Source organism: Mya arenaria, chromosome 9 (genome assembly GCF_026914265.1).
Source record: "Mya arenaria isolate MELC-2E11 chromosome 9, ASM2691426v1".
Lineage (NCBI taxonomy): Eukaryota > Metazoa > Mollusca > Bivalvia > Myida > Myidae > Mya > Mya arenaria.
Genome location: NC_069130.1, coordinates 12,287,609 through 12,431,787, shown reverse-complemented (window position 1 = coordinate 12,431,787; position 144,179 = coordinate 12,287,609). Strand labels below are relative to the sequence as shown.

The following is a 144,179-nucleotide window of genomic DNA, read 5'->3' as shown; positions in this document are numbered from 1 at the left end:
GAAGTAGTGTGTCTGAATATCCTTTTCTCACTGAAAACCGTCGCCATTTTGTCTACGCGTCTCTTCTGAATACTAGTGTCTCAATAGAGGAGAAAAAAGGTAAAACACAGGTGACTAGCAAAAGATATTATGGTCGGTATGTCGGGACATCGAAAACAAGATTTTTTTTGTAACGCCATAAATGCAATTTCAGGGAAAACCGTGATGACGTGTTGCTGTCATTAGCTGCTTCGAGGTAAAATGTTGACATCTGTTTCTAAAAATAGTAGACAGTGTTCACATATTGTCAGGAGTTCGAAGTTGACGCATAGAAATGCGCGGGGAACTGTAGCGGGCAGACGACCATGTGTTGATCAAGCGCCTGGCGGAATTCGTCCCTTTCCTTTCGAACCTGCGCCAGTTCGTACCTCAACATCGTCTGAATGCTTTCTTGCCGATGACACTCCTGCAAACAAATTAAGATATAAGGCGAATACAAATTAATGTGTATTATTATGCAATGGGTATTTTATGTGTACATTGTTATAATTAGTATCAATTACTTCATGGACATACAAACTACTGTATGTTCGTGATTACATGTTAACATGTATTTTGATAAAACAAATACATACATATCTATTTTTAATCTTTTTTTAATCGTTCCATTTTTCGGACGCTATAACGTAAACTATAAACTGATTTTGGACACAATTAACAAGCAACAGAATGAATAATCATAAAGTTACTCCCATTAGCATGCCTTGTCGTGATAAGCAGACAATAGAAACTTTATCGACACGACCAGTGTGTGTATACCACGTGATAAATTGCGTCATAAATGCTACGTCGGAAGGCAATAATTAGATTTGGAAAACTACTTTAAACAATGAAAACTATACAATTTCTTCACCATTTTAAATGAAACATAGCGCAGTCTACGCCGCTTACGTGGCCTCGCCTTCGGTCTTTTACCAGAGTTTGATTGCGAGTTTAGTTTCTTAAAACACTTCGACAAACCTTTTCACAATACGGCTGTCTGACAAAGCACTGTCAAAACATTATTTTGGAAACAGGTTTGTCGAAGTGTTTGATGAAACTAATGACCTCATCAAATTTCGGAAATAAAACAAATGCGGGCGTCTTTAAGCGGCATAGACTGCCCTTTGTTTCATTTAAAATGGTGTCGTAAATGAAAAGTTATCTTAGATTCAAGTCTTCATTTTAAGCAAATTTTTGCCTTCCGACGTAGCATCTATGACGTTTATCGCGTGGTATACACACACTGACGACAAACCTTTGATATTTGAGCACTATTTAAATTAAGGATTGATAAGGGTTTTCCCTGAATGAACGCTTCAACGTGATTTTCAACAAATACAAACACCAGTCCTATTTTCCTGGAAGCATTCCGATAATATCGAAAACTAGGCATGAAAAGGTTCTTGTTCCAAACCAGCTCATTGACATGTTGATTTATGTTGCTATTTAAAATATGTTTAATGTTAAGGCTTTTCTACCGCTTAAAAAGCAAACACTTTTAGCCCTACGGTTTTGAAGTAGCAGTACTCCCAGGTCAATACGCTACAGTCAAAGCAGATGTAATGCGAAAATAAATGAACATTCTTTTATAAAGTCAATATTTTATTGTAAGTACCGGTAATACCAAAATGTATGTTTATAAATAATTAGAAAAAAAAAAAATAATTTATTGTTTATCAAATTTACCTTCTGCAAAGTGTGGGCTCTGTCTTTCTGTTTTAGTGAGGGTCTTTTTGGAAATAATTGCACTATTAATTCTAAAATTTAGCTGCTTTGCATGGTGATGGTATGAGGTATTGCGAATATTTTTCAAGCCAGACCCCAAGCGACAGATCAAGGGGTCCCCCAAAATCCAAGATGGCCGCCAAGATGGCCGCCATTTATAGTTATTTAGATAGATAAGCTTATTTCTAGGTAAGTATCAGCTATACACAAATCCAATAAACAGTAATCTGTTGTTAGTAGAAGTAGGCTTTAGAATAAAACACTTAAGGACAATTCAAGGTCAGGGTCAAGGTCATATTAAGGTCAACCAATAAAAAATACGAAAAATATACGATATAACATAATAAATCGAAGTATGTTAATGTCATAATGTTGTACTATAAGTTTGTTTTGCATAATATATTACAAACTATGTTTCTGCTGTAAACAATGTATATAATTAATATATATATATATATATATATATATATATATATATATATATATATATATATATATATATATATATATATATATATATATATATATATATATATATATATATACTTCTATAACTTTATTATTCAGGGAAATATCATAAGCAATACCATAAGTAGATCGTGTAAAGCAGCCACACTGGTTGCATTTACTACAGAGGACAAGTTTTTATAAATTATGGGTATGGTAAACCAAGCTTACTCAATAAAGACATAATATGATACACAAAGTTATGCAATAGCTACACTTTAGTTTACTGTAAAACTCTACTTGTGAAATTACACATTTAAAATAAATTTACAGTCTATCACAAAGCCCAGTGCATTTACACAAGGCTGTACATGGAAGATTAGCCTTCACACATTTGCATCGCCCACGACAGCCCTTGTCCCTGTCACATCCACACTTCAGAAGCTCCATACATGACTTTGCTGCTGGTGAGAGTGTTAACCACACTGGTTGCCATGTTGAATTGGGGTCTTCTTTCTTTGTCCAACCATGCGAAGCTGGGGAAGGTAGTGTTGGCGATGGACTTAGGGATTGTCCCCAACAGAAGCCGGCCTGGTATACCGCCCGTTGTGTATGTTGGTACAGGGCATCAGATGTGGGTGGTATCAAATCGATGGAGCGAGCTTTCTGTGTGAAGAGTTCTTGACGGGCACTATTAGTTGTTTCACATATACTTGATCTGTCATACATGAGAACTACAAATCGTTCAATTATCGGCATACACACATTGATTTGCTCATCATCGGGGGTGTTGCTTAACACTTTAAATGCCTGAATTGCATCAGGAATTAACAATAATGTGTTCCATGCTGTCCGCTTCCCTTTGCCACCAAATGCAGACACCTGGTCACAACCAGTAAAAGCATGGAATGCTGGAAGAGCTTGGGCCATTTCTTCTTCAATATTTAATACCATAGTATGAATTGGTATATATCTCAGGGATTTTACAACACCAAATTCAACCCATAACTCATCCAATTCACATTTGCTGAACATTCATGCAGCTGTGACGACAACATCAGTGTCAACTGTTTTAATCATTGCCTTGCTCATTTCAGACTTGCCAACATGAGCAGCATGAAGTAGCAGCCTGGTGTCTGCCTCTTCATGTGTGCATGGTGCTATGAGATGTTTATTTGGTATTGTTGTTCCGACAACGTCATCTCTATGTGTGGAAAGGACACATTTTTCACACAAAACAGGCATGTGGCTGCATTCAGTTGCAAGAAATCGAATAACTCATTCTTGTTATCGTCATTTCTTAGGAATGCTTCCCAACTTGTTGGAATCATTGTTTCGGCCAATACCCTTCTACGAGCACCAAGTCCTCGTTTTTGTTTTGCCCTTCTTTCAAACTGTTTGAAATGTATCTGTCCCAGATAATATCAACTCTACATGTATTTGTTAATTGCCTTTGGATGTAAGGCAAGAACACATTAGCAGCATATTCCTGAAATGTGTTGCATTTCTGTGGTTTTAACATACTGATAATGGCAGCTCCATCAATCAACACAGCATCAACTGTTGGCTTATCAGAAGTTGTTTCAGGACAGTAGTTTTCTAGACATGGCATCAGATCAGACTTTTTTCCAGTGGGTAATTCACCAAACTGTGACAGCGAAGGAGGGTGGCTACTGTTTTCATGTGCAAAAAACTCACTAAGATCACCTTTCCGAACCTGACATGACACATACAGCCGCGAAAAGAGGGCACAGTTCTCTTTCAGCGATGAAACCTCAAGCTTCTGTTTTGTTGCTTTTCGTACTGAACGTCTACTGTTTTGTTTAATTGTATCAGCCACTGATTTTACTTGTGATTCAAGTCTTTCACGTACGTATGTATTGTATTGAGCTTTGCCTAATTCTGTTACAGTTTTGATGCTTTCAGCCACAGATTGATCAGCGATATCTCTTGTGTCAAGAACTAACAAATCATTTGATTTTTCAGCAAATGGGTTCCCGAGGTCATGTATTACAGATACCAACTCACTCACTTGTTGCTGAAACGTGACTTGAATACTTCTTGTTTGTTCATGATGTTTATTGCTCATCTGAGCTGCAGAAATACTGTTGGAATCTTCATATTTATGAATAAGCCTGGCTAATTCAGGACCACATAACATCCAACGTAATAACTGTGCCGGGTTTTCTGTTAAACCAACTGCCCCACCATCATCTTTTATCAATTTATTGTTTTGTTCATGTGCCTGATCCAGTGGAAGTGCAGAAAATCTCCTTGCTGTCTTCTTCAAACAAAAATGTCCCTTTTCAAATTCAGTTGCAACCACAGGAACATTCTTCTTGAGAAGTAACATGTCCTTGATATGTACTGGAATCCAGCGGGCATAATTATTGTGATCAAGTGCAAAGAACCATACACTATTTCTATCAGAGAGTTCACATATAATTGATAGTTTCCTTCTCTAAGCGAGCGAATGAAGGTGAAACTTGTAAGTTCTAGAGTTAAGATCAATGCCCAGAACAAAAACATGGGACTTTCATTCTGTCGTACATCAACCCACATTTCAAGACTCATTTCGGGGCCTATTTCATCTTTTGTAGCTTCAACATATTCATCATACTGTTGCTTCATGAGTACATACAGGGCAGCTGATGTCACTTGGTGTGCATGTCTGGTCCTAGAAATGTTTGTTGCCTTTAAAAATGAATCTGCAGTGCCAGGTGTAGCAATATTTGCTTGTGTGAGTACAGAACTCCATCCACTGTCTTGAAGTAAATCCCCGATTGTTTTCAAGGCTGCTAATTCAATATGGAGACCACCAAACATCACAACAAACATTTCCTCATCAAAATCATTTGGCCATGTCCACTGAATTTGTTTAGCAAGGGCAAATAATGGTTGATCTGCCGCCATTACTGGTATCTGGCCGGGATTTAAGTAAGACACTGTCTTCTTTACTATTGTATACTATAAAATAGTTTGATATTTAAATGCATCTATTAAGAAAAACATGCTTTATGTTCCACATTTCTAAAACAAATCATATCTTTGTGTTTTATTGATTGATTTTAGATATTTTCGCATACTTACATACTTACAGTCGGCCATTCTTACCCATTATCTTAGCTTAAATAGACAATTAAACAAATATTAATCTGTCATGTAAATTGATCTTAATACTTTATCTTTATTTATTACTTGAGTTTTCAGATTAATGTTAATATCAAGGACCAGTAAAGAGGACAAAACTAGAATAAACCGAAATTTTGTCTCCACAGGGAAAATGATAGTCACCTTAGAAACCATATTTGGTTGTCATGGTTACCAACTAGAATATCATAAGCATCATACAATGAAACAACATAAATTGGGCTTTCAATATATAAACATTGTTCACCTTTTTTCATCACATTGCTTCAATACCAGTGCTTATTCGTGGTGAAATCATTTTTTTTTTACTTTTTTTTAATTTGACCTTGATTTTGACCTTGACCTCGACTTATGATTATTTAGAAAACTATCACATTTTAATAACTAACTTATAACAAATAGGATTTAATAAAATTTTGTTTGAATAAAGTATAATGACGGCACTAATTTCATAAATAATCAAAGTCACCCAAATGGCAAATAATCGGCGGCCATCTTGGCGGCCATCTTGGATTATGGGAGAACCCTCGATCTGACGCTTGGGGTCTGGCTTGCAAAATATCCGCAAGACCTCATACTATCACCATACAAAGTGGCTCATTTCTAGAATTAATAGTGCAATTCTATGAAATATCCCCCAAAAAGACCCTCACTATTTGTCCCTGAAGCGGCGTGCGGCCAATCTATTCTGCACGCGCCGTTTTACCACACACTCTTCCTCTTCCGGTGTAAGCTGTAACAACATTCGGGTTAGTTTAAGAGAATGCATTTGTATTGGGTATAAATTAAACGTTTTTAATCCTATTACAAGTTTACATCGAAATTTCCGCTTACTCTATGAAAGATAGTAGTTCAAATTGTTTACATTTTGCTTATAAATCTGAAGAACTTCTTTACATTTTAATGTTTGTTTAAAGAAGTCGAAGCATTTCAACTTGATTTCAAATACTTTATGATTTTCCACGTTTCTACGCGGAACCCTTGTTAAAATGTTGAAAAAAATACCAATCCGGAAACGACTGACATACGGAATTCACATATTAAGACTAGAAAATGGGAAAAATCGAATTTTTCGTTTTGTATTTGTTGTCATAATTATGTATAGATGAATTGTACAATATAGGTCAAAACTGTTCGTAAGTCGACAGTTGATGTGGTGCGTTTTGGGGGTTTTAAATAAAGATTGTTGATATTGCAAAATTCTCAAAGAAAAATAGATTAGAGACTATGTACAATATCTGAATCGCAAAAAAATGAACTCATGGTGGTCAATTAATTTTGCTCAATTTGACAGAAATACCACTCGGAACTCCTCTGCTATTTCCCATTGAAAACAACCTCGGATGTATACCGGTATATGTAGCATTATAAGTAGTATATTTTTAAATAATAGTTTAAATTAAGAATAACCTGTTTTACGTGCATTTTGTTTTACTAAGTTTAAATTGATTGTCAGTGAAGTGTATAATTGCCTACAAAATTAAAATTCCCCATAGTAAAGTCCTTCGGATTAACTTCAACCGTGAAATCAATACGCGAACAACTCCAGCGTATATAGTTAAATGTAAAGAATTCTGACATTATAAAGCGGCCATATACATCCGAGGTTGTTTTCGATGGAAAATTGCTGAGGTGTTCCGAAAGACACAAATGCATACCACATCTTCCGGTGGAGGACTAAATTCCACTTTCAATTCCTGCTTTCCCTCCTTTAGCCGTTTTGTCTGAATGGAATATTTCAGTTCCTCTTTTATAAACGGCGTCAATCCGTTTTCTTGAAGCTGGCGTCGCGAGACGTCATCAACGTCCTCACTGTTCGAATCTGACAAAATGACGTCAGAAGTATAACTTGTATTTGTATATCCACACGCACCATTATAATTGAAGTATTTTCCGTCACTTTTCACAGAACTTTCGTCAGATCTGATGTCAATTGCTTTTTTGTGCTGCAATGTCCAACATTATCTGACGTCAAATAGTCAGTGTTTTCATCTGACTCCGAATTATCAAATAATCCACTAACAACGGTGGGTACCACTGACGGGACAACTTGCGTATGCTGTTCTTCCATTGTAACGTAAACGTTTATTTTGGAATTCTGCCGTTTGTACTGCATCGTTGAGCTGAAAGAAAACAGCTGTAAAATTAGACATGAGCAATTGTTTTTCTAAATATCAAAATATAACTGTAAGAAATGAGTGGCAACCGGAACGTTTTATTATAATAATTATAATAAAAATTATTATTATTATTGTTATTATTATTATAGAATATTTCAGAACCTATATGAGAAATCCTACTTAACAGTAGCATCTAGTTGTTTAGAAAAGCACACTCATATATATAAATGACTGATGTAAAACTATTTTACTGGGTTCCCAATTTATATTTCATCATATGCTTGGTAAAATGATCCCCATTCATTTTATTAATGAGAACGTGACTATGAGATTAACTTAATTATGTGATTAATTTGAACGTGCTTCTAAGACTGTTTATTACCTTTGTATTAACGTTGATGAAATAACGAGGACCTATTTCACAATTACTTGAAACGTCCTACTTTTTACAGGTGCTATTTATATCAGATCACGATGTTCAATGGCCTAGGGGACAAAATCAAAATTGTATCATACCTGATACATACCGGAGTTACTAACCTTGAATATGAAATAGTAGTGTCTGAATCAAACATGGGCGATAAGGGCCAATAGTTTTCGTTATGAGCTTGCGCAGGCACGATTTGTGTCATGTACTGTACTCCTCTTGATGCCTTTTTATGTTTTAGCTTCACATTCAAGTTCCTGTAGCTACATACGTATAAGTTCACGTGTATGTGGTGTACCTACAGGTATAAGTTCACGTCATGACTCGGCGTGTTACTACTGGTATAAGTACACGTATATGTCGTGTACCTACAGGTATAAATTCACGTATACGTAGTGAAACTATTAGTATAAGTTCACGTACATGGCGTGCACCTAAAGGCATACGTTAACGTACAAGACGTGTAGCTACAGGTATAAGTTCACGTACACGTCATGTACCTTCACGGGTATTATTTCAAGTACACGTCGTGTAGCTACAGGTATTATTTCACGTACACGGCGTGAAGCTACAGGTATAAGTTCATGTACACGGCGTGTAGCTACAGGTATAAGTTCACGTCAGTGACAAGGCGTGTAGCTACAGGTATAATTTCACGTCAGTGACAAGGCGTGTAGCTACAGGTATAATTTCATGTCAGTGACAAGGCGTGTAGCTTCAGGCATAGTTAAACGTCAGTGACACGGCGTGTAGCTACAGGTATAATTTCACGTCAGTGACAAGGCGTGTAGCTACAGGCATAATTTCACGTCAGTGACACGGCGTGTAGCTACAGGCATAATTTTACGTCAGTGACACGGCGTGTAGCTACAGGCATAATTTCACGTCAGTGACACGGCGTGTAGCTACAGGCATAATTTCACGTCAGTGACACGGCGTGTAGCTACAGGCATAATTTCACGTCGGTGACACGGCGTGTAGCTACAGGCATAATTTCACGTCAGTTACACGGCGTGTAGCTACAGGTATAATTTCACGTCAGTGACAAGGCGTGTAACTACAGGTATAAGTTCACGTTCACGGCGTGTGGCAGGTATAATTTCACGTCAGTGACACGGCGTGTAGCAACAGGTATAAGTTCACGTACACGTCGTGTAGCTACAGGTATAATTTCACGTTCACGGCATTGGTCTGCTAGCCGGTGAATGTAAGATTCACATTGATCCCACTGTCCAGCCTGTGGTGCATCCCCCAAGAAAGGTCCCTATAGCATTACAAGAAAAAGTCAAGGATGAGTTACTCCGCATGGAGTCATTAGGTGTCATCGAAAAGGTCAATGAACCCACTGACTGGGTTAGTTCAATGGTCGTTGCCGAAAAAGCCAATGGCAAAATTCGTATATGTCTGGATCCGCGTGACTTAAATAAGGCCATTCAACGTCCACACTACCCTTTAAGAACTCTGGATGATATATTGTCTCAGCTTTCAGGCGCAAAGTACTTCACAAAGCTTGATGCTAGGAGTGGTTATTGGGCATTGAAACTTGAGAGAGAGTCATCGTTCCTTACATGTTTTAACACCTTATATGGAAGGTACCGATATGTCCGAGTTCCCTTTGGTCTGAAGTCAGGCGGTGATCTTTTTGTGCAAAAGATTGATGCTTGTCTTGAAGGTCTAAGTGGCGTAGCTGTCATCGTGGATGACATACTAGTGTATGGGTCATCTAGAGAGGAACATGACTCCAATCTTAGAGCAGTCCTAAAGAGGTCTCATGATGAAGGAATTCGTTTTAACGAAACCAAACTCGAGGTCGGGGTATCAGAAGTAGACTACTTTGGTCACATTCTCACATCAGATGGTTTGAAAAAATCAACCTCAAAGACAGAGGCTATACAGAAAATGAAGCCACCCAAAAATAAATCAGAACTTGAAACCATATTAGGTATGATAAACTATCTGTCTAGATTTGCCCCAAACTTGGCAGATGTAACAGCCCCTCTGAGACAATTACTGTCTAAAGAAGTTGAATTCTGTTGGGAAACTGCACAAAGTGATGCATTTGACAAAATGAAACAAATCATCACAGACCCGAATCAGGTTTTATCCTATTATGACAAAAGCAAGCCATTAACATTTCAAGTTGATGCCTCCAAGTTTGGTCTCGGAGCAACAATAATGCAAGACGGGAAGCCACTTGCATATGCATCAAAATCACTCACACAAACTGAGGTCAATTACGCACAAATTGAGAAGGAAATGTTTGCTATTTTGTTCGGCTGCAAGCGGTTCCACCATTTTGTTTATGGTCACAAAGTCAACGTGCAAACTGATCATTTGCCGTTAGTTTCTATTTTCAAAAAATCAATAAACACAGCTCCTGCACGATTGCAGCGTATGCTACTACAGCTACAGAAATATGATCTTGACATCAAACATTATCCATCCAAACAAGTACCAGTTGCAGACACACTGAGCAGGAACTTTCTAAATGAAACGTTCCCTGAATTGTCACAAGGCATGGACATGCAGGTACATATGGTTATCTCTCATTTACCTGTATCTGACAGAAAATTGAATGAATTGAAGGACAAAACAAGTCAAGATGAGACTTCAGTATTGTTGAAACAGACTATACTTCAAGGTTGGCCAACCTCTAGAAAAATGTGTCCGTCCCAGATATTGCCCTGCCCTTCTGGAATTTCCGTGATGAGTTAACTTCTATTGATGGGTTAGTCATGAAAGGAAATAAAATAATCATCCCCAAATCAATGCAGTCTCAGATGCTTGAACTCATTCACACAGGTCACATGGGAGTTGAGAAATGTCTCAGAAGGGCCCGGGATGTTATGTTTTGGCCAGGAATATCGGCTGATATTACCAATCTCGTGTTAAAATGCAACACATGTATAAAACACAGAAACTCAAACCCAAAAGAACCATTAATTCCCCTTGAGATTCCTGATTATCCATGGCAAATTATAGGCACTGATCTATTCACCTGGGAAAACAGGAACTATCTTCTGATAGTGGATTACTATAGCAGGTATTTTGAGGTCAAGGAATTGCCCAATATGAAAAGCACCACGGTCATAAACAGAATGAAAGGCATAATGGCCAGATGGGGAATTAGTGAGAAGGTTATATCTGATGGTGGTCCCTGTTATATCTCTCAGGAGTTCGCTGATTTTGCAAAAGAATGGGATTTCAATCACCAGACAATTAGTCCCTATCACAGTCAATCAAACGGTCTAGCTGAGAAATATGTGTCAGTTTGTAAGAAACTCCTTACAAAGGCTAAGGACGCTGGGCGTGATCCTTTTATTGGCATATTAGAATACCGGACCACCCCTCTTGAGTCAGGGTATTCCCCTGCGCAGTTAAACATGGGCAGACAATTGCGCTCTATCCTCCCAACATCTAAGGAAAATCTGATGCCCAAGGTGATATCTCCTAATTTAGTCAGGCAGGGTATTCAAGGTAGCAAACAGAAGGGGAAGAAATATTATGACAGACAAGCAAGGTCACTAGAGCCCTTAACATATGGAGAAAATACAATGATCCAACAATTAAATAAAACTTGGAGACCAGCCACTGTAGTTGACAAGTTAAATGAAAGATCATACACTGTTCAGTGCCCAGATGGGTCTATGTACACATGAAATAGGCGGGATCTATTAAAGACCAATGAGCCCTGCCATGGTCAATTTGCAGAGCCAGAAATACAGGAAATGCCTTTAGGTCAAACACCTACCCAGTCTGACATCAAAGATTCGGAAAGCCCTCTAATTGGCAGTACTTCCTCTCCATGTATCAATCACAATCTGTACGTGACCAGGTCAGGAAGGGCCGTAAAACCAAAAGTAATTGAATCCATGTGATGTTCATTTCGCTTGTAAACTGATTGAATCACTTATCTAAATTAGTTGTTTAATGTTTAAATTAGTCTGACAACCTTTAATAAATTTCCGATGAAATTCAAATCCTGCTATTATAACCCTAACATTGAATAACTCCTTCTCTTTTTCCTCTATAAATAAATATAAATAATTTGATATCAAATCACATTTATATTTATTGATAATATCTTTTGTTTGTAAAGAAGGGAGATGTAACATTATACGGCAATGAATTAATTCCTCCCGCTATTTATAGTTCACCTTGTATGATAAGGCCAGCCAGCCAACACAGGCGGTCAGTTTATCTCTAGCAGTCAGAGCTGTACCATGCTCACCAATATCATATGTATCAATAATAAATAGTTAGAACACATGCAGTCGTTCTTCATAACATAACAGAAATGAGTGGCAACCGGAACGTTTTATTATAATAAAAATTATTAATATTATTATTATTATTATTATTATTATTATTATTATTATAGAATATTTCAGAACCTATATGAGAAATCCTACTTAACAGTAGCATCTAGTTGTTTAGAAAAGCACACTCATATATATAAAATAGTTTTACATCAGTCATATATATATATATATGACTGATGTAAAACTATTTTACTGGGTTCCCAATTTATATTTCATCATATGCTTGGTAAAATGATCCCCATTCATTTGATTAATGAGAACGTGACTATGAGATTAACTTAATTATGTGATTAATTTGAACATGCTTCTAAGCCTGTTTAATAATTTTGTATTAACGTTGATGAAATAACGAGGACCTATTTCACAATTACTTGAAACGTCCTACTTTTTACAGGTGCCATTTATATCAGATCACGATGTTCAATGGCCTAGGGGACAAAATCAAAATTGTATCATACCTGATACATACCGGAGTTACTAACCTTGAATATGAAATAGTAGTGTCTGAAACAAACATGGGCGATAAGGGCCAATAGTTTTCGTTATGAGCTTGCGCAGGAACGATTTATGTCATGTACTGTACTCCTCTTGATGCCTTTTTATGTTTTAGCTTCACATTCAAGTTCCTGTAGCTACATACGTATAAGTTCACGTGTATGTGGTGTACCTACAGGTATAAGTTCACGTCATGACTCGGCGTGTTACTACTGGTATAAGTACACGTATATGTCGTGTACCTACAGGTATAAATTCACGTATACGTAGTGAAACTATTAGTATAAGTTCACGTACATGGCGTGCACCTTAAGGCATAAGTTAACGTACAAGACGTGTAGCTACAGGTATAAGTTCACGTACACGTCATGTACCTTCACGGGTATTATTTCAAGTACACGTCGTGTAGCTACAGGTATTATTTCACGTACACGGCGTGTAGCTACAGGTATAAGTTCATGTACACGGCGTGTAGCTACAGGTATAAGTTCACGTCAGTGACACGGCGTGTAGCTACAGGTATAATTTCACGTCAGTGACAAGGCGTGTAGCTACAGGTATAATTTCATGTCAGTGACAAGGCGTGTAGCTACAGGCATAGTTAAACGTCAGTGACACGGGGTGTAGCTACAGGTATAATTTCACGTCAGTGACAAGGCGTGTAGCTACAGGCATAATTTCACGTCAGTGACACGGCATGTAGCTACAGGCATAATTTCACGTCAGTGACACGGCGTGTAGCTACAGGCATAATTTCACGTTAGTGACACGGCGTGTAGCTACAGGCATAATTTCACGTCAGTGACACGGCGTGTAGCTACAGGTATAATTTCACGTCAGTTACACGGCGTGTAGCTACAGGTATAATTTCACGTCAGTGACAAGGCGTGTAACTACAGGTATAAGTTCACGTTCACGGCGTGTGGCAGGTATAATTTCACGTCAGTGACACGGCGTGTAGCTACAGGTATAAGTTCACGTACACGGCGTGTAGCTACAGGTATAATTTCACGTTCACGGCGTGTGGCTACAGGTATAATTTCACGTCAGTGACACGGCGTGTAGCTACAGGTATAAGTTCACGTACACGGCGTGTAGCTACAGGTAACATGTAATAATGGAGGTCTAGGTTAGCTAGGTTGTCCGGTTAGTGATGTAGTTAGCACACTCGCTTCTCACGTAAGCAATCCTGGTTCGATTGCCAGCATGGGCGCATGTGAGTTTGGTTTGTGGTCACCCTTGTTAGACAAATTTCCTCCGGATCTCCGGTTTCCCACACATATCAAGACCACACTCTCGCACGAGAGTGATTAATATAACGTTGTAATAACTTGTTTCAAATTCGTTGTAAAATAAATTAATTTAAACAACTCACTCCCACAAGAACACAACATGTATTAAATCCTCCGCTCGTGCAGAATTTAATACAGCTGTTCTCATAAATGAGCAAAATATTCCACCCAAACAAAGTGAAAATAGGACTTAAAGCTGCACTCTCACAGATTTACAGTTTTCACAACTTTTTTATTTTTTGTCTTGGAATGAGCAATTTTTTGCGTAAATATCAGCAAACCAGTGATATAAGACTGCTGACAAAAGACCAGATAGCAGATTTTCATATTTCCGTTCGAAAACTAATGTTTAATGGTGGTTTAAAAAAAAATGCACAAAACATCAATTTTTGACCTTAAATATAAAAATCTGCGATCTATTTTTTCGCCAGCAGTCATTTATAACTGGTTTCCATGCATTGTCACAAGAATTGCCTCGTTCCAAGAAAAAAAATCAAAAAGTTGTCAAAACGTTCAATCTGTGAGAGTGCAGCTTTAAAATATCAGTAAGCAAATGTTGGTCGTTTATATAAAAAATAACACTCTATGGTGTGTATTTTTTATTTTATTTTGAAAAAGTGTAACAACAAATACATAAATAAGCGCGTTTGTATAAATTTGCGTTAACAAAGTAGAAATAATGCCAGTTTTAAATACTTTCAAATGATATGGCGAACATATCTGTGCGTTAACAAAGTAGAAATGATGCCGATTTTAAATACATGTGTACTAACAAATGATATGGCGAATATATATTTCAACATTCTCAACATGCCGTTTCTGTTCTTAACAATACATAGTAATTTGATTTTATATGTTAATTTGGAAATAAATTTGACTAAGTTAATGACTAATTCATTCATCATGTAATCACTAAAAGGCTGGGCAGGTCAACATTATAAAACATTCTGTATATTTCAGTTTCGAAACGTTTATAAATGTTTGTTTACTTATTTCACAACCATAACCATAATATACAGGTAAGATAGGTCGTCGGGATATAAATATATATATGTTCAGTATTCATTTGAAGTAGAGTGTGTTTGAATATCCTTTTTTCACTGACTGAAACCGTCGCCATTTTGTCTACACGAATTTCCTGAATACCGACGTGTCTCAAAAGATGAGAAAAATAGGTAAAAAGCAGATGACTGGCAAAAGAAATTATGGTAGGTATGTCGGGACATCGAAAATAAGATTTTTTTATAACGCCATAAATGCAATTTCAGGGAAAACCGTGATGACGTGTTGCTGTCATCAGCTGCTTCGAGGTAAAATGTTGACATCTGTTTCTAAAAATAGTTGACAGTGTTCACATGTTGTCAAGAGTTCGAAGTTGACGCATAGAAATGCGCGGGAAACTGTAGCGGGCAGACGGCCATGTGTTGATCAAGCGCCTGGCGGAATTCGTCCCTTTCCTTTCGTACCTGCGACAGTTCGTACCTCAAATCTGTCTGAATGCTTTCTAGTCTATGACACTCCTGAAAACATGGAAATGATTTCATAAGATATAATGCGAATACAAATACAAATTCATGTATATTATTATGCAATGGGTATTTTATGTGTCGCATAAAAATCCAACACATTAATTTAGCCCTACGGTTTTTAAGAAGCAGTACTTCGAGGTCAATAACGCTACAGTCAAAGCAGATGAAATGCGAAAATAAATGAACATTCTTTTATAAAGTCAATGTTTTATTGTAAGTACCGGTAATACCAAAATGTATATTAATAATTAATTAGAAAAAAAACAAAATTTATTGATTGTTTATCAAATTTACCTTTTGTAAAGTGTGGGCTCTGTCTTTCTGTTTGTCCCGGAAGCGGCGCGCGGCCATTCTATTCTGCACGCGCCGTTTTACCACACGCTCTTCCTCTTCTGGTGTAAGCTGTAACAACATCCGGGTTAGTTAAAGAGGATGCATTTGTATTGGATAGACATTAAATGTTATTTGTCGTATAAGAAGTTAACATCGAATTTTCCGCTTCCTCTATGAAAGATAGGAGTTCAAATGGTTTACATTTTGCTTATAATTCTGACGAACTTATTTTACATTTTAATATATGTTTTAACATGTCGAACCATTTTAACTTGATTTCAAATACTTTATGATTTTTCACGTTTCTACGAGAAACACTCGTAAAAATATTGAAAAAATACCAATCCGGAAACGACTGACATACGGAATTCACATATTAAGACTAGAAAATGGGAAATATCGAATTTTTCGTTTTGTATTTGTTGTCATAATTATGTATAGATGAATTGTATAATATAGGTCAAATCTGTTTGTAAGTCGACAGTTGATGTGTGTGTTTTGGGTTTATTTATAAAGATTGTTGATATTGCAAAATTCTCAAAGAAAAAATGATTCCAAAACATAACGTCTAATTATAGACTATGTACAATATCTGAATCGCAAATAATGAATTAATGGTGGTTAATTAATTTTGCTCCATTTGACAGAAATACTATTCGGAAATCCTCGGTTATTTCCCATTGAAAACAACCTCTGATGTATGCCGGTACAGCATTAGAAGTAGTTCGTAAAAGTTCAAGTTATAATTTGAGTTAATTGTAACGTGCGACGTCAAAGACGCAACAGATCCATTCAGGGAAAAGCCTACTTGACCATAAAGGGGTCCACTGGTCTTTATATACAGTAAATTCTCAATCCACACGGAGCCCGGGCTTTGATTATTTGCATATTACCGAACAAATACATCAACGTTCTATGAACGTACTTCCGTCTATAACGGAATGTTATACTATGAATACACATCCGCCTACAGCCTTCAGAATTTAGCGTTTTAACTTGTATTTTATGTTCACTAAGTTCAAATCGATTGTCAGTGAAGTGTACTATTGCATAAATAATTAAAATTCCCCATAGTAAAATCATCCGGTTTAACTGCTGTAGTGAACTCACTACGCGATCTACATCAGCGTAGTTTAATACAGAGAATTCTGACATAATAAGGCGGTCATATACATCCGAGGTTGTTTTCGATGGAAAATTGCTGAGGTGTTCCGAATGACACAAATGCATACCACATCTTCCGGTGGGGGACTAAATGTCACTTTCAATTCCTGCTTTCCCTCTTTTAACCGTTTTGTCTGAATGGAATATTTCAGTTCCTCTTTAATAAACGGCGTCAATCCGTTTTCTTGAAGCTGGCGTCGCGAGACGTCATCAGCGTCCTCACTGTTCGAATCTGACAAAATGACGTCAGAGTTATAACTTGTATTTGTATATCCACATGCACCATTAGAATTTAAGTATTTTCCGTCACTGTTCACAGAACTTGCATCAGATCTAATGTCAGTTGCGTTAATTGTGCTGCAATGTCCAACATTATCTGACGTTGAATAGTCACTGTTTTCATCTGACTCTGAAATATCAAATAATCCGCTAACAACGGTGGGTACCACTGACGGAACAACCTGCGTATGCTGTTCATCCATTGTAACGTAAACGTTTATTTTGGAATTCTGCCGTTTGTACTGCATCGTTGAGCTGAAAGAAAACAGCTGTAAAATTAGACATGAGCAATTGTTTTTCTAAATATCAAAATATAACTACATAAGAAATGAGGCGAAACCGGTACGTTTTATTATAACTACTTCTTCTTCTTCTTATTATTATTATTATTCTTATTATTATTTGTATTATTTGTATTATTATTATTAAATAATAATAATAATAATAATAATAATAATAATAATTATTATTATTATTATTATTATTATTATTATTATTATTATTATTATTATATTATTATTATTATTATTATTATTATTATTATTATTATTATTATATAAGTATTATTATTATTATTATTATTATTATTATTATTATTATTATTCCAGAAAATATATGATTAAAATCCTACTTTACAGTAGCATCTAGTTGATTTGAAATAATACAGACGCTTAATGTATATATCATACTGATGTAGAAATATTTTACTGGATTCCCAATATATATTTTCCATTGCTTGTTAAAATAATCCCCATTTATCTGATTAATTAGAACGTGACTGTGCGAAATGATTAATAAAAACGTGCTTGTTGTGTTTATTACCTTCGAAACGTTGATTAAATAACTAGGAAGTATTTCACAATTAGCATCAGGGGCGTAGCCACGCTATAGTGAATGTTACGCACGAACGGGGGCGGGTGTTGGAGAGGGAATATCCCTGTAGCCAGGGGGAAAAGGAAAATGGAACTACCGTGTTAAGCTCTGACGTGTATTTGGAGAGATCTATAGGTTCGAGGCCGCCGACTTTGTAGTTATCAAGTGATTGATTTAGGTTCAGTAAGCTATCTAGCACAGAGAAGCAACGCTTACTTTTGCCGATCTTCCTTTCATTCTGATATCAGTTTTTAGCTTAGCCTTCGACTTTGATGCCATTTTTGGCCATATTTATTTGTTTATATTTCAAATCGATGTTACGCACATGCGTAAATGCGTAACGCAGGCTACGCCCCTGAGCATGTACTTAAGACGTCCTACTTTGTACAGGTCAATTGGCTATTTATATCGGATCACGATATCGAAGACATTGAGTAAGGGGACAAAACTCAAAATTGTATCATACCTGATATATACCGGAGTTACTTACCTTATAAAACTCGATTAGAGCGCGTAATGTTTATTGTCATTTAAAGGTAAACCTGTCGACCACGCATAGCTAAATTTGCACCGCATCCAAATATAATTGACTTTTCAGCTAATAGCCTCATAGCAAGCATGTAATTTTAGAAGTATTAAAATAAATAAATAAATAATGATATAGTCATAGATGTTACAGAGCGAATACTCTCCAATATGACCTTGCGGAAGCACGTATTATGCCATATATATGATCCCTTGTTATGATTTAGCTACGTATTCAAGTTCAAACTTCGTGTAGCTACAGGTATAAGTTCACGTCAACGTCCTGTAGCTTATTCATACAGGTATAAGTTCACGTACACGTCGTGTAGCTGCAGTTATAAGTTCACGTCCACGTCCTGTAGCTACAGCTAGGTATAAGTTCACGTACAGGGCGTGTAGCTACAGGTATAAGTTCACGTACACGGCTAGTAGCTACAGGTATAAGTTCACGTACACGGCTAGTAGCTACATGTATAAGTTCACGTACACTAGTGTACTGCGTGTAGCTACATGTATAAGTACACGTACACTGCATGTAGCTACATGTATAAGTACACGTACACTGCTTGTAGCTACGTGTATAAGTTTACGTACACGGCGTGTGACTACAGGTATAAGTACACGTACACGGCGTGTAGCTACAGGTATAAGTACACGTACACGGCGTGTAGCTACAGGTATAAGGTTACGTACACGGCGTGTAGCTACAGGTATAAGTTCACGTACACGGCGTGTAGCTAAAGGTATAAGGTTACGTACACGGCGTGTAGCTACAGGTATAAGTTCACGTGCACGGCGTGTAGCTACAGGTATAAGTACACATACACGGCGTGTAGCTACAGGTATAAGTTCACGTACACGGCGTGTAGCTACAGGTATAAGTACACATACACGGCGTGTAGCTACAGGTATAAGTTCACGTACACGGCGTGTAGCTACAGGTATAAGTTCACGTACACCGTCGTGTAGCTACATGTAAAAGTTCACGTAATCGTCATGTTGATAAAAACACATGTGTTAAAAACCCTTCATTTACCCGTTGGGAGATTATTTAACTTTCTAGAAACAGGAAAGGTAAACGGTAATATTTAACGACCGAAAGACCAGCTCTATTTCGTTCTCCCAACCTTTCCCCCTCTTACCCCACCCCACACACAACTTCACCACCATCAGCATCAAAACGTAAACGGAGGACACCCCCGCCAGTCGCCGGCCCGTGAGTAGATGAATTTTCCCCCCCTCCCCCATGGGTATGAGATATTGGTTGCGCGCCGTGACTTTGATCGAACTGGAGAACTGGGCTAGTACCACTCCATAAAATTTGCGATATAGGTGGTAATGTTGTTCAGTGGCATAATCACTAGCGGATTGGGGGGGGGGGGGTCTTCCTCACCCCCTGCCAACACTTTAAACCAAATAAATTTCGTTTCTGAGGGAGGGCGAAAGGCAAAAGGGAACGCCCCTAAGTTACGCCCCCTCTGACGTCGAATCCTTGGGCCGCCCCTGATGATGGTGTTTAAACCTCTACAATCACGTTTAGAGACCATTTTTTCGGAAGCGGGAGGGACAGCTAATGTACAGCTGCAGATCTAAAGTTTAAAATATGGATATGTGTAGACTTTTCTGCAGAGTCAAAACAAATTGAAATTCATATTATACTAGATATAGAATGCCATGTACATATTTTATAAATATGTTTTATGATTGTTAGTAAGCATAATAAATAATAATGCAATTATTAAATATAAGTAAAGTTTATTCCCTTTCTATATTTAGAAATATTCGGGTAGGTATATATAAATTGTCATCTTAAAAAAAAAGAATTCATTTTAACTATGACTCTGCAGAGAAGTGCTTCTAAAAATAGAAATCTAAAAATAATATTTCTGTGTTAAAAATCGGACGCATGCGCTTTGATACATCCGGAAGTACTGATGAGAAATCCTGTTACTCGGATAGTAAAGTTGTGAATTATATGATTTTGAGGTGAATTTTAAACGTATATTTGATTTAAAACGGCATCCATTAGTCTCAAACAAAAGGTACCCACCTGGCCTTGATTAATGGTTACGTACCAACCGGTAAAATTAAGTTTTTCATCTTGCCAACTTACTAAAATGGCGGATAAGTTTTCTCTTCCGGTTTAAAATTTTGCATGATTTTCCAGCTGTTTCTTGCAGTTAAGTGATGAAAATGTATACTAATTTGTTGGGAGATTTATACACTCGGAGCGTATGAAATTTAATTACTTGTTCTTGTTACTCTTCAAATTTATAAACATATTCTGCTAACAGTTGAACTTGTTTGTATTGTCTATTGTTGTCAGTAGACACACCTTTAATTAAAGTGTGTGTTGTTAAGAACCAGGTGCCTGGTTAGCTAAGTTGGTAAGAGTGCCATGCTAGTGTTTTGACAGTCATGGGTTCGAGCACGACACAGGTTAACTTAAGTATTGGCAGCGGAAAATTGGAAGGAATGCCGCTGTCTGCCTTTAAAGGGTTAATGGTGGAGGAGTGTAGTGTGTGTGGGTTAGCTACAATAATGAGCGATCAGGGATACTTTTTTTATTATTTTGACATTTCTTATGTATCCCTGTTACGCTACAACTCTCTACCATTTAACAACGGGCGAAATGATATACTGAAATAATATGCATTGATGTTGAAAAATAATGACAAAGTTGTTCAATTTTTATCCGACTGTGATCTGAACTGGATTAAATTTATCATTAGAGTTGTTATTTTCACATTAATATATTATGGGTCACAAATACCGTTATACATGTACACAACCAGTCAGATTTGTCCCAGATTTACCGATATCGGGATACTTGATAAACAGTCGACACTTGTAAGTGTTTTATGATAACTTAACATGTTTTTTGGCATACTGACATAACTTAATATGTGTTTAATAGTAGGCAATAATATTTTTGTATAAATTTGAATTTATAACGGAGATAATTTCAAAATTGTGGCCGCGAGGATTCTCTGCGCAAGGACCGCTTGCTACTTTTTGCTGGGATGGTGGACGTCACGAGTCTGCCATATTAAAAAAAATCGTCAAAAGACTCGTTGACGGCCATTTAGGTGGACTAGTGTGTGGGTAAGAACCAGCAACCCGGTCAGCTCAAGTGATTAAAGTGCAGTGTTTCAGCGGTCGTGGGTTTGAGCCCAACACCTACACACTTTTCCTACCAGGATTACTTTATAATCAAGGCTTGATGTGATTTGGAACTCAAAATATTATTGTTTACTACTAATGCAGTCATCGAACTTAGACTTTTGGATGAACAAGTCTGAACTCTTATTTTATTGCATGGAATCATATTTATGAACAAGCCCTGCTATATAAAATTCAGAATTTGAGCAAACCCGGAAGACATTTTACCAGAGCAGGGCTTGCGGGCTTGTGCTAATTTCGACCACTGCTAATAGTAATAGTAATCATAACTGTCTTTGTCAAATCTGGTAAACATTTAAAGTGATTGTGTCAAGTGAACAGAAGATAAAGAAGGATACAGCCCATTCCCAATATGAACCAGTTTAAAAGACTAAACAGCCCAGATTGGTAGATGATACAATACAGAAAGTTTGATATAAGCAGACCATACTTAAATTTTTGTCTATCTGGGAACATGTCCTGGTCCGCAGATTAAGGCGGCATCAAATAGTCAGATGTCATCCTTAATGTCAAACAATCTGGGCTGGACAGTCCTCCAATTTTGGCAATTGCAGGCATGGGCTGTATCTTCTGTATACTTTCACAATACAAGGTGTCTTGGTTTCCATTACAATTGGCAAACTTCAATCATACAACATTGGCCTATGTCTAATTAAGCCTCAGCTTAAGCATTTGTCAGATAAGTTATTAAACATCCGTATACTGCCATTAGAAACATTATTGAAGTATGGTTTGCCAGTATCGAGGCCTGCGTCCCCCATTGTAGCAATGCTATTGAAATTTCAATATTTTTTTAACAATTACAGAAGCTGCCAATAATACAGAATGCAGACAATCAAGTGTGTGGTGGTCGGTGATGGAGCTGTGGGTAAAACCTGCCTGCTCATCTCTTATACAACAAACAAATTCCCCTCAGAATATGTGCCTACAGTAAGTAAATTGTGTAACTCAATTCAATTGAAATAAAAAGCTGAGCTGTGCATGCATGCTGTCAGATGAAAGATGGATCTAAAGTGAATTTAAGCAATTTGTGATAATAACAAATCACAGACTAGACTATAGTAAAAGTTCAGCTAACTCCTCCATTCGCAGAAAAAAAATCTTATTAATTCTCCTAACCAGAGATATAACTTAACTTTTCTGGACCACTAGCCAGCTGGGTCGTAGCTTTTTCAATTAACGAGCCCAACATCAAACCCACGAGCCCAACATTTTGTTTACACATTTTTTACGTCCAATTAAAATCACAGACTCACCCTTTGTTTATTCAAGGGAATGACAGGTTCAAAACATTACAAATAAGTTGTCATATGCAGCTTTGTTAAGGTTCTCAAATGTTTGCTGCCTCACAATTTTTAAAAAGCTTTTCTTTACCTTTTGGAATAGCAAGGGACCTTTTGTGTGTATCACTAGTTTCAGGTTTTAGTACCGTATTTTCTCGACTATAAGGCGATTCGCTTATAAGACGGCCCCCTAACTTTGCCCATGAAATCTGGTGCTTTTTGTTTCGACTCGCTTATAAGACGGGGTCAATTTTTAAGCAAATCTAAAATGCTAAAATTCTTCCTAATGTGTAAAAATGTTCAAGCTCAACGGACAATTATCGACTTTCGCGGTAACTGTTTTTATTTTACTCAAAGAAAATGGTGGTCAACTGTGAGCTCTCTATTTGGAGGTAGGTTAAAAATGAGTACATAAGTTTGCAGGACAGGTCGTTACTTATCGAAATTGTAATAATTAATCAATAACAACATATGTTTGTTTTAGTTTATTTTTTTATTGAAGACACCAATGAAGTTCTTCGGCAAAATAAATGGCTTCAATAACATAACTGCGAAAAGCCGAGGCATGAATAGGTGTTTGTTTAGCAATATTGCTTTAGGCAATATTGTCCCTTGATTGGCGACGAACATAAAGGATTCATATTCGCATTGTCATTTGTTTGCTTAATCAAATTGACAGTTAGGTACCTACATCATATCAAGATTCCAATTTATTGATATGATATATCTGTCAAACTAATTATACTGACACGCGCCATGAGAAAAAATGCAGATATAACGGTACACTGTGTGACGTCAGAGCGCGGTGAAGAGATTTCGTGTTGTTGTTTACTTAATTGCCCCATACTTATATCAGCAGACGATAGACTGGATAGAGGAATACCCTATGTAAAATTTAACTGATTTTGACTTGAATCTTTTTTTAATATTTTATCGACTCGCTTATATAAATAAAACTTTGGGGGTAAAAATCGGGACCCAATTTCCCCGTCTTATAGTCGAGAAAATACAGTACTGTTAAGTTTATACAATTCAAAGAAATGACAAAAATATTTTGCAAAACCGGCAGACGTACTCAAAACTAACCAAACCATGATCGTATTGGACGGCCATGGGCGTTAGTTCCCCCATTTAAGCGAGTATTTAACATTGGCCGTTTATTTTTTTCATATTCTTCAAAATGCTTTTGTTATTTGGCCTTGCAAGCTTCGTAACACTGTCAAGAAATTTCCACATAAGTTTACATGGGCGTAGCCATATTGGATTTTTCTGATGCATGATTGGCTATCGCAATTATTATTTATTATTATGAAAATTGAACTCATTCCTGTAAACAATATATTTCTTGACTCAGGTCATTGATGTTCTAGAACATCTTTTTTGTTTGCTTGATTTATATTTTGGTAAATAATGTTTGTTTTTTATTTCGAATGCTAAATTTGGCATGAAGTATAATATCATCCTTGGCACCCGAGCGTATCATAACCTATACAATACCCTGGGTAAATCAGCTGTAAAAATCTCGTACTCATGAATAATTAATAAGGTGCAATCCAGACGCTTGATTGGTCACATGAGACACGCGTCATGCGGTGCGGAAATGGCCCAGAAGTTACGGATGTTATCTTGGTTCGAAACAATCCAGTGAGATCATGGCTTACAAATCGTTTCTATAATAGGCAGGATTTTGTGAAATATGCCGATAGCTCTTCACAAAGGAGATTCTTTCCTTTTTATTATTGGCTATTTTTTTATTATTGGCTATTTCATTGGTCTGAAAATGCTTATGAATATTCAAGATTTACACAATTTCGCTAGCCAATTTGCCCAGCGTATCATACAGGTTATGATACGCTGGGGTGCCGGGGATGGAATAACATGTGGTATAAACTATTTTGTAATTGTATGTATATTAAAATGAATTTATTGTATTTACTTTGTTTTCCCGCCATAGGTGTTTGACAACTATGCTGTGACAGTGATGATTGGCGGAGAGCCGTACACACTCGGACTGTTCGACACAGCCGGACAGGAAGATTACGACAGACTTCGGCCGCTCAGCTATCCACAAACAGATGTTTTCCTAGTCTGTTTCTCAGTCGTCTCCCCTTCATCATTTGAAAATGTTAAAGAAAAGGTAATCAAAATCTCTCATGCGCCCTGATAGAAATGATCAGTGGTCAAAATTAAACCAAGCCCTGCACTATTAAAATGTTTTCTGGGCTTGCTCAAGTTTTATATAGCAGGGCTCGTTAAAAAAAATGATGCCAAGAATATGGGCTTGTTCATTCATAGTCTAATTTTGAATACTGAAAAAGAAGAATTTTTTGGCAGAATACAATTGATATAAAACTGCAGTAACAATAATTATTAATTATTATTATGCAGTCAGGGTTTCCATTTAAGAAAGTTTTCAAGTATATTTCTCCCTAAAAATAGGCTGAAACTTCCAGAATAAAATTTGCAAAAGTACAGATATCTTGATAATTTTTGGTTTTACTTTTAAAGATTAAAGAGTACAAAATACCAAAGCCTGGTGTCAATGTTACTTTTTTGGCCACATTTTCAATAAGTCTTGAATTAAAATGAATTGTTAGAATATGTTTTGTGGAATTTTACCGAACTAGATGCATTTTTTAGCTCAACTGTTAGAGGAATAAGGAGAGCCATACAATTCACCATAGCGTCATATATAATCTATAAGGTTTTGCATATATGGACACATATGTTAATATCTCAGCAACTACTTGATGTATTGCTTTGAAACTTTATACAATGGTACTCAACCATCCAGCGTATTTAAACTACTAAGTAACATACATAAAATTCAAAATATGGCCCTTTATTCAGCTTAGACGTTCTGATGTAAGTTTTGCATAAAAGTTAAAAATGATATTTAAATCAATATCTAATCAAATATAACATGTTTTTCATTGAAACTTGAGAAATGTTTTAACCAGAAATGAAAAAGGGCAGCGTGGGCCTGAAAAGGGGCAGGGTGCTTTCTCAAAAGTGAAAAAAATGTGCTCTATCTCCAAAAAGCATCTAAAATGAAAACAAAACAAAAGACATTTGAGACAATCAGAATGATCTTAAGTTATAAATGAGCTGTTAAAACATTTAAGTGCAGGGAGTGGGGAGCGAATCTTATTTTGGTACGATCAGGATAGGGTACGAATGTCACATTCAGATTTGCTGTTATTTACTCTTCATTTGTTTAATATTTTTAGCTCACCTGTCACATAGTGACAAGGTGAGCTTTTGTGATCACAATTTGTCCGGCGTCCGTCCGTCCGTAAACTTTTACTTTAAACCACATCTCCTCATAAACCGCTTAGCCAATTTCATCCAAACTTCACAGGAATGTTCCTTGGGTGGTCCCCTTTGAAAATTGTTCAAAGAATTGAATTCCATGCAGAACTCTGGTTGCCATGGCAATGGAAAGGAAAAACTTTAAAAATCTTCTTCTCCCAAACCACAAGGCATAGGCCGTTGATATATGGTAGGTAGGATCACCAAATGGTTCTCTACCAAGTTTGTTCAAATTATGGCCCTTGGGTCAAAATTGGCCCCGCCCCGGGGGGTCATGGGTTTTCTCTATATGTTTATAGTGAAAACTTAAAAAATCTTCTCCTCTGAACTTACTTGGCCTAGAGGTTAGATATTTGTCATGGTTCATCGTCTAGTGGACCTCTACAAAGTTTGTTCAAATTATGGCCCTGGGGTCAAAATTGGCCCCGCCCCGGGGGGTCATGGGTATGCTCTATATGTTTATAGTTAAAACTTCAAAAATCTTCTCCTCTGAACTTACTTGGACTAGAGCTTAGATATTTGGCATGATTCATCGTCTAGTGGACCTTTACAAAGATTGTTCAAATTATGGCCTTGGGGTCAAAATTGGCTCCGCCCCGGGGGGTCATGGGTTTTCTCTATATGTTTGTAGTGAAAACTTCAAAAATCTTCTCCTTTGAACTTACTTGGTCTAGAGCTTAGATATTTGGCATGATTCATCGTCTAGTGGACCTCTACAAAGATTGTTCAAATTATGGCCTTGGGGTCAAAATTGGCCCTGCCCCGGGGGGTCATGGGTATACAGGGTTCGAATTTAACTTTGAGGAGCACTCGCAAAATTTTGCGAGTGCAATTTGAGGCAACTCGCAAAATGACAAATCAACTTGCAATTTTATTATTTGCTTTATTCCCTTATAATATTGTCTAATTAAAGTAGAAATTAACACCTAAGACATATTATGAATATTAAAAAGTATCAATCTTGAGTGACTCGACTACTAGAACTTGTTGATGGCTTATTCTATTTGGGGGTTATGGAAAGACTCGTCTGATGCTGGCAGCTTTTTGATAACAAAGCTGTCCAATAATTTGACATTGTTCACTTTGTATATTTACCCTCGCCATCGGGTAATTTAATACCCATTCAACAAGCACGCTACAGATTTCATTAAGTCTATAAGTATTAAAAACAATAAAATAATAAATTTAAAATAAAAAAGCAACAGTAAATGTAGCGTGGATACTTTGGACCATGAAATATATCGATCAACGAAGTCTATTCATTTAGACAGGATGATGGGGTTCACATATAGTGCGCAAAAGCGCTAAATTTAGCCAATGACTGAGCTAGGTGATTACGTCATTCGTATTTACTTTGTATTATGCACGCCTCGAAGCATCCCGGAAAGATTCGAGATAAAACTCGGCCTTTTCCGTATTTGTTCTATTTTTGTAAACCTACTAAAGGGTGACTCCGTACTGTCTTCTTTATACCTGTAGTGAAAACATGCCACTTATAGGCTGTTTACACTCGACTACATAGCGGAATAAAGTTCATGTTTATTCTACTTTCCTTTTAACATTTTGTAGTCTAGAATAAGCCACTCGCAGAATTTTGCGAGCTTGAATAAAAGTCACTCGCAATTTCCAAATGTCGCTCGCATTTTGCGAGTATGCGAGTCTAAATTCGAACCCTGGTATACTTGATATGTTTATAGTTAAAACTTCAAAAATCTTCTCCTCTTAACTTACTTGGACTAGAGCTTAGATATTTGGCATGATTCATCGCCTAGTGGACCTCTACAAAGATTGTTCAAATTATGGCCTTGGGGTCAAAATTGGCCCCGCCCAGGGGGGTCATGGGTATTCTCTATATGTTTATAGTGAAAACTTCAAAAATCTTCTCCTTTGAACTTACTTGGACTAGAGCTTAGATATTTGGCATGATTCATCGTCAAGTGGACCTCTACAAAGATTGTTCAAATTATGGCCTTGGGGTCAAAATTGGCCCCGCCCCGGGGGGTCATGGGTATACTTGATATGTTTATAGTTAAAACTTCAAAAATCTTCTCCTCTTAACTTACTTGGACTAGAGCTTAGAGATTTGGCATGATTCATCGTCTAGTGGACCTCTACAAAGATTGTTCAAATTATGGCCCTGTGGTCAAAATTGGCCCCGCCCCTGGGTGGTCATGGGTTTTCTCTATATGTTTATATTAAAAAAAATCAAAAATCTCCTCTGAACTTACGTTGCTTAGAGCTTAGATATTTGGCTTGATTCATCGTCTAGTGGACCTCTACAAAGATTGTTCAAATTATGGCCTTGGGGTCAAAATTGGCCCCGCCCAGGGGGGTTAGGGTATTCTCTATATGTTTATAGTTAGAACTTCAAAAATCTTCTCCTCTGAACTTACTTGGACTAGATCTTAGATATTTGGCATGGTTCATCGTCTAGTGGACCTCTACAAAGTTTGTTCAAATTATGGCCCTGGGGTCAAAATTGGCCCCACCCCTCCTGGGGGTCATGGGTTTTCTGTATATGTTTATAGTGAAAACTTCAAAAAACTTCAAAAATCATCTCCTCTTAACTTACGTGGCTTAGAGCTTAGATATTTGGCATGATTCATCGTCTAGTGGACCTCTACAAAGTTTGTTCAAATTATGGCCCTGGGGTCAAAATTGGCCACACCCCGGGGCTGATGGGTTTTCTCTATATGTGTTATAGTGAAAACTTAAAAAATCTTCTCCGAACTCACAAAGACAAGTAACGTCTTAATTTAAACTGGATAACATATTTAGTACACATACCAATTTTCAATATAATAATTTCATAATAACAAATATACTTATATAGAAACACACGTAAAATCAAGTAGTGACAAGAGCTTAGATATTTGGCATGATATATCATCTAGTTGACTTGTACCAATATTGTTCAATCTTTGGCCCTGGGGTCAAAAAATGGCCCCACCCGGGCGGTCATGGGTTTCCTTATATATGTATATGATGAAAACTTATAAAATCTTCTTCTCCGAAACCAAAAGGCGAAGGCCTTAGATATTTGGTATGAAGCATTGAAGCAAGCCACTATTAAGATTGTTCAAACTTTAGCCCTGGGGTCAAAATTGGCCACGCCCCGTGTTCATAGGCTTAGGTTTTCAATATTTTTATATAGTCTTATATAATAAAACTTTAAAAATCCTCTTCTCCAAAATATAAGACCTAGAGCTTTCATATTTGGTATATAGTGTTACCTAGTGGACCTACACCAAAGGTATTCAAATTATTGTCCCGGGGTCAAATTGGCCTTGCTCAGGGGTCATTTGTTTTTACATTGTCTTGTCACTTAAACATCTTTTCCTCTGAAAGTAAAGGTCAGAATGACTCCATACTTGATATGTAGCATCCTTACAGGGTCCTCTCTCAACTTTGTTCAAATGGTTTTGTTTGGCCCCTTTTAGGGGTCACCAGAGCAAAAAATAGAAAAACCTTTAAACAACTTGATCTTATTAACTGCTTGATGGATCTTCAAGTCTGAAGCATCCTAGCATGGGCCTCTGTCAGGTCTTTTCAAATAATTTTGTTTGGCCCCTTTTAAGGTTCACCAGAGCTAAAATTAGTAAAAAAAACTTAACATTTTCTTCGCATGAACCCCTTGATAGATCTTCAGCAAATTTGGTTTGAAGTGTCCTTGCATGGACCTCTCTTAAATTTGTTCACATAATTTTGTTTGGCCCGGTTGCCATGGCAACCTAAAGGAAAATGTCAACAATTGGTTATAATCATCTTCTTCTCCTAAACCGCTTTGACAATTTTGATGAAACTTCATAGGAATGATCCTTGGTTGGTGCTTTTTCAAAATTGTTCAAAGAAATTAATTCCATGTAGAACTCTGGTTGACATGGCAACCTGAAGGAAAAGTGTCAACAATTGGTTACAATCATCTTCTTCTCCTAAACCGCTTGGACAATTTTGATGAAACTTCATAGGAATGATCCTTGGTTGGTGCTTTTTCAAAATTGTTCAAAAAAATTAAATCCATGCAGAACTCTTGTTGCCATGGCAACCTGAAGGAAAATATAGGCTGTCGTGTCCGCGCTGTGACTTACTCTTATATGGACAGATTTTAAAATGACTTGCCATATGTTTTCGACATACCAAGACAACGTGTCGTGTGCAAGACCCATGTCCCTACCTCTAAGGTGAAAGATACACTAAGTGTTTATTCACAATGGAATGCTGAATATCAGGACATAAAGAGTGTTGGCTGTCATTTAGTATGATTGGGGTTTTTTCTATGCTCAGAGGCAATTTAATATAACTTGCAATATGTATTTGACACATAAAGGCAAGATCAACTTTTTATGTACTTGTTCATAGATCAATGTCACATTGGGGGGCATTTGTTACATACTTTGACAGCTCTTGTTCAATATTCTTTGAGAAACAAGCTATATTAATAACAAAGGTTAAACTCTTTTACTCAAGTGAGCGATTTAGGGCCATCATGGCCCTCTTGTTTAATATGCTGACATTTTAAAACCAAGTAACATTTAAAATCTAAATAAGTCAAATAAGGGCAAGGCCTTCCATTCCGCGTTAGCTAAATCACTATTGAGACATGTCAGTGATTTTTTACTAACAATTTGACGCCGAATATCGGCCTATTCACAATCGCCAAAAACGCTAAAAATTCACAAAAATATGAAGAAAAATTCACAATTCCCAAGAGCTACTTGTGAACAAAGTGTTTTTCTATTAAATCAGTGACAAACTCATAAAAGTTGTGTAAAACCTTGAAGATTTTAGTCAAAATATTTACCGATCGGCAATACATAAGAATAACGTATGACGGCTTTTATCGATACCCGATCAAGTAAGTAAAGCGCTCGGTCACGCGGAGCAAAATGACATAGCAAAATTTGTAAACAAATTGATATTTATCGGCAAAATGTCAAGAAATGCCAAGTATTATTAGAAAAAATAAAGAAAGATTCAAGCTGCCAGTACACCAACAATATTTTCCGCCTTTTAACAGATGGCATTTACAAATGACCGTGGTGATTCTCAATCTGTCATCAATTCACTTTCGTGTTCCTCATATCATGTGTGTAACTCACATTCAACATGATCTAGATGACGAAACCTTAGAACGTCTTGTTGACAGTTTCAAAAGATACAGGAATAGGAAGTTGAAAATCAAGAATCTACAAAGCTGTTACCTGTAACTCTCTGCATTTAATAAATATGCAAAGTTTCATTGTCGTCTTTTATCCTTCTAATGTTAATACTTACACTAAATAAGGCTGTATGTTTGAGTATAACACTATTGTATTTCAGAATTAAGATTTTAATGTTTTGTTAATTTTTCACAATTTTGAACTTTAACGCGCTAAAATTTCACAAAAGAAAAGCCATGGTTTGTTTCACAAAAAAGTGAAAAAAATCACTGCATGTGTTCCCAACTATCCAACCTACTTCATTAATCAAGTAAGATAACTCTATTTTGCATTTGCATACAATTTGCAAGTAATTTCCCTTTATTATTAGACTTAGACATGTCGCAACTTCTCAGCAACTACATGATGTGTTGCATTGAGACTTTATACAACCATACTCAACCATCCAACCTACTTGCAGGGCTCGCATTTTCAAAGAGTTACTTGCTCTTTTTCCAAAGTATTAAATTAAGTTAATTAAGCATTAACAACTTAAGTTTTAAATCTAATTTTAGAGATTTTAGAGCAATGTATATTGCCTTTTAATTAAGAAAATATAGGATCCATGTCTGCATTAGTTTTTAATGAAGATAGTGTTGTATTCGATCGAGAGTTGCCGGAGCTTAAGTGTCAGTGTTTTTTTACCACTTTTAAGTTGACAGGGTTTTTTGATATGGGAAAATAGCTTCTATTTGGAAAAAAAGGAGGAAAATACTATGACATGATTCATTTAATGTTCAACTTGTTTTTAAATTTTTATTCAACAAACCAATTGACAAATTCATGAAAGGCACGTAATTGTTACGTTTGCTTATTGTTTAGGGGTTAATGCTCCTCCTATTTATATATATTATATATATATATATATATATATATATATATATATATATATATATATATATATATATATATATATATATATATATTTATTAATTTTATTTTTTATTAAAGGGGATCTTTTGATGTGGGTAGGGGGGAAATATATTCTTTTTCTGGAAGGAAATTTGGCCGAGTTCCACCGAGTGAAAAACAACAACACTGAAAGTACATTGACATTGATTTAGATTTACCAATAAAAAAATTCAATTGCATAATTTTTCAAAGCTAGGGACAATGGTAGAAATAAGCACAAGCCCTCAAGTCCTAAACTGGTAAAATGTCTTACAGACTTGCTCAAATTTTAATTTTATATTGCAGGGTTTGTTCAAAGAGTTGATGCCAAGCAATAGTAAAAATTCAGGCTTGTTCATCTGAGAGGCAATGTTTAACATTCTTAACATTTTTCAGTGGGTCCCAGAGATCACCCATCACTGTCAAAAGACACCATTCTTGCTAGTCGGAACACAGATTGACTTGCGAGACGACGCATCAACGATAGAGAAGTTGGCAAAGAATCGACAGAAGCCCGTCTCTGGAGACCAGGGAGAGAGGCTCGCACGAGAACTTCGGGCGGTGAAATATGTTGAGTGCTCTGCTCTAACACAGGTTTGTATTTTTTTCCTTGCATTCGTCAATATATTGGCTCGTCAAGAAATTACGATAACATATAATTTTATAACATATCTTAGTCATGAGATACAACCTTAGTATGACGGCACGTTTTATTACTGGGGTTAATGTTTAACGATGAATGGTAGGAATGCTTTTTGTTTTGAGGCATTATGTGGTTTAAATGCTGTACGGTGATGTTGTTATACTCTAGTGATATATGAGTACAGTTTTAGCCATAGAGCTATGGGAGGTTGCTGCACCCTGTCCTCTTTTTGAATCACCGTTCTGCCCTCATTGAGACCAAAATGGAAACCCTTCTGCCTTTAAAGAATGAAATGCTTTAAATAGATAATGATACATTTCTTTTGGTTTGATTAATACTTGAAATATGATTATGAATTCAAACAAACATTAAATATTTGGTAGATGACACCTAATATTACTTCAAATTAGCATAATTTCTAACATTTTCTATGAAAATCATAATGTTTTAATTGTTCATTACCAAATGCAATGTGCCCTTTTGTCTGTCAGTACCCTGTCCCATTTCTGCAACACCTGTACTTTTATAACCTGGCTAAAACCCTAACAGGAATTGTTAATTTTAACTTTTAAACAAAGAGATTGTGCTTTTACGTTACATCAAAGGGTTCTAGTGGTTTCTACCCCGGGAACAGCCACCAGAGTTATTCAAATCAACTTTCAACTGTTTTCATAATACTGCTTAATTAAAGGCGATTAAAAATTTAAAGTAAATATTCCTGTTTCATACTCTTGAAATATATAAACAGCTTGTTTGATATTCCCTCATTTATATGGCTGTCTGTTGTTTTTCTCAATGACTTGATGGAAAAGCAAGGAAATTTAAACTTGGAATTATTTAAAAAAAGACTTTAACTTGTGCATTTCTCATTAATCTAAATAACTGGCTTAATATTTCTTGAGTGATGTCACAATAGCTTGTATTGGGTTGGCCCACAAATAAAAGGCTGCATCCTCAATTTTGTTTATCCGCTCCAATGGTCATGTTTTCTGTTTTTCCTTTTTTATTATGGGATAAAGAGGGTGGGGAATTACTTGAAATACCCACCTAAATTGTAACCTACCCAGACCTTAATATGTGGGAAAAGAATTTTTTTGTTAATTGTCGGCTTATGCTCCTTGACCAAAGACTGACCAAATAAGAAAAATAGACAAGCGTTTGCATCCATTGGTGGTGCTCTTGTTAATTTGCTCAGTTATATTTAGAATGTTTGTTTGGTTTTTACATGTAGAAAGGTCTGAAGAATGTCTTTGACGAGGCAATCCTGGCTGCCTTGGAACCCCCGGAGAAAGAAAAGAAGAAATTTTGTGCCATGCTTTAATTTGGGTGGGGAATGCTGGCAAATGAGTGGGGACATTTTGTGCCATGTTTCAATTCGGGTAAACTTTGGTGGAAAATGTTTTGGGAACATTGACTGTATATGTTTGTTATTTTTAAGGCAGGCTTTATATATATAAATATATGTGTACTTCAAAGGCTTAGAGCTAAACAGATGTAACTTTTCTTTTTATATGGAGTTCTGTCTGTATTACACTCAGCCCATGGCACAAAGTCTTAGATTGATGTATTAAATTGGCATGAAATATTTTTGTACTTTTATAAGAATGGAGAAAATGTTACTTAATTGCTTAATCAATAAAGTAGGTTTATATGTATGAATGACTTGAGATTGAGTCATTAATAATCATTATAACCACCTTTTTTTATAAAATAATTGTATGGTCTATCAAATTCAACATCTTATTACTAATGTAGTACAATAGATTTATCATATTTTTACCAATCAAATAGATAAATCGTGATAGATATCGTGATAAAAAAATGTAAAAGCCCTTTTTTGAGCTATTCCTGTTATAAATATGAGGCTTGAGAACGTTCGAGAAATTTGGGCCTGAAGTTCAACAGGTGTATGGTAGATAGGGCTGTGTATCGTCACTCAACTCACGATACGATACGTATCACGATACGGAGTACGCGATTCATGATATTTCACGATACGCTTATATAGATTTTTTTTTCATGTTGGACTTTTGTTAATGAAATTTAAAAAAGAAAATTAAATTGCATTTTTTTAATAATTTGATTTTCATGTTTTATTTTAGTTTGAAAAATAAACATGGTGTTGATAAGTAAGATAACTAGTTGTAACGTATTTTGCTAGCTCTACCTGCTGTTTGCGAAAATGCGGCTGAAGTGGCTTTCGCTGTTTCGACATTTAAAAATAATGAAAGTTAACAAATTGACCGGACCGTGCAAAGATGTTTGGAAAGTGTTTTAAGCATACATATCTTAAGTTAAGGTAACGAATCTAATGATAGGCAATACACACGATTTTTTACAATGCGATATGATACAGTATATCGTCGGGTACTGAATCGCGATTTCACAATGCACTGATGAATCGTTACAGCCCTAATGGTAGATATGTCAATACAGTGCACATAACCATGCTTAAAATATACAATAAGATATAATCGATCAGCTAATGTTATTAATCTCTTACATGGAATGTAACAAGCCATGTCTTTTTCTCTGAAATACTCTACTTTGGTTTGGTCATGTTAATATGTCTTCTTTTCTTTCCGTTTAATTCTGGAAGTAGATGCTTGAAATATACTTATTCTGTTTTCTAAATTTATTTGGCTCTGAAACCTGAATTGATCTAGAAAAAAATGATAATATTACTACACTTATAATGTCGGCGCTGTCTCAATAAAGAATTGTTGTTGTTACTTGAATTTTTTTAAATATGTTGGAAAGTCCCAATTGAAAACTTAAAAAGTGCTTCCTTAACTGTCTTTTTAACTTAACTCTTGGCTTAAGTTCAGTTTTTAAATATAAATAGCAAAATAATAAACATGTTCTGGTAAATAGCTTCAGATAATTTTAATTTATTATTGAAACAAATATTGAATAGGGCCACTTGTGAACTTTACAATACAACTGGATTACCATTCTTGGTACAAGCTCATCTGGGCTTAATTTGTCGAAAGTTCTTAAATGTAACACTCTTAAGTAGCTTATTTCATTATGCAAAATTTCTTACTTAATTTTGAGTTTACCGAATAATACATTTACCGTAATAATCATTAAGGAAAGGTTTTTTTTTGCGTAAACATTGCATTATTACCTTCAAAAGTATACATTACATAAGGTATACGCAAACAACTAACAAACATCGTAAGCTTAACTTAATCCTTTTTTTAAGAATTTCAGATATTTCACGAAATTGGAGCCTGGTGTTGATGCTTTTTTAAAATGTATGGATATTAATTGAGGAAGAATGGCTGGCATCAGAATGTTATGTTCTGTTTCCAATTAAAATCTTTATCTTATCTTTCGGTAAATTTTTATTTTCAAATTTGCTTGACTGTGATGCTAGGAATCACATATTTCAGAAGCATTGCTCCATAACAAAATACGGAGGGGTCGCAAGCATATTTTTGTAAACACATTTTTTAAAAACAAGTTGATCAATTACGTATTCACAGGGGAAAAACGTTGAGTGAAGAATCCGGAATGCAGAGAAAAATGAATGTCTCTCTTAATGTATAATTTCCTCCACTATTCTTAATGCATGTTATATTATTTTTCTGACTTACAGAAAGGACTTAAGAACGTGTTTGATGAAGCTATCCTAGCCGCGTTGGAACCGCCGGAGCCCCAGAAGAAGAAACGATGCAGACTTCTATAATTAACTGCTTCTGCTAGACCATCTACTGCTTATAATGTCTATCCTTTTTCTTGGCTGCATTTTCGTCTCGTTCTTGTCGTACTAACTTTCAAACTAAGTAACTTATTTTGACAGTTTTGGAAATCAGTGCAAAACTGGATTATTTGTTATGGGACTTACGTTTGAGGTTATTTAGTTTTTATGTTGAGTCTTTGTGGTGTGTTACATGTTGATATATGTGACAACATTTGATGGAGATAAAAAAACAAAACATTATACTTATAGAAACTTTTTTTATCATTTCAAACTTACAAATATGTTCATTTTTCATTGATATAACCCAGAAGCATGATTTGTAAGGACACTGGCTTGAGTATTATCTTTGAAGTTGTTGATAGGGGAATCACCATTAAGGACTTCCGTAAGAATGTTCTTCACTACTGGCTCTGCTTGATTTCCACTCTTTAATCAATCATTTTTGCCGGATTCATGAATGAGAATTTATGTAAAATATACATTAACCTTTTATAATTCAAATCATCATCATATAAAACTCAAAAATCCTAAAGAATAAGACTTTAACGGAGTATACATATAGCTATCCATCATTGTACATTTAAATTATAACTATCTGGAATTCGAATTATTCAAAGTATTATAATCTATTCATTGATCTCCAGATAAGTAAAGCTAATCTAACATTAAATAATTATGATTAATCGGAAGCTCTGAAGTACTTTGTAAGCAGCTGATTGTATAATGTTCATGTTACATTTGTAATTGTTTTTTATTGTTCAATAATAATTTTCCGCTTTCATCAGTATTGTTTATGTTGCCATCAATAAAAATTAGATTACATTTATAAGTGACTTAAGAGTCGGACAATTGTTATCTATTTTCAAGGACCTTATAAAAAAAATTGAGTATCATTGTATGTTCTCGCAACCTGAACCACTACAATGTATGGCTTATGTTAGTCCTATAAATAAATATTTTTCACAGTCTCTTGTGGATTATATTGTTATTTTAATTGCCTTAATTAAATCCTGCCTTACACATTCTTCAACAGAATTTGATCTGCTTTTTCACATGAGATTATAATCGAATATATTTAAAATTGTAAATGGAACTGATTAAAAGAACATAATACAGATTAAAAAGACTTGAGATAAAGGCTTAGAGTTTTGGCCTTAAAATAGTAATCTAAATATGTACATGATATTATAGTCAAGAAAGTACTTAACATTGTAATAAAATTAGGCTATTAAAGCTACATTTACTTTAATGTTCGTTTCTTTATTAAAACACTATGTAAGAATAAAGTACAATTTTCCTTTTATGTTTTTAAGTAAGAAATACCTATGAATAATCGTTCATAGAAATTGCATGAAAATGACTGAATCATCTAAATTTTAAAAAATCATTGGGTTTGTGTTTGTATACTGTTTCCGTACTGCATTTTTTATTATTTCTGACCCTGGTGTAGTCAGTGTATAATTACATGTTTATGTTTTTTTGTTACCATAGTGATTAAATATTAAATCATGCAGATTATTTGTATGAATGTAAATTTATTGTATAAATGTCTTAGCACGCTGTATATAAGTATTATTTTATTAGAACATTTTCTTTAAGCATTAATATTATATATGATGTGTGCTTCCTCATAAATTTGTATTTGGTTGTATGAGTTGTGCTTCCTCATACAGGTGTACATGGGCTGTATAAGTTGTGCTTCCTCATACATTTGTATGTGTGTTGTATGAGTTGTGCTTCCTCATACATTTGTATGTGTGTTGTATGATTTGTGCTTCCTCATACATTTGTATTTGGTTGTATGAGTTGTGCCTCCTCATACATTTGTATTTGGTTGTATGATTTGTGCTTCCTCATACATTTGTATTTGGTTGTATGAGTTGTGCCTCCTCATACATTTGTATTTGGTTGTATGATTTGTGCTTCCTCATACATTTGTATGTGTGTTGTATGATTTGTGCTTCCTCATACATTTGTATTTGGTTGTACAATTGGTGCTTCTTCATACATTTGTATGTGTGTTGTATGAGTTTTGCTTCCTCATACATTTGCATGTAAATTGTATGAGTTGTGCTTTCTCATACATTTGTATGTGTTGTACGATTTCTGCTTCCTCATACATTTGTCCGAGTGTTGAATGGGTTTTGCTTCCTCATACATTTGTATGTGAGTTTGATCTGAATCACTCTAAAAAGTTAACATTTGAATTGTTCAGTTTATTCATGGAATATAAACGCCATGTTATTAAATGTATATGTCACTGTGTATTTGATATTATTCATTCATCATTTTAACAAATTATATCATTGAAATAAATGTTGCCTAGGCAAGTAAAGTGCATAAAATTTGCAAAAGAATTTCTGTATTAGCTCCTAACATTAAATCATCTTTTTGATATATATAGAATGTTACATGAATCAGGCGGTCATACAATATGGAATTTATTAGGAATTTTTCGAAAGCAAGATTATACTGAATGACAATAAATGTGATAATCTGTTTAGATCTGTTTATATCAAATGTCGCTTTATTGCGCAATTTTTTTCACAGCTATTCAGTTATGACATACATATATCATCAAAAGTTATTACACTAGCTATGTATTACATATATATGAAAATGATATTTCATGATTGGGACATCATTTGTGTTTCAAAAAACATGTATTTGCGGTGAATTTAAAGATTTAATTAAATTGTAGCTTGTAACCCATGTTGAAGTTCAAATGATTTTTTTTCAATATATTTCAATAAGATGATACTGTCATAAAATATTGGTTTAACTAAGATCCTCAATGTTTAACAAGAAATTACAGATTTTCGAGTATTTATTTACTTTTTTCGTTCTTTGTCTGAGGATGTTTAGTTGACACTCGATATTTGTTGAATGTTTGTAATTACATTAAGCCAGACAGACACCTGATACATGGGTTATTATATTAGTTCAATGTAAACACCGCTTGAAGTTGAGTGCAAATTTACATTAAGCTTTGCTTCAATTCATTCACATCATTTTTTTTGTACTTTTAATGTTTTGTCATAATGTTTTGACATTGGCCTGCAAAAAGATTGCTTAGCAAAAAAAAGTTACAAAAATATTCACAGATTGTACTAGCTTGTTTTCATCATTTATTAATTTGATGTGTATGTGTTGAAAATTGTTATCACTTGAGTGATATGTATAATGTACATCATTTAATATATAGAGTAGAATATTCATCTCCCTTTTAAGAATGTCATCGTAATCAGCCAATAATTCATGAATTTAAAAAAAACAACAGCTTGTTAAATTTTGTTCTCAATTTTTTTTTGGGGGTTGGGCAAAAATGAACTTGTGTTATTTATACCTATATTCTCAAGAAAGTTTCCATGTTTATTATTGTCTGCCTGAGGAATTCATGTTGATTTGATTTTCACAAAATTCTTCAAGCGTGATGGATAATTAGAGATTGTGTTTCTTGAACAAATTTCTCAATTTTCATAAAGCCCAACAGTTAAATGGTATTTTTTTTATAAAACGTTTCTTTAACAAATAACACGTATAAATGTACCAATTTTAGGCAGATAAATTTTAATATTTATGGTTTTCATGATCGTTCGCCAGAAATAATGATAACCGTTTGAAATATGATGTACTTAGAGAGTGACTATATATTTAATCCCAGAGATACTTTGTACATACAAATCCCCTTTTCATATTGCTTATGATTATTCTGTACATTTTCTTATCTGAATAAAAACAGTATACCTGATCTAGTGTAGAATTATGAATCCCTTAAAAGAATAGCTCTATTGATCTGCATTTATTTAGGGAGAGGAATGCAGAAATGCGATCCATTGCCTATCCTTTCATCCTTAACAATTTTACCAGGTTTTCAAAATAAACGGGGTTGTTCGAATAGTGCTTGTGGTAGGTCGGGGGTTGATCTGTCTTCGAACTGAGGCTTTCCAGCGAATAACTTACGCTTTGTTCTTAATATTGACACCAAAGTTGTTACAAAGTAAGAACATGTGGAGAGCTTGCTTGGGTTTGCTTTTGGGACCGTTCACTCAAAGGTCAAGGTCACCATTACTAAAAAGTTGGTGTGCACACCAGCGTTGCTGTATAGTAAGAACATGTGGAGAGCTTGTTAGATTGCTTTTGCGTCTGTTCCGTCAAAGGTCAATGCCACTGTAACCAAATACAAAATTTTGGTTTCCGGCAATTAATTTGATCCTGTTCATCAACTGATCACCAAACTTAACATAGAAAGAATTTGAAGGGAAATGGCTTGGGATTGCTTTTGGGTCTTTCGTCAAAGGTCAAGGTCACCATTACTAAAAATAGAAATTTGGTTTCCGGCGATTAATTTGAGTTTTGGTCATCATATGGACACTAAACTTGGTGTTTACTGCGTAGTGAGAACATGTGAAGAGCTCGCTATGGATTGCTTTTTGGCCCGTTCTATTAGAGGTGAAGGTCACCGATACAAAATATAGAAAATTTGTTTCCGGGGAATAACTACAGTTTCTTTCACCATATGGCCACCAAACCTCTTGTAAAGTAAGAACAAGTAGAGTGCTAGGCTGGAATTTCTTTTGGGTCCGTTCCGTCAAATGTCAAGGTCACCATTACTAAATATGAAATTTCGTTTCAAGGAAATAACTACAGACTTGCTCATCATATGGGGACCAGCCTCGGTGGATTGATATGGTTTCGAGCTCCGTTTTGTCAAAGGTCAAGGTCACTGTTACTAAATATAGAAAAAAATCGTTTCCAGTGAATAACTTAAGTTTTGTTAATCACATCGACACCAAACTTGCTATATATTATATATATATATAACATGTGGGGAGCTCGCATGGGATTGCTTCGGGCTCCTTCTCGTTAAAGGCCAAGGTCATCATTATTAAATATAGAAGTTTTGTTTCAAGCGAAAAAATACAGTTTCGTTCAACATATGGACAGCAAACTTAAGAGTATATTAAGAACATGCGGAGAGCTCGCTTTGAATTTAAAGTTTCGTTATATTGAAGGCCAAATTGTAATGCAATCACCTGTCAACCATGGATCATGGGCGCAGACATATTGAATCCCGTGTTTTCACATACACTCTCGCGAGATGTCGTCTGCAAACTTAGCACGCGCTTTTCCCCTCCACTTGTCAAATGCAGCTCAATGAAGTGATTATGGTCAGTATAAATATTATCTTACATAATATGAATCGAAGTCGCCATAATCACATCACAGAGGAAGCATGCATTCAATTAAAGCAATGCGCTTGCCTATGAGTCTGAGAAAATATCAGTGTCTGTATACCAAGTGATAAAATATGTCATAAATGCTACGTCGGAAGGCAACATTTTGCTTAAAATGAAGACTTAAATCAAAGATAACTTTTCTTTTACAACACCATTTTAAATAAAACAAAGGGCAGTCTATGCCGCTTATAGAGCCCCGCATTTGTTTTACTACCGAAATTTGATAAGATCATTAGTTTCATCAAACACTTCGACAAACCTGTTTCCAAAATAATGTTTTGACAGTGCTCCGTCAGACGGCCGTATTGTGAAAAGGTTTGTCGAAGTGTTTTAAGAAACTAATCTCTCAATCAAACTCTGGTAAAAGACCGAAGGCAGGGCTCCTTAAGCGGCGTAGACTGCGCTATGTTTCATTTAAAATGGTGAAGAAATAGCGAAGAAATCTTTGTTTAAAGTCTTTTTCATATCAAAATATTGCCGTCCGACGTAGCATTTATGACGCAATTTATCACGTGGTATACACACACTGAAATATGCCAGGTGTCTATAAATATATCACATGCATGTAAACATTGTCTGTGTTTTGGTGGGAAATATGTGTCCAAAAATATGTAAAGTTTGAGATTGACAGTTGCACTTGTTAGGAGTATATCCAGTGATAAAGGACACATCATACAAACTTTACTATCATTGCAATTTTCAAAGGTGGGAGTCTGAACATTGGACTTTAACTTCAACGTCAGTTATCAAGTGGTTAACGGTGTGGATTGTGTTTTTATTACCACGCTCGCACCATAGTGGACTATTGTGAATCATGGCAGCAGAATATAACTATATTATTTACATCTACTTTTTGGTTGCTATTTAAGCAATCCACGGTATGTACTGAATTTATCTTAACAAATATATATATATATTTAATATTTCTTTGCAATGCTTCATTATGTTTGCTTTGAAGTAAAACAAAATAAGTTTATGACATGGTTATTTTTGTATTTTGATGTTTTCAAGCATCGCTTACACTTATATACTTGTATGTATTTCCACATAAACCGTGTACTGGTAGGTTTAAAGGTCCAAGGTATTTCATATTTATTCTTAAAGAAAAAAGACTTACGGTGTGTTTGTTTGATGCTCCACAATTAGATTACACATTTTGCAGCACAGGGTATTCCCATAAATAGAGGTGAGATTTATTATTCTTTTTAAAGGAAAAGAAAAAAGGAACTTCTCATCATATGGTGAGGGATATAACTAATATGGGTGAATGGCGGAATGTTAACAAAATGGATTTTATTAACAGAATAACCATGATTTCGAAATACCAGAACTTTGCATTCATTCAAATTTTTAATTTCTGTTCAAAATGTTTTTTTTACTATGACCATCATGCCTATCTTCATAACTTTGTCCTTGTAAACGTTACAATGTGTTATGTTGCACACTCGGAGGTATAGATAAGTGCTAAAATTATGATATTTATATATCTGTTTGTTTTGGTATGAAGACAAATTAATATAAGGTAGAACCGTTACTACTCGTACGATCAATTTACGACTGTTTCGGGACAACCGTTTTAACCAAATCAAAGATACGGCTAAGGCGGTGACGAAGTGATTCAGGGTGTTCATTATTCGGAACTCCTCGGCCATTTTTATCGAAAACAACCTCGGATGTATTTGGACGGTTTACATACTCAAAAAGAGGTACGTTTAAGTCCGCTGCAAGTAGATCGCGTAGTGATTTTATTTAGCAGTTAAACTTTATGACTTTACTCTTGGAAATCTTAATTATGTTTGCAATAATACACTTCACTGGCAATCAATTTGAACTTAGATCAATAATTACAATTCTAAAACACTACATTTCATAGATTATATAATTCAAAAATTTACGAACTACTTCAACAGATGTACCGGCACACAGGCATCTGAATCATTGTTTGTCACTAAAATGTTGTTTAAAACCATTTTGGGTACATACAATGAGATGAACAACACATCTGAAGATATTTAGTGTCTTTGATATACAAAAAAGAAACAAGGTATGTAACTAAAACTTACCCGATTTCACGGTAGAGTCCAGTTTTATGCAAATTTCTCAACCAACTTATAAACAATCCATTTTTAAATAAGTGACATGGAAAGAAGAGTCAATTATTTTTAAAATGGTGTGCGATATGTTGGTATAACTATATTGTCTTTAGATAAACAAGCACAATTCAATGTCCAATTCTCGTGTTTTTCTTTAGTCGGAAAGAGTACAGCAAATTCAAATCTTCAATTTTCCCCGTGTAAACAGTACTAAACACAGACCTATTGAAGTTATTTTATGCTTCAGTGTACAGTTAAATTATTTCTATTCCATAATATCACGAAAACCCTAACATCACAATGTTAGAAACAACTGTATCAGTCTTAAACTAAATCCTCTTTAAATTTCGTAGGCAGCTGGCCATTTTACCGAAAAGCGCCCAGATGATGTCATTGACATGTACATTTAACATCTTTGTACCGGCTTGAATGTGAGCCACACAAGCTTGGATGGGTCAAATACTCTTCTTTGGAGGTTGATCAGAAACATCTGAGCGCTGTCAGGAAAATGTCCACCTCAAACAAAATTTTAAAGTGGATTTAATTTGAAGACTGATACATAGAGGATATTTGTTTATTTCAGTGTAAGATCGTATTTTATTTCACGAGTGTCATAGAAAAACATATTTTCACGAGTGGCGAAGCCACGAGTGAAAATGTAGTTTTTTTATGATCACGAGTGAAATTAAATACGATCTTACACTGAAATAAACAAATTTTCTGTTTCTTTTATGCTTATTTTCGGAGTTTTATTTGTTTTTTTATTTATTTCTGAATTACCCCCTTTTTTGAAAAGGGTGGGCTTTACGCCGCTACCCGCGGGGCGCCCCTCATGCGTAATTATAGCTGTCAACTTTTTTACTTTCGGTTTGCTGAGAAATAGTTCTCTGCTATTCATTCTTATAGCTTAATATTCGCTCGTTTTTTTTATTGCAAAGCTTTATGAACAGTAAAAAATGAAGTATTATTAGTGCACAAATGTTCCAAAAAATAATGAAAACACTTTTTATTTTAACCAAATTACTACGCCGCTATTTATAGAATGAAAATTTGGAAGGTCAAATGTGTTAGCAAAACAAATGTGGATACTCATTGGATTTTAACCATTCTTCTTAGTTTGAGACTGCATATACGCGTGTTTTTATAGTAAGTTAATATACAGTCATCTTACTGTCAGAGACCAGTCTGTTTCGCTTTAAAATGTTTGTTTTCCAGAAGAGTAAATGCCACGCTAGTTTGTTGACACATTTTGGGATGTGGGTGGGGTAAAAATATCGGATCTATCTGTAAATTGTTGTGTGAATTCTCCAGGAAGCTCATTTTACGTACTACAACGGTTAACAGTTCAAAATACATTTGAACGATGCTATAAAATTTTATTTATGTTCGAACAGTTGTTTTTGTCTGTAATTTGTTTGGAATGAAAGCAAATGTTCGAACATTCAGCTTCAAAGATCAGTAAAATGTTTGATAAACGGGATAACCGGTAATAAACGGTAAGTTGTTAATTTCCAATTATATATTTATTTAAATTTATAAAATATTTCTTTATTTTTTTAAACATTTTTTGACATAATTTACTGAAGTCCAGTGTTCTGTTTTGACCAAGGCAAGTACATGTAACAACAAAGGATTTTAAAAGTAGTTCTGAAAATATGATATTTTCACTCCTTATTTTGCAGTGAAAATATCAAATTGATATTTTCACTGTTGTTATTCCACTGTTAAAACCCCATATTTCATCGTAAAGCATGAAAGAAAATTGTTTCTTAAACTGTGGTGTTAGTCTTATTGTGATATTAAGGAATGGAATTAATTTATCTGTACATTGAAACATGAAATAACTTCAATAGGTCTGTGATTAGTACTGTTTACACGGGGAAAATTGAAGATTTGAATTTGCTGTACTCTTTCCGACTTAAGAAAAACACGAGAATTGGACATTGAATTATGCTTGTTTGGCTAAAGACAATATAGTTATACTAACATATCGCACACCATTTTAAAGGTAACTGACTCTTCTTTCCATGTCACTTATTTAAAAATGGATTGTTTTTATGTTGGTTGAGAAATTTGCATAAAACTTGACTCTACCGTGAAATCTGGTAAGTTTTAGTTACATACCTTGTTTCTTTTTTGTATATCAAAGACACTAAATATCTTCAGATGTGTTGTTTATCTCATTGTATGTACCCAAAATGGCTTTAAACAACATTTTAGTGACAAACAATGATTCAGATGCCTGTGTACCGGCATACATCCGAGGTTGTTTTCGATAAAAATGGCCGAGGTGCTCCGAATAAGGGCTAAGGCGGTGACGAAGTGATTCTGGGCGTTCATTAGAACTAGCGTCTGGCAGAAATGGACGGTTCAAAAAGCTTTAGGGTCGGTTCAAATATGCCAAAACAATAAAATAAAAAAACAACAACAGTTTTTCATCTTTTCTTGCTAATTATGATACCTTTTTCGTATCCTAATGTGCGTTCAGGGACTAGTTTTATTTATGTTATAATGTTTTAATATCAATCACCAAATCTGTTTGACACATGAAACATAAGCGGTCTGATTTAAGTATAATAATACATAATCAGATAGATGCAAGCATCTGAATGATTTGACAAGCACATGTGAACTGTCAATACTCAACAAGAAAACATGAAGAAGAAAAGGATTGAAATAGCTTTTTATAATTATCTGTTTAAAAATATAAAATGTATCAAATTAATGTGAAACTTATGACACCTTCGTAGCATTGATGATCATTTCATGTTTTCATAACACAAATACAGCTTTGGCAGATGACGTCAAACCAACCTGTGGTATCAAATAATTTTACTTGGATTTGACATTTTCAACTTAGTGTATAGGAAGAGTTTATGGTAATCTTTCATGGGATTGAGTTTGAGACCCCTGGGGTCAGCTTTAAGGTCACCGTTACTAAAAATAGAAAGTTAGGTTTGACATATTGCGCCAATACTTGGTATAAAGGAAAATTTTATGGAACTGCGTTTGGAGATCACTGTTACTAAAAATAGAAAAAAAAACGGTTGGTACTGAATAACTGAATACTCAGGGTTGACATATTGTGACTAAACGTGGTACGTCAGGAAGAGTTTATGGAGATGTTTCATAGGATTGGGTTTTGCGCCTCTAGGATCAAGGGCAAGGTCAGAATTACTTAAAAAAGTAGAAGAAAAAAACCCGGCTGAAACTAAATACCTTTAGTTAATGTTGACATGTTGTGACCAAACGTGGTATGTTAGGAAGAGTTTATTGGTGACTTTCACGTGGTTGCATTTGGGGCCTCTAGGGTCAAGGTCAACGTCACTGTTACTAGAAATGGAAAAACAGTTGAAACTCAGAATGAGTATTAGTGTACGGACCATGACTCATAAAAGGGTTGGCATATTTAAATAAATTTTGGGACACATGCGTAATACCATAATGTTAAGGTAGTTTCGACTTTGATTACAAACGACTATTTTGGCCTCTTTTCAAATTAAAATTTGCCATAAAATGGTGGCCGTACAATAACCTATGAAAAATGATTTAAACAATTCTTGGTGCACATGTTCACCACCATAAAATAAAAGTCAAGACTTTTACAAACCAACAGTTTTTGACGGAGATGTCGCTCCTTTTCAACTTGGCAACAAACCACTAATATTTTACGGAGTTACGTCCCCGTTTCAATAACAAATTTGCTCAAAACGATTGTCCTGATAATAACCCATGAACGAATTGACGGATTACAGGACGACTTTGATTACAACCAACTGATTTTTGACAGAGTTTACCAAAAAACACGGTGTCCAGACGAAAGGGTTGACGGATTTTAATATCTTTATGTACGAATGATAAACACCATTATGTAAGTCAAGTTTGATGTTGGTTACAACCCACCATGTTTTGAGAGAGTTTTGGTCCCTTATCTACTAAGATTTTGCCAAAAAAACGGTGTCCGAACAGTCACTCATAGAAAGGTTAAAATGTTTAAATGATTTTATACACGTTTAGCAGCATGTAATATAGGCCAAGTTCATCTAGGCTACAAACCACTATATATCGACAGAGTTTTGGTCCCTTTTCAACTAAGAATTTTCCAAAAAAAAATAACGGTCTCTGGACAATAACTCCATGAAAAGGTAAACGGAATTAAATGATATTTTAATGCACAGTTGAACACTATGAACTATTGGTACAGGGTTTGTAGGGTACAAACCACTTGCATTTGACAGAGTTGTGGTCCCTTTCAACTTACACTTTCCAAATCTAAGGTCTCAGGACAATATCTCCTGAAAGAGATGACAGATTTTTCAAATATTTTTTGTAATACATGTTAAATACCATCAGCTACAGGTCAAGTGTGTATTAGTTTGCATAATAGTGTATAATTCAGTTCGTTACACATAGCGATTTCGAGTTTGATTTGGAAGAAATAAACAATAAACACGTCACTTATACCTTATGAGACTATAGTAGACCACAGTATATCTTTTAGCATTAACCATCATTTAGTATTTTTGCGCTTTCTGATATTACATACACGGTTACAATCTTAGTATCAGTAATTAATAATTTCCATGAATGCATTATTTTGTAAGTAGTTAAAGGTTAAACAATCAAAATGTATGTTTGTTTTACATGTGTATGTATTGATTTTGAATAAGAGTCACTTTAAGTTGAAATATAAAAAAAAGCATTATATAGCCATGACCTGAAACATTTGACAACGTGTAACAAAACAAAATACAACTACAATGGTTGTCAGTGATGATTCTTAGATATATACTCTTATAATAAATACTTAATTTGAACACTCGTACATTGGCTTGCATCACAGTATTATAAATGAGTTAATTACTCGTGCCATGGTAAACAAACAAAGGGCTTATGTGTACGTGCGGGTGAAGTACTACCATGCATAGGTGCAGTTTTGACCTCCGAAACAACTACCTTTCCCCATTCGTTAGTCAGCGACATCAAAGACCACTTCAATCACGACCCTGGCGTTCGTATTCCTTTACCTATGGTTCGTCTTTTTTTTTCTTTTTTTTAAAGATAAGCATATTACCGCAAGATAAATATACATTAGTTTGCATCTCTACAGGCAATAACAAAACAAATGTATGGAAGCGACTGTAATCTTATCATATTGTCCTGTATTTGACAATGTGTTTATACCACGTAATATAAAAGGCGTTATAAATGCTTCATCATAAGCCAATAGTTTGCTTTGAATGAAGGGGCTGTCTCATGTATGATAAAAGAGCGAAAAAAAAAGAAAATTGGCGAAAACTGACATGAACTTGGCATCGATGTGTACAATCCATTGAAACTCACTAACTGAAGTACCACATAGTTTACAATTTATTTAAGTTTAACAGTTATTTCGTATTTTTCAATTAAAAAAGAGTACTGGGTATGTCTACCAGGTAGAATTCATTCCTTATGCGAGATTGGCTAGTCGGTGTTATCACGCGATAATACCGAGGTAGGTGTATAGCTTGATTATGTCACCCTATTAGAATAAGCCTTTGTAACGCAGTGAGTAAGACGCTGTACTACAATTTTGGCGACGCGGGTTCGAACCCGGTCTCCGACACAATTTAGATAATTGTCCAGAAATTCGTTACAGAAAAAAAAAACTTTTTTGGTGCCAGTCTGTGACACAATCCCTTTAAACAAAGATAACTTTACTATTTCTTCACCATCTGAAATGAAACATTGCGCAGTCTACGCCGCTAACAAAGCCCCGCCTTCGGTTTTAAACCAGAGCTTGATTGAAAGTTTAGTTTCTTAAATCACTTCGACAAACAACCGCCGCCAAATGGAGCACTGTCAAAACTATTTTGAAACAGGTTATTCGAAGTGTTTGAGGAAACTAATCACCCAATCAAACTTCGGTAATTAAACGAAGTCAGGACCCTTTAAGCGGCATTTGCTTCCCTTTGTTACATTTAAAATGGTTAAGAAAATGGAAAGATATCTTTGTTTCAAGTCTTCATTTTAAGCAAAATGTTGCTTTCCGACGAGGCATTTAATTATGATGTAATTTATCACGTGGTCTACACACACTGTTTGACCTGTGTCGACGTATGTTGTACATACATGTATATATTGATGAAATATGGGGTCATTATTGTGATCCTGTTTGGAGAGATAAAGGTCATACACAATATATTAGTTGCAGCTCTTTTGTATTTAAATACATTAAATGCAAAGAATGTTTATGCACCAGTCAATTGTAACCACGCCCCCCCCAGGTCCGTGGAATAGCGGGGACTTTGACTTTCGGTCCAGCCAACCCCGGCTAAAATCCCAGCCCTGCGGGGACGAACAGATGGTAAAATTAAAATCCCCGCCAAATGCCCCCGCACCCCGGGACCCATTCCCCGCTTTATTTTGAGCGAGGACAAAACCACCGCACTCACCCGGCACTGCGGGGCCACCTGAAAGATAAAAACATGACCCATTTCCCCGGCTATCCCCGGTATACCCCCGGACCTGGGGTGGGGGCGTGGTTACAATTGACTGGTGCATTATATGTTGTTGTTTTTTTCTTCAAATATATTGACCTGTCTTTTCAAGTTCCAATACGATGTGGGTGGGGAATAAAAACATTAAAGGGGAGTACTTTCATTGTGGTTAACTGAAGAAGCTAAAGCAATAGTGGTGTTTACGTCCATGCCTCCGCTAATATTTTAAAAGGTTTCGCATGAAAACGACGGCCAAAGTTTATTATCAGTTGTTAAGCATATAACAGGTGTGTTTTCAGAGAATCACGCATGCGCGCTTGTTAGCATAGAGACATTTCGCGCCAACACTTAGACAGTTATAACGCATGTTTAACGGTTAAGTAAATCAAAAATGAAAAAAAAAAACTATGGCGTCTTTAGTATGGTTTCACAAATGTACGTCTTTTTCAAAATAAATATCTTTAACAATGTGAAAAGCTAACTGTCTTATCAGTGTGTTTTCGCTTTATCCAGAGTTGGCGCCTTTTTGTCCTGATTATTCAACTAGCATTGTTAGAAACGCTTTGAAGAAATGGCCTCGTGCGGTTCAATTTTGTACAATGCACCAGTCAATTGTAATAATGGCCTCCCACAGGTCGGGGGTATACCGGGGATAGCCGGTGAAATGGGCCGTGTGTTTACCTTTCAGATGGCCCCGCAGTGCCTGGTGAATGCAGTGGTTTTGTCTTCGTGCAAAATATAGCGGGCCTGACCTAGGCTCCCTGGGTTGCGGGGTCATTTAGCGGGGATTTTACCATCAGTTCGTCCCTGCAGTGCGGGGATTTTACCCGGGGTTGGCTAGACCGAAAGTCAAAGTCCCCACAATTCCCCGGACCTGGGGGGGCGTGGTTACAATTGACTGGTGCATAAAATGAATGAGGCATTGAAAAGACGTATATATATATATATATATATATATATATATATATATATATATATATATATATATATATATATATATATTAGGGATGCAAACGAATATTCGAATATTCGATCGAACGTTTGGTATTCGAATGTCAAAATCGGTATTCGAATATTCGATGTTTTTGTTAAATTAATAAATTAATTAACTTTTTGCCTACAACTGTCATCTTCGTCTGTCTTGTTTTTACAACGATGGACCCGTAATGCCAGAGGTGTGAACTTGATGACACTATACACGCGCCATATCGGATATAACGTCGGAAACTATAAACAGTCCCCGTAATTTTGCATTTACTGGCTGTTATACAAGTGACATCAAACACATTCCAATTTTTGGGCACATTTAAGATCGGCCTTTATACCAATGTGTTATCTTCTCTGCTTAACAAGCTTGGCGATATTGCGCAAATCTCCTTGATGATTCGAAGGACATGTGCTAGTTATGTGCTTTAAACTGTTTTCCATGTTTCGATACAACGCTCTTGCGTTGACAAGTAATTGTATGGTTTAACGTTTAAGGATATATGTCCTGAATTGTTGTACAATACATCAGTCAAAATCGACGTTTGGCCATTGTTGGTGTCGTTTTCTATAAATATATTTCGTAAACATCAATCCCAGAACGAGGCTGCAACTACCACGTTGGCGCATATCGTCATTTAACCGGAAAAAAATGAAATTCCCCGATCTTTTTTTCATTGTATACAAAAGTGAACGCAGAGGAATTGATATAGTTCTTTTTTTGTTTAAAATATATCGCTTTTTCTTTGGATATATTCTGAAAATGGGGAAAATCAGATGCTAATTTGTGGAACATTAAGTGTCCGTCGCGTGTACCGAATACGACAAAGAAGGGTAACAGGGCCCTGGCTATTGCGTTAGTGAATATTAGTTTACTACAATTCTTAAAGGATCATTTTGGTATTCGAATATTCGAATATTCGATCGAAAGAATTACCGAATATACGAATATCAATATTGCTATTCGTTTGCATCCCTAATATATATATATATATATATATATATATATATATATATATATATATATATATATATATATATATATATATATATATATATATATATATATATACAAATCCAACCTTTGTGATATTTTGCCTATTTGAACAACCTTTGGAAGACATTATCATTACATGCTATATATCCTATAATAATATATTCTTTGCATATTCCTTCATAAAATATCCATAAATAAATGTAGTAAAGCATTTTTACTGATGTTTTTTTTTTCAAAAATACTAGCCATCGAGAATATACAATTTTTGACTGTCGCCTTAAGGTAAAGCGCCGGATGTTCATGAAAAAGTACAACCTTTGGGAGAAGTACCCTAAAGGTTGTACTGTATATGTCGCCAAATGGTTCAATATAATATAGAATGTAATAACTACTTAACTCAGTCGGGAGAGTGGTCTCAATGGCTCGCGACAGACCCTGTTCGAATTAAAGCGGTAAATATCGGTTAACCTAATACTTCAGTCCTACTGACAACGTTAACATGCCAGTTCGGTAACCATGATTTATATAGCCATCTCTTCAATCCTTTCAATATATTGTCAAATTATTATTTCTTGCATTTTGTTTGCTGTGTTCATGACAATATTTGAAGCTAATTTTAATTCAAAGTCGGGCTAGGTTGTGATTTTACTCTCACACTAAGACAAAGTTTTATGAACCTTAATAAACAATAACAACAAAATCTATGCCATTATTATTAAACCACATACATGCTGTTTGTCCAATGACATGCTCTATTGCCGTTTTCATCATTGCATTACTCTTGTAAAAAGGCAGCATTGTTTGCAATTATGACGGGGTTGCTTAATTGCTTCAACTACCCGTTGGAGTGTAAGCTTCTTTACACTCGCACTCGGGCCTTGCCATTCGACGAGTGCTCTGGTAAGAGTGTTAGTTATCTAAAATATTTCGAGAATGGTGCACAGACACAATAAAACCCTGGTTTGAGCCAATCCAATTCTTTGACGTGCCGCAAAGTTTGCACTGTCACACGGGACCCAGATTAACGTCCATCCCGGAAAATGATTAGTGTATTAATGTTGCCTTTGGGAATCGAAACTGCTGTCCCTGGATTGACTAGTGTGACACAAGACCACGGAACCACCCGAAAAACGTTGACAAGCTATTAACCGTGTATTTCGGTATTTTCTCCCTATATATGGCGATACCAGTTAGCAATGCGATGGTTGTCGGAATACATCCTCCGGCGGGATTATGTATGCCCAAAACGTGCCCTGATATCCAAAAGCTTAGTAAGCAGCTAGCCTATTTCATTTTCGTGAGCTGGAAGAACATCACTAATTATGAAACGGGTATAAAATTACAAGTTATTATGACTATATGCAAAATGCAGCATGGATGACTCATTTAAGTAATAGTTTTATAAGAAAAGTTGAAATTGTTGTGTATAATGTCCTCATCCTGTTATGCCAATGCCAAAACGAGATTGTCTGATGGAGGGGCAGACATCGACGGCCCTATACTTGGAGGAAGAATTGGCGATTGGATTTTATATATGTCTCTGGTGTAATGTCGTTTGTGATTTCATACGTTTTCTTCTCAGACTTAAACAGACGTGTCGTTGCAAACCCACTGTTCCTTTACTTTAAATAACAAATAGAAATCTATATACATTGTAAATTTATTATGTTTTCAATTTGAAAAGCTTAATTGCTATGAATATATGTACATATTCATTTTGATTAAGTTTCACTCGTATCTGTTTGATTCTGTTTGATTCGAATTAATTATGTTAGGCTTTTTTCCAAGAAAATAATGATTGCAAATCAAATCAGTAACGTATTATTTCACTTGAGAAACAACCACCAGAAACCATACATTAAAATTACACTAAGAAATATGATTTGTTTTAATAAATTTAGTGCAGTTAATCTCTCCAAAATAGATTTAAAGGTGCACTTGGCAATTATACTTGAATATTTGATACGGTATAAAAGCGGTAACAGCAGGCAAGAAAATGCACAATATAAGATAAGAAGGTACAACACTCGCCCCAGGCGGTAGGTCCTGGCGCGAGGTCAAGACTGTCTGTACATCATCTTTCCGCGTATCTATACCCCATTTAAACAAAGCGACACACGAACCTTCCCTAGATTGAATATCAAATTGATATTGCCACTAACCGTTTTTTTCTTGATTCCATCGTGTATGCGGTCGAACAACTTTTTCCTTGTGTCGATTTCTTTGTGGTTAATAAAGGTGATAGGTTGCCCCTCTTTCCCATTTCTAACCTACGCCCCTTAGAAGGGGTTTACATACTTAATTATTATACGGCTCCAGACATTAATTAAGTAGAATCCGAAAATTAAACCGTGGTGTATTAAACATTGTTGTTGTATTTTAAACATTGGCATAACACATGTAAATGGGGGTAGACGATATAAAACAAATATAAGATATTTTGAACATTACGTTTGAGATTCAAAGATTCATTTAAATATGTTTCAAAATAAATCAAGGAACATTTTAATTTATTCAAACATGGTTCTTATATAGTTTTCCATCAATTTATAGAAATTATTTCAATTACAAATCGAACTTCAGTTTCACAGACAAACTCATTCGTTTCACGATGTCTCTCCCAGAGGAGTCCGACTGCAAATATTAATTGTTCAGATATTAAGAATGTGTTCATTGGTTGCACGACACCTAGTTTAGTTTCAACTCATTTTACTTATTTGTGGGATTATATTGTTCCCGAAAAAAAATCTTAGTCAGTAAAACCTTTATAATTGGTTATTTTTTGTATTCGAATAACAAGGGGCCACATAAATCCGTTGGGGACTTTTGGACACCAAATAACTGGGGGTTGACGTTTTCACTTAAACAAGGTTATGGTTACACCATAAAAGTTGAGACAACCATTGAAGTATAAAAAACCGAAAGGAATGAGGTCACAGGAGCGGAATATTATACGGGATAATGAGGCCTAAATTGAAATTGATTCGACTATGTTTTTTATTGAAATCCCTGTTACGGAAAAAGATTTATCACAATTTTAGAAAAGTCCTCGGTACACACAGAACACAATGCTTGACAAACCTATTGACTATTTGACATAAGATTTTGTTTCATTTTGACTGACGAAGAGGTGTATCACTGTTATATTATTGAAAGGCATTTACTGCATGATTTAAAGACTAATTAACCCATAACAAACACTTTGCAAACACATCCTAGCAGTAAATGAACAGTTGTGTTTATGTAAGGTTTCTTCGTGTTTCTTAACATGACTTTTTCCTCAATTATACACCAATGATATATCTGAATCAATACGTTGAATAAATATCTGAGACGGAAATAAAAACGTATGTTTTATAATTATCAAGGTTTAAACGAAATCCTTATTTAATTTACATGGAAAAGAGCTCTCATTTAAAATATGTTTAAGCGACATACAATATACATTGATTTTTAATACTTCTTCAGGAAGGATCGCTTAAGATCATATCGTTATTTACATGAAGCTTACATAGGCCATTTTTCCGGCAACAAATTAGAGGGAAGAACGGAACAATAACACTAACATAATTTTACGGAATATTAACATTTGTTTGAATTTTATTAATAATCTTTATACGTTCTTAACCATACGACTTACACTGAGCAGAGATTATCGGTTGAAATTTTAAAACAATTCACACTTCTATAACATATTAGACTTTGACCTTGCTTTAAACATGAGAAATTAGTGAGAAACGCCAATAGTGTGGTTTTTATTCCCCTATATTTTGGGACATACATATTTGCATTGGTCCTTCAGTACGGATGTCCTGAAAATCTTGTGACAAGCATATCATCAACTTTTATGTAATTACTTCAATCTTTGATTTCGCATAACTTGACGTAAGAACGTGAAGCTTTCTGTAAGACACAACCGCTTCATTCACTGGCAGGTATATTGTCCTTAAGTCTATAATACATTCATATAGTGTACTAGATGCCATTTTTTTCTAAATCAAACAGCTTATAGAATATTCAGTGTTTCACATATATCTTACTGTATGAAATTATGGAATAAAACGAAAAGGACTTCATGGACTTATGCATGGCATAAAGAACGATATAATAAATAAATTTTAACATTACCGAGCCCGGTAAACAAACTTATTATTACAATTATTTTGATGATGTATTATCAACGTTGTGATGACAAAACTTTTCTTTTTCTTTTCTGTTTTCCTTTTTACATGTAAGGATGAGGTATTTTAGAGTATGATTTTACATATCGGTCTAACCATAAACTATTAAATACATGTCACCACAAAAACATAACGTCAAACGAACGAACCAATAAAGGAAGAAAATATCGGAAAAAAAATGTATAAATTATAAAGGCTTAACCATTTTTCAATTCTTCTCATTTAAAGATTGTACACAACCATTGTAATAATAGAAGTCCAAAACGATACATGGTATATGCTATGGAAGGTGATGGTGTTATTTTGATAAAGCTTCGGGTCCAAGTACATTGTAGGTTTTTGACCCACGCCTAATTCATTCAATAAAAAATATTCAAATAGAGAAAATAAATTATATCCAGTGAAAAAGAGCATACACTGGACCAGGGGCGACATGTTTATGTCTAGATAGTCCAGTATGGGTGATAATTATCTCGTACTTGAATACTTAATTGGAAAACAATCGAACGCGGGCCGTTTGAAAAACAAAAAAACAAAACAAAAAACCCATACATATGTAGATGAACATTTGAAAAAAAAAACAATCAGAAAAATAAATCATTAAAACATGTCAACGTATTCTATGGTATTGAAGAAGTTTCAGAATTCAGACAGAAGTGAGGCAACTGGGAATTCAACATTAAAGAGGTCAGTTCACATTATTATATATGTATGCACATTGGACGAGACGTCCTGTTCTCAGAACACTCTCTTGCCTAGGAACTGTCCGCGAGTCTTACTTATCCTTTAAAAATATCAAAGTTACCGTACTCTAGCTTTTAGATTTTTCAGACACGCATGCTATCCAAATTTTAAATTACAACAAGTCAAGACCAATGAAAAAAAAACATATCCAAAATGCAGAGCTGTGGGACCACATGTTTCATTCATCGTAGAGCCCGTGGTTACTCATTTGGCGAATTTCCCACAAACAAATGGGATTAACCCACCACTTGGCCTCAAAAATATGTTTCAGTCACACTTGTGGCTGTGAGGGAGTCAAGCCATATTGCAGCCCTTATATGGTGCGGGCTGACCTTTATAAACTCAACAACGGCAATCATAGACGCCAAGTTGCGACATGTAAAGCCCGATAAATGAGCCTCAGACACAGTCAGAATGTTTTCTATGTTATTGCATCACAGACTTACATGGAGTTCAACAGTAAGACGAAAAATATTTATATTTAGTATGTTATATAATTTTGTAACGATCAACTTGGAAAATTTAAAAACTATTTCAACTGTTGACCTCTCAGTGTTATCTTAAGACCTGGACGATGTGTGTGCTACGTCGCCTTATAATTGTGAAACCGTTTTGAAAATCCTACTATGTATGATCGATACAGCCAGGACAATGTTTGCTCAAGATGGATTGATGTACTTACGTTTTGTTGAAAATCATAGTATACAAGTTCAGTCAAAATAAGTTCCATCAACAATACTCATTTTGATATTTAACTTGTATTGTGTCCTTGACATTTGACGTACAAATCAGTGTTTTATGCGCTAAGGGCTTCATGGTGATACTTTCTACATGGTAAAGATACAGTTCGGATGAAAGCACTAACACACACTTACCCACTTAGTGATTGACTCTTTTGTATAATCATTATTTAACTTGACACTGACGCTGAGGCACCAGTCATTCAATATGTATGCGTTTTCAGCTATAGGCTATACGGTTATAATACTGTTATCAATTAATAATATTTTCCGTAAATGCATAAATAAGTGAATGTCACTTGAAGGAAAAAGAACTATTGCTGTGCGTTCAAACCGCTTGTAGGCTCGTACTTAGGCAGGATTCCGTCGTTTAAACTACATAAACAGACTGAAAAAAAACTACGACATCGTGGCTTAATAAAATCTATCTTGATTAACAGAACAAAATAGACCATTCCGAAACAACAGTATTTCTTAAAAAACGCTTTTCTACGATCATCATAATTATCAAATCACTATTGAACCCTCGGACAAATCCCGCCAAATATGAGATTCTGCGATGACCGTGATAGTATGCAACTGACTGGTATATTTTGCCTATTAAGCGAAAATAGTAATCTAAAATCTACAGCGTGCTTAAAAGAGGAAAGAGACCGTTTAAAATTATAAACATATTTATATGATATAGCACCATTACTGATGATAACATTTTACTGAAAATAATTTATCTATGTCCTATTCTAGCATGGCACATAGTACTCTTACTGACAATATATTTTCTGATCCCTAAACAATACTTTACTGTTAGGCAGAGATAAAATATAAATGTCATGCGTAGGCAATTTAAAAAGCAATTTACTTCTATGCCCTTTTATATTAAAATGTGTTTACACCTCAGAGGAATAATTTTGGACACTACATTAAATCATTTTCTTGCTCGACATATTTTACGGGTAACAAATGTCGCATGTGTCAGGTTCAAACATGCAATTTGCATTTTTGTAATTTTATATGAAGTTACAAGAATGTGACCTCACCCTTCAGTTTGTGGTCCAAGTAGGCACATAACAGGTCAAAACAAGTCCTGAATTGTGCACAAAATGACCCCGGTTTATGGTTGATGCCCTAATATATACATATTAGGGACACAATAGGCACGAAGTGAACAGATTATGACGTTGCATAATTTGTCGCCCTGGTAACCGTATAAGCTAGAATTGCTAGTCCATAGCTGAATTTATAGCTATATCCGCCTACTGGTTGTTGCCCTAATGACACATCAGAGGGAAATTCCAGTCCTAGACGAAAACCTTTATGTTTATAATAATATATCAATTGGTTACAATCAACTTTGAAAAGCAAACAACTCGAACCTCTTAATTTATTATATACTTAGTTAATGAATGAATCAACAATACTATTTAACTGTTGACCTCTGAGTGTTACCTTAAGACATGGCTGATGTGTGCACCACGTCGCCTCATAATGATGAACCTTCATGGCAAGCCGTTTTGAAAATCATATTATGAATGATCAAAATACAGCCAGGACAATGGTCGGTCAGGATGGGTGGATGTACTAACGTATTGTTGAAACTCATATAATGTATTGTTCATCCCGGACTAGCTTTCAGTCTAAATAAGTTCTATCAACAGTGTTCATTTTGATATTCAACCTGTAAATGTGTCCTAGACATTTGACGTACAAATCTGTGTTTATGCGCTAAGGGCTTTATAGTGATCCTTTATATTGGTTAAGATACAGTTCGGGTGGAAGCACTTACAAACATCACTCAGTGATCTTTTTTAATATTTTCCATAAATGCATTAATTCGTGAGTTGTTAAATATTAATCTCTCAATATTCATCTTTGTTATACATGAGTACGGTTACAATTTGAATGAGAGTGTCACAGGAAAAAGAATTATTGCTGTGCGTTCATACGGTATGTAGGTTCGTATGAAGGCGCGCGGCCAATCGGTCAAACTGCATAAACCGACAGAAAAAGGTACATACATTATCACTAAGAAATTGTTGCGTAAATAAAACCTATCTGTGTTAATTAGACCATTCAAAAGCAACAGTATTTCTTCAAATCCGCTATTCTACGATCATCGTTATTATCAAATCACTATTGAACCCTCAGACGAACCCGTCAAAAATGAGATTCGGCGATAACCGTGGTATTATGCAACTGACTAGTATGTTTTGCCTATTAAGCTGAAACATTAATCTTAAGTCTACAGCGCGCTTAAAAGACGAGAGAGACATTTAGAAACGTTTAAAATTATAAAAAATAGTATGTGCTGTGGCAACATTATTGATAATAACATTTTACTAAAAATAATTCAGCTATGCCAAATTCTAACTTAGCACTAACTACTTTTACTGACCATAACTGTTCTAAACCCTATCTAATACTTGTCTTTAAGGTCCAGGTAAAATGTTTATGTCATTTATATGCAGCTTAAAAGTAAATATAAATTTATGTCCTTTTATATCAAAATTGTGTTTACACTCATCAGAACATTGGATCTACAAAAATATAACAAAAATAATAAATTGTATAACATGAAATTCAAAAACAAACATTTGGAAAAACAAATTATTATTTAACATAATACCGTTTGGATAACAACCGTTTAAACCGTCTGGTAACATACGTTTTAGTCTTCAAAATGTTGCAACGATATAACCCAAAGGTCGGATTGCCAAACCATTTCGGACACTTTTTTAAAGCATTTTCTAGAAAGATTATTGATGTTCTTCACATATTACTGACCGTAAATGTCGCGTATGTCATGCTCAAAGTGTTTAAATGTTAGGGGTGGGAATGGGGAGAAGGGAAGGGCGACTTTGTACAGGTGATATATTCATTTCTTGTTAGAATGTTTATTATTCAGTTATAGAATTGACATTGTATACTAACACATACTTACTCGGTAACTCGATTTTATCTTAAGTGACAACAGAGTGACATCATCCAACTGTTTGTGGCCCAAGTACCAACAATAGGGACACACTAGTCCTGAACTTCAAGTGACAATCCGCATTATGGTATTAAGAATTATGATATAGACATGCTTGTTCTGAATTAAACATATAGTGTTTATTGGCATGCCATGGCGGGCTAGTAGGCATAAGGGGGCTACACTGGTACTCAATTGTACATTACGTGTCATCGCCTTAGTAAGCACACAATATGAACGTACCAGGCACGAACTGAACTATATTGACCTCATCCTACATTTGGTCGCTCTGATATACATACTTAAGCGATATATTAGTCATGTAATGAGCATCATGTGACATATGCCGACTGGTTATCGTCAAAATAAGCACATATGTAGTAGGGTCAAATCGGACCTAAACCTCACATAGTGGCCTCCTTCTTCTTGTTGTGGCTCCAGAAGATACCTTTTAAACCAGGTTTCACAAAGTGAAATCTTGTTATCAGAATGACGAACGTCGTTGTTCGGGAAGGCGGCCGAACGGCCTGCCAGGCGCCAAACATACACACAACAAACATCAAATCAACTTAACTATAAATAACACAGGCTGAAGCTCTTCTGTCAATCATTAAAAAACAGGTTTCGTCTCACTGTGGCGTTTCTTGTGGTATTTGGCATACTGGTTGTCGCTCTCAGAGGAATATAGTGATATTCTAGACCTAAACAAACCGATTAGTGACTTTCGCCTTACGATTGTATACAAGTACAAAAATTCTGAACTGACCATAAAGTAATATCTGCCTACTGGCTGCCGTCTTTAAAGCAGACATCAGTGTTTTTACCTAAACAGGATATATTGGCCTCAACCTAAGAGTTGTGACACTACGAGTTGTCGCACTAGCGACAAACTAGTTCTGTAATGGACATTGTGACCTCCGCTGACTGATTGTCGCTCTCCATTTTAGGGACAGGAATTCTTTTAAATTTCCTCCGCAGTAGGAACCTAGGGACAAACATATTCGTAACTGAACGTTCATCGTCGTGATAATGAGTGATTAATGAGGTAGTATAGTTCAGATATAATGGCAGATTTATACAATCTAAATATCAATTAGAATGTATATCTCAAGAAATCAGATCACTCCCTTAACCTGCTATCGAACAATGCTAAGAAGAGACTGGTCAACAACCTGTGAGGATATCTGGATAGGTAACTTCATTTTTAATATATAGATGCTTTTGCTGTCATTTTGATTTACATGTATATTAAACGTTGTTTTAAGAAAGGATTATTATGACAAGTTATTCGTCCTTTATTTAAAAGGTTTTTTCAACATACATTTATTCTGAACGATCACTCAACCAAAATGTTTGTAACGTGTTACTGACATTTTAATCTTAACGACTAAACATTTTTACTTGACCAATAATTTGCCAACACTATATTTGCCTAAAAATGTTAATTCATCCGAAATAAATCCGAAAGTTTAATTAGTTTCCCAAGGACTTAAATGTTTATAGTGACATTCGCTGACTGGTCGCTGACACATAAAATATATATGATTGTACCGAACTGAACTGACTATATAGTGATCTTTGCCATGATTTGGCGCCCAAGTAGATTCATAAACGTCTCTACTTAGCCTGAGTTAAACATTATAACTGTTGTAGGCGATCTACAAAAAAGAGTTTAACGAACAAGGACAAGGCATACTTATTAAAGGATAATGCGAATATTTAGTACATGTGGAAATTAAGTGCCTTTAATCACATTTATATTTAAGATTGTTTCTTGAAACAAAAAATATAAACGTTATTTCGGTTTTAATGTTGTTTAAAGACTGATTTAAATTGTTGTTCATTTATGCCGTATGTATGTATGCATGCGCGCCCCCGATCGTTCAAACTGCATTAATGGACAGAAATCGCATATCACTATGATGTCGTTACGTCACAAAATCTATGTTTATAAACTGATTATACCATAAAGAAACACATTGTTTCATGAAATCCGCTATTCACCGATCATCATTATCAAATCACTTTTTAATCCTTGGACAAAAAGTAACAATATTGTCAGGGTTATTGTGTTACAGCTGTAATCTTACGGTATTAATATACATGAAATGCAGCAGCCCGGTAACCTTAAACTCTAAATGTTGTTACAAGGTTATATTATGTTCGTATTGTCCTGATATTTCTATCCTGTGATAGATCCCCTCGGAGATGGGATTCTGCGATGACCTTTATATTATGCAACCGACTAGTATGTTTTGCTTATTTCAGCGATAAAGTTTAGTAATCTTAAATCGATACTGCGCTTCAATGACGAGTGATATATTTGTATTCGCTTCTAGTTATACACTTATGTATATATAATAGCATCATAACGGATGGTAACGGTATAATGAACATAACTTTATCGGCATATTCTAGCATGGTACATTCTACTGTTACTGACAATAAATTTTCTGATCCTAAACGATACTTTACTTTTAGGCAAAGGTAAAATATTCATGTCATGCGTAGGCAATTAAAAAGGCAATTTACTTCTATGTCCTTTAATATAAAAACTGTGTTTACAACTCAGAGGAATAATGGATCAACAAAACAAAAATTAACCGAAAATAAATAAGACAACAACAAATAACAAATGCGATAACAGTAAATATTAAAACCCGTATGCAGAACTGTATTCTTTTTAAACACAGTAAATTTCGGGCAAAAGAAGATTTTGTCATCTGGTAAAATAATATCATGTCTCCCAAAGGTCGCAGCGATGTTACCTAAAGGTCGGATTGTGTTAAACATAACGGACACTATATAAAATCATTTTCTTGAAAAAGCACTGTTGCTCTTAATATGTTATGAGGAATAAATGTCGCATGTGTCAGGTTCAACGCGGGGGAGGGCAACTACTTCAATTTCAAACATGCAATTTATTCATTTTTTTGTAAGAATGTTTACTATATAGTGACAAAAATACCTGTGTATAACAATACATGACAGCCTAAAGCGTACAGTCGATATTATTTATAATGTTATGTGAAGTGACAAGAATGTGACCTCATCCTACAGTTTGTGGTCCAAGTTGGCATATAACAGGTCAAATCAAGTTCTAAGTTGTGCATAAAGTGACTCCGGTTTCTGGTTGATGCCATAATATATACCTAATAGGGAAAATAATGTCCCGAACCGATCATTTAATGTACTTTGCCATGACAACGCGGCAAAATAGTCAAAATATGGGGACAAACTGGTACTCAGCTGTACATATAGAGTCATCGCCCAATAAGCACATACTAGGAACATACGAGGTATGACCTTAGGCTATTTATGCGATGTTGGGGAGCGGTAAATATTTAGAAAAAAAATTATGCTCTTTCGTTAGAATGTTCATTAAACAGTAATGATCAATCTCTGTCTATACAATTCATGATTTTCTAAAGTGGACACTCGAGCCTCTTATAACGTTACATCGTGTGACAACAAAGTACTGTTTGTGGTTCAAGAGAGCACATAATAGAAACAAAGTGGCATATCACCTGACTCTATATTGATCTCCGCCTACTGGTTGTCGTCCTGATATAAATATTATAGCGATAAATAGGTCTTGAAAGGAGCCTCAAGTCACCTCTGCTTTCTTGTGTTTGCACTAGTAGACACATATTAGGGACATAATAGGCACGAAGTGAACAGATTATGATTTATGTACATTATCTGAACATATAGTGACCTCTTTCTACTGAGTTTTGACAGCCAATGTAATTGGCCCATTTTTCAAATCCTATATAAGGCGAGTTTTGTAGCCAATCAAAACGGAGGAAACTCATATAAGTCGAGTTTTGTTGATATTGGCAGAGTTTGGTCGATATGGAGCGAGTTCTGGAATATATTGTCTTCAATTATCTGGTATTGGTACCGCAAATGTCTTATAGTAATAGTTAATTAATAATCATATATATGCATGCGCCCTGTTACAATGTTATGGAATAATATATAGAAAATCCCCATTTATGATATAATGTTATTAATTAGGTGATATCATAGTGGCCTAGCATAGTCTGAGGTTAGCTGTATTTGCCTGAGCCCGAAAGGACGAAGACATATACATCTGACCGCGGACAAATAACTGGACCATTATGAAGTCACCTAATTAATTAGTGTAAGTATTTAATTAATTGACTTTTACCATTTTCGTTAAAAACAATCTTATAACTTACCAATTCACATTGAAGCCATATTTATCCCTTATTCATTCATGGTGTCTGCTTATCTAGAAATGACTTTGCTGGTTTTTACATGCATCTTCAAAGTGACATTGCAAATACTTATGAAAAAACTCTGTACATTAATGATTATAAGGAAACATTTCTTTTCATCTTAATTTCGTAAATCGTTAGCCAAACATCAAATGTTTTACCTTCGTCGTCCATGTTGTCGGTGTGCACAAAATATTCGTAAAATACAAGTGTAATATCAAACCGTACAAAGTGGTTCAATCATTCAATAGGTTCAAGTATTCAAAATAAGTTAATACGATGCACGCAATTTTCAAAACAGTCAGAAAACGGAAAACAAAATGGCTGTTTTAAAAGTGATTTCCAGCATATTTCTCATAATAGACGAGTTTTGAAAGCCAATGAAAATAACCCATATCTCAAATCCTATATTAGGCGAGTTTTGTAGCCAATCAAAACGGAGGAAACTCATATTGACCTAGTTTTGTTGATACTGGCCGATTTTAGTTGAATTGTCTTCAATTGTCTGGTAATGGTACAGCGTTTTCTCTGTATCTCGTCAAATACGTAATAGTTGATTAATAACAACATATTCTAATAAGTGACTTCTAGGGTGACGACCGGTCGGCTAAAGTCACTATGTGTTCGGCTCGGACAAGTATGCTTATTTTTAATGGTGACAATCAGTAAGCGGAGGTTATTATTTTCAGTTCAGAACTATTATGTCGCTATCATTTGCCTACTTGTGCGACAACCAGTAGGCGGAGGGCACTTTTTCCTGTTCAGGACTTCAGTGTCGCGTTTAAGTGCATTCTAGGACGGTAACAAGAAAGCAAAGATCGCTTTATGTTCATTTCAGGATTTATATGTCCTTGTTATGTTAATTTACATTATGAATGCATGCATGTGCTTTAATTTTGATTTACATATATTTCAAATAAAACAAGTATAATCATACTAATACATAATAAGTTATTTGTTATTAATTAAACACTGATTCGACATAATTATATACTGAACTATCACTCAACTAACATTCATAACGGTGTTAAGGTGTTGCCGACGATGCACATCTTCACGACTTTATGTTTTATATCACCAATAAATCGCGAATGCTGTTTGGTCTATAAATTGTTTGTTCGACATATCGTTAATCCTTATTTCGACTAAGGATTAACGGTGTATAAATGTGTATATTGGCATCGGCTTACCGATTATTGCCCTAGAAGAAACAAACCCGAGACATGCTAGTACAAATCTGAACTGAACTGAACATCAATGGATATACGCCATGAACTGGCAGCAAAGAATTCTCATAAAACGGACATAGTAAACATCCACTAAACATTAAGTGCTGTAGGCAATCTATATCATTCGAGTTTAAAAGGGATTATCTCACAGATGAAAAAATAGCGAAAAAAAAATAAAATTGTCGAAAAATGACATAAACTTGGCATGGATGTGTACAATGCATTTGGAAAAATTAGACCTTTGGGTAACATCGTTGCGACCTTTGGGAGACATTGAAACTTTTCACCAGAAGGTCATATCTTCTTTCGACCTATAGTCATTGTGTGTTTAATAATAAGATATTATATTGCGTACGTCTTTTTATCTACTAATTATGTTATACCAGTTATTATTTGATAAATATGTTTGAGTTTTATTTTGTTTTAGAACCAACGTTCTGATGAAGTGACAACACGCGCTTTGATTCGGATGGAGAAATAAAATTAGCTTTTTTAACTTCCTAGACATGACACCTAATTCATTTTTTACTTAGGAATTGATAATTAAGTATTGTTTGTGGTTACAAACATATTGGGTTGGTAGTCAGGATATACTATTTATATATTCCTTTTTTTATAGGTTTTTACACTGATAGCCAGAAAAAGTCCCATAGTATTTTAGTTCATTTAACATTCATCAACTGTTATTATGCTATTATTTATAAAAAATACTACAGCATAAATGAATAATTGGGATCGTATACGCCTTGGTCACGATATAATGACAATTTCCTTTTTGCTGTTGTTACGTTGTAATTTTCTTAAAATGTTATGTTAAAATTGTCTTTTTATGTCTCATGATATGTAGAATATATCTGTCGACTCAACTTATACAGACTTCCATCGCTTGATTTGACGCGTTTTCTAATTTCAGACTCCAAATAGCCAAAATGTGGCTAAAAACTGTCGTTACAATGTTTCATTTCAAAATTACCCCTTTTTTAACATAAAAAATACAAAAAATACTGAAAAATAATTGTATCAGATATATTGAGCATTGAGTAAGCACTTTAGTCTTCTTTCTTTAGCAGGTTATTTCATTGAAATTGCATAAGACTGACCGAGTACTACTAAAATAACTGAACCCACCATTTCGTTACCAAAATCTGGCTTTATCAATTCAGGGATACAAAATGGCCAAAATTTCTTAGCAATATGGTAATTTGTGAAAATATGACCCTCAATTGGAAGAACTACAACTCATTTATCAATAGCAATAAGAAATTTATACATAATATCTACATTACCAAATTTATCATACGCCTAAGGATGCACCCAAAAATACAGAAAATTTTGTCCCATCCGCAGACGCATGGTTTTTCCCAGCAAGGAATATGCTTAGCATATAACCAACCAGGCAGATTTTGCATTTCCATTCAGTGACCAAATATATTATTTGTTGCATCAATATCTGATTGTAATTCGTAAATATGAAGCTCAACATGTCAATGTCCCATTCGTAGACACCATGTCTCATCCGTAGACACACATAAAGTGCTCAGAATTTGAATATATATTAAGCAAAAAGAACCACTTTCCTTTGACAGAAATGTAGCACATATTCAAAACTAGGCCATGGATTACCAAAAAACAACTCATTACCTTTGTATTTTCATTTTTCCACTTCTATATGTTGCTAAAAACATTGAAATTCATGCCTTAACTTATTTTTTTTGTATAGTGTGTATTTTGGGGAATTAAAATAAGTAGCCAAAAGATTTTTAACTGAAATATTATCAATCAAAATAGTTAGTTGAAACTTGTCAGCGTTATCGCGCTTATTTGACTGTTAGGTTGTTAAACGTATATTTCGCGTGTCGTCTCCATGGTATTATTATATCAAGCTCAGTGGATACACTTAAGTTTGTTGCCTTTATGTCTTAAATATAAAGATTTTATTAGATCGTGATATTTGATAATTTTGATAATATAATATTAAGTCGAAGTCAAAGTCAATATAGAAACTCAAGTGTTTAGTTTAGGAGATCATTTTTTTGTTATGCTCTAAGACATAATGGCCATTGTAGGTAGAAATGAACATAATGCATGTATGCTAAACGTAATACCCCCACAATAATTTTTCATAAACAGATGTAGAGCAACAGTATGGAAATACTAATAAATGCTAATAAATAGTTTCCAAAGCATTGGAATAATCCGACCTTTGGGAAACATCGTTGCGACCATTGGGAGACATTGAAAATTTTCAGCAGAAGGTCATATCTTCTTTCGACTAATAGTCATAGTCATATCCCAGTTATTATTTGAAAAAAATATGTTAGGTTTCTTTCGACTAATAGGCATGATGTGTTTAAAGGGACTGTCTCACAGATGAAAAAATAGCGAAAAAAAATTTAAAACTGTCGAAAAATGACATTAACTTGGCATCGATGTGTACAATGCATTGAAACTTAATTATTGAAGTAGCACATAGTTAACAATTAATTTAAAATTAGCAGCTATTTCGTATTTTTCCATTAAAAAACATACTGGGCCTGAGTAAACATATATTGGCCTGCTTGTACCGGTTGTGCCCTCATGTGCACATCTAGTGAATCAGCCTACTAGTTGTCTCCCTGTTCGGTACAAATAAAGACAAACCAGACCTGATTTGATCACATATTAATTAATGACAGCCGCCTACTGGTTGTCGTCCAGGTAGGCATTCAATAAGGACATATATGCGTCCTGAACTGAACAAAGAATTATATCCGCCTACTTGTTACCGCGCTAGAAGACACAGTATACGGATATACTAGGCTTGAAATAAACAGATTGTTGAAAATAAATATAGTTATTACAAGGTACTAGGTTGAACATATGCTTTTTTCTACCACTTGTAGAGAAATTTAGCACAGCTTCGTGTAAGTTGAAATTAATCATGATCGGGTCCGTTCAAGTGGTAGAAAAAAGCATATGCAGCCCTCGAGCCAAAAATAATTTTGTTTGAGGTTTGTATCTATACCACCAGACCACTCGTTACTTTCTGTCAGAATAACACCAATAGTTGATGCATCACTTGTAGTTAGTATATTACTTGCATTCATTCATTGTCCTTCACAGTGCCACACAACAAGCAAGATAACTATTTTAGAATTGCTATTTTAGAGTCAATACAAGTATCTTCACCAAGCCTTGGTCCATACATTGACTCTTGATTGTCCGTTGATAAGAAGAGAACACTTCAGTGAATAAATGGAGAAATCAAGTAAACAGACGATACAGAAGCAGTTTGAGGTACAAATATTCTTAAAATATCGAAAGTGAATAGTATGAATTGACTTTGTATATAATGCGTTATCATTATTTAAACATAATATTGCATTTGGAAATATACTTTAGAAAATGGAATTGAGTCATGAGTACAAGTCGGATAAGGATTTAAAAGCCATTGCAATGAATCGGCTGCTGACAAAAAAGAACAGAAAACACGCGGATATACCAGGTACACCGAGTATTTCGACAACTTTACTATCTCACTGAGATGTATACTGTAAACATCAAAATCAATTATTCAAAAAATTAAACTCAGTAATAAAGAGTTAACTTGTTAGCCTTTCTATAAATTCAGATAAATATTTTGAAACTCTTTTTATTCGCGATAACATGTTATATTAACCAAGCTTAGTCCCTTGCAGTCTTCCTAATGTTTATATAATGTATATGTTTGGTTCTGTGTATTGTTAGGTGATCCCAACAGACCGCATCTTAATATGTTTTTGAAAACAGGCGAATCTAATTACATCAATGCGATATACATCAACGTAAGTGTAAACTTTGCATGACATGATAGTTTGCTTTAAATTTATCGCTCGATGACAGTTGTCCAGTCCATTAAATGTAAAATGATAAGACAAGGTAAGCTATAGAGACAAGCCCAGAAATAAAAAACAACTAAATAATACCTGTATAGAGACTTAAGACAAAGGCCTATACATCTAAGCGAGGAAAACAAAACCCTACAGTGATGTTGTGACGAATCTCTTTTTTAGAGTTTAAAAACAAAAGACCGCTTCTTGGTTGCGCAAACACCTATGCCGACCACAATTGCTGATTTCATTGCACTTGCTGTTCAAGAAACCTGTTCCTGTATCGTTAGTATGGAGGCACACTTGGAAAAGGATAAGGTAAAAAGTGGACCGGCAAGATATTTTAATCATGAATTAAGATTTGTATTTTTACACTAAGCCTAGATTGGAATTTACATTGAGTTTTTATTTTATATTTTTATTATTTTTATACAAAACATGACGTATCATTATGGGATAACATCTTCAAATATATTGTATTAGTCATAGTAATCATTAACGGCATGCTTGTAGGAATTCTACAAATTGAAATAGTATTTTCCGTAGCATATCACCACTTATTATACCCTGTAAATATCGCATTTCGATCTAAAAGTATGGTTACTTTTATCGTTTAAAAAGGGGATTGGCTTGTACTTTCCTGGTGACAATCAGACAATGAAGAAGGGTAAGGTTTCTGTACGAACCACCACAGATCAAAGTACAAGCCACTGTGTGAAAAGCAAAGTGCATTTCGTACTGGAAGGAAAAGTAAGATTTAAGACATTTTGATTGCGCACACATTTAAAAAAAAATATAATTCTCTCTTTTGATTGTAAATATACTTCGAAAACAAATTCGTATTTTTTAATGAATTAAATGTTAACAACACCAATAGCCGCAAACAACAGCAACACTCATTTATTAATTGGCACAATTGCAATAAAATAATTGTGTATAAAAAAGTATGTTTTCATTGGAGCATAGACCAAGAAAGATGTGACGATTCCACACTATGAATATTTGGAATGGGATACAAAACACAATGTTCCGAAGTCTCCAGAACTCTTTGTTGCCTTCATCAAAGAGGTTGAAGACGCATCTAAAGCATCTCACTTGAAGGGACCGATACTGTTGTACTGTCTGTACGTTCAAACTTTGCTTGAGCCCCCATTCGAACTTAGATTTGTTTTTAGTGAAATTATTAACATTACATTCGTCATTTGTTTATACATTGGATAATTGCGTAAATCGAATTTCGTGTGTGTGTGGTGATGTACATTCTAATCTCAACCATGCAATAAACGAACATTGTTAATTAAACATCGAAAACATATTGCAAAGAAAATATTTGAAGGGTTAAAATAATGCATGTATGTTTCTACTTTCTAAGACACGTTTCCTAACACGATATATAACTTTTGTGATAGAAACGGTGCTGGAAAGAGCGGCCTTTTTTGTGTTGTCTCGACATTACTTGAACAACTGAGTGATGATAATGAAGTCTGCGTGGTCAATGCGGTGCAGAAAGTCAGAACTAGAAGACCGCTCGCTATTCCAAATAAGGTAAATATAAAAACACTTCTTCAAACAGATGTTTCATATTGCATGGAAGAAAAATCTGCTTTGTAATGGGTTTGTATCCCAATTATACAATTGAAACCACAATGAAAAACGAAGAAGGAAGAAAATTAACAATGAGTCTCTTAAGAGGCACAAGGTTAATTCGTATTGCATTATTGTACGAGTCTGATCTTTCAGGAACAGTTTTTCTTCTGCTACGAATGTGTTCTCCATTCCGTGAACGCAGCAGATAACGCTGTGTATTACAACATAAGTGGAAATATCCAGAGGGAATGAACGATTCGACCATCTCGGAACAATGGCACACGTAGGGTTACCATTGACACGAAGACATGAATATACATACATTTACTAGGCATATGATGAAATATTAAGTCATGCTTTTCACAAGGTGAAGACATGATGACAATTATTTCAACGGCCTTTTATTGCATCACCTTTATGCAGAACACGAGTATTTCACCTGCCAATATAAACATAAACATTGCATTGTAAATCTCCTTGTAATTAGTTGCATGTTGTTATGCTTGTTTTAATTTTACCATGGTGTATACTCTTTAGTTTTTTTTTTAATAAGTTGAATATTTGAACTTTTTTGATATATTAGATAATTGAACTGTACATAACTTTTATTATTATTTTACTATAGATATAATTATATTCCATTTTGTTTGCGTTGCCCTTATACATTTAGCTTTGAATACACATTATATTTGAAATTTGAATAACAATGTCATAACGATTTATTTTTTAATAATTTCTGTAATAAATCGAGCTTAAAAGTATGATTGTAGGTGTTATAAGCGTTAATAAGAGCACTTATTTTTAATTTTCGTAAGTGTTTTCTTTTTAAACAGGAAATGTCTTTAGTTTTATGAGCAGATTGGCACGAATTTTATTTATATATTTAGCATTTTATTAAACATATACACCTGCGTATTTCTGGTGTGTAGTACTGTTGCTTAGCATCTCATATAAATTTGTATAGAAGCCTTTTTTATTTTTGGAAAATATATTATTCACCTGATATCCTTCATTTTCATAAATTTGCATTAGCCCAAATCATGAACTAGAAATGATTTGTATAATTAAATAACCGATATATAGACAGTCATAGATGACGCCAAATATATATCATATTCACTAGGGTTTTCTCATAACTCTGACCAAAATAAAGAATATCAGTTTTCTTTTCATATTTTTCCAAAATGAAACGGGAACTAATTAATCAGATTAATAAACCTGATCATGACAAAGAATGCCATTCAAATAATAAATTCACTGTTTGTGAGGTTTGGTTCTTAATGTTCTTTTCATATTTATTGTTGGTTCCCAACTTAAACGTGAACCATTTAATTTGAAAAAAAAATCTGGTTTGGTTCCATTTTTTTCTTCACCATCTTATTTGTTCGTGAATTAAAACGGGAATCAATCCATTGACCTTTTTCGGAATCAAATGTCTACTTGTTGTCAAAGTTAACTTGACAACGTTATCAGAATATTGCCATACATTTCGATTGTGTTATGGCCTAGTATGTTGATTTTCCAATTCGGCGATTTGGGACAACTAGGATCAATTTTCGATACAATTTTTCGAATTTATTGATACACTTGTCAATTTCTTTTGTATTTACATAATAAGTGTATATTCACTGATATGCTTGATCAACTTCACACCATTTGAGCATTTCATTTGTATTTCAGTTTTTCCAATAAACGTTATCTTCCTGTGTTATGTTTTAATTACATTGAAGATAAAATTGTAAAGCAAACCAACAACTATTCACAGTTGAATATGTTTTTAGACTGTCGGCTGCAAGCCGACAGTCTTTAGAGAGCGGTATTTCAGAAACGCGACTAGTCGCCTGACACGACATATTGAACATGAATATATTAATACACACCACCTGCGTAGCAACAGAACTGCTAACGTGAATGTGGGGCGTCAAGTACCTGCTTATGTGTATTTAACGCGTTATTGCCTTTTTTATGACAAACATTGCGTGTTACTCTTAGTATAGTTGTACCGTTGCAATTTGGTGAGTTTTATTGAACAAAATAATGAAAAATAATGAAAGTATAGCATTTACATACGATGTCATTTTACCCTACATCCAATAGTAAGCTACACCACATGTTTGCACCCCGTGTGACGTCACACATATCCCGACATTCAAGACTGACCCGGCAAACCCCGGCAAAGAACTTATTTTATGAATGAAAGCTATTAAGAAATAAATCATACGCGGTTAAAGAGTTCATGTCATGTAATATTTTGTGAAATAGCTTTTATGTTTCAAATGATTTTTTTCAGCAGCAATCGAACTATTGTATTTGTTTGAGTAAATTATTTGGATTATACCTATCACAGTGTGTCAACGTTATGCCTATTGTTATTTTGGACTATAGGGTGTAGTTTTTAAAGTCATACACAATATGGCGGCGATAATGCGGAAATGAAATTGAATGTTACTTCGAACACGTTCTTCTACAAAATAACCGACCTGTATTTAGTGCTATTGCTTTAACATCAATCGAAGCAAAAATGGCATCAATGTATGCGTCTAAAAATGTTAAATTTAGATGGAGACAATCCAGAAATGAGCTGCCAGGAAGTGATCGATTTCGGACACGAAGGTACATGTACATTAGTCTGAAATAATAGACGTGTTATACGGGATTCCTCCAATCCCTAACGTCTAAACGGTTTTGTGCAAAAAGCGGGGGTGTTTGAAAAATATTGAAATTTTATTAAGTGAAGTATTTTATGGTTGAAATGGATAATAAAGTAAAGATTTATATTCATATTTTAAGATGGAAGTGCAAAGCTATTTTGCAAAAAAAAACAAGCATTTAATGCATTAAAACACATTATTTACCTTTTCATTAAAAGGTAAGTTGACTGATACAGACAACAATTATGCCAAGTGGTTAACTTGACCCAGTCGTAATAATTCGGCCACCTCCGACAAGCTTCGAGATAATACAATCGTAACAACTCAAAAATACAATCGTAACAACTCGACCTTGGCTGAACAATCTGAACACCTCAGCCAGTATCCAACAGGGATTGACTATCTCGAAGCTTACCGAAGATGGCGAGTTGTTACAATTGATGGCCGAAATGTTCCAATTGTTTTAAAATTGTGAACTGCAGCCTTGCAGGTGCCCTTCATGTATATATTCTTATGTTTTGACAGAATGAAATGAAAAAAACCCCATCAAACTCATAATTATTTGCTTGATATTACTTTTTGGTTACGGAATTTATATAAAATAACATTATCTGGTAATATTTCTTGTTTTTATGATATGTTATAGATGCAATATGCTTTAACCGGGAATCCCGATCGGAATAACTACCCACTTTTCGTACAAAACAATTTGTACGTGAAGGATTTGCTGTATCAAAAATCGAAAAAAAATCTGTCAACGTACAATTATTTGGACTAGAAGGTACATCTAGCTGATCTACATCTCTTAGTCTAAATATTTGTACGTTGATGGACTCTTTTTACGATTAAAAAAAAAATGTATATATATATATATATATATATATATATATATGGCAAATCCTTCACTACAACATCTTCATGTTACTTTCAATTCAGAGTTGATTATTCACTAAAATTATTTTGCAGTTTTAATTGTTGTTTAACCTGAAACGTCTCAACCATCAAAAAAGAACATATATGTGCTTCAATAGTCTAAAAGAATAGACGTGTTATATGGGATTCTTCCAATCCCTTACGTCTAATCGGGTTTGTGCAAAACAGGGTGGGGGTTGAAAGATATTGAAATCGTAGTTAGATAAGTATTATATGTTTGAAATATAGATATTAAAGGTTTATATTCGTATTTTAGTTATTACCATGTAAGTGCAAAGATTTTTTTCACAAAACAAGCATTTAATGCATTAAAAAACACAACCATTTTACATCTATTTAAATCTATGCACCGCAGCCTAATGCAGGTGATCTTCATGTATAACAGTTTATATCATTATGTTTTGACAGTATGAAATGAAGAAAAACACTCATCAAACTCATAATAATTCGTCAGCTTTTATTTTTTGTGTACATAACTCATATTTTAGATACCGGTATATATAATTATCTGATCCGGAATCCCAATCGGAATAGCTACCCACTTTTGGTACAAAAAAATTATATGTGAAGGATATGCCATTTCAAAATTTGTAAAAAGATCAGTTAAGTTACTATTGTTTGGACTAGTGCTTCCAAGTGTTTGATTTATTGTCTCTATAATGTATAATGCACCTGTCAATTGAAGAGCCAAGCTGGGAGCTGCCTAAAAATCAGTTACTCAGTTTGACAGATCTCCATGCAAGTGTTCACATGGTCATGGAACCCATCATCCAGAAGTAAACAATTATGATTTTTTTATTAAATATTACAGGCCATGTTCTTTTGTAAACTTTCAGATTGAGAAGTGCCTGGATACAAGGCTAGTATTGTTAACATCATCTGATACAATCAACTGGAACAAAGCTGAAATGGCTGCCTGACCTGACTTAAAAATTGGATGGCAGTACATCAGACTAGAAGATTACAAGTATTGAGGTGGACAAAATGAAACCTGAGCCTATCAAAGCTGACAGATTGCACAAGAACACATAAATGCAGGTATTTACTGAGATACTGTAATTATTTTTTGAAACTTCTCATTCATTTAGGAAGTTCAGTTGAAACAGAGATTGGCAAAAAAATGAACAAAGGTATATACATTTTGAATTCTAATTCAAATGAGAACTTTACTGGCCAGCACAGAATGGTAAAATGCTAGTTTACCAATATAAATGTGCCTGGTTCGAATCAGTAAAGCTGATGAATGTACTGGTTGTGTAGCCAGGATGTGAGTAGGTCTGCACTTGGCTGATAATGCATATCATATGTTTAAGCTGCACTCTCACAGATTGTGTTTTACCAACTCTTTTTTATTTCTTGGTCTTGTAATGAATTATTTTATGCGAATTTCTGAACACTGGACATAACAGACAACTGGAAAAAGGGGATCGCTGCTTTCTTATATTAATTCAGTCAAAAAAGACAACTGAAAATATTGGAACGCTGTTTTCTTATTTTAATACGGTCAAAAGATGATGTTCTGTGCCAAAAATCTCATTATTAGTAAAGCGTTAGTAATGCTTTTAACCATAAAACCAATAGTTACAAATGTAAATATAAAAAACATGATCTTATCTTTTGTCCGCATACTTATTTCATCAGTTTTCATACTGCTTTTCATTGGCTTATTCCAAGCCAAAAAGTAAAAGAAGTTGTCAAAACCTTCAATCTGTGACTAAGAGTTGCAGCACTCTTACAGATTGAACGTATTGACTACTTTATTTATTTTTTGTCTTGGAACGGGCCAATTTATGTGAAAATGCATGTTAACCATTCATATAAGATTGCTGACAATAAATTTGTCAGAAAATGTTTATATTTAAGTTCAAAATGTTTTATGCATTTTTCTTAAACCGTTAGTAACGCTTTAAGCCATAAAACCTTTGTTTTCGACCTGAAATATGGGGGTCTGCAATCTAATATTTTGTCAGTAGTCTTATATCACTGGTTTGCAGATATTTTAGCAAAAAAAATAGGTCAATCCAAGACAAAAAATACAAAAGTTGTAAAAACAGTAAATCTGTGAGAGTGCAGCTTTAAATGACTAAATGTTTTGATTTGGCTCAATTTTCACCTAAAATCTTATAGTTTTGTGGCATCTAAATGGTTTGTTTTTAACAACATTACATGTGCATATGTATATATTTGTTCTTAAATTTGTAATTTAGATTGGAAGATTCATTCTCTGGAAAGTAGAAAAGGGCATGTTACATACTGTTATCACTGCCATGACAGAAACCATATTGAGGAGCTGGTCCACCTGTAGGAAGAATTGCGCTATTGGTTGGAGCAGCACTATTACCCAGCCATACACCAGCACTTAGTTTGTCATAGGGAGCATTTCTGAGCAGTTATGGAGACCACTAACTATGCAGGTATGTCATAATCAAAATCTTGGTTTATATATTTTTTTATAATTTAGCATCTGTTGAGAAGAAATTTATTTCTGGATTGAAGGCAATACACTATAGATTGATGCCCAAAAATATATTTCTTATTTTAATGCATTATCATGTCTAACTCATTTGACTTAAATGGTCAAAGCAAAAGAAATGCAAATGATTAATCTGCAGATATACAAATGTAAGCTTTTTTAACTGGGGAAATTGTTGCCACTTGTCTATTAATTAAAGAACACATTTATAATTAATCATGTTTAATCTGTAAACAAATCATATGCCTTCTTTGTTTTAACCATCAATGTCAAAGAGTCCAGCATGATAATGCATTAAATTGAAAAAAAAATGCATTAATTTACATGAACTCTTTAAAACAAAGACATTTCCTAAATCCAATAAAAAATAATTGAATATTGATGCAGAGTTCAGTTAGAATATAATATAACTTTTTTTGCAGTTGTTGCAGTGAAATTTGCACCAGTGTGTTTTCTGTGGAGATAAAGAGATGGTGTCCAGCAATGAAGACCCAACTCAAGATCTGACCTTGTAAGGCCAATATGAAATAACTGTGTGGGAAAATGGGAAAAACCTGCAGTCAGGAATGCACGGAAATCATCAAAAGAACAGTGTTAAATTAATCTTGAATAACTTGACATTTATTTTGTTTGACATATTTATTCATGGTGCAGTGAAAACATTCTTTTTTTCTCATGGTTATTTAAATTTAGAATTGATAGGAGGGAACATCACTATGTAGTTTCATGTTCATAGTCAGATCAAAACCCATGTACATGCCCAAATGAGCATTCGAAAATATCAAAATGGTACTTGTTGTATGTAGTGTAAGTTAATTAACATAATAAACAAAAATATTTAATCAATTTCAATTTATTATGCCCCTTTCAAAGAAGAGGAGTATATTGCTTTGCACATGTTGACCACTACGTCCGTCTGTCTGACAGTAGACCAAAGCTTTTCCGGGTGATAACTCGACAATTCCTAGACCTATTGTCAAACTTGACATGAAAGTTTGGTTTAACCAGTAGATGACCCCTTTTGATTTTAGGGGTAATATGGTCAAAGGTCACAGTGACCTTGAACAGGAAGGTGTCAAATCATACATCTGACTGATAAGTTGACAATGCCTGCACCTATGGCCCTCAAACTCAACATGGAGGCTAAGTCTGACTATTAGAAGATCCTATTGATTTAAGGGGTCATTGGGTCAAAAGTCAAGGTCACAGTGACTTTGAATGCTTAAAGGTTGTATTAATAATGACTGGACAAAGCCTGCACCCATGGCCCTTGAACAACTTGACTTTAGGGTTGGGCCTGACCAGTAGGTGAGCCCTATTGATTTGTCACAGACCATTGAACGCAAAAAAGCTTGCCTGTGTGACAACTCGACAAAGTCTGCACCCATGGCCTTCAAACTTGAAATTTAGGTTTGGGGTGACCAGCAGATGACCCCTTTGCATTTGGAGGTCAAGGTCACATCTCCAATATTGGTCATTAAAACTATGTCATTTACTTATTCCCTGCTGCTAAGAGGATACATGTTTATCAGCAAATATCAGCCATCATCTGAATATGAGTGAAAACTGTACCAACTACCCTCATACTTTGAATAGCATAATCTTAAAACTGCCTCAAAGGCATCTTTTGTCAATGAAAAACCAGCTGTCATTTCGGTCCATGCATATTTCATTCAATTGTCCAGATATTCTTGACAACATGGCGCTAATTAATGCTGCAGGTTTGAAATTTAAGACATTAGTTTTTTTTCTTCAGCACCATGCAGATTTATTAACACTTTTATAATAAAAACAAACTAGAAAACAAATTTTAAAGATATTAGTTTTTTTCATGGTATGATGCCACAGCACCATGCAGATTTGTTTTCACTTTTATATCAAAGAATATAACTCGAGCACAAATTTTGTAGATATGTGGACTCTGTTGATAAAAGTTCTGGGAGGCATTTTTAGGCTTGAAAGAGCATCATTTTAAAGTTATATTTTTATTATGTCCCTTGAATATTGGGTATAGTTTGTATTGTATTTGCATTTTAAAGACATAGGCTTCAACAGACCCTAATGAAATGAAGGAATGTAATTGCTTACTGAAACTGTTATAAGCGACGTCATAAATTGAAGCAATTTTAACATAATGAATATGCATTTAACTAATTTAAAGCGGTTCAAAATTAGGAAATTTGAATTAAGAATCTTGTAGGCCATTGGATACATGATTAAGTAGGGCCAATATATTTGTGCTTATTATAATCACATTTATCCTTCTTCATCTACCTTAAAGAGTGTTCATCATTTGTATGAAATCATTTGATCACGTTTCATTTGAAAGAACTTTGCGGTAGTGTTTGCTTGCTTCAGTTATGTCACCGACAGTCTTGCAGCGCTTTCAGCGCTTTGATTCTATTAAGCAGTTCCTCTAAGAATAATCCGAGTATCGGGACGATCACCAGAAATTGAAAAAAATAACATCTAAAACAACCCCTTTAATTGAAACATTTTGGCATCAGCAAAACGAATAAATGTTCGTTCTATTGCTCTTCCCGCCTTCAACTGAACAATTTATTGGAAAGGTTGAACAATGTTCATGCAAGGCTAACCACAAATCACTCTGTTAACACACACGTATGAACAGAGACGCCCGCGGGCATTAAGGCATTGTTTAAATACAATTGAGATGAGTATGCGTTCAGATACTTTAAGTTTATATATATATCCTATTTAAACATTACTCCAGTTCTTTGTTAAATGAATTTGTGCATTATTTTAATTTGATGGTTTATAGCTGAAGCTTGCAATGTCGATCATTGACAGCAATGTTTGATACATTGAAAACTCTACTTGTACCTTTTGAAGTAAGGTTTTGAAAAAATAATAAAAAAATGCCTGTTTTGACTTGACATTATCAGGCCCAATTCAATGTTGATCTATGCTACTTGACAAACGGAGGAGAGTTGTTATCTACATGAAAAGCTGGCTGTGTGATTATTCTTTCCGAGAAGTATACGCCTTTCCCCATAAAAGACTTTGAAACATATATATACTATTTCAAAGATCAAAAGTGAGATGACAAAATGGCATAAAGAAATTGATTTTTTTTCTATAACGGAGTTACCGCGACTGCAACAATGACATGTCTCAAATAAATTCTATGTAGCCTCGACGTCTGTCATGAAGAATTATAATTTTACTATTGAAGTATAATGTAAAGAAGATAGTAATAAATTGTCAAACGGAACTAATTTAAATGTAAATAGATTGATTTCTGCTATTGTAAAGAATAAACATTTAACTGTTATCATCTATGAACATTATATAATAATAAATAAGTTATTTACTGCACAAGACATATGTCCGTTGTTGATTTAAAGTTGAAGGGTCACAATTAGGGGGTTGTTTGGGTTTATCTTGATAAATAATATATAACATTGCCTGTTATGCAGACGCTGCTGCATTCGTTCGTCACTGATATAAAACTTATTATGTCTCATTTATAGACGATACTAAATTGAAATGCTTAATGTATCCTAAATGTATTTACGTTTTTATATCTGTCTTAATTTGCTTAAAGTTGTACGTTCAGCGAGAATTTTGGTTATAAAACACAAAAATAACACAACTGTCGTGAAAAGGCATCTATATTCTGTATTCTGTATTCTGTATTCTGTATCTTTCCTCCAACGTTGGAGAACCGTGTTTTACCACGTATGGTTTATCACCGTCACCAATGTTTAAACCAATTATTTACGCATCACTGGTATATGTACACCCGCACTGTACACGTCACAACACTACCTATGTAATAGTGTACAGTCGGTTAGCAGAGCCATTAACACCGCCTAAGGCCGCGTATTGTCTGTATCTCTCAGTATGAAGACAGTATAGAAGTCTTCTGATTTGGTACTCTAGGTCTGCTAATCTCTGTATGTCATCTTCAGTAGGTCTAGTTAGTAGGTGGGAGCAGTCAATTAAGTATCTTACTCTCTCGATTTGGTTCAAGGTCTGCCACTGACCATCTTTCTTTGCACACTTATTAAATTCTATTATAATGTCATTGATTATGGGCTTTCTAACTGTTTGTAGGTTGATACATTCTAATATAAAGTGTTCCAGCGTCTCACTAGATTCATTACATAGTTGACATGTGGGATTCACAGAATTCTGGTTGAAGTTTGCTTTCGTACTTTGAAGGATATATGTTCCCACAAGTAGTTTTAGTTTCACTGGTATGCGGGTAATGTCTCTTGTTGATTTGGTTTTTATTCTTAGTATAGGATGTGTATGTCCAGGTTGATAGAATTGAAAGTTCATGTGTTGTAGACTTTTGTAATGTACTGCAGTTGTTAAGATTTGTTCTTTCCACTTGTAGTTAACTACACTTTTTACTTTGTTTTTCCATACGACACGTTTAAATGGGTTGGATATTACTGAAGTAATGTCATCAAGATCATAAAACCACAGTAGTCTCCTGATTTCAATGAACCAACTATTGCTTTTTCCGTCTTTCACAATTGTCTGTCTTTGAGCGAGAGTTTTTTCTATAGAGTTGTCATCTTGTAGGCAGATGTTGTTTAGTAATGTTAATGCTTTTTTATGTATTTGAGCTTCTACAGGTAGGACTCCAGATATAATATATATCGCTGCATCCGCTGTGTTGTTTGGCAAGGATAGTAGTTGTTTTATACTTTTTTTCTGAAACACTTCTAATTTTTCCATAGCACATTTCCCTGGTAGAATAACTTCTAATCCATAAGTCAGTATTGGTAGTACATAAAGGTTGAATAGATGTAAACGGGTTTGAGGGTCAGTTCTTTGATAACCATGCAACTCATCTGAGAATAGTTTATTCAGTGTTTTTCTGGCCTTTGTTATGTTATTGTCAGTAGACTGGGCTTTTGTAGATGTACGTTTAATTCCAAGATGGGTTGTAGAGTCAACAGTTTTTATCACATTTTCATTAATTGTATAGGTTCCATTTTCAACATTACTAGCACTTTTTGTAGTTGGTGTAATATGTAAATGTAAATGTTCTGTTTTTTTGGGTTGAAAATGGTATCTTTCTTGCTTTGCAAAGTTTTCAGCTATGTCAATCAGGATTTGAGTTTCTTTCTTCACTGTAGAGTTCAATGTAATATCGTCCGCACAGGCTGTGGCATTGCATCTTGTTGTTCCAATTTTACAACCAATCTCCTTGTCTTGTAGTCTGTTCAGTAAAGGGTTCACAAAATATTTATATAAATCAGCACTGAGTACTCCACCTCGTCTCACCCCTTGTAGTACAGGAAATTGTTCAGATCTATTGCCTTGCCACTGCACTATACTTGCTGTATTTTCATGAATATTCTTAAGTAAAGTCCAATGCATATCTTGAATTCCCATATGATAGATTCTTCTGAGTAAGTGTTTATGGTCAACTACATCAAATGCTGATTTGGCATCCAACAATATTATGTCTACGTTTTCTTTGTTGTCCTTACATTCTCTAATTATTTCTTCTAATACTAATGAAGCATGAAGTGGAGATGTGTTCTTTGTAAATCCTCTTTGGTATGGGTTTTGCTTGTCTATTATGGTATCATTGATTCTATGTTTTATCACAGATTCAATAATTTTCTCAATGACTGGCAAGACTGTTATTCCACGGTAGTTTGTAACGTCTTGACACTTTCCTTTGTTTTTGAATACAGGAGTGAGAATTCCAACTTTAAGAAGGTCCGGGATTTGGCCAGTTTGAAATATTCTATTCATAATTTCTAATATTTTCTCTCTTAACAGTGGACCGCCATATTTTATATTTTCAATTGTCATTCCAAAAATATCATCAGCTTTCCCTGTGTTAATTGAGTTAATAGCTTCATCTAATTCTGGTTCAGTTACAGGCTCTACCTCTGTATCAAGAACTATGTCATCCATCAGTGAAACTTCATTAATAACTTGTTGATGATAATCACTGTCATATTCATCAGAATTTGTTAAATCTGCTAGTGCACTAAAGTGTTCGTGGAAACCAGAGATGATATTCTCTTGGCTTTCAAGCTCTTTTCCATTCACATTTAATTTTTCTAGTACATTATGTTTTCTCTTCTGAGAGTTGACCAGTTTATAGAAGAGTTTCTTATCATTAATCTTTGTATCCATTATTCTTTCACGTTCATAATCTTTGCGTCTGGCATGCTCTATTCTACATTTACTACGAAATTCTTTCTTTTTTACTTTCATTGTTGTGTGTGATAGATTTCCATTTTCAGTTGGTTTTCCAGCATCTTTCCATTCTTTGTATGAACATTTAAGTGCATTCAGAGAATTTGCTATGTCATGGTTCCATACTCTTAATTTTGGTTTCGCCTTCATACTGCGTGGTTTCCTAGAAAAAGTTTGCATAGAGTCATTAATAATTTGGATTATCTGTTTGGTGTTCTCAGTTATCGAAGAGATGTCGGCTGTTTCTGTGACTCTTAGGTGTTGTATTTTTTCATTGATCAGATTCTGATATGTTTCCTTGTCAATCTTTTCCCAGTTTATTCTCCTTTTATATAAAGTAGTCACTTGTTTGGTACACTGTTTCTTGAATGAACATTTCAGTGACATGCTAATAGGGTAATGATCCGATAGGTTTTCTGGTATATCACTCAGGACTATTTTGATACTATAGTTATTGTTTGCGATAGGTTTTAGAAAGTAATCAATCTCCGAACATTCTACACCGGTTGACAATACATAGGTTTTACCACTAACATCAAAGCACAAAGAATATTGTTCAATAAATGATTTGATCAGTAGAGTTCTTTTGTCCGATTTACATTCATTTTTCGATAGATCAACGTTCATGTCACCACCTATTAATATTTCATGTGTGGATTTATATTTTTCACAGATATCATAGAGATACTCAAGTGTTTCTGCATATTCTAAGTCTGATTTCTTTGAACCTCGAGAAGGCATATAAACAGATACTATCAAGATATTATGAGATAACGATTTGAATTCAATACACTGTATTCGTTCGTTTCCGTCTTTAATGGTATTTAATAGATGGTCAATGGATTTGTCCCATATAACAGCTACGCCTCCATAACCTCTTGGTAATTGATAGGGTAAAATAGGGTCATCATTATCAGCTCCTTTTCCGATGTAATTAAAGTTTTTATCAATTTCTCCTAGCAGGTTAATATTATTTTCGAATAACCAGGTTTCTTGTAGCAGTAGGATTTGATTACTTTTCATTATCTGACATATCGCTTCGGTGTTTGTTTTTACATTTTTGCAATTGAATGAGCAAATATTTAAAGTCTCTATCGATGTAGACGTGTTCCCGGTGACAGGGTCCTTTCTTCGTCTAAAAAAGAGGAGTCATCAGGGGTCCTTTGTGTACTGTTTGGGGATCCACTTTGCTCGTCTATAGGCTCTTTACCTTTGTCTTTTGGTGATTGGACAGTTGTTCTTGGACTGCATTGCTCGTCATTGGTAGCGTTTTGGGTTAGGGTGGTTCTCTCAGTCTGGTTTTCTGGTAAATTAGTAATTATCTCTTTTTCCGGCCGGGTTTGGTTACTGGCTCTACTATGCCAGGGTTTGTCTGTTCTTCTGGTAGGTAATTGCTGCCTTTTACTGTGGTTTTTGTAGAAAATACTTGGACCAGCTAGGGCTAGATGAAGCTTGTTTTTTTGTACTGTAACATCTCCTAAAGTAGGGTGTTGAATAACTTGAGTATCGTCACATCCTCGGGCTCATTGTGTAAGTTCATTTTCAGGGACGTTGTCAATATTTTGTACATTCTTGTATTTTTCCGTGGAGCTGTTACTACCTTGTTTTTCCGTCGCTATGGTCACTTTCGTAATTTCACAGTCAGGACTAGGGATACAGGTTTCCGGTGTTTTTTGGTCTAAGATCTCTAGCTGCTTATCAACTTGCTTCAGTATGAATGATGTAACTCTGTCATGTATGGATTGAAGTAACTTGCTATCATCTGAATGGTGATCAATATTGTCTTTTTTGTTTGTAGGCAAGCTGTGTGTTGAGTTGCTATTTACTTTTGTTTCTAGCATGTCTATTCTTTTCTCATACGTTTTAAGGGTTCTGTTCAGTTCTTCGTTTTGTGATTCTAATTTTTGTATGTATTTTTCTAATTTTGCTGTATGTCCATTCTTTTCGTTAATTTCTTTTTCTCTAATTTTTAACTGGTTTTCAAGTTTCTTAAGATTTACTTCTTTCTGTCTCAGTTGTTGTCCATTTTCTTCAGGATTCTTCATAATCACCTCAGTTTGTGTATCTTTGGATTTCATCAATGTATGACACTGTGTGTCTAAGACGAGGTCTATAGTTGGGTTTTGACTAGTAATGGCTGCTTGCTCTCCAAGTCCTAGGCATGCAGGGCATATAGCTGAGTGTTCAATGTCGGCAAGGCATCTCTCATGGTAAATCTCGTTGCACACATCGCACACATCTTCTTCATCTATTACTTCCTTATCACAAACTAGCAAATGACTGTATCTTTTGTTGTTTCTTCACTTAGTAGATTTTGTACTATTGATTTTGATTCAACCTTTTTTTGTGGAATATTGATTTTTTTGGACTTAGGGTTCTTGTTTTTGGTTGGACGGATAATTGGAGCTACCTGGGTACAGAGCCCACACTGGAAGTTGCAGTTAGAGTCCGATTCAATTTTTCTAATGTCCGGTTCTGTTAGTCCTGCGCATCTGTAATGGATCCAATGCTCAGATGTCGAACATAACACACGTCTTGTTAGACAGTTTTTTTGACATTTAATACATGAGATGTCTTCATTGTTTTTTGCATTTGGTTTTACACATTTCGGTCGGCTATTGTCGCTATTTTCTTGAATTTTCACATTCTGCATTTTTTGAATCTCTTCTATGAATATCTGGTTTAGTTTGTCTGTATTAATTCTTTGCCCATCTATTTTTGCACTACAACATACTTCATAGATTTGATCGAGATCTTCATTGATAAATATATTTTGCTGTTTTCCGTTTACTAAAATTCTACTGGTTGTGTTGTAAATGTTCAGGGTATATTTGTTATTTACACGTATGGTGAATTGAACTATATTATTTCCTCCTCTGTCAGCAGATTGTTCGATTGTCACTTCGCTTGAATCTTTCTTTCTGTAATACACAAGCGTAGCAGCTTTCAAAAGTTCGAATGTTGCAGTGTCAGCCGTCATGACAATCCCCCCATTTGTGTGTTCGATTTTTACATTATCGGTTCTCTTTGCAGCGTGAAGTTTTTTCAGTAATGCTTTATCTACATTGAGATCGTAGTTGGTACCTCCAATTGTTGTGTATACTTCAGTATCTACATTCTTATGAGACTGATTTAGCTTGCTTAAAAGTTGCGAACTGCTCTGTCTAGTTAGAGCCATTATAATATTTGGGTTTGTGGAATACACAGGAAAATGTTCATAAAATGTTCATTAAAATGTTATGTAAAAGATATCACTATAAAACACTCATGTAAGATCTAGTAAGTATCCATATTAAAACATGAATAAATAAAGGTAATTAAAAGCAGGTATAAGAAATACAGAGTAATAGAAGCTGTATTTGATAAGAGTTCCAATCTGCTATAGATAAATCAAGTGGCTTAGTTGGTGAAATTTATTTTCCAAGATGGCGTCTCCGCCACGATATTTCGTGGGATACTCTCGGTACTGTCTTCACTCTATCTGCACCTCATTAACATGGGAATGTGAAAATAACATACAGCGGCTGCTAGGTAAATTGTCTAAAAAGTTAAGCACAATATAATAGTTCAGTTCTAGGAACAGTCTGAAAATTTCGTTGTTTCTACAGTTTTTGTCTTGACAATATTCATAAATTGTGGGTTTCTATACTCAGATACTCAATACCCGGCGCATACACAATTGTTTAGGCTCCGCTAACCGACTATAATCAACTTATCTTGTATTTAATTTCAGTGAAGAAAACTTATTTCCAAGATGGCGCCACCGCCATGGAAATTCGTGGGCGCCCACGTTACGCTGTATTCAGTTTTTCCTGTTCCTCAATAGAAATTATGCCATTTCCAGTACACCAGTTGCTAAATAAAAGATTAGTTTAAAAGTTTTTCACAATAAAACAGTTCAGGTTAACGATACCACTCCTTTTAAAATCAGATTTCTTCCACCGATATTTTCACGTCTTCCCTTCACCACCACCACCGGAATATCCTTATTTTAGCGTTGTGCGAAATTTCGTCTCTAGATTCCACTCCGATGGCCTGATATTAACACGATTTTCAGACCATATTTATTTTTTGGTGGTTACCAAAAAATCCGCTATGGCCTACTCGGAGTTATTCCGAGCAGTTCCGAAAGCCTACGAAAGTAAACGGAGCACAAGCACGTGACAGTTATGAATAATCAATGAGGTCAGCAAATCAAAACAAAGATGGACAGATGAAAATGAAAAGAGAAACAGAGGCAGACAGAGATTGCCAAAATCGATCAGAAAGCGATGGTAAATGAAAAATGTAGGAAAGATATTGACGTCGATGGTTTATTTAGGCATTCATTGAAAGAAAAGGATAGCATTCAAAGCTTCAAATGGAGTGGGAAAATGGAGGGCGTGGAAACGAAACATCACGATAGGTTTGTGTTTTATCTTTAACATTTTACCTGGTGTTTGAAAAACATTGATAGTTTATTTATTAACAGTCAGTAGGGCTATCTTTCGACACACTTTCGGGCGGGTGCACATACCCCATTTCCTTGGAGAACGGATGTACTTATTCGCCAAAATGTTAGTGAAAGTTCCTATTCAAAATCCAAAATAATTTCTAAAACAAACAAGAGCTGTCAGAGGCAGCATGATCGACTTTTTTCATTGCTATAATGCACCAGTCAGTTGTAACCACGCCCCCCCCCAGGTCCGGGGGTATACTGGGGAAATGGGGCGTGGTTTTACCTTCCAGGTGGCCCCGCAGTACCGCGTAATGGGGTGGTTTTATGTTCGCAAAAATTTGTGGGGAATGGACCTTACCTAGGGTCCCTGGGGTGCGGGGATTTTACCAACTGGTCGTCCTGGCAGGGCCGGGATTTTACCCGGGGTAGGCTGGAACGAAAGTCAAAGTCCCTGCTATTCCCCGGACCTACGGGGCTGTGGTTACAAATGACTGGTACATAAGCATTAAGGATTTCAGCACTTGCAATATCAATATGGGGGGCACACCCCACACCTAACCCCATAACTTCCTTGTTTACTGCCTATTTCAATGGTACTGGTACACTAATAAGCAATCAGGCATACTTTTTTATTGTTTTGACATTTCTTATCTTCTCCCTATACGCTTAAGTATTAAAAATGGTCAAAAGACTCGTTGAAAGTCATTCAGGTGGCATATTTTTATATAGGATTAAAAAGAAATAAATTGCCCAAAATGTACCATTTCGGACTAGATATTATGTACATTTCCTAGGGGGTGAACCTGGCCGTTTGCCATCATTGCTGACCAGAATTATTCAGTTCTAGGGGGGGGGACACACGTTGAAAGGTTACAACCCCTGAGTGACTCCAATCTTGTGTCAATTACTGGATCCGCCTTTGGCAGGCTTTGGCAAAACATGCCTGGATCACTGTAAAATAAGATTACATGCAAAATCCAGAATTTCTAAGTCAAATGTTAAAAGGGCAAAATAGTTGGCATCATATGCAAGTTAGAGAATCGTCAAAAACTTGAAAAAGTCAAGCTAAATCCAATAGCAACTGCAATTCAATTGAAAAGAACAATTGTATACAGCACATTTATTGGCATTTCAATATATGTAATTTGTTTTGAAATATTTTCATTACCAAAAAATTGCATTTGATGTCTTTTTTGACTAACTGAAGGACCTGAGCCCAACCCCCAAATGTGTAAATACAGCCCTTCAATAAGCTGTGATAAAGCATTCGTTTGTTAAGAAAATCCATTCCTTTTGACAAATGGTCGAAATTAACACAAGCCAGTAAGCCATGCACTGGTAAAATGCCTCGGGTCTTACCCAAATTCTGATTTTTTATAGTAGGGCTTGTTTGAAATTTGATTCAAAGCTAAAGTATACGAATCAGGGCTTCTTCATCAGAAAGTCTAATTTCAATGATTGTTTTGATCCTGCTCATGATTGAAATGGCATTTGAAAAAAATATTTTATCATTTTTAATTTTATATCAATAATATAAAAACCTGGCTTTAAATAGAAATTGGTACATATGTGATACTAGTTAACATGTTAAAGGTAGTCCATCCATCTTTTATGCAAAAAAATAATGCAAAAAATTATATTTCTTTTCTTTTTATATTTCTGTTTTGTATATATGAACTCTACAAAATACATGTACCAAGGGTTTAATTATTATAAGATAAATGATTTGCTGAAATTTCTATATAAACATAATATAATAATAGTTAATAAAAATTTACAGTATTTTGGGTTTCAGTATCTTTTGACATGACGCTTCAAGACTCCGATGTCAGGAGGCTGGTGATGTCACAGATTTTAACCTGGCTTGAACATGCCAAGTGTACTGTAAGTACAGTTTTTTGCAAATATAAAAAATATCATTCGAACTTTTCAAATATAGAAAATCAAAGGCAGCGTTTTATCAACTCCAAAATCTCATTTTCTATTCATAAGTGTTAGAAAGGCTTTTAGGCAAAAAACATCATACTTTTTGAAAGTAAGTATGAATAACTGCACTCACCTGTTTTGTCAGCATATCTTATATCACTGGTTTCATGATATAAGCTTAAAAAGTGGCTAATGAATTCCAAAACAAAAATTGAAATAAAATATGTTTACACAGTCCATAGGTGAGAATGCAGCTTTAAAAATCATGAAAAGGTAGAAAAGAGGTTGATATCCTTTTTATCAAATAAGGCCTGATATTTGTGTCATGAAAATGCAGTGATTTGAGCTTGGAAGTATATGTTGGTACCCTATATTGATTAAGTATTTATAATATTGATAATTAACATATAACATTTATTGATGATATCAGTAGATAAATGAAAATAAAATGAAATGCTATTTATTTTAAGGGCATCTCAGCTGTTCTTCTCCATCATTTGACGGATGAGCATGAGTGGCCTCCCCCGATTCAATATTATGAGTAAAGTCATGGGCCATTGAGCCAAGAGGAGAGGAATTCACCATGGCTTAACAATAAAAAAACACTTTAGTACCCTTAAAGCCCTCAGAGTGATTGTCCTTGACAACCACCTTCCATCAAAGATGCATACTATCTAGTATACAGGTAAATAAATTTAATGTACAGCAAGCTTTGACTCTTTTCACATCTTATATTAGTAGAAGTTTGAAGTTATACCCTTTTATATATTATTATATTAAAAATCAGGGAATTCAGGCTATTTTTACAGGAAACAAGAATAAGCATTTCATAAAATAACTGCATCATAATTCATGAAATTGAAATGATCTGATCACATTTTCAGGCTTAAAAGCTGCACTCCCACAGATTGAACGTTTTGACAACTTTTATTTTTTTTGTCTTGGAACGAGCAGATTTTTATATTTAAGTTAAAGAAAGTGATGTTTATGCATTTAACATTATTTTTCGAACGGAAATATGAAAAACTGCCATCTAATTTTTTTGTCAGCAATCTTATATTATTGGTTTCCAGATATTCTCGCAAAAATGTGCTCTTTGCAAGACAAAAAAAATAAAAATGTAAAATTTGTATATCTGTGAGAGTGCAGCTTTAAGTCTGGTTATAAGTGGAAATAACTATCTTACTTCTAGATAATTGTGCGTGTGTGTGTGTGTGATGTGGTCAAATCTTATTCTGTAAATGAAACATTTCTTGTTTTGTATGCAGACTAAACCGTGCATGGAACAATAGAAGAGGATGGCAATATTCCCCAGTAAACGCAGTGAAAGAAAAAAGACCTATCCATACAGAGTCGCTGAAGAAACTGATCTTCATGTGTCACTTGACCAACAATTTTTCGATATGGGTAGAAAGGCTGTTATGGAGAAGCACTATCCTCGACAAATCTCTAGCCACCTTGAACAGTTATCTCCTTAACCAAGAAGGGAATTGTACAGCGAGCAAGAATCTAGGTTTAATAAGAGACATTTCTAGAGGTTTACTATGTGCTCCAATATTCATGAAACTTAATGACAATGGTCTCATTGTTGTCTTGTTTGAAAGTAGGTCACATGTGGACTGAATGGAAGTCACTTGATTTTATTTTTAAAACATTATAGAATCAAACCTTGATATTGCTTTGTAAGATTACATGTGTTCAAACTTAGTGAGAATGTTCACCTTGATGAAATGTTAAGGGAGATCAAGTTTGTCACATACGGTAAAAAATATGGTCACTTCTTAAGAAATACTTGGGTACTAGAAGCAAAATATGTACTCGCAATCATGTAAATTTGTGTGTATATTTGTTCTCTTCAGCTTTATAAGTCGTGTTACCTGCGACATGCTAACGCATTTTAAGTATTTAAAAAAAGTTTGATTTTATATTAAAGTGGATGGAACTTGACCAAAACCCTTTGAAAATAGGGTATATCAAAAGCACATAGGATACTTTGAAAGTTGAACTTCATACATGTATATTGATTTATATGTGATGATTATTTTGGTGAAGTTCTCAAAAATAAACAAAATGTCAAATTAAATTTTTGTTTTTTATGGAATCTTTCTGTAAAAGAAAAAAAAACACAACATGTAGACAAGTTAGCTTTTAGATAACTGGGCCAACATTAGTATTTCTTTTAAACATTAACTCTCATTAACTTTTGACATTATATAGCTCCGTAACAACAGTTTTATATAAGTGACACTGGCTAGAAATAGTGATGTTTGCGAGAAATGACAACAATCACAAGATAGAGCATTTTTTTGAATAACATCTCTACCTTACCTGTCTTATAATTTTGGGGATGTTAACCTAAACAAACGTTTTTAAGACCATTTCAGAACAGTGTTGTGGTTGGGTATTTTGTAAATTGACTAGCATTTTCAAGAATTCATCTGTTTATATTAACTTTCAAAATATAATAAGCACTTAAGGAGCAATACTGACCATTCCCAACAACTCTTCGGGTGCATACAGAGGCAGCTCTTTTTTAGCTCACCTGTCACTTTGTGACAAGGTGAGCTTTTGTGATTGCCTTTTGTCCGTCGTCCGTCAACAATTTACTTAAAAGACATCTTCTCCTTAACCGCTGGGCCAATATTAATAAAACTTCATAGGGATGTTTCTTGGGTGGTCTTCTATCAAAGTTGTTCAAAGAATTCAATTCCATGCAGAACTCTGGTTGCCATGGCAACCAAAAGGAAAAACTTTAAAAATCTTCTTCTCCCAATACACAAGGCTTAGGCCGTTGATATATGGTAGGTAGGATCACCAAATGGTCCTCTACCAAGATTGTTCAAATTATGGCCCTTGGGTCAAAATTGGCCCCGCCCCGGGGGGTCATGGGTTTTCTCTATATGTTTATAGTGAAAACTTCAAAAATCTTCTCCTCTGAACTTAATTGGCCTAGAGCTTAGATATTTGTCATGATTCATCGTCTAGTGGGCCTCTACAAAGTTTGTTCAAATTATGGCCCTGGGGTCAAAATTGGCCCCGCCCCGGGGGTCATGTGTATTCTCTATATGTTTATAGTTAAAACTTCAAAAATCTTCTCCTCTGAACTTACTTGGCCTAGAGCTTAGATATTTGTCATGATTCATCGTCTAGTGGACCTCTACAAAGTTTGTTCAAATTATGGCCCTGGGGTCAAAATTGGCCCCGCCCCGGGGGGTCATGGGTATTCTCTATATGTTTATAGTTAAAACTTCAAAAATCTTCTCCTCTGAACTTACTTGGACTAGAGCTTAGATATTTGGCATGATTCATCGTCTAGTGGTCCTTTATAGAGGTTGTTCAAATTATGGCCTTGGGGTCAAAATTGGCCCTGCCCCGGGGGGTCATGGGTATTCTCTATATGTTTATAGTGAAAACTTCAAAAATCTTCTCCTTTGAACTTACTTGGGCTAGAGCTTAGATATTTGGCATGATTCATCGTCTAGTGGAACTCTACAAAGATTGTTCAAATTATGGCCTTGGGGTCAAAATTGGCCCCACCCCGGGGGGTCATGGGTATACTTGATATGTTTATAGTTAAAAGTTCAAAATATTTCTCCTCTTAACTTACTTGGACTAGAGCTTAGATATTTGGCATGATTCATCGTCTAGTGGACCTCTACAAAGTTTGTTCAAATTATGGCCCTGGGGTCAAAATTGGCCCCGCCCCGGGGGGTCATGGGTATTCTCTATATGTTTATAGTTAAAACTTCAAAAATCTTCTCCTCTGAACTTACTTGGACTAGAGCCGAGATATTTGGCATGATTCATTGTCTAGTGGACCTTTACAAAGATTGTTCAAATTATGGCCTTGGGTCAAAATTGGCCCCGCCCCGGGGGGGTCATGGGTTTTCTCTATATGTTTATAGTGAAAACTTCAAAAATCTTCTCCTCTTAACTTACTTGGACTAGAGCTTAGATATTTGGCATGATTCATCGTCTAGTGGACCTCTACAAAGATTGTTCAAATTATGGCCCTGGGGTCAAAATTGGCCCCGCCCCTGGGTGGTCATGGGTTTTCTCTATATGTTTATAGTAAAAAAAATCAAAAATCTCCTCTGAACTTATGTTGCTTAGAGCTTAGATATTTGGCATGATTCATCGTCTAGTGGACCTCTACAAAGATTGTTCAAATTATGGCCTTGGGGTCAAAATTGGCCCCGCCCCTGGGTGGTCATGGGTTTTCTCTATATGTTTATAATAAAAAAAATCAAAAATCTCCTCTGAACTTATGTTGCTTAGAGCTTAGATATTCGGCATGATTCATCGTCTAGTGGACCTCTACAAAGATTGTTCAAATTATGGCCTTGGGGTCAAAATTGGCCCCGCACCGGGGGGTTAGGGTATTCTCTATATGTTTATAGTTAAAACTTCAAAAATCCTCTCCTCTGAACTTACTTGGACAGAGCTTAGATATTTGGCATGATTCATCGTCTAGTGGACCTCTACAAAGATTGTTCAAATTATGGCCTTGGGGTCAAAACTGGCCCCGCCCCTGGGTGGTCATGGGTTTTCTCTATATGTTTATAATAAAAAAAATCAAAAATCTCCTCTGAACTTATGTTGCTTAGAGCTTAGATATTCGGCATGATTCATCGTCTAGTGGACCTCTACAAAGATTGTTCAAATTATGGCCTTGGGGTCAAAATTGGCCCCGCCCCGGGGGGTTAGGGTATTCTCTATATGTTTATAGTTAAAACTTCAAAAATCCTCTCCTCTGAACTTACTTGGACAGAGCTTAGATATTTGGCATGATTCATCGTCTAGTGGACCTCTACAAAGATTGTTCAAATTATGGCCCTGGGGTCAAAATTGGCCCCGCCCCTGGGTGGTCATGAGTTTTCTCTATATGTTTATAGTAAAAAAAATCAAAAATCTCCTCTGAACTTATGTTGCTTAGAGCTTAGATATTCGGCATGATTCATCGTCTAGTGGACCTCTACAAAGATTGTTCAAATTATGGCCTTGGGGTCAAAATTGGCCCCGCCCCGGGGGGTTAGGGTATTCTCTATATGTTTATAGTTAAAACTTCAAAAATCCTCTCCTCTGAACTTACTTGGACAGAGCTTAGGTATTTGGCATGATTCATCGTCTAGTAGACCTCTACAAAGATTGTTCAAATTATGGCCTTGGGGTCAAAATTGACCCTGCCCCCTTGGGGGGTCATGGGTTTTCTCTATATGTTTATAGTGAAAACTTCAAAAATCATCTCCTTTGAACTTACGTTGCTTAGAGCTTAGATATTTGGCATGATTCATCGTCTAGTGGAACTCTACAAAGTTTGTTCAAATTATGGCCCTGGGGTCAAAATTGGCCACACCCCGGGGCTGATGGGTTTTCTCTATATGTGTTATAGTGAAAACTTAAAAAATCTTCTCCGAACTCACAAAGACAAGTAACTTCTTAATTTAAACTGGATAACATATTTAGTGCACATACCAATTTTCAATATGGGCCACATACAACAATTAATAACAAATATACATATATAGATACGCATGTAAAATCAAGTAGTGACAAGAGCTTAGATATTTGGCATGATATATCATCTAGTTGACTTGTACCAATATTGTTCAATCTTTGGCCCTGGGGTCAAAAAATGGCCCCACCCGGGCGGTCATGGGTTTCCTTATATATATGTATATGATTGAAGAAAACTTAAAAAATCTTCTTCTCCGAAACCAAAAGGCGAAGGCCTTAGATATTTGGTATGAAGCATTGTTTATCGGACCACTATTAAGATTGTTCAAACTTTAGCCCTGGGGTCAAAATTGGCCACGCCCCGTGTTCATAGGCTTAGGTTTTTAACATTTGTATATAATGGAAGAATGTGCAATATATGACAGGTGAGCGATTCAGTGCCATTTGGCCCTCTTGTTTACTATTTTGCTTACACAAGTTATCGGATATATAAGATTTGAGTTTTTAAATCAAGAAGAAGTCAACAAACTGTGGGATCTTCATGGTTTTTATTTCAGTTATTTACTTCTTTGTGGGAAAGTGTTTTTTTGCATTAATCTTTGTTCTACTTAAGAAATGGGCTGTATCAAAATTGAGCCTGCTTTAGGTCCATTTTATTATTTCTAAACAAGGTTGAGAAAGGTATGACACATTTTAAAGATAAAATGTGAAATTTGGATTCAAACAGACATATTGCTTGAGTGTCATTTGAAAGCGTTTTTAAACAGAAAAACAAGAGATGTTTGTCAAACATATGAACCCCCTCCCCTTGAGGAGCGCCAAGTTGTCAGGCTTATTCCGCAAATTGAATTAAATATGCAAAGACTGAAATGACAGCTGACTTGTCATTGACATTAGATGCCTTTGCGGCAGTTTTAAGATTATGACCGTTCAAAGTGTGAGGATAGTAAGTGAAGTTCTAAATCATGTTCAGATGATGACTGATATTTGCAGATAAAAATATATCCTTTCAGCAGCAGGAAATAAGTAAATATGACAAAATACTTAATCATGCATATAGGTTGACCTCTGACTTCAAGATCTATAAGATCATCAACTGGTCACCCCCAAACTAAATGGCAAGTTTGAGAACCATGGGTGCAGGCATTGTCAAGTAATCACACGAATATGCTTTCAAGGTCACTGTAACCTTCACCTTTGACCTGATTACCCCTGAAATCAAAATGAACCATCTACTGGTAAAGCCAAATTCCCTTATCATGTTCGAGAGCCATGGGTGCAGGCATTGTTGATTTATCACTCGTTCATTCTTAACGCACTTTCGTCACTTAGGGCCAATGACTCCTTAAATCAGTTATGGTCATACCCAGCCTCAACGTCAAGTTTGATGATCATAGGGCCAGACATTGTTGTGATATCACTCAGAGAATCTTTGTTAACCTTTTCAACTTAAAGGTCACTGTGACTGTTACCATTGGCCCAATGACTCCTAAAATCAATAGGGGTCATCTACTAATCAGGCCCAGCCTCCATGTCAAATTTGATAACCATACCGTACGTTCAGGTATTTTTGAGTTATTTCTCGGACGAGCTTTAACAACTTTATACCATTAAAGGTCACTGTGATCTTGAACTTGGACCTGATGACCCCTTAAATCAATAGGGTTATCTACTGGTCAGGCCCAACATTCATGTCAAGTTTGATAACCATCTGTCCTTCAGTTGTTGAGTTATCACTTAAAAGCTTTGGTCTACCAACAAAGCTGCGAATCGTCCGACCAACATGTGCAATGCAATATACCCCTCTTCCTCGGAGGGGGCATAAATATAAACAATAACATGAGTATACATAACATGCAGGTTTTCTGGCTTTCAAATTGAAACGAGATAATTACTTAATGACAGTTTAGCAACCAAAGACAGTACAAATCAGTATTTATAAAATAACAAGTCATTCACAAAAGTATACAAAAATGACCTGATATTGTTTAGATCATATTTTAATATTTAAGAAAATCAAGAGAACACTTTGCACAAGGCCAGTGTATTGTTCTTAGGGAATCGGGAAGGTTTCCTGGACTCTCCACACAACATAAGGGAATAGCCCTCTTGTCACCAGCCCAAAAATAACTCTGTGTCAGAACATAATATAAGTCGCCTAGTAGCGGTTGGGTTGCGCCTGGTCCTCCTCATCAATGAACACAAGAAATCCTGCCTCATCAAATGGGCAAGGGTTAGAACTTCTTCATTCAAAACAAGGAGGTCAGAGTCCTGAAAGAGGGAAGGTTTATCAAAAGTCAGTAATTCACAGATACTAAGATTAAAAATAAGAAATATCCAGTGATGTGCTACTATTAAGTCATACTTACTTCAGTACGAATGTTCAAGAAAGTTCTCAGCACTCACCTAAACAGGAGTGCTTTTAATAACTTAGTAGATACAAACTTTGCCAGCATATAAAATAGCTTTTAAACGTTTATAAAATAACACTGCCCATATTTCATACATGCCAACAATTCAACTTGGTCTGCCTGTGTGTGACTACATGCATGTTAAGATGTTTAAAACCATATTTTTTAGAAAAATACAACACTAGACTTCCTATGAAGTACAAACATGCAAATGAGTTGTCAAGTATCCATTTTTCAGTACAAATTTTCAAGAACTCATTAGCAGTATTAAATAATGTAAAACCAGCTTTTAAATTCACATGAAATGTTATAATATTGTTCATAAATATCAACTTCATTTAACATTTAGGTACACTCATGTCTTAGATCTATACTGAATTTTAGTTTCTATAAGGTTCTTACAGCAGTTTGAGAAAGACTGGCCTCCCGGCGACAACAAACTTTTTAACTCTGCATTGAAATGTCCCGGCAGTTGAAGCACACTCAAACCAGCTTGGAGTTCTACTCCCTTCCTCAGACTCTGGTCCAGCACCTCTAATACGAGCATCATGAATCCTGGCTCCATCTTGATGACCCTTATAATTGCTCCCTGAAGTTGCAGCTTTGTCAGCTTGCTCACTTGTTTCTAAAGATAATAAATAATATTACAAGTAAAATTGTACCTTTGAAATAGCGCAGCGCTTTGTTTGGCAAAAGGCATTAGACATTTTGGGAATTTTGAGTCGCGAATATTCCTAAATAGGGAAATTTTACAGTTAAAAAAACAAGACTTTCAGTCTCCTGCGAATAGAGAATTTTTTATAAATAAGTTTATTTTCCCGTTCAAAAGACCTTAAATGCCTGAAATATCAATACTTGGGGTATAAATATCTTTAGCAATAAATCATGACACAAAATATTTCATACTGATGATAGATCGATCTCTGAATGTGATGAAAATCAATAATTTCTGATTTCATATATTTCCAAAACTTTAGATTACATAACACATGGTTAATTAGGATGCTGAATGAGCCAGTACAGGTAAAAAGACTTCCATAAAAACGTTTTGTTTTTTTTGCCTTTGTTTGACTAGGATTTTTTTCTGAAGATTGGGAAAAAATATTGTATATTTTGCTTTGGGAATGGGTCTGATAGTCTGAGCTGTGGGTACTATAGAAAAAGCCCTGAAGCTGACTCTCATTATTGATCAACTTGTTTACATTTATTCCAAAACAACAAACCAGTTAGTTGTAACCATGCCCCCCCCCACCGGTGCGGGAAGCAGGGACCAAAGGTAAGGCTCATTCCCCGCTTTTTAAGCACTAGACAAAACACCGCATTCACCCAGGTTCACTTTGAGGTAAAACACGGCCCATTTCGCCGGACCTGGGGGGATTGGGGGGCGTAGTTACAATTGACTGTTGCATAATTCTTACATATTCACATTTCAATTGCAAATACTGACATGTTTTGGAAACTTGAAGAACATTTGGGAAGTATAATGGCAATTAAAGACAAATGATATATAAGAAGTCAAAACGGTCAATTAGGGAGAATTCAGCTTTAAAATATACAATATAAAAAACAATATGGAAAGGAGTACCCACCAAACATAATTGTGCCCCCCCCCCCAAACATATTAATTATTACTTGATCAACTTGTGGAAAGAAGAAAACAAAGAAAGACATTCATTTTCAAATATCAGCCCAGATATTGACGAGGTGCAGTTGCATCAACAAGATCAGCGAAGAAACGATATGCAGGCTGATCAGGCTCCATGCTGGTCGTAAAGCCACTTATGGCTTTCTAATGGCACAGCTCATATATATATATATATCCCTGTTGTTGTTGTTGTTGTTGTTAACAGTTACTTATGGTTTCTTAGATTATATGAAATTGTGACAATGATGCTTCAATGAAGCTTAAACGGCTAACCAAAAACATTATAATTTTTTGAATGCATTGTTCACACATTTGCAACATTTACAGTCACCTATGTTCCGTAACAGAATGTAATTATGTTCCGTAACAGAATGTAATTACTGTTGGTTAAACATTTGTGTAGCAACAGTTGTCTGGCAACGTTACATTAATTAAAAGTTATGCTTTAATTGTGTTCTGCCTCTATCAAAATATAAATTGACCACCTTCATGACAGTTCTTGTTTGTGCATTACATCTAAACAATGGCATTTTTTTTTTAAATCTTTGCTTATACAAGCTTTTTACATCCCGAATATACAAGTTTCAGAAAGAGATATGGTATATACTATTGTTATTAAAGTTAACCATTGGTCTTTATCTTCCCAATACCTATGAATCAAATCATTCAATCTAAAGTGTTAGTAAAATAGTATTTCCAAAGATAGTCCGATGATTAATATATGTTCCGTAACGACGCATTTTAGTAGGTAACTTCATAAGGTTTTCGTAGACAAACGGAGTGAATGGTGTGGGTTAAATTTGTACACAGTTTGTCAGAGGTATTGAACTTTAATAACAAAGTAAAGAAATTGTTATATAAGAAAGTCAGAAAAAATTAATTTTGCCCCAAATGTGTGCCAATTACGGGAGAACGGCTGTTATGTGAAGTGTCAAATTATAGAGTGATCTAGTTTTGGATTCTTAATTCTCTGCATCATTCAAGTACATTCAAATACACATTTAAAATGGATTTCTAAGATGATGTACGTGTTATAAACTTACGCTGTTGTTTTTTTGGGGTTGGCTGTGTTATGGTATTTGAATCGACGGATCAGGCTCATCAACATTCTCTTTTAATATCAATTTGGGATAAGGGAATGCTTGGAGGTGACTGAAAACACAAAAATAATGAGGGAATGCTTGGAGGTGACTGAAAATACAAAAATAAGAATTTTATCTATACTGTACAGTAAATTATCTACCTGACATGCAGATCACTGCGTGATTTACTTTAAGTTTCATCTTTTTTACAATAGAAATAAGTCAATCAATCATGAATTAATGGTCCAGAAATCAAATGCACGTTTACTTACAAGTATGCGTTGCTCCAAACATAATACTGTACGATATCTATGATAATTAAATAAGCCACAGTGGATTGAATATTAACTTAATTTTACCCCACCCACTTCAGTTACTGTAGACATGCCTTTTGATTTCGTCCTTTTGATTTATGGTAGAATTTAGAAAATATAAACAATAAAATGCAAGTTCGTTCATTACCTCATTAAAAAGTCTGTTAGAAGTAAAATAAAATAACGCTCTAACCTCAAGAGTAACTGGTAGAAACATTTCTTTTGATCATGTTGGTAGCTGAATGATATCGCCAGTATCGGTTGTTTACATACGGGCGCTTCATTCATGTATTATGCAAATGATCGATTCCGAAGCTGGCTACGAACGGCTACGAACTGTGGCGGGTAATTCGAAAGTTGATATCTTTGATCTCCAAAATATCAACAAATGCGAGTTTTCTTTATAAAAAATTGAAATGTAACATCAAATGAATATGATATGAACTAGTATATCATAAAATTTTAATTTTATTTATGCTCACGTATTTTTCTAATTACCGCTGAACGTATAACTTTAAAGCTTATCTTTGAAACTTACATAAGAAGTGTGTTTTAACGTCACAAACAAATTAACAAGACCCAACCAGTCAAAGAGCTGAAAACAATTTATTCGGTATTGATATATACAACATATATGTTTGAATACGTTCAATATGGAACACTATTAAAACATTTCAATACATACAATGCTATCATATAATGCAATACAACATACGGTAATAAAGAAAACATATAAGAAATCTGATTTTTAGATTCATCAATGGACTAAAACATGTATGTTATATTAGCCCGAGTGAAACGTCATATGTTTGTTCCATTGAACATGTTGACCATTCCATTCTCTGTTGTTTTTGTCAATAATTGCATTTTTAGTATAAATGTTAAGACATATAAATTGCATAAAATTGGAAATGAATGAAGGAAAAACAGAATTAACTTATTAATAACAAGAAACAAAAAAAGAAGTATTACAACTCATTTTTGTCCAGGCATGCATTATTTTGAGTTTAAATGGTTTGACAAATCTCACTTTTTACCTTGTTTCTGATAAAAAGAGTACTATTGAATTTTATCCGTGAAACCAATTCTTAACGGTCTCTGTCATATTGCGCCTGTTGATGAATTATTTTTATACAACAGATATATCAGCAAACATCCCACCAAGGTCTGAGTCTGTTCTGTCTCATGTTGAGAACACATCTCGGATTATCTATAACTCTTCTGCCTCACACTCTATAGTCAGAATGTCCAGAGCTATGTAGGTTCCCGTTCTCCCTACGTCAGCACTGAAGACATACAAAGCTCAATATATGTAAATTATTTCTGTCCAGAAGAGAACATGCATTTTGTTATCTCATTTCTATCAGACTTTTTTGGTTGATCAGGTTGATTACAGTACTACATCTGATAAAAACGACCCAGTGAACAGAAAGGACCGGTTCAAAAAGGCCCGATCGAGAATTGTATTGATAGCCAAATCGTTGCGGCGTATTTGATACCTAGCATCGAAACATTTATCTTGTGTATCCAAGTATATATCGAATATAAATACACATTTCCAAGCGAGTGTCTAATTGTTATTTAATTGTCTAAAACAAAAACAAGCTTGTATAAAAAATAATTCACTCTGCAACATAAAACCATAACTGCTATATGGATCGCTTTAATAATTTTGTTTCGATTTTTATTAAGACCATGCTTTATTATTTTATCAATGGTTTAAAAATAACAACATTTGCTTTAAGCAAGGGAATGAACGTTTTAGTCATCTGAACCACATCTTGATACCCTACCTGCAAGGCTCTACCACTGGTCCGTCAAAAGTACTCGGCAAGGCGTTCACTCCCTGTCTAAACTTTATAATTGATGAGACGTTATCAAAAATGTCCTTGTCTGGCCACGCTGTGAACTGAAGGTGATTTCTTTCTTCGGGATTGAGTTTATCCTGTTTGGAAATGAAAAAAATATAGTATATAATGGGTTCATAGTAAATAGTGTATTGTGATGTTTGTATCTACGATGCTTATCATTTGTTTTTGTTTTTAGGTTAATGCTACGAAAGCGCAATGTCAACTTATTTTACTTAGGATGAAAATGAATTTGGAAGTAAATGAATATTTTTGTTGCATTCCATACTATGCGTATTACAATCATTATTTGCTTTACTATTAAACTGATGTTGTTGTTTTTTACATCTGAGCTAAGAAAAACATGTAAAAGCTAATGTTACAAAACAATCTGTTAGTTAATACGTTGTTTTGTGGCTGGAATATTAAACATTTGTATGAAAATCTTTACATTTAAGGAAGTCATTATAGCTCTTGTCTTAGTCCTCAACAACTTAAGTGCACATACTTAATTAAATAACTGTTGTTATTTTCAAGTGGGGGAATATTGAGTCAGTTTAAATAATTAGATGTTTTAGCCTCCCTTCCTGAAATCACACTTATTCAAAACAGTTTTTTCTTCATATTATAAGGAAGAAACTTCAATAAGAGATGACATCTTAACTTTAGTAACTATTTATCAAATCTATTTCAATTGAGCTATCTCTGTCCAGGTTTCTCAAATATAAAAATTGTACAATTGCCGCTGCATGCGTGAGGCTACATGTTAAAACCTAGACCGACTCCTTCCAAGCACGCTAAAATGGTGTACGTCCCTTTCCTGTCGTTTGGCCTTTGAGGGTAATACTGGAAAACTTGGAGTACTCAGTACTGATAACTGATTGATAGCTGAAGGTTGGAGTGTCGTGAAATGGGTAAGTCGTGCGAATCCGCCGATGCACTACCGTATACGTCACAGGTTGTGTTGTCATTTGTTTCACTTTTCGGCTATGGTTAATATTTATCAGAATTAGATTTAAGCATACTTATACAAATTCAATTAACCTTATTGTTTTCGTTTATACTCAAACTACTGGTAGTGTCCAAGTAAATTAAACTTTACCTTGAAAAACGTTAATTGTCTCTAAATGAAATCTGCGTACAGTTTTCTAGTCTTGCACACAACTTCCATATCGCCATACAGTTTACTTTGACCATGATGAGGCCAATATTGCTCACATTTGGTTTTGGCAAAGAAACACATATTAACTTATTATTAACTAGCTTGAGATGAGTATTATAATTAAACGAACTATTCACTACGGCACGGTTATGCAAGAGATGTTTGCAAAATGTTAAGGTAAATATAACTGAAAACAATAGTTCAAATATAAATTTTATTTCAAGATCTATATAGTTATAAGTATATATATTTACTAGTTTCACTTGTTGTTCATTCGTCACAAAAATACACCACTCTATATTATAGAAGGTCAAACATTTGTCATTAAAAAACCCTACCTTACCTCACCCTCAAACCAAGTTCGTCACCATGACAATCCATTCGCCAGAATTGGCCGAAATCGCCCAGATCAAGCCATTGCATCTTAATGTTGTATAACACACCATATACGTTATGTACTTAGCATTAACTAAAAGTTGTTTTTTAAACAAACAAATAGGGTTTTTTTAAATTGTATTTCGTAGAAATTAGAATTATTATAAACATACGTTTAATAAGTACATAAGATGATCCGAAGAAGCAATGTATGCATTTTGTTACCTAAAACCCTGGAAGAAAGAAGTTGTTATACCTCATATACGGTCATTCAATTTCATAATATTTTCACGAGTAGTAATCACGATTCCCAGAGTTCAATTGTAACATTTGTAATCAGAAACAGCGATGGCTTAACCATATTGTTATTGTTAAAACGAACCGACTTGTTTAAACTAACATGCATATTTATTGTTTGCAATTTTGAAGTAAAATAAAAACAACCATAATGTCTATTTTTCACATAACATGCGACACATAAGTCTTTACAGTGTAAAAACCAATCACATAACATGTTTACAGTTTTGACAAAAACAACTGGTTTTAAATGGTAGTTACTACTACTACTACTACTACTACTACTACTACTACTACTACTTCTTACAACTACTACTTCTACTACTACTACTACTACTACTACTACTACTACTACTACTACTACTACTACTACTACTACTACTACTACTACTACTACTACTACTACTACTACTACTACTACTACTGCCACTTCAACTACCACTACCACTTTCATAACAACAACAACAACTACTACTACTACTACTACTACTACTACTACTACTACTACTGCTACTGCTACTACTACTACTACTACTACTACTACTACTAATACTACTACTACTTCTACTACTACTATTACTACTACTACTACCTACTACTACTACTACTACTACTACTACTACTACTACTACTACTACTACTACTACTACTACTACTACTACTACTACTACTACTACTGCCACTTCAACTACCACTACCACTTTCATAACAACAACAACAACAACTACTACTACTACTACTACTACTGCTGCTGCTGCTGCTGCTGCTGCTGCTGCTGCTAATACTACTACTACTACTACTACTACTACTACTACTACTACTACTACTACTACTTCTATACTACTTCTACTTCTACTACTACTACTACTACTTCTACTACTCCTCCTCCTAGTACTACTACTACTTGTACTAATAATACTAATAATACTAATAATACTAATAATACTAATAATAATAATAATAAACTAATAATAGAATTAAATAATAATTATTAATAATTCGTTTTGTTATTATTGCCTTGTTGTTAAGATTCCGCTGTGTGATATAAAAATAGCATGGACAATTTAAGGTTATCTGAAATCTGCAAGTTCGATTATATTTGATGTATATATATACTACATTATACTTCAACTTCGCGATCGTCTATACTTTTGAGCTGGAGTAGTTGTAGTGCCATATAATAGGCGTACTATATAAATTAAGTGTTTCAAATTGCATATCATTTTCACTAACGCCTTAAAACTAAAAACTTTTAATCTTAAATCTTTAGATCGGTATATTTCCTGCTCTTCTACATTACTTGCCCGTATAAAACAAATATAAATGACACGTCATTAGAGGATCACCGTTAAGATAATGTTAAACACAGTAAATGTCAAGATATTCAATAGTCTTAAGTGCATACTTGTTGTAACTACTTCAAATTGTCTAGTTCTTTCCTCAAATATATGAATATGAAATTAGTCTCTTTTCAGTACATTGTGATTCTACAAATGACAATATTGCCTATAAACATTACAACATGGAAATAACTTTTTAAACTATTTGGCGACATGCTGTCAAAATGCAATATATTGATGTATCTGGTTTTCTTTAAATCTAAATTGCATTCAGGTGTTGTTTCAAATTTAAAGCACATATTTTTTTGTAAGAAACATGCATTTAAACATATTTCAGTCAAACAGTTCAGTAACGTTAACGTAAGATATTTACTTGAAAGAATTATCGCTATCTTTGGCTGATTTTCAAGGACAGTGTTCGCTAAATGGCGGGAAAAGTGCATACGCATTTTCTTCTATGTTTTCTCCCTTTGGAATCATTCACAATATTTTACCGATATCAATGAGTAAGTTTATCATTTGATGACATCTAATCTCCATCAATATAGTAGTGAAATAAACAGTCTTGCTTTATTCTAGGTTATGTTTTTTTTGTATATTCGTCGTGAAATAAACTGACTACTATACAGCAGCTACGTTTCATCAACAAGCATTGCTTGATTACCCCTTTTATTAATGCGTCCTAGTCGTGTTTCGAGTATCAAATGTAAATTACAGATTTAGAGGTATTCATCACCATGTAAAGCAAATGAATGTTGAATTGGTTTAAATGTTTAGAACAAGTTTGGCATACAATATGATCGGACGTTTCGCTGACGCTCATCGTCAACAAGAAATAAGGCGTGAGACCACAGTTATTTTTACTATATGTTTCATATAGACACTAACCTGGCTTTTGACTTTATACACACCCCAATTGAAAAACAAGGACATGGCATCTCTAGAACAATTCAAGACACAAAATATAATCACAAGAAAACACCATGTTGACCATTGACCCGACTGTCAAAATTGAGTTCAAATACATAACCCCTCCGCCAGGGAGTCAATCGGCTACAAACAACTAATTTTCAGACTTCCACAAGCTATGATTTTTCCAATATTTACATTGAAAACTATCAATTTCAGCAATAGAGTGTCAAATTCAGTCAAGTTCTCTGCAAAAAGAACATTTTTTGCTTCTTTTTCATTCAATTTTAATAAAATATTGATACTTGAACACAAGCACTCTTTGTTTCTGTATTCACATCCGGATCTTGGTCAACGGGGGGCAGATAACTGTGGTCTTGAGCCTATTTAAGCAACATTTTTTCAGAAACAGACTTCAAAACTCCTATAGTTCAGCTTCAGGCTATATGCAACACATAATGAAAGTTTGGCAATGATATATCAAACACTAAATGAATGAGACAAGTATTAGCACCTGTGGTATTTTCATAAAAAGCAGAAACAGCCATTTCCCTCAAATGTTAAGCCGCAAACCTTTGAAGAGCCATTATTTCCTTATGCATTGGAATAATTTGACCAAGTAAAGTTTTCCTTGTAGCTTTTAATGGTGTCTATAGAACAGCACCACAAAACTGGCCTGCCTACTCTTTTAAGATTTTTTTCTAAGCAAAATAAGGTTTTTCCACTTCATCGGCTTAGTGTTTTATATAAAAAATGACATAGAGCCCAACTGAAATGCCTCAACTTGTCAAAATTTTGCTTTTCTGGTCCACTTATATACAAAGGTAACAGAACTGTTCAGTTTAACACAAGAAATTTAGTGATAATGTGTTAATAGACAGTCTAAACAACACTATATGCCAAATTGTTGGCTTCCGGGACAAATGGCGCAACAAAGGAAATGGCAAAAAACACACCAAAACTTAAAGATTCATGACAACTGCTAGTGTTTTCATGTATGAGGTGGCTACATGATGTAGAAAATGCAGAGATAGCATTATTATGCCCATTTTTAAAAAAAAATTACTTTAAGAATCTGTTTTGAAGGCTAGATTTGGCATTAAATTCAGAGTACAGCACTTCACTATTGTCTATAAGATGCTTATTTACACCTGATTTGCTATAAATCTCACTCATTGGAATCATTTACACACAAACAAGCACTACAGAGTTGACTAACATCTTCATTCTTCTGAAATATTGGATTCAGAGCTGCATCTCCTGGATTCAGATTGCAGGACTACCGCCTGGGGAAAAGGCCGCAGCTAACTGGAGCTTATTGGCACATCATGATCTGCAAGCAAGACACAAAAGCAATGTTTTACACAAATAAAACTATCTGCCACTACTGTTAAAGTTTGAAAAAGGCCTGTAAACACTCATTTGAGGCATACACAACCTTTAGTATAGTCATAAATGTGATAAATATGCAGAAAAGTTCATGAATTCAAAGATTTTCAGGACAAATTTAATAGAATATATAGCCTTTTGGACATTTTGCAATCAGTTTTTAACAACTCAAAGGTAAATCTCATCTTATTGAGTACCCAGATGCATTTTGCAAGCATTTAAACCAGACATGCTTAGAATTTCTTCTTACTTGGAGATGGTATTCCTTTCTTGAAAATCCTTGCCGAGAGCCGGTATGGAAAACCACACGAGACCACAGTTTTACCAGCACTGGTTCTTGTCCTTGAAAATTCCTCTGTGGCTACAGTAACCAGGCTGGCTATTAAAATAAGCAATAAATTAGGGTTTTTAAAACATTTATACTGTATTAAGGTTGTGTTTTTTAATGCATTAAGGGAAAAGGCTCTATTCTTTATGAAAGCTGCTCACTTTTTATTTATTTTGCCTTGAGAAATGTCAAGTTTTTCAATGAATAAACTGAATAAATGAATGAATTAATGAATATATATGAATGATTGATAGAATGAATTAATGAATTAATGAAAGGTGGCATTATTTCTTTAAAATTGGGATCTCATTGTGTTGCTGTGATTGTTAAAGTATATGTTTTCTTGTCCATAAGCTGAAAATCATATGCACACTAAATAAAACATCATTCTGCATCCTATGTGCAGTAAGTTTTGTTTAATTGCTTATAGAATTTGCAATTATTGTAATGTTTGCTTAAAAGAGCAAACAAAATGTGTGAATAGATGCACAATACAGATCAAAGACTGATACAAGTCAGCAGTTTCATTAGAAAATAATATTATTATCAAAGCCACATCAGAAATGATTGACAACATGAAAGAAATTCATTTAGGAATGGAACAAACAGTCTCAATGGGCTTTTATGACCAAACTGTCTCACTTTGTACTTCAGTTTGGATACCATTTTCTAATATATTATCTTGAAGTACTTACAAATTACAGCATGTTGGCAAACATCAAGTACAGCTTGGCCTCTGGTGGGCAGCTTGGTGGTGGTGGTGGGGGGGGGGGGTTCTTCAACAGACAGTTCCTCCTGGGTCTGCTTCCTATGTTAAAAAATCCCTCCATTTATACTTTGGAATTGAAAGTGAGGCTTTCATTCATTAGTTACCATCATTTGGAACTATTTCCAAACATTAAATTGAAAGGGAAAGTAGTTTTTTTTTTAAATGTCAAAAATATATAAGAAAATTATACATTAATAATTTATATTATGTAATATAATATTTTCACATTTCATACTCAAACACCAATATTCTATGGCTAAGCACTGTCAACTGGCCAAATTTCAACCAGATAGCTGCATAAATTAAGAATTTATAACAATTTAAAATAGGCCACCCCTCCAAAAGCTTCCTCTATATCAAAGCAACATTTTTTCAGAAACAGACTTCAAAACTCCTATAGTTCAGCTTCAGGCTATATGCAACACATAATGAAAGTTTGGCAATGATATATCAAACACTAAATGAATGAGACAAGTATTAGCACCTGTGGTATTTTCATAAAAAGCAGAAACAGCCATTTCCCTCAAATGTTAAGCCGCAAACCTTTGAAGAGCCATTATTTCCTTATGCATTGGAATAATTTGACCAAGTAAAGTTTTCCTTGTAGCTTTTAATGGTGTCTATAGAACAGCACCACAAAACTGGCCTGCCTACTCTTTTAAGATTTTTTTCTAAGCAAAATAAGGTTTTTCCACTTCATCGGCTTAGTGTTTTATATAAAAAATGACATAGAGCCCAACTGAAATGCCTCAACTTGTCAAAATTTTGCTTTTCTGGTCCACTTATATACAAAGGTAACAGAACTGTTCAGTTTAACACAAGAAATTTAGTGATAATGTGTTAATAGACAGTCTAAACAACACTATATGCCAAATTGTTGGCTTCCGGGACAAATGGCGCAACAAAGGAAATGGCAAAAAACACACCAAAACTTAAAGATTCATGACAACTGCTAGTGTTTTCATGTATGAGGTGGCTACATGATGTAGAAAATGCAGAGATAGCATTATTATGCCCATTTTTAAAAAAAAATTACTTTAAGAATCTGTTTTGAAGGCTAGATTTGGCATTAAATTCAGAGTACAGCACTTCACTATTGTCTATAAGATGCTTATTTACACCTGATTTGCTATAAATCTCACTCATTGGAATCATTTACACACAAACAAGCACTACAGAGTTGACTAACATCTTCATTCTTCTGAAATATTGGATTCAGAGCTGCATCTCCTGGATTCAGATTGCAGGACTACCGCCTGGGGAAAAGGCCGCAGCTAACTGGAGCTTATTGGCACATCATGATCTGCAAGCAAGACACAAAAGCAATGTTTTACACAAATAAAACTATCTGCCACTACTGTTAAAGTTTGAAAAAGGCCTGTAAACACTCATTTGAGGCATACACAACCTTTAGTATAGTCATAAATGTGATAAATATGCAGAAAAGTTCATGAATTCAAAGATTTTCAGGACAAATTTAATAGAATATATAGCCTTTTGGACATTTTGCAATCAGTTTTTAACAACTCAAAGGTAAATCTCATCTTATTGAGTACCCAGATGCATTTTGCAAGCATTTAAACCAGACATGCTTAGAATTTCTTCTTACTTGGAGATGGTATTCCTTTCTTGAAAATCCTTGCCGAGAGCCGGTATGGAAAACCACACGAGACCACAGTTTTACCAGCACTGGTTCTTGTCCTTGAAAATTCCTCTGTGGCTACAGCAACCAGGCTGGCTATTAAAATAAGCAATAAATTAGGGTTTTTAAAACATTTATACTGTATTAAGGTTGTGTTTTTTAATGCATTAAGGGAAAAGGCTCTATTCTTTATGAAAGCTGCTCACTTTTTATTTATTTTGCCTTGAGAAATGTCAAGTTTTTCAATGAATAAACTGAATAAATGAATGAATTAATGAATATATATGAATGATTGATAGAATGAATTAATGAATTAATGAAAGGTAGCATTATTTCTTTAAAATTGGGATCTCATTGTGTTGCTGTGATTGTTAAAGTATATGTTTTCTTGTCCATAAGCTGAAAATCATATGCACACTAAATAAAACATCATTCTGCATCCTATGTGCAGTAAGTTTTGTTTAATTGCTTATAGAATTTGCAATTATTGTAATGTTTGCTTAAAAGAGCAAACAAAATGTGTGAATAGATGCACAATACAGACCAAAGACTGATACAAGTCAGCAGTTTCATTAGAAAATAATATTATTATCAAAGCCACATCAGAAATGATTGACAACATGAAAGAAATTCATTTAGGAATGGAACAAACAGTCTCAATGGGCTTTTATGACCAAACTGTCTCACTTTGTACTTCAGTTTGGATACCATTTTCTAATATATTATCTTGAAGTACTTACAAATTACAGCATGTTGGCAAACATCAAGTACAGCTTGGCCTCTGGTGGGCAGCTTGGTGGTGGGGGGGGGGGTCTTCAACAGACAGTTCCTCCTGGGTCTGCTTCCTATGTTAAAAAAATCCCTCCATTTATACTTTGGAATTGAAAGTGAGGCTTTCATTCATTAGTTACCATCATTTGGAACTATTTCCAAACATTAAATTGAAAGTGAAAGTAGTTTTTTTTTTAAATGTCAAAAATATATAAGAAAATTATATATTAATAATTTATATTATGTAATATAATATTTTCACATTTCATACTCAAACACCAATATTCTATGGCTAAGCACTGTCAACTGGCCAAATTTCAACCAGATAGCTGCATAAATTAAGAATTTATAACAATTTAAAATAGGCCACCCCTCCAAAAGCTTCCTCTATATCAAAGCAACATTTTTTCAGAAACAGACTTCAAAACTCCTATAGTTCAGCTTCAGGCTATATGCAACACATAATGAAAGTTTGGCAATGATATATCAAACACTAAATGAATGAGACAAGTATTAGCACCTGTGGTATTTTCATAAAAAGCAGAAACAGCCATTTCCCTCAAATGTTAAGCCGCAAACCTTTGAAGAGCCATTATTTCCTTATGCATTGGAATAATTTGACCAAGTAAAGTTTTCCTTGTAGCTTTTAATGGTGTCTATAGAACAGCACCACAAAACTGGCCTGCCTACTCTTTTAAGATTTTTTTCTAAGCAAAATAAGGTTTTTCCACTTCATCGGCTTAGTGTTTTATATAAAAAATGACATAGAGCCCAACTGAAATGCCTCAACTTGTCAAAATTTTGCTTTTCTGGTCCACTTATATACAAAGGTAACAGAACTGTTCAGTTTAACACAAGAAATTTAGTGATAATGTGTTAATAGACAGTCTAAACAACACTATATGCCAAATTGTTGGCTTCCGGGACAAATGGCGCAACAAAGGAAATGGCAAAAAACACACCAAAACTTAAAGATTCATGACAACTGCTAGTGTTTTCATGTATGAGGTGGCTACATGATGTAGAAAATGCAGAGATAGCATTATTATGCCCATTTTTAAAAAAAAATACTTTAAGAATCTGTTTTGAAGGCTAGATTTGGCATTAAATTCAGAGTACAGCACTTCACTATTGTCTATAAGATGCTTATTTACACCTGATTTGCTATAAATCTCACTCATTGGAATCATTTACACACAAACAAGCACTACAGAGTTGACTAACATCTTCATTCTTCTGAAATATTGGATTCAGAGCTGCATCTCCTGGATTCAGATTGCAGGACTACCGCCTGGGGAAAAGGCCGCAGCTAACTGGAGCTTATTGGCACATCATGATCTGCAAGCAAGACACAAAAGCAATGTTTTACACAAATAAAACTATCTGCCACTACTGTTAAAGTTTGAAAAAGGCCTGTAAACACTCATTTGAGGCATACACAACCTTTAGTATAGTCATAAATGTGATAAATATGCAGAAAAGTTCATGAATTCAAAGATTTTCAGGACAAATTTAATAGAATATATAGCCTTTTGGACATTTTGCAATTAGTTTTTAACAACTCAAAGGTAAATCTCATCTTATTGAGTACCCAGATGCATTTTGCAAGCATTTAAACCAGACATGCTTAGAATTTCTTCTTACTTGGAGATGGTATTCCTTTCTTGAAAATCCTTGCCGAGAGCCGGTATGGAAAACCACACGAGACCACAGTTTTACCAGCACTGGTTCTTGTCCTTGAAAATTCCTCTGTGGCTACAGCAACCAGGCTGGCTATTAAAATAAGCAATAAATTAGGGTTTTTAAAACATTTATACTGTATTAAGGTTGTGTTTTTTAATGCATTAAGGGAAAAGGCTCTATTCTTTATGAAAGCTGCTCACTTTTTATTTATTTTGCCTTGAGAAATGTCAAGTTTTTCAATGAATAAACTGAATAAATGAATGAATTAATGAATATATATGAATGATTGATAGAATGAATTAATGAATTAATGAAAGGTAGCATTATTTCTTTAAAATTGGGATCTCATTGTGTTGCTGTGATTGTTAAAGTATATGTTTTCTTGTCCATAAGCTGAAAATCATATGCACACTAAATAAAACATCATTCTGCATCCTATGTGCAGTAAGTTTTGTTTAATTGCTTATAGAATTTGCAATTATTGTAATGTTTGCTTAAAAGAGCAAACAAAATGTGTGAATAGATGCACAATACAGACCAAAGACTGATACAAGTCAGCAGTTTCATTAGAAAATAATATTATTATCAAAGCCACATCAGAAATGATTGACAACATGAAAGAAATTCATTTAGGAATGGAACAAACAGTCTCAATGGGCTTTTATGACCAAACTGTCTCACTTTGTACTTCAGTTTGGATACCATTTTCTAATATATTATCTTGAAGTACTTACAAATTACAGCATGTTGGCAAACATCAAGTACAGCTTGGCCTCTGGTGGGCAGCTTGGTGGTGGGGGGGGGGGGGTCTTCAACAGACAGTTCCTCCTGGGTCTGCTTCCTATGTTAAAAAAATCCCTCCATTTATACTTTGGAATTGAAAGTGAGGCTTTCATTCATTAGTTACCATCATTTGGAACTATTTCCAAACATTAAATTGAAAGTGAAAGTAGTTTTTTTTTTAAATGTCAAAAATATATAAGAAAATTATATATTAATAATTTATATTATGTAATATAATATTTTCACATTTCATACTCAAACACCAATATTCTATGGCTAAGCACTGTCAACTGGCCAAATTTCAACCAGATAGCTGCATAAATTAAGAATTTATAACAATTTAAAATAGGCCACCCCTCCAAAAGCTTCCTCTATATCAGGCGTGAGACCACAGTTATTTTTACTATATGTTTCATATAGACACTAACCTGGCTTTTGACTTTATACACACCCCAATTGAAAAACAAGGACATGGCATCTCTAAAACAATTCAAGACACAAAATATAATCACAAGAAAACACCATGTTGACCATTGACCCGACTGTCAAAATTGAGTTCAAATACATAACCCCTCCGCCAGGGAGTCAATCGGCTACAAACAACTAATTTTCAGACTTCCACAAGCTATGATTTTTCCAATATTTACATTGAAAACTATCAATTTCAGCAATAGAGTGTCAAATTCAGTCAAGTTCTCTGCAAAAAGAACATTTTTTGCTTCTTTTTCATTCAATTTTAATAAAATTTTGATACTTGAACACAAGCACTCTTTGTTTCTGTATTCACATCCGGATCTTGGTCAACGGGGGGCAGATAACTGTGGTCTTGAGCCTATTTAAGCAACATTTTTTCAGAAACAGACTTCAAAACTCCTATAGTTCAGCTTCAGGCTATATGCAACACATAATGAAAGTTTGGCAATGATATATCAAACACTAAATGAATGAGACAAGTATTAGCACCTGTGGTATTTTCATAAAAAGCAGAAACAGCCATTTCCCTCAAATGTTAAGCCGCAAACCTTTGAAGAGCCATTATTTCCTTATGCATTGGAATAATTTGACCAAGTAAAGTTTTCCTTGTAGCTTTTAATGGTGTCTATAGAACAGCACCACAAAACTGGCCTGCCTACTCTTTTAAGATTTTTTTCTAAGCAAAATAAGGTTTTTCCACTTCATCGGCTTAGTGTTTTATATAAAAAATGACATAGAGCCCAACTGAAATGCCTCAACTTGTCAAAATTTTGCTTTTCTGGTCCACTTATATACAAAGGTAACAGAACTGTTCAGTTTAACACAAGAAATTTAGTGATAATGTGTTGAATAGACAGTCTAAACAACACTATATGCCAAATTGTTGGCTTCCGGGACAAATGGCGCAACAAAGGAAATGGCAAAAAACACACCAAAACTTAAAGATTCATGACAACTGCTAGTGTTTTCATGTATGAGGTGGCTACATGATGTAGAAAATGCAGAGATAGCATTATTATGCCCATTTTTAAAAAAAAATTACTTTAAGAATCTGTTTTGAAGGCTAGATTTGGCATTAAATTCAGAGTACAGCACTTCACTATTGTCTATAAGATGCTTATTTACACCTGATTTGCTATAAATCTCACTCATTGGAATCATTTACACACAAACAAGCACTACAGAGTTGACTAACATCTTCATTCTTCTGAAATATTGGATTCAGAGCTGCATCTCCTGGATTCAGATTGCAGGACTACCGCCTGGGGAAAAGGCCGCAGCTAACTGGAGCTTATTGGCACATCATGATCTGCAAGCAAGACACAAAAGCAATGTTTTACACAAATAAAACTATCTGCCACTACTGTTAAAGTTTGAAAAAGGCCTGTAAACACTCATTTGAGGCATACACAACCTTTAGTATAGTCATAAATGTGATAAATATGCAGAAAAGTTCATGAATTCAAAGATTTTCAGGACAAATTTAATAGAATATATAGCCTTTTGGACATTTTGCAATCAGTTTTTAACAACTCAAAGGTAAATCTCATCTTATTGAGTACCCAGATGCATTTTGCAAGCATTTAAACCAGACATGCTTAGAATTTCTTCTTACTTGGAGATGGTATTCCTTTCTTGAAAATCCTTGCCGAGAGCCGGTATGGAAAACCACACGAGACCACAGTTTTACCAGCACTGGTTCTTGTCCTTGAAAATTCCTCTGTGGCTACAGCAACCAGGCTGGCTATTAAAATAAGCAATAAATTAGGGTTTTTAAAAAATTTATACTGTATTAAGGTTGTGTTTTTTAATGCATTAAGGGAAAAGGCTCTATTCTTTATGAAAGCTGCTCACTTTTTATTTATTTTGCCTTGAGAAATGTCAAGTTTTTCAATGAATAAACTGAATAAATGAATGAATTAATGAATATATATGAATGATTGATAGAATGAATTAATGAATTAATGAAAGGTGGCATTATTTCTTTAAAATTGGGATCTCATTGTGTTGCTGTGATTGTTAAAGTATATGTTTTCTTGTCCATAAGCTGAAAATCATATGCACACTAAATAAAACATCATTCTGCATCCTATGTGCAGTAAGTTTTGTTTAATTGCTTATAGAATTTGCAATTATTGTAATGTTTGCTTAAAAGAGCAAACAAAATGTGTGAATAGATGCACAATACAGACCAAAGACTGATACAAGTCAGCAGTTTCATTAGAAAATAATATTATTATCAAAGCCACATCAGAAATGATTGACAACATGAAAGAAATTCATTTAGGAATGGAACAAACAGTCTCAATGGGCTTTTATGACCAAACTGTCTCACTTTGTACTTCAGTTTGGATACCATTTTCTAATATATTATCTTGAAGTACTTACAAATTACAGCATGTTGGCAAACATCAAGTACAGCTTGGCCTCTGGTGGGCAGCTTGGTGGTGGGGGGGGGGGGTTCTTCAACAGACAGTTCCTCCTGGGTCTGCTTCCTATGTTAAAAAAATCCCTCCATTTATACTTTGGAATTGAAAGTGAGGCTTTCATTCATTAGTTACCATCATTTGGAACTATTTCCAAACATTAAATTGAAAGGGAAAGTAGTTTTTTTTTTAAATGTCAAAAATATATAAGAAAATTATACATTAATAATTTATATTATGTAATATAATATTTTCACATTTCATACTCAAACACCAATATTCTATGGCTAAGCACTGTCAACTGGCCAAATTTCAACCAGATAGCTGCATAAATTAAGAATTTATAACAATTTAAAATAGGCCACCCCTCCAAAAGCTTCCTCTATATCAGGCGTGAGACCACAGTTATTTTTACTATATGTTTCATATAGACACTAACCTGGCTTTTGACTTTATACACACCCCAATTGAAAAACAAGGACATGGCATCTCTAGAACAATTCAAGACACAAAATATAATCACAAGAAAACACCATGTTGACCATTGACCCGACTGTCAAAATTGAGTTCAAATACATAACCCCTCCGCCAGGGAGTCAATCGGCTACAAACAACTAATTTTCAGACTTCCACAAGCTATGATTTTTCCAATATTTACATTGAAAACTATCAATTTCAGCAATAGAGTGTCAAATTCAGTCAAGTTCTCTGCAAAAAGAACATTTTTTGCTTCTTTTTCATTCAATTTTAATAAAATATTGATACTTGAACACAAGCACTCTTTGTTTCTGTATTCACATCCGGATCTTGGTCAACGGGGGGCAGATAACTGTGGTCTTGAGCCTATTTTATGGCGTGAGACCACAGTTATTTTTACTATATGTTTCATATAGACACTAACCTGGCTTTTGACTTTATACACACCCCAATTGAAAAACAAGGACATGGCATCTCTAGAACAATTCAAGACACAAAATATAATCACAAGAAAACACCATGTTGACCATTGACCCGACTGTCAAAATTGAGTTCAAATACATAACCCCTCCGCCAGGGAGTCAATCGGCTACAAACAACTAATTTTCAGACTTCCACAAGCTATGATTTTTCCAATATTTACATTGAAAACTATCAATTTCAGCAATAGAGTGTCAAATTCAGTCAAGTTCTCTGCAAAAAGAACATTTTTTGCTTCTTTTTCATTCAATTTTAATAAAATATTGATACTTGAACACAAGCACTCTTTGTTTCTGTATTCACATCCGGATCTTGGTCAACGGGGGGCAGATAACTGTGGTCTTGAGCCTATTTTATGGCGTGAGACCACAGTTATTTTTACTATATGTTTCATATAGACACTAACCTGGCTTTTGACTTTATACACACCCCAATTGAAAAACAAGGACATGGCATCTCTAGAACAATTCAAGACACAAAATATAATCACAAGAAAACACCATGTTGACCATTGACCCGACTGTCAAAATTGAGTTCAAATACATAACCCCTCCGCCAGGGAGTCAATCGGCTACAAACAACTAATTTTCAGACTTCCACAAGCTATGATTTTTCCAATATTTACATTGAAAACTATCAATTTCAGCAATAGAGTGTCAAATTCAGTCAAGTTCTCTGCAAAAAGAACATTTTTTGCTTCTTTTTCATTCAATTTTAATAAAATATTGATACTTGAACACAAGCACTCTTTGTTTCTGTATTCACATCCGGATCTTGGTCAACGGGGGGCAGATAACTGTGGTCTTGAGCCTATTTTATGGCGTGAGACCACAGTTATTTTTACTATATGTTTCATATAGACACTAACCTGGCTTTTGACTTTATACACACCCCAATTGAAAAACAAGGACATGGCATCTCTAGAACAATTCAAGACACAAAATATAATCACAAGAAAACACCATGTTGACCATTGACCCGACTGTCAAAATTGAGTTCAAATACATAACCCCTCCGCCAGGGAGTCAATCGGCTACAAACAACTAATTTTCAGACTTCCACAAGCTATGATTTTTCCAATATTTACATTGAAAACTATCAATTTCAGCAATAGAGTGTCAAATTCAGTCAAGTTCTCTGCAAAAAGAACATTTTTTGCTTCTTTTTCATTCAATTTTAATAAAATATTGATACTTGAACACAAGCACTCTTTGTTTCTGTATTCACATCCGGATCTTGGTCAACGGGGGGCAGATAACTGTGGTCTTGAGCCTATTTTATGGCGTGAGACCACAGTTATTTTTACTATATGTTTCATATAGACACTAACCTGGCTTTTGACTTTATACACACCCCAATTGAAAAACAAGGACATGGCATCTCTAGAACAATTCAAGACACAAAATATAATCACAAGAAAACACCATGTTGACCATTGACCCGACTGTCAAAATTGAGTTCAAATACATAACCCCTCCGCCAGGGAGTCAATCGGCTACAAACAACTAATTTTCAGACTTCCACAAGCTATGATTTTTCCAATATTTACATTGAAAACTATCAATTTCAGCAATAGAGTGTCAAATTCAGTCAAGTTCTCTGCAAAAAGAACATTTTTTGCTTCTTTTTCATTCAATTTTAATAAAATATTGATACTTGAACACAAGCACTCTTTGTTTCTGTATTCACATCCGGATCTTGGTCAACGGGGGGCAGATAACTGTGGTCTTGAGCCTATTTTATGGCGTGAGACCACAGTTATTTTTACTATATGTTTCATATAGACACTAACCTGGCTTTTGACTTTATACACACCCCAATTGAAAAACAAGGACATGGCATCTCTAGAACAATTCAAGACACAAAATATAATCACAAGAAAACACCATGTTGACCATTGACCCGACTGTCAAAATTGAGTTCAAATACATAACCCCTCCGCCAGGGAGTCAATCGGCTACAAACAACTAATTTTCAGACTTCCACAAGCTATGATTTTTCCAATATTTACATTGAAAACTATCAATTTCAGCAATAGAGTGTCAAATTCAGTCAAGTTCTCTGCAAAAAGAACATTTTTTGCTTCTTTTTCATTCAATTTTAATAAAATATTGATACTTGAACACAAGCACTCTTTGTTTCTGTATTCACATCCGGATCTTGGTCAACGGGGGGCAGATAACTGTGGTCTTGAGCCTATTTTATGGCGTGAGACCACAGTTATTTTTACTATATGTTTCATATAGACACTAACCTGGCTTTTGACTTTATACACACCCCAATTGAAAAACAAGGACATGGCATCTCTAGAACAATTCAAGACACAAAATATAATCACAAGAAAACACCATGTTGACCATTGACCCGACTGTCAAAATTGAGTTCAAATACATAACCCCTCCGCCAGGGAGTCAATCGGCTACAAACAACTAATTTTCAGACTTCCACAAGCTATGATTTTTCCAATATTTACATTGAAAACTATCAATTTCAGCAATAGAGTGTCAAATTCAGTCAAGTTCTCTGCAAAAAGAACATTTTTTGCTTCTTTTTCATTCAATTTTAATAAAATATTGATACTTGAACACAAGCACTCTTTGTTTCTGTATTCACATCCGGATCTTGGTCAACGGGGGGCAGATAACTGTGGTCTTGAGCCTATTTTATGGCGTGAGACCACAGTTATTTTTACTATATGTTTCATATAGACACTAACCTGGCTTTTGACTTTATACACACCCCAATTGAAAAACAAGGACATGGCATCTCTAGAACAATTCAAGACACAAAATATAATCACAAGAAAACACCATGTTGACCATTGACCCGACTGTCAAAATTGAGTTCAAATACATAACCCCTCCGCCAGGGAGTCAATCGGCTACAAACAACTAATTTTCAGACTTCCACAAGCTATGATTTTTCCAATATTTACATTGAAAACTATCAATTTCAGCAATAGAGTGTCAAATTCAGTCAAGTTCTCTGCAAAAAGAACATTTTTTGCTTCTTTTTCATTCAATTTTAATAAAATATTGATACTTGAACACAAGCACTCTTTGTTTCTGTATTCACATCCGGATCTTGGTCAACGGGGGGCAGATAACTGTGGTCTTGAGCCTATTTTATGGCGTGAGACCACAGTTATTTTTACTATATGTTTCATATAGACACTAACCTGGCTTTTGACTTTATACACACCCCAATTGAAAAACAAGGACATGGCATCTCTAGAACAATTCAAGACACAAAATATAATCACAAGAAAACACCATGTTGACCATTGACCCGACTGTCAAAATTGAGTTCAAATACATAACCCCTCCGCCAGGGAGTCAATCGGCTACAAACAACTAATTTTCAGACTTCCACAAGCTATGATTTTTCCAATATTTACATTGAAAACTATCAATTTCAGCAATAGAGTGTCAAATTCAGTCAAGTTCTCTGCAAAAAGAACATTTTTTGCTTCTTTTTCATTCAATTTTAATAAAATATTGATACTTGAACACAAGCACTCTTTGTTTCTGTATTCACATCCGGATCTTGGTCAACGGGGGGCAGATAACTGTGGTCTTGAGCCTATTTTATGGCGTGAGACCACAGTTATTTTTACTATATGTTTCATATAGACACTAACCTGGCTTTTGACTTTATACACACCCCAATTGAAAAACAAGGACATGGCATCTCTAGAACAATTCAAGACACAAAATATAATCACAAGAAAACACCATGTTGACCATTGACCCGACTGTCAAAATTGAGTTCAAATACATAACCCCTCCGCCAGGGAGTCAATCGGCTACAAACAACTAATTTTCAGACTTCCACAAGCTATGATTTTTCCAATATTTACATTGAAAACTATCAATTTCAGCAATAGAGTGTCAAATTCAGTCAAGTTCTCTGCAAAAAGAACATTTTTTGCTTCTTTTTCATTCAATTTTAATAAAATATTGATACTTGAACACAAGCACTCTTTGTTTCTGTATTCACATCCGGATCTTGGTCAACGGGGGGCAGATAACTGTGGTCTTGAGCCTATTTTATGGCGTGAGACCACAGTTATTTTTACTATATGTTTCATATAGACACTAACCTGGCTTTTGACTTTATACACACCCCAATTGAAAAACAAGGACATGGCATCTCTAGAACAATTCAAGACACAAAATATAATCACAAGAAAACACCATGTTGACCATTGACCCGACTGTCAAAATTGAGTTCAAATACATAACCCCTCCGCCAGGGAGTCAATCGGCTACAAACAACTAATTTTCAGACTTCCACAAGCTATGATTTTTCCAATATTTACATTGAAAACTATCAATTTCAGCAATAGAGTGTCAAATTCAGTCAAGTTCTCTGCAAAAAGAACATTTTTTGCTTCTTTTTCATTCAATTTTAATAAAATATTGATACTTGAACACAAGCACTCTTTGTTTCTGTATTCACATCCGGATCTTGGTCAACGGGGGGCAGATAACTGTGGTCTTGAGCCTATTTTATGGCGTGAGACCACAGTTATTTTTACTATATGTTTCATATAGACACTAACCTGGCTTTTGACTTTATACACACCCCAATTGAAAAACAAGGACATGGCATCTCTAGAACAATTCAAGACACAAAATATAATCACAAGAAAACACCATGTTGACCATTGACCCGACTGTCAAAATTGAGTTCAAATACATAACCCCTCCGCCAGGGAGTCAATCGGCTACAAACAACTAATTTTCAGACTTCCACAAGCTATGATTTTTCCAATATTTACATTGAAAACTATCAATTTCAGCAATAGAGTGTCAAATTCAGTCAAGTTCTCTGCAAAAAGAACATTTTTTGCTTCTTTTTCATTCAATTTTAATAAAATATTGATACTTGAACACAAGCACTCTTTGTTTCTGTATTCACATCCGGATCTTGGTCAACGGGGGGCAGATAACTGTGGTCTTGAGCCTATTTTATGGCGTGAGACCACAGTTATTTTTACTATATGTTTCATATAGACACTAACCTGGCTTTTGACTTTATACACACCCCAATTGAAAAACAAGGACATGGCATCTCTAGAACAATTCAAGACACAAAATATAATCACAAGAAAACACCATGTTGACCATTGACCCGACTGTCAAAATTGAGTTCAAATACATAACCCCTCCGCCAGGGAGTCAATCGGCTACAAACAACTAATTTTCAGACTTCCACAAGCTATGATTTTTCCAATATTTACATTGAAAACTATCAATTTCAGCAATAGAGTGTCAAATTCAGTCAAGTTCTCTGCAAAAAGAACATTTTTTGCTTCTTTTTCATTCAATTTTAATAAAATATTGATACTTGAACACAAGCACTCTTTGTTTCTGTATTCACATCCGGATCTTGGTCAACGGGGGGCAGATAACTGTGGTCTTGAGCCTATTTTATGGCGTGAGACCACAGTTATTTTTACTATATGTTTCATATAGACACTAACCTGGCTTTTGACTTTATACACACCCCAATTGAAAAACAAGGACATGGCATCTCTAGAACAATTCAAGACACAAAATATAATCACAAGAAAACACCATGTTGACCATTGACCCGACTGTCAAAATTGAGTTCAAATACATAACCCCTCCGCCAGGGAGTCAATCGGCTACAAACAACTAATTTTCAGACTTCCACAAGCTATGATTTTTCCAATATTTACATTGAAAACTATCAATTTCAGCAATAGAGTGTCAAATTCAGTCAAGTTCTCTGCAAAAAGAACATTTTTTGCTTCTTTTTCATTCAATTTTAATAAAATATTGATACTTGAACACAAGCACTCTTTGTTTCTGTATTCACATCCGGATCTTGGTCAACGAGGGGCAGATAACTGTGGTCTTGAGCCTATTTAAGCAACATTTTTTCAGAAACAGACTTCAAAACTCCTATAGTTCAGCTTCAGGCTATATGCAACACATAATGAAAGTTTGGCAATGATATATCAAACACTAAATGAATGAGACAAGTATTAGCACCTGTGGTATTTTCATAAAAAGCAGAAACAGCCATTTCCCTCAAATGTTAAGCCGCAAACCTTTGAAGAGCCATTATTTCCTTATGCATTGGAATAATTTGACCAAGTAAAGTTTTCCTTGTAGCTTTTAATGGTGTCTATAGAACAGCACCACAAAACTGGCCTGCCTACTCTTTTAAGATTTTTTTCTAAGCAAAATAAGGTTTTTCCACTTCATCGGCTTAGTGTTTTATATAAAAAATGACATAGAGCCCAACTGAAATGCCTCAACTTGTCAAAATTTTGCTTTTCTGGTCCACTTATATACAAAGGTAACAGAACTGTTCAGTTTAACACAAGAAATTTAGTGATAATGTGTTAATAGACAGTCTAAACAACACTATATGCCAAATTGTTGGCTTCCGGGACAAATGGCGCAACAAAGGAAATGGCAAAAAAACACACCAAAACTTAAAGATTCATGACAACTGCTAGTGTTTTCATGTATGAGGTGGCTACATGATGTAGAAAATGCAGAGATAGCATTATTATGCCCATTTTTAAAAAAAAATTACTTTAAGAATCTGTTTCGAAGGCTAGATTTGGCATTAAATTCAGAGTACAGCACTTCACTATTGTCTATAAGATGCTTATTTACACCTGATTTGCTATAAATCTCACTCATTGGAATCATTTACACACAAACAAGCACTACAGAGTTGACTAACATCTTCATTCTTCTGAAATATTGGATTCAGAGCTGCATCTCCTGGATTCAGATTGCAGGACTACCGCCTGGGGAAAAGGCCGCAGCTAACTGGAGCTTATTGGCACATCATGATCTGCAAGCAAGACACAAAAGCAATGTTTTACACAAATAAAACTATCTGCCACTACTGTTAAAGTTTGAAAAAGGCCTGTAAACACTCATTTGAGGCATACACAACCTTTAGTATAGTCATAAATGTGATAAATATGCAGAAAAGTTCATGAATTCAAAGATTTTCAGGACAAATTTAATAGAATATATAGCCTTTTGGACATTTTGCAATCAGTTTTTAACAACTCAAAGGTAAATCTCATCTTATTGAGTACCCAGATGCATTTTGCAAGCATTTAAACCAGACATGCTTAGAATTTCTTCTTACTTGGAGATGGTATTCCTTTCTTGAAAATCCTTGCCGAGAGCCGGTATGGAAAACCACACGAGACCACAGTTTTACCAGCACTGGTTCTTGTCCTTGAAAATTCCTCTGTGGCTACAGCAACCAGGCTGGCTATTAAAATAAGCAATAAATTAGGGTTTTTAAAACATTTATACTGTATTAAGGTTGTGTTTTTTAATGCATTAAGGGAAAAGGCTCTATTCTTTATGAAAGCTGCTCACTTTTTATTTATTTTGCCTTGAGAAATGTCAAGTTTTTCAATGAATAAACTGAATAAATGAATGAATTAATGAATATATATGAATGATTGATAGAATGAATTAATGAATTAATGAAAGGTGGCATTATTTCTTTAAAATTGGGATCTCATTGTGTTGCTGTGATTGTTAAAGTATATGTTTTCTTGTCCATAAGCTGAAAATCATATGCACACTAAATAAAACATCATTCTGCATCCTATGTGCAGTAAGTTTTGTTTAATTGCTTATAGAATTTGCAATTATTGTAATGTTTGCTTAAAAGAGCAAACAAAATGTGTGAATAGATGCACAATACAGACCAAAGACTGATACAAGTCAGCAGTTTCATTAGAAAATAATATTATTATCAAAGCCACATCAGAAATGATTGACAACATGAAAGAAATTCATTTAGGAATGGAACAAACAGTCTCAATGGGCTTTTATGACCAAACTGTCTCACTTTGTACTTCAGTTTGGATACCATTTTCTAATATATTATCTTGAAGTACTTACAAATTACAGCATGTTGGCAAACATCAAGTACAGCTTGGCCTCTGGTGGGCAGCTTGGTGGTGGGGGGGGGGGGGGGGTTCTTCAACAGACAGTTCCTCCTGGGTCTGCTTCCTATGTTAAAAAAATCCCTCCATTTATACTTTGGAATTGAAAGTGAGGCTTTCATTCATTAGTTACCATCATTTGGAACTATTTCCAAACATTAAATTGAAAGTGAAAGTAGTTTTTTTTTTAAATGTCAAAAATATATAAGAAAATTATATATTAATAATTTATATTATGTAATATAATATTTTCACATTTCATACTCAAACACCAATATTCTATGGCTAAGCACTGTCAACTGGCCAAATTTCAACCAGATAGCTGCATAAATTAAGAATTTATAACAATTTAAAATAGGCCACCCCTCCAAAAGCTTCCTCTATATCATTAAGCAACATTTTTTCAGAAACAGACTTCAAAACTCCTATAGTTCAGCTTCAGGCTATATGCAACACATAATGAAAGTTTGGCAATGATATATCAAACACTAAATGAATGAGACAAGTATTAGCACCTGTGGTATTTTCATAAAAAGCAGAAACAGCCATTTCCCTCAAATGTTAAGCCGCAAACCTTTGAAGAGCCATTATTTCCTTATGCATTGGAATAATTTGACCAAGTAAAGTTTTCCTTGTAGCTTTTAATGGTGTCTATAGAACAGCACCACAAAACTGGCCTGCCTACTCTTTTAAGATTTTTTTCTAAGCAAAATAAGGTTTTTCCACTTCATCGGCTTAGTGTTTTATATAAAAAATGACATAGAGCCCAACTGAAATGCCTCAACTTGTCAAAATTTTGCTTTTCTGGTCCACTTATATACAAAGGTAACAGAACTGTTCAGTTTAACACAAGAAATTTAGTGATAATGTGTTAATAGACAGTCTAAACAACACTATATGCCAAATTGTTGGCTTCCGGGACAAATGGCGCAACAAAGGAAATGGCAAAAAACACACCAAAACTTAAAGATTCATGACAACTGCTAGTGTTTTCATGTATGAGGTGGCTACATGATGTAGAAAATGCAGAGATAGCATTATTATGCCCATTTTTAAAAAAAAATTACTTTAAGAATCTGTTTTCGAAGGCTAGATTTGGCATTAAATTCAGAGTACAGCACTTCACTATTGTCTATAAGATGCTTATTTACACCTGATTTGCTATAAATCTCACTCATTGGAATCATTTACACACAAACAAGCACTACAGAGTTGACTAACATCTTCATTCTTCTGAAATATTGGATTCAGAGCTGCATCTCCTGGATTCAGATTGCAGGACTACCGCCTGGGGAAAAGGCCGCAGCTAACTGGAGCTTATTGGCACATCCATGATCTGCAAGCAAGACACAAAAGCAATGTTTTACACAAATAAAACTATCTGCCACTACTGTTAAAGTTTGAAAAAGGCCTGTAAACACTCATTTGAGGCATACACAACCTTTAGTATAGTCATAAATGTGATAAATATGCAGAAAAGTTCATGAATTCAAAGATTTTCAGGACAAATTTAATAGAATATATAGCCTTTTGGACATTTTGCAATCAGTTTTTAACAACTCAAAGGTAAATCTCATCTTATTGAGTACCCAGATGCATTTTGCAAGCATTTAAACCAGACATGCTTAGAATTTCTTCTTACTTGGAGATGGTATTCCTTTCTTGAAAATCCTTGCCGAGAGCCGGTATGGAAAACCACACGAGACCACAGTTTTACCAGCACTGGTTCTTGTCCTTGAAAATTCCTCTGTGGCTACAGCAACCAGGCTGGCTATTAAAATAAGCAATAAATTAGGGTTTTTAAAACATTTATACTGTATTAAGGTTGTGTTTTTTAATGCATTAAGGGAAAAGGCTCTATTCTTTATGAAAGCTGCTCACTTTTTATTTATTTTGCCTTGAGAAATGTCAAGTTTTTCAATGAATAAACTGAATAAATGAATGAATTAATGAATATATATGAATGATTGATAGAATGAATTAATGAATTAATGAAAGGTGGCATTATTTCTTTAAAATTGGGATCTCATTGTGTTGCTGTGATTGTTAAAGTATATGTTTTCTTGTCCATAAGCTGAAAATCATATGCACACTAAATAAAACATCATTCTGCATCCTATGTGCAGTAAGTTTTGTTTAATTGCTTATAGAATTTGCAATTATTGTAATGTTTGCTTAAAAGAGCAAACAAAATGTGTGAATAGATGCACAATACAGACCAAAGACTGATACAAGTCAGCAGTTTCATTAGAAAATAATATTATTATCAAAGCCACATCAGAAATGATTGACAACATGAAAGAAATTCATTTAGGAATGGAACAAACAGTCTCAATGGGCTTTTATGACCAAACTGTCTCACTTTGTACTTCAGTTTGGATACCATTTTCTAATATATTATCTTGAAGTACTTACAAATTACAGCATGTTGGCAAACATCAAGTACAGCTTGGCCTCTGGTGGGCAGCTTGGTGGTGGGGGGGGGGGGGGGTTCTTCAACAGACAGTTCCTCCTGGGTCTGCTTCCTATGTTAAAAAAATCCCTCCATTTATACTTTGGAATTGAAAGTGAGGCTTTCATTCATTAGTTACCATCATTTGGAACTATTTCCAAACATTAAATTGAAAGTGAAAGTAGTTTTTTTTTTAAATGTCAAAAATATATAAGAAAATTATATATTAATAATTTATATTATGTAATATAATATTTTCACATTTCATACTCAAACACCAATATTCTATGGCTAAGCACTGTCAACTGGCCAAATTTCAACCAGATAGCTGCATAAATTAAGAATTTATAACAATTTAAAATAGGCCACCCCTCCAAAAGCTTCCTCTATATCAAAGCAACATTTTTTCAGAAACAGACTTCAAAACTCCTATAGTTCAGCTTCAGGCTATATGCAACACATAATGAAAGTTTGGCAATGATATATCAAACACTAAATGAATGAGACAAGTATTAGCACCTGTGGTATTTTCATAAAAAGCAGAAACAGCCATTTCCCTCAAATGTTAAGCCGCAAACCTTTGAAGAGCCATTATTTCCTTATGCATTGGAATAATTTGACCAAGTAAAGTTTTCCTTGTAGCTTTTAATGGTGTCTATAGAACAGCACCACAAAACTGGCCTGCCTACTCTTTTAAGATTTTTTTCTAAGCAAAATAAGGTTTTTCCACTTCATCGGCTTAGTGTTTTATATAAAAAATGACATAGAGCCCAACTGAAATGCCTCAACTTGTCAAAATTTTGCTTTTCTGGTCCACTTATATACAAAGGTAACAGAACTGTTCAGTTTAACACAAGAAATTTAGTGATAATGTGTTAATAGACAGTCTAAACAACACTATATGCCAAATTGTTGGCTTCCGGGACAAATGGCGCAACAAAGGAAATGGCAAAAAACACACCAAAACTTAAAGATTCATGACAACTGCTAGTGTTTTCATGTATGAGGTGGCTACATGATGTAGAAAATGCAGAGATAGCATTATTATGCCCATTTTTAAAAAAAAATTACTTTAAGAATCTGTTTTGAAGGCTAGATTTGGCATTAAATTCAGAGTACAGCACTTCACTATTGTCTATAAGATGCTTATTTACACCTGATTTGCTATAAATCTCACTCATTGGAATCATTTACACACAAACAAGCACTACAGAGTTGACTAACATCTTCATTCTTCTGAAATATTGGATTCAGAGCTGCATCTCCTGGATTCAGATTGCAGGACTACCGCCTGGGGAAAAGGCCGCAGCTAACTGGAGCTTATTGGCACATCATGATCTGCAAGCAAGACACAAAAGCAATGTTTTACACAAATAAAACTATCTGCCACTACTGTTAAAGTTTGAAAAAGGCCTGTAAACACTCATTTGAGGCATACACAACCTTTAGTATAGTCATAAATGTGATAAATATGCAGAAAAGTTCATGAATTCAAAGATTTTCAGGACAAATTTAATAGAATATATAGCCTTTTGGACATTTTGCAATCAGTTTTTAACAACTCAAAGGTAAATCTCATCTTATTGAGTACCCAGATGCATTTTGCAAGCATTTAAACCAGACATGCTTAGAATTTCTTCTTACTTGGAGATGGTATTCCTTTCTTGAAAATCCTTGCCGAGAGCCGGTATGGAAAACCACACGAGACCACAGTTTTACCAGCACTGGTTCTTGTCCTTGAAAATTCCTCTGTGGCTACAGCAACCAGGCTGGCTATTAAAATAAGCAATAAATTAGGGTTTTTAAAACATTTATACTGTATTAAGGTTGTGTTTTTTAATGCATTAAGGGAAAAGGCTCTATTCTTTATGAAAGCTGCTCACTTTTTATTTATTTTGCCTTGAGAAATGTCAAGTTTTTCAATGAATAAACTGAATAAATGAATGAATTAATGAATATATATGAATGATTGATAGAATGAATTAATGAATTAATGAAAGGTGGCATTATTTCTTTAAAATTGGGATCTCATTGTGTTGCTGTGATTGTTAAAGTATATGTTTTCTTGTCCATAAGCTGAAAATCATATGCACACTAAATAAAACATCATTCTGCATCCTATGTGCAGTAAGTTTTGTTTAATTGCTTATAGAATTTGCAATTATTGTAATGTTTGCTTAAAAGAGCAAACAAAATGTGTGAATAGATGCACAATACAGACCAAAGACTGATACAAGTCAGCAGTTTCATTAGAAAATAATATTATTATCAAAGCCACATCAGAAATGATTGACAACATGAAAGAAATTCATTTAGGAATGGAACAAACAGTCTCAATGGGCTTTTATGACCAAACTGTCTCACTTTGTACTTCAGTTTGGATACCATTTTCTAATATATTATCTTGAAGTACTTACAAATTACAGCATGTTGGCAAACATCAAGTACAGCTTGGCCTCTGGTGGGCAGCTTGGTGGTGGGGGGGGGGGGGGTTCTTCAACAGACAGTTCCTCCTGGGTCTGCTTCCTATGTTAAAAAAATCCCTCCATTTATACTTTGGAATTGAAAGTGAGGCTTTCATTCATTAGTTACCATCATTTGGAACTATTTCCAAACATTAAATTGAAAGTGAAAGTAGTTTTTTTTTTAAATGTCAAAAATATATAAGAAAATTATATATTAATAATTTATATTATGTAATATAATATTTTCACATTTCATACTCAAACACCAATATTCTATGGCTAAGCACTGTCAACTGGCCAAATTTCAACCAGATAGCTGCATAAATTAAGAATTTATAACAATTTAAAATAGGCCACCCCTCCAAAAGCTTCCTCTATATATTAAGCAACATTTTTTCAGAAACAGACTTCAAAACTCCTATAGTTCAGCTTCAGGCTATATGCAACACATAATGAAAGTTTGGCAATGATATATCAAACACTAAATGAATGAGACAAGTATTAGCACCTGTGGTATTTTCATAAAAAGCAGAAACAGCCATTTCCCTCAAATGTTAAGCCGCAAACCTTTGAAGAGCCATTATTTCCTTATGCATTGGAATAATTTGACCAAGTAAAGTTTTCCTTGTAGCTTTTAATGGTGTCTATAGAACAGCACCACAAAACTGGCCTGCCTACTCTTTTAAGATTTTTTTCTAAGCAAAATAAGGTTTTTCCACTTCATCGGCTTAGTGTTTTATATAAAAAATGACATAGAGCCCAACTGAAATGCCTCAACTTGTCAAAATTTTGCTTTTCTGGTCCACTTATATACAAAGGTAACAGAACTGTTCAGTTTAACACAAGAAATTTAGTGATAATGTGTTAATAGACAGTCTAAACAACACTATATGCCAAATTGTTGGCTTCCGGGACAAATGGCGCAACAAAGGAAATGGCAAAAAACACACCAAAACTTAAAGATTCATGACAACTGCTAGTGTTTTCATGTATGAGGTGGCTACATGATGTAGAAAATGCAGAGATAGCATTATTATGCCCATTTTTAAAAAAAATTACTTTAAGAATCTGTTTTGAAGGCTAGATTTGGCATTAAATTCAGAGTACAGCACTTCACTATTGTCTATAAGATGCTTATTTACACCTGATTTGCTATAAATCTCACTCATTGGAATCATTTACACACAAACAAGCACTACAGAGTTGACTAACATCTTCATTCTTCTGAAATATTGGATTCAGAGCTGCATCTCCTGGATTCAGATTGCAGGACTACCGCCTGGGGAAAAGGCCGCAGCTAACTGGAGCTTATTGGCACATCATGATCTGCAAGCAAGACACAAAAGCAATGTTTTACACAAATAAAACTATCTGCCACTACTGTTAAAGTTTGAAAAAGGCCTGTAAACACTCATTTGAGGCATACACAACCTTTAGTATAGTCATAAATGTGATAAATGTGCAGAAAAGTTCATGAATTCAAAGATTTTCAGGACAAATTTAATAGAATATATAGCCTTTTGGACATTTTGCAATCAGTTTTTAACAACTCAAAGGTAAATCTCATCTTAATGAGTACCCAGATGCATTTTGCAAGCATTTAAACCAGACATGCTTAGAATTTCTTCTTACTTGGAGATGGTATTCCTTTCTTGAAAATCCTTGCCGAGAGCCGGTATGGAAAACCACACGAGACCACAGTTTTACCAGCACTGGTTCTTGTCCTTGAAAATTCCTCTGTGGCTACAGCAACCAGGCTGGCTATTAAAATAAGCAATAAATTAGGGTTTTTAAAACATTTATACTGTATTAAGGTTGTGTTTTTTAATGCATTAAGGGAAAAGGCTCTATTCTTTATGAAAGCTGCTCACTTTTTATTTATTTTGCCTTGAGAAATGTCAAGTTTTTCAATGAATAAACTGAATAAATGAATGAATTAATGAATATATATGAATGATTGATAGAATGAATTAATGAATTAATGAAAGGTGGCATTATTTCTTTAAAATTGGGATCTCATTGTGTTGCTGTGATTGTTAAAGTATATGTTTTCTTGTCCATAAGCTGAAAATCATATGCACACTAAATAAAACATCATTCTGCATCCTATGTGCAGTAAGTTTTGTTTAATTGCTTATAGAATTTGCAATTATTGTAATGTTTGCTTAAAAGAGCAAACAAAATGTGTGAATAGATGCACAATACAGACCAAAGACTGATACAAGTCAGCAGTTTCATTAGAAAATAATATTATTATCAAAGCCACATCAGAAATGATTGACAACATGAAAGAAATTCATTTAGGAATGGAACAAACAGTCTCAATGGGCTTTTATGACCAAACTGTCTCACTTTGTACTTCAGTTTGGATACCATTTTCTAATATATTATCTTGAAGTACTTACAAATTACAGCATGTTGGCAAACATCAAGTACAGCTTGGCCTCTGGTGGGCAGCTTGGTGGTGGGGGGGGGGGGGTTCTTCAACAGACAGTTCCTCCTGGGTCTGCTTCCTATGTTAAAAAAATCCCTCCATTTATACTTTGGAATTGAAAGTGAGGCTTTCATTCATTAGTTACCATCATTTGGAACTATTTCCAAACATTAAATTGAAAGTGAAAGTAGTTTTTTTTTTAAATGTCAAAAATATATAAGAAAATTATATATTAATAATTTATATTATGTAATATAATATTTTCACATTTCATACTCAAACACCAATATTCTATGGCTAAGCACTGTCAACTGGCCAAATTTCAACCAGATAGCTGCATAAATTAAGAATTTATAACAATTTAAAATAGGCCACCCCTCCAAAAGCTTCCTCTATATCAGGCGTGAGACCACAGTTATTTTTACTATATGTTTCATATAGACACTTACCTGGCTTTTGACTTTATACACACCCCAATTGAAAAACAAGGACATGGCATCTCTAGAACAATTCAAGACACAAAATATAATCACAAGAAAACACCATGTTGACCATTGACCCGACTGTCAAAATTGAGTTCAAATACATAACCCCTCCGCCAGGGAGTCAATCGGCTACAAACAACTAATTTTCAGACTTCCACAAGCTATGATTTTTCCAATATTTACATTGAAAACTATCAATTTCAGCAATAGAGTGTCAAATTCAGTCAAGTTCTCTGCAAAAAGAACATTTTTTGCTTCTTTTTCATTTAATTTTAATAAAATATTGATACTTGAACACAAGCACTCTTTTTTTCTGTATTCACATCCGGATCTTGGTCAACGGGGGGCAGATAACTGTGGTCTTGAGCCATAAGCATGTTTGTCGCCGTAATGGCTAAACGTGAAATAGGACAATGTTTTTTTTGTTTTGTTACCGAGCTTGTAACTGTCCTTATGCAAGAGTTGGCCCGGTTTTCAACTACCATATTGAGCAACATGTTCGTAAAATAAGATGCCGATACCAGGAACGGAATCTTTACATAGAGATGAAAACCTCTACACTATAATTATTTTTTTAAACATTATGTTCGCAATTGAAAAGCACTGCTTACTTGATTTATTTCGTTTCCCCGTCAGTTCCGGAAAACCCGTTAAAATCTGTTTGAACGACTAATTTTGGCGGTTACTAATAATCTCTATTACTGTTCTCTTCTTAATATTCATAGGTCATTTCAAATACTATAAAAATCAGCTGACAAAAATTGTTTCATTTCAAGGGCTTTATTCATTTAGATACAGTTTATGGTGACATTTTACCAAAGTATCGGCATATTGGAAGAAAATATGGTACATGTTATAATATGTTTTTTATTTTGAATTGTTTGGAGTAGACAATTACATTACGGCTACGTTTTGATATTTTTGATATTGACGTTACATTTGCACTGTTCGGAAAGTCTGCAAAAGGTCTGTAGCGTTCATGCTATTATCTCGAAACTCAAATATATTGAAAACCACAGTGTGCACTTAATTCTAAAATTGAACAATACATTTTTTCCATTGCGGATTTTGCATAGCAAGGCAATAATGACAGTAAAGTTATAAAAGAGGAATAGTTCGGTTCTTCTTCCGTGTTTAACCGTTATACGAAGAAAGAAGTGTCGGATTCGTATTTTGCTCATGAAATCATAATACAAGGCCTCAACAAATTAGAAGCTTGTTTTTCGGATTTCCCGCACCTATTGTTTCAGACGAAATATATATTTTTATTTTTTTATCACTTGCACCCGCACGATCTAAAAAACGAGTTATTTTTTTACGAGCGCTAATTTGTTTGGTGATATGTTTTCCCTTAAACATATCAGCGCCGCTTGCTACTGCAGTGAACATATACTGCTCTATTATCCAAACCGCGTTTTTCGATCGTAACAAATATCAAAATACCGGCTAGTCTCAATCATTCAGCCGCTCTGATCGAAGTCAATGACTTTAAAATGGATCGCATTGATCGGTATAGACCCGGATGCAAGCGTCCAATTGACCAGTTAGTTATTATCCAAAGGTTGATTTTGATTCGGACATGTCTGACGGGAATTCGGATGACAGTTACAGTTAAAAGAAAGTTTCCAATGAGTCATCTATACCTGCTACACCTGTCCAGGTTGAAACTTCAGGTGTGTATTTTTAACATTTTTGTTGGTTTCCTGCTAATATAGGAAATTTGATGTATTTTTTGTTGTAGTTATTTCCATCAGTATACATTTAATGATTTATTAATGTTTGTTTTTATTTTGCTACAGATTAAAGTAAGTGTTTATTTCTTAGATCAAATGCAATGCATGTACGGTAATTGACAAATAAAATTTGGGACAGACACGAGCACAACTGGCATTTGTGCATCTTCCCTTTTTCTTGTGTTGTCACCTAACTGTTTCAGTAATGCATACTACATTATACTACAATGAACATTTATAAATATTAATGCTAATTTAAATTTCATATTCTTCCGACGCAGCGGATCATGAAATTCCTGTCCCTGTGAGGCAACGAGGGCGTGCTCGTGTTGGAGGCATTGGTCACCGATAAGCCAACTTAGATGGACAGTATGATGACGCTAAATATAAACCTGACTGACATTCTATGTACTTCATGATATATCGTGAGTTTTACCATTCGCACAAAATCATTAAACAAGCCGAAGCTTGAATTGTGTATAATTTGTAAATATTAGTCAAAAAGGTAAAACAAATTGTGTCAGACTGTGTGATTGGAAAGAAAGCCATTGTAGACGAGCCTTTGTTAAAAGGGAGCCGTTGTAAACGAGCCTTTGCTAAAAGGGAGCCATTGTAGACGAGCCTTTGCTAAAAGGGAGCCATTGTAGACGAGCCTTTATTAAAAGGGAGCCGTTGTAGACGAGCCTTTGTTAAAAGGGAGCCGTTGTAAACTAGCCTTTACTAAAAGGGAGCCATTGTAAACGAGCCTTTGCTAAAAGGGAGCCATTGTAGACGAGCCTTTGCTAAAAGGGAGCCATTGTAAACGAGCCTTTGCTAAAAGGGAGCCATTGTAGACGAGCCTTTGCTAAAAGGGAGCCATTGTAGACGAGCCTTTGTTAAAAGGGAGCCATTGTAAACGAGCCTTTGCTAAAAGGGAGCCGTTGTAGACGAGCCTTTGCTAAAAGGGAGCCGTTGTAAACGAGCCGTTGCTAAAAGGGAGCCATTGTAAACTAGCCTTTGTTAAAAGGGAGCCATTGTAGACGAGCCTTTGTTAAAAGGGAGCCGTTGTAGACGAGCCTTTGTTAAAAGGGAGCCGTTGTAAACGAGCCTTTGCTAAAAGGGAGCCATTGTAATCGAGCCTTTGTTAAAAGGGAGCCATTGTAAACGAGCCTTTGCTAAAAGGGAGCCATTGTAAACGAGCCTTTGCTAAAAGGGAGCCATTGTAGACGAGTCTTTGCTAAAAGGGAGCCATTGTAGACGAGCCTTTGCTAAAAGGGAGCCATTGTAAACGAGCCTTTGTTAAAAGGGAGCCATTGTAAACGAGCCTTTGTTAAAAGGGAGCCGTTGTTATTCGCCTGCTGCACACTGCAGCCGTAATCCATATAAGGGTAGTTTTGAATAAGGAAAGAAAAACCTCTTTTATTCGGGTTGAAACATTAATTACCTAGCGAGTGCGTGTATAGAATATAAAATCTCCGTCGCCGTTTTGTAAAATTCACTATAAAGTCGATTATGGGAGTATATTGTTAAAAAAGGTAAGTCTATTTACAATTTCAGTTCTTCTATTGATTACATACATTTTTGAAACATGTTGAATATGTTTTTAAAACATTCATTAGCATTCTAGTAAAAAATTATGATGAATATTTTCATTTATCCTAGCGCAAGGGTTTGTGACGTCATTATTTACTCGGTGTCGAGTTTTAATTTGCCAGTCAGAACTCCTCGGCCAATTTTCATCGAAAACATCCTCTGATCTATCATGCCGGTACATCAGTAGAAGTCGATCGAAACATTTTAAATACTAGCATTAATTAAAAGTAGTGTTGAATGTGTATTTTGTGTTGCTTAGTTGAAATTTACTACCAGTGAGTTGTATAATTGCATAAATAATAAACATTCCCAAGAGTAAGATCATAAAGTTAAACTGCTAAATTTAAATTACTACGCGATCTACTTGCAGCGTATATAAACTAAGTATATTTCCGACATTGTAAACCGTCCATATACATCAGAGGTTGTTTCCGATGTCAAATGGCCAAGGTGTTCCGAATGTTAATTTGCATGGGGTATGTGCACCTGCAATTTGAATGAAATGAATCTTGGTCTAACAAACGTAATTGCCCTTAGTTTTGTTAATAATGGTCAGTTGGACCACGGTTTGGGTCTTTCATCTTGTGTCTTTTCCACTTCCACACCATTTGAAGGATATTGCTGAAACATGGACTACGTGTCAAGTTCTAACAAAGGCTCGTCTACAACGGCTCCCTTTTAGCAAAGGCTCGTTTACAACGGCTCCCTTTTAACAAAAGTTTGTCTACAACGGCTCCCTTTTAACAAAGGCTCGTCTACAATGGCTCTCTTTTAGCAAAGGCTCGTTTACAATTGCTCCCTTTTAGCAAAGGCTCATCTACAATGGCTCCCTTTTAGCAAAGGCTCGTTTACAACGGCTCCCTTTTAACAAAGGCCGTCTACAATGGCTCCCTTTTAGCAAAGGCTCGTTTACAACGGCTCCCTTTTAACAAAGGCTCGTCTACAATGGCTCCCTTTTAGCAAAGGCTCGTTTACAATGGCTCCCTTTTAACAAAGACTCGTCTACAATGGCTCCCTTTTAGCAAAGGCTCGTTTACAACGGCTCCCTTTTAGCAAAGGCTCGTTTACAACGGCTCCCTTTTAACAAAGGCTCGTCTACAATGGCTCCCTTTTAGCAAAGGCTCGTTTACAACGGCTCCCTTTTAACAAAGGCTCGTCTACAATGGCTCCCTTTTAGCAAAGCTCGTTTACAACGGCTCCCTTTTAACAAAGGCTCGTTTACAATGGCTCCCTTTTAACAAAGGCTCGTTTACAATGGCTCCCTTTTAACAAAGGCTCGTCTACAACGGCTCCCCTTTAGCAAAGGCTCGTTTACAACGGCTCCCTTTTAACAAAGGCTCGTTTACAATGGCTCCCTTTTAACAAAGGCTCGTTTACAATGGCTCCCTTTTAACAAAGGCTCGTCTACAACGGCTCCCCTTTAGCAAAGGCTCGTTAACAATGGCTCCCTTTTAACAAAGGATCGTTTACAATGGCTCCCTTTTAGCAAAGGCTCGATTACAATGGCTCCCTTTTAACAAAGGCTCGTCTACAACGGCTCCCTTTTAACAAAGGCTCGTCTACAATGGCTCCCTTTTAACAAAGGCTAGTTTACAATGGCTCCCTTTTAGCAAAGGCTCGATTACAATGGCTCCCTTTTAGCAAAGGCTCGTTTACAACGGCTCCATTTTAACAAAGGCTCGTCTACAACGGCTCCCTTTTAACAAAGGCTCGTCTACAATGGCTCCCTTTTAACAAAGGCTAGTTTACAATGGCTCCCTTTTAGCAAAGGCTCGTTTACAACGGCTCCCTTTTAACAAAGGCTCGTCTACAATTGCTCCCTTTTAGCAAAGGCTCGTTTACAATGGCTCTCTTTTAACAAAGGCTCGTCTACAATGGCTGCCTTTTAACAAAGGCTAGTTTACAATGGCTCCCTTTTAGCAAAGGCTCGTTTACAACGGCTCCCTTTTAACAAAGGCTCGATTACAATGGCTCCCTTTTAGCAAAGGCTCGTTTACAACGGCTCCCTTTTAACAAAGGCTCGTCTACAACGGCTCCCTTTTAACAAAGGCTCGTCTACAATGGCTGCCTTTTAACAAAGGCTAGTTTACAATGGCTCCCTTTTAGCAAAGGCTCGTTTACAACGACTCCCTATTAACAAAGGCTCGATTACAATGGCTCCCTTTTAGCAAAGGCTCGTTTACAACGGCTCCCTTTTAACAAAGGCTCGTCTACAACGGCTCCCTTTTAACAAAGGCTCGTCTACAATGGCTGCCTTTTAACAAAGGCTAGTTTACAATGGCTCCCTTTTAGCAAAGGCTCGTTTACAACGGCTCCCTTTTAACAAAGGCTCGTCTACAATGGCTCCCTTTTAGCAAAGGCTCGTTTACAACGGCTCCCTTTTAACAAAGGCTCCTCTACAATGGCTCCCTTTTAGCAAAGGCTCGTTTACAATGGCTCCCTTTTAACAAAGGCTCGTTTACAATGGCTCCCTTTTAACAAAGGCTCGTTTACAATGGCTCCCTTTTAACAAAGGCTCGTTTACAATGGCTCCCTTTTAACAAAGGCTCGTCTACAACGGCTCCCCTTTAGCAAAGGCTCGTTAACAATGGCTCCCTTTTAACAAAGGCTCGTTTACAATGGCTCCCTTTTAGCAAAGGCTCGATTACAATGGCTCTCTTTTAACAAAGGCTCGATTACAATGGCTCCCTTTTAGCAAAGGCTCGTTTACAACGGCTCCCTTTTAACAAAGGCTCGTCTACAACGGCTCCCTTTTAACAAAGGCTCGTCTACAATGGCTGCCTTTTAACAAAGGCTAGTTTACAATGGCTCCCTTTTAGCAAAGGCTCGTTTACAACGGCTCCCTTTTAACAAAGGCTCGTCTACAATGGCTCCCTTTTAGCAAAGGCTCGTTTACAATGGCTCTCTTTTAACAAAGGCTCGTCTACAATGGCTCCCTTTTAACAAAGGCTAGTTTACAATGGCTCCCTTTTAACAAAGGCTAGTTTACAATGGCTCCCTTTAACAAAGGCTCGATTACAATGGCTCCCTTTTAGCAAAGGCTCGTTTACAACGGCTCCCTTTTAACAAAGGCTCGTCTACAACGGCTCCCTTTTAACAAAGGCTCGTCTACAATGGCTGCCTTTTAACAAAGGCTAGTTTACAATGGCTCCCTTTTAGCAAAGGCTCGTTTACAACGGCTCCCTTTTAACAAAGGCTCGTTTACAACGGCTCCCTTTTAACAAAGGCTCGATTACAATGGCTCCCTTTTAGCAAAGGCTCGTTTACAACGGCTCCCTTTTAACAAAGGCTCGTCTACAACGGCTCCCTTTTAACAAAGGCTCGTCTACAATGGCTCCTTTTTAACAAAGCCTCGTCTACAATGGCTCCCTTTTAGCAAAGTCTCGTCTACAATGGCTCCCTTTTAGCAAATGCTCGTTTACAACGGCTCCCTTTTAACAAAGGCTCGTCTACAATGGCTCCTTTTTAACAAAGGCTCGTCTACAATGGCTCTCTTTTAACAAAGGCTCGTCTACAATGGCTCCCTTTTAGCAAAGGCTCGTTTACAACGGCTCCCTTTTAACAAAGGCTCCTCTACAATGGCTCCCTTTTAGCAAAGGCTCGTCTACAATGGCTCCTTTTTAACAAAGGCTCGTCTACAATGGCTCCCTTTTAGCAAAGGCTCGTTTACAACGGCTCCCTTTTAACAAAGGCTCCTCTACAATGGCTCCCTTTTAGCAAAGGCTCGTCTACAATGGCTCCTTTTTAACAAAGGCTCGTCTACAATGGCTCCCTTTTAACAAAGGCTCGTCTACAATGGCTCAATTTAGCAAAGGCTCGTTTACCACGGCTCCCTTTTAACAAAGGCTCGTCTACAATGGCTCCCTTTTAGCAAAGGCTCGTTTACAATGGCTCCCTTTTAACAAAGGCTCGTCTACAATGGCTCCCTTTTGGCAAAGGCTCGTCTACAATGGCTCCCTTTTAGCAAAGGCTCGTTTACAATGGCTCCCTTTTAACAAAGGCTCGTCTACAATGGCTCCCTTTTGGCAAAGGCTCGTCTACAATGGCTCCCTTTTGGCAAAGGCTCGTTTACAACGGCTCCCTTTAAACAAAGGCTCGTCTATAATGGCTCCCTTTTAGCAAAGGCTCGTTTACAACGGCTCCCTTTTAACAAAGGCTCGTCTACAACGGCTCCCTTTTAACAAAGGCTCGTCTACAATGGCTGCCTTTTAACAAAGGCTAGTTTACAATGGCTCCCTTTTAGCAAAGGCTCGTTTACAACGGCTCCCTTTTAACAAATGCTCGTCTACATTGGCTCCCTTTTAGCAAAGGCTCTTTACAATGGCTCTCTTTTAACAAAGGCTCGTCTACAATGGCTCCCTTTTAACAAAGGCTAGTTTACAATGGCTCCCTTTTAACAAAGGCTAGTTTACAATGGCTCCCTTTAACAAAGGCTCGATTACAATTGCTCCCTTTTAGCAAAGGCTCGTTTACAACGGCTCCCTTTTAACAAAGGCTCGTCTACAACGGCTCCCTTTTAACAAAGGCTCGTCTACAATGGCTGCCTTTTAACAAAGGATCGTTTACAATGGCTCCCTTTTAGCAAAGGCTCGTTTACAACGGCTCCCTTTTAACAAAGGCTCGATTACAATGGCTCCCTTTTAGCAAAGGCTCGTTTACAACGGCTCCCTTTTAACAAAGGCTCGTCTACAACGGCTCCCTTTTAACAAAGGCTCGTCTACAATGGCTGCCTTTTAACAAAGGCTAGTTTACAATGGCTCCCTTTTAGCAAAGGCTCGTTTACAACGGCTCCCTTTTAACAAAGGCTCGTCTACAATGGCTCCCTTTTAGCAAAGGCTCGTTTACAATGGCTCCCTTTTAGCAAAGGCTCGTCTACAATGGTTCCCTTTTAGCAAAGGCTCGTTTACAACGGCTCCCTTTTAGCAAAGGCTAGTTTACAACGGCTCCCTTTTAACAAAGGCTCGTCTACAACGGCTCCCTTTTAACAAAGGCTCGTCTACAATGGCTCCCTTTTAGCAAAGTCTCGTCTACAATGGCTCCCTTTTAGCAAAGGCTCGTTTACAACGGCTCCCTTTTAACAAAGGCTCGTCTACAATGGCTCCTTTTTAACAAAGGCTCGTCTACAATGGCTCTCTTTTAACAAAGGCTCGTCTACAATGGCTCCCTTTTAGCAAAGGCTCGTTTACAACGGCTCCATTTTAACAAAGGCTCCTCTACAATGGCTCCCTTTTAGCAAAGGCTCGTCTACAATGGCTCCTTTTTAACAAAGGCTCGTCTACAATGGCTCCCTTTTAACAAAGGCTCGTCTACAATGGCTCCCTTTTAGCAAAGGCTCGTTTACCACGGCTCCCTTTTAACAAAGGCTCGTCTACAATGGCTCCCTTTTAGCAAAGGCTCGTTTACAATGGCTCCCTTTTAACAAAGGCTCGTCTACAATGGCTCCCTTTTGGCAAAGGCTCGTTTACAACGGCTCCCTTTAAACAAAGGCTCGTCTATAATGGCTCCCTTTTAGCAAAGGCTCGTTTACAACGGCTCCCTTTTAACAAAGGCTCGTCTACAATGGCTCCCTTTTAACAAAGGCTCGTCTACAATGGCTGCCTTTTAACAAAGGCTAGTTTACAATGGCTCCCTTTTAGCAAAGGCTCGTTTACAACGGCTCCCTTTTAACAAAGGCTCGTCTACAATGGCTCCCTTTTAGCAAAGGCTCGTTTACAATGGCTCCCTTTTAGCAAAGGATCGTCTACAATGGCTCCCTTTTAGCAAAGGCTCGTTTACAATGGCTCCCTTTTAGCAAAGGCTAGTTTACAACGGCTCCCTTTTAACAAAGGCTCGTCTACAACGGCTCCCTTTTAACAAAGGCTCGTCTACAATGGCTCCCTTTTAGCAAAGGTTCGTTTACAACGGCTCCCTTTTAACAAAGGCTCGTCTACAACGGCTCCCTTTTAACAAAGGCTCGTCTACAATGGCTCCCTTTTAGCAAAGGCTCGTTTACAACGGCTCCCTTTTAACAAAGGCTCGTTTACAATGGCTCCCTTTTAACAAAGGCTCGTTTACAATGGCTCCCTTTTAACAAAGGCTCGTCTACAACGGCTCCCCTTTAGCAAAGGCTCGTTAACAATGGCTCCCTTTTAACAAAG

General features: G+C 35.2%; 3 protein-coding genes and 8 long non-coding RNA genes across 15 annotated transcripts; 4 read left to right on the top strand and 7 right to left on the bottom strand.

Moving 5' to 3' along the window:
• Positions 1-14,585: 14,585 nt before the first annotated feature.
• On the bottom strand, positions 14,586-17,968 carry LOC128246436 (transcription factor kayak-like). The gene is made up of 4 exons (XM_052964637.1): positions 17,936-17,968; positions 17,094-17,559; positions 15,823-15,930; positions 14,586-15,519 (listed from the first exon to the last, which is right to left on the bottom strand). The coding sequence occupies exons 2-4, from the start codon at positions 17,550-17,552 to the stop codon at positions 15,361-15,363; spliced, it is 726 nt and encodes a 241-aa protein (XP_052820597.1). The 5' UTR covers positions 17,553-17,559; positions 17,936-17,968; the 3' UTR covers positions 14,586-15,360.
• Positions 17,969-20,542: 2,574 nt separating this feature from the next.
• Positions 20,543-40,672, top strand: LOC128246437 (cdc42 homolog). Of its 4 annotated transcripts, none has more exons than XM_052964639.1 (5): positions 20,543-20,688; positions 22,692-22,815; positions 25,123-25,305; positions 32,966-33,163; positions 36,817-40,672. In XM_052964639.1, exons 2-5 carry the CDS (start codon positions 22,711-22,713, stop codon positions 36,904-36,906), a joined length of 576 nt encoding a protein of 191 aa, XP_052820599.1. In that variant the 5' UTR covers positions 20,543-20,688; positions 22,692-22,710; the 3' UTR covers positions 36,907-40,672. The 4 variants fall into 4 exon arrangements, with proteins under 4 accessions (XP_052820599.1, XP_052820598.1, XP_052820600.1 ...); XM_052964638.1 differs by having other exon boundaries at positions 34,444-40,672; XM_052964640.1 differs by having other exon boundaries at positions 20,614-20,744; positions 34,444-40,672.
• Positions 40,673-69,712: 29,040 nt separating this feature from the next.
• Positions 69,713-73,718, top strand: LOC128203387 (tyrosine-protein phosphatase non-receptor type 20-like). Of its 2 annotated transcripts, none has more exons than XM_052904792.1 (8): positions 69,713-70,096; positions 70,202-70,304; positions 70,547-70,623; positions 70,852-70,953; positions 71,290-71,418; positions 71,635-71,792; positions 72,078-72,213; positions 72,409-73,718. In XM_052904792.1, the coding sequence occupies exons 1-8, from the start codon at positions 70,055-70,057 to the stop codon at positions 72,505-72,507; spliced, it is 846 nt and encodes a 281-aa protein (XP_052760752.1). In that variant the 5' UTR covers positions 69,713-70,054; the 3' UTR covers positions 72,508-73,718. The 2 variants fall into 2 exon arrangements, with proteins under 2 accessions (XP_052760752.1, XP_052760751.1); XM_052904791.1 differs by having other exon boundaries at positions 70,852-70,986.
• Positions 73,719-74,677: 959 nt separating this feature from the next.
• LOC128203190 (uncharacterized) lies at positions 74,678-79,158 on the top strand. The gene is made up of 4 exons (XR_008255888.1): positions 74,678-74,868; positions 76,676-76,877; positions 78,047-78,253; positions 78,735-79,158. It is a non-coding gene; the product is annotated as an uncharacterized LOC128203190 (long non-coding RNA).
• A 9,404-nt stretch (positions 79,159-88,562) lies between these two features.
• On the top strand, positions 88,563-92,957 carry LOC128246473 (uncharacterized). Its single transcript, XR_008263257.1, has 4 exons — positions 88,563-88,915; positions 90,744-90,832; positions 91,345-91,559; positions 92,143-92,957. It is a non-coding gene; the product is annotated as an uncharacterized LOC128246473 (long non-coding RNA).
• A 5,292-nt stretch (positions 92,958-98,249) lies between these two features.
• On the bottom strand, positions 98,250-102,059 carry LOC128245726 (uncharacterized). Its single transcript, XR_008263231.1, has 4 exons — positions 101,977-102,059; positions 101,431-101,539; positions 99,145-99,367; positions 98,250-98,602 (listed from the first exon to the last, which is right to left on the bottom strand). It is a non-coding gene; the product is annotated as an uncharacterized LOC128245726 (long non-coding RNA).
• A 429-nt stretch (positions 102,060-102,488) lies between these two features.
• Positions 102,489-109,457, bottom strand: LOC128245390 (uncharacterized). Its single transcript, XR_008263136.1, has 4 exons — positions 109,353-109,457; positions 108,933-109,046; positions 103,577-103,728; positions 102,489-103,069 (listed from the first exon to the last, which is right to left on the bottom strand). It is a non-coding gene; the product is annotated as an uncharacterized LOC128245390 (long non-coding RNA).
• Positions 109,458-110,166: 709 nt separating this feature from the next.
• Positions 110,167-112,801, bottom strand: LOC128203169 (uncharacterized). The gene is made up of 4 exons (XR_008255886.1): positions 112,582-112,801; positions 111,809-111,937; positions 111,389-111,502; positions 110,167-110,238 (listed from the first exon to the last, which is right to left on the bottom strand). It is a non-coding gene; the product is annotated as an uncharacterized LOC128203169 (long non-coding RNA).
• A 253-nt stretch (positions 112,802-113,054) lies between these two features.
• On the bottom strand, positions 113,055-115,083 carry LOC128246576 (uncharacterized). Its single transcript, XR_008263285.1, has 3 exons — positions 115,030-115,083; positions 114,257-114,385; positions 113,055-113,950 (listed from the first exon to the last, which is right to left on the bottom strand). It is a non-coding gene; the product is annotated as an uncharacterized LOC128246576 (long non-coding RNA).
• Positions 115,084-116,648: 1,565 nt separating this feature from the next.
• On the bottom strand, positions 116,649-126,936 carry LOC128203168 (uncharacterized). Its single transcript, XR_008255885.1, has 6 exons — positions 126,858-126,936; positions 126,085-126,213; positions 125,665-125,778; positions 117,941-118,047; positions 117,168-117,296; positions 116,649-116,861 (listed from the first exon to the last, which is right to left on the bottom strand). It is a non-coding gene; the product is annotated as an uncharacterized LOC128203168 (long non-coding RNA).
• Positions 126,937-129,385: 2,449 nt separating this feature from the next.
• LOC128245414 (uncharacterized) lies at positions 129,386-134,276 on the bottom strand. The gene is made up of 7 exons (XR_008263146.1): positions 134,224-134,276; positions 133,451-133,579; positions 133,031-133,144; positions 131,771-131,879; positions 130,998-131,126; positions 130,578-130,691; positions 129,386-129,426 (listed from the first exon to the last, which is right to left on the bottom strand). It is a non-coding gene; the product is annotated as an uncharacterized LOC128245414 (long non-coding RNA).
• Positions 134,277-144,179: the final 9,903 nt, after the last annotated feature.

Excerpts from the sequence above, each read along its gene's own strand:
- LOC128246436 (XM_052964637.1), bottom strand. The coding sequence starts at position 17,552 with ATGCAGTACAAACGGCAGAATTCCAAAATAAACGTTTACGTTACAATG. Across the intron at positions 15,931-17,093 it reads GTCCCCCACCGGAAGATGTG|CTTACACCAGAAGAGGAAGA; the intron begins GTATGCATTTGT and ends ATGTTGTTACAG. Across the intron at positions 15,520-15,822 it reads GAGCCCACACTTTACAAAAG|GAGTGTCATAGACTAGAAAG; the intron begins GTAAATTTGATA and ends CCATGTTTTCAG.
- LOC128246437 (XM_052964639.1), top strand. The coding sequence starts at position 22,711 with ATGCAGACAATCAAGTGTGTGGTGGTCGGTGATGGAGCTGTGGGTAAA. Across the intron at positions 22,816-25,122 it reads CCTCAGAATATGTGCCTACA|GTGTTTGACAACTATGCTGT; the intron begins GTAAGTAAATTG and ends TTCCCGCCATAG. Across the intron at positions 25,306-32,965 it reads TTGAAAATGTTAAAGAAAAG|TGGGTCCCAGAGATCACCCA; the intron begins GTAATCAAAATC and ends AACATTTTTCAG.
- LOC128203387 (XM_052904791.1), top strand. The coding sequence starts at position 70,055 with ATGGAGAAATCAAGTAAACAGACGATACAGAAGCAGTTTGAG. Across the intron at positions 70,097-70,201 it reads CGATACAGAAGCAGTTTGAG|AAAATGGAATTGAGTCATGA; the intron begins GTACAAATATTC and ends AATATACTTTAG. Across the intron at positions 72,214-72,408 it reads CGCTCGCTATTCCAAATAAG|GAACAGTTTTTCTTCTGCTA; the intron begins GTAAATATAAAA and ends CTGATCTTTCAG.